A 123,149-nucleotide genomic window follows, 5' to 3' on the forward strand; every position below is an offset into this window, starting at 1 on the left:
GTCATCGTTAACGTTACGCCACGTGTTAAATAAATAATACATCATACGCGTTCCTCACACGTTTCACGCAATTAGAGAATCAACCCAACTGACACACCAAGTGAACCCCCCAGATGCGTCGCATCTCCACAGGGTTCCCCTCGCGGGAAGGTCGGTTATTTTTTTTCTTTTGCATTGATTTTACTATATAGTAAAACAATCGCAATGCCATTCTTTAAAATTGCTTGCTTTAGAAACGAATGTTAGCATTTTGCATCTTTTGTGATTATGAAAGCATCCGTGTTTTCGTTCCTTGTGTTCAATAAAACTGATTTCCCAAACATGTTTAAGAATTGCTGTCATAAAATGGCTCACGTTCTTCTCGCCGGCCTGTTGTCGAGACACCGAGTGAGAATTCGGGTAGAGAAAGCGTCCGACAATTTTTTTTTATTTGCCGCACATCTCCCCGAGTAGGCGCCTGATTCCGTTGATCCCCCCCCCCCCCTTTTGTTTTGTCACTCCTCTTTTCGTCACTGTCTCTGTACGGCCCTTCTTGGTGGAGATTATTTGGATGGAAAGTGCACACGCACTAGCTTTATTGCAGTGTCAAAAACTTGCTTTCTATCTCGGATTAACTCGCCTCTTTCGCTGCATTCCCCTTTGTTGTCGTTCTCTTCTAAAAATTAGGCGCCTTCCATAGTTCTGGGCAATTGTTTTTCTTTTTTTTTGCCATGGAAAGAGCTTGTTGCGAAAAATTAAACCTTGGGCCCGCCCCCCCCCCCCCCCCCGAAAAAAATTCTGGCTACGTGCATGAACAGGATCAAGCAGTTTCAGTGCAGCCTTTGGGGCTGGCTGATATACCACACTGCAATAATCAAGGCTTGATCTGAAAAGGCTGTTGAAGATTTTCAATAGGCATAACCTATCCGTGCCATAGGATTGAGGAGAGAGAATCTTAAGAATGTTCAGTGCTTTTATAAATCTTAATCGTAGTTTTTTTATGTGCGGTATGAAAGATAATTTATCATCCAGCAGAACACCCAAAAATTATGCTTTCTTCACTGGAATGATTCTTCCACCAAGACTCACACTATCAAGACTCCGTCAAGAAGAGTTGATCGGTCGAAGGTCACGATGATGTGTTTGTAGGTATTCCTTTATTATCTCGCTTTATGGTTATCCGCCTAACCGCAGTCACACCTTGTTTTCTCTGGCATTCTAGGAGGTCGGCTTCCAGCTTGTCTGCCAGATCTGGCTCCGAGATCACCCCCGTCGAGCTGTTGAGGCTGCGGTGGGATATAACGTTGATGTCTATATCGGCAATTAGGGACTGGTTCAAGTTTTGTGGCCTGCTACTGGGTGGTTACAATTCCGCCAGGAGTTCTCCAGTTCTTTGCTCCTTGGCTTTGTAGAGCGCCCCGATTCTTCCTTCAATGAACTTAGGAATTAGAAACACGGGCAATGATGCAACAGGCTTAACTTTTCCAACTGATTCGATGATCAAAAATCCAGGAGAGTTATTAGGTTTCGGGACAGTGAAAGTTGGAAGGGGTGGGTACAAGACATCGGTGCGGCCCCTTTTCAGGGTCTGATCAGGTTTTCAGGCGGCTTTTGATTTATTCATGCAGGAGACTGTACTTCCTCCGCTCAGTTGACCCTCATATGGTGAGGTCCACGATCATGATGATGGTTGGATTTTTTGGCACAAGGCCAGCTGGGGCAAAGATCGCCAAACAAAAGTTGATAGCAGAAAAAAGTTGGTCATCAAATGTGTAAGCTAAAATAACAGTAAAATCAATTAAAGGCAATGGTGATGGCTGGTGTTTTGGCCCAGTTTTATATTCATGATAGGAAATGAGGTTTAAAAACTTACCATCAGACAAATATTTAAAAATGCGTTTCACAGAAACCATGGCATCGTCACCCAAAAACAACGATGCTTGTAGCGGAATGTGTTGTCTGTACAGTTCACTTAAGTGTCCGTGTCTTGCTGTGTCGAGTGCCTGCATGTGAATAGGATGTGGTCTACAGATAGGCCCTCCCCACACCTGCTACACACGTGTCTTGGAGACCCAGTGAGCAGGTGTGAGTGCGCCGCATGTCTGTGGCCTATCCGTAATCCGTAAGGAGCTCCCTGTCTGCCTGGTAAGCAGACAGGGAGCCCATTCGCCAAAGTTTGACTACAGCTCCAACATCCACCGTTTGTGGTTTCCACCTTTCCCCTTAAAACTCTTAGCCACGGTAGGAAACGGCGTGAGTATGGGGGCTCGGGGTCACCCATGCAACCAATACCATCACCATGATCACTCAAGTGCAGGGTAAGGCTGACTTTTGCTCTTCCTTCCTGTGACACTCCTATGGATAATGTACGGGTTTTCCCAGCTTACGGGTGCATGCCAGTTTGTGGAAGGTAAGAAAAAATAGCATCCAGGGCAGTTTGAAGGCCAGTTACTCATTGTTCTGTTGTGGCATGCCACTTTGGGTCAGTCCACCCACATGAAAATGGGAACACTCAATCCAGCTGGGAATAACGATTTCCAGCTACATTTCTTGGTGGAATGTGTAATATTAGCTGGAAATGCCAGTATCCAGCTAGAAATCAATCCCAGTCAAGCTGGGAATATGAATTTTAAACTGCAAAACAAACCCAGCGTAGCCACAGTACAGCTGGGAAGGGAAGTTCCCAAGTGGAAAAAAAATCCGTCTAGCCTGTGATGACTTTCCAGCTGGAAAGCGGCACTTTGAGCTCAAATGTGCAACATTCCCAGCCTAGGTTCAGCTGTAAATTGCAGTTTCCAGTTTGGCAGTTATTTCACCTTTGCTGGAATGCAAATTGGACACAGATGACATGTTGGCAAAGACAAATTGGAAAAGACAAAGGTGGGGATCAAGGCTAACTTCCGTCTGATTCGCAGTAAATTTAAATTGTTCATCTCGAAATTAGCACTGGTTAAATTAAGGCCAACCACTTTTCTGTGTGAAAAGTGCATTTAATAAAATCGACCTGTTTGTATTCAGAGGTGAAAAAAGCGCCAGAACAGGGCTACTGCCAAGAAGGTTCAATTTCAAGAAGTGTTTTGGGAACATGTGCAGCATGCACTGGAGGTCAATACTACTGTCACCAATCAGGCAGCTTCCGGAGAGGTATGTAAAAGATTTCTTCCTGCTAAAGATGAATAAAGTAAATTCACTAGTTGTCCCCAGGAAAACTCTAGAAGCCAGGCAGTCCCAAAGCCTTGGAATTGTAGTGTGTCGGACAATCTCCGTATTGCTGAAGTGCCTACTGCCTTATTCAGTTACAATGAGAAGGTATATATCAACTTGCTTATGTTTTTTATTGTGCCTGTCAGTGGGGCTTAGGCTACCTGCGTATTTGTATTGAGGTTTTTTTTAATCATTGCTTGGATGCTTTCTTTAAAATAAAAAAGAAACCACCGCTTGTAAAAGAGTATACAATGAATGGGGGCTACTTCTGCTGTCATTAGTTGGCATAAATACAAAAACTGGTTACGATCTTCATGAAGAAAAGTTTTGTTCGAAACCACTCAATATATTTTGGTTTCCTAGAAATCTCATTCCTTCTTACACATTCATACAGACAACTTTAAATTTCCTAACGTGGTGTAGGGCAACGAAAAATTAGAGTTTATACGATACGGTTATTTTACACAGCTTTCTGGAAAAATGTAGCAAAGTGCAGTATCTGGGCTTCTAACTTTTTTGTACGTGCACAGTGTGGAACGGCCAAGGCTCCTCTGAGACACAAGCACAAGCTCGGATGACCGCCTCATTTGATCGGCTCAGGTTCAGAAAGCAGACAAAGATGATGTTCATGGTTGGGTGTTTATGGCTTTAGGACGACTAAATGCAAAGAGCACCAGAGAAGACGTTATTTAACGGTTCGTCTGTATAATTCAGGGAAATGTTGTGTCGTGTTGTGTCAACTGCCTTGCATGTGATTAGTATGTGGGCTACGGATAGGTCCCTTCCACACCTGCTACACATGGGTCACGAAGATCCAGTGAGCAGGTGGGAGTGCGTTACATGTGTGTAACCTATCCACAGACTAGCCAGAGCGACTTCAGTGTATCTGTTGTGAGTCAGTTATGTAGCGTCCCAGTTGTGGTTTTATTACATGCAGTTTGTTGTCTGTTTGTTCACTCCAGTGTAATTGCCATGTGTTACGAAGCTGTCGTCTGATGTGTGTCTTTAGGTCGGTGTAACGTACTGTTGTTATGTCAGCTGTGGTCATGAGAGCAGCAGCACCAGCCATTTGATCGGTGGCGTCATTGGAAGGGATTCCACAGTGCCCTGGTACCCAGCATATAGTTATTTGAAGATTGGAGGCATATGCAGTCATTAGTACCTTGAAAACAGCATTTATCACGTAGTTTTTAGATGACTTTCTGATGACAGTGCCTGCACAACGCTTACAGAATCTGTGTACACGATGGACTTTGGAATTTTATATTCGATGTGATTTGAAACGAGCAAGAAGCCATACACTTCTGCCGTGTAAATGCTGCTATGAAAATTCATTGTTTTAGTAAGGCTAAAATTTGGTTCGTGCGCTGCACAAGAGACAGCAAAAGTTTTCGACGCGTCGCGAAGAATTCTGCGCACCTGTACTTGTCCTGCAGGAACAGGAAGTGCTGCAGAGTTGCACTCCTGGGTACCCTATATTTTTCTAGTTGCGTGAATGACAGATCGCATGATATAGAACGAAGATGCCATGGTGGTGGTGTTGGTAAGAACATTTATTTGAGCTTTAGGGGAGAGTGAAGGGGAAGTGGTCAGCCTCCCATGTCCAGGAGGCCGCGAGCCCGCGCCGATTCCAGAGCTCGTTTCACCAGGCCGAGCTGCTGCTCCGGTGACGAGCTGGTCAGAGCGGACTCCCACTGCTCAAGGGTGGGGGAGTGAAGGGGGGTTGGGTGCTGCGGGCAGGAGAAGACTAGTTGAAAGGTGGTAAGACGAAGGTCACACGCTTGGCAGTTATGGGGGAATAGGGATGGGGAGATGTGTGAGAGAATCGTGTGATTATAGAAAGTTTCCGTCTGAAGGCGGCGATAGACATATGCTTCATGTGGGGTAAGGGATGGGTGGGGAGGAGGGTACCTTCTTCTGTTGTTTGTGTAGTGGGAAAGGATGGAGCTATAGGTAGAGTCCAGCGGTGTTAAGGTGGTTCTTGCGGAATCTGGACGTCCTGTGGTATCTAGCCTTGCAGAGGGGAGTGCCCGGTTGTGGAGAGCGCGGGCTACGGCATGGGCCGCTTCATTCCCAGCAAGACCAGAGTGGCCAGGGGTCCAAACTATTGTTATCTCCATTTCTTCGGGGAGACCGTGAAAGATGGAAAGAGCTTGAGGGGGTGCCAGGCCAGCTTGATACCACCGGCATGCTTGCTGAGAATCGGTGATGATGGTTAGGTAGGGCTGTTTTTGGTGGGTGGTGGTCGCATGAGCGACGGCGAGTGCCTCTGCTGTGGGAACTGGTAGCTGCTTGTAGGTGGCTGCAGTGGCGAGATGGCCGGTAGAGTCCAGGGTGACGAGGGTGGTGTGTGAACCGTTGGGAGTATGGGCGATATCCGTGTAGCGCGTTTGGGCGTCGGTTTCATACCGCCTTGTGAGCGTTCTGACACGAGCTTCTCGCCTTCCCCTATTGAACGTCGGATGCATATGTTTCGGGATTGGGGTGATCCTAAGCCGCTGGCGAATGTGAAGAGGGATGCCATGGTGGAATGAAATTATGGATGGGTGTCTTGTGCGTGTCTGAAAGGGGGACATTGAGTGCTAAAGCCGCCTCCCTCACTCTGAAAGAAAAAGGTCAGGAAATAGATGGCCTGTTTCTAAAGAGTTGCACGTTTGATGTATTGTTCATGATGGGATTAAAAGGACGGTTGGTGAGAGACACGACCTTAGATGCATACAGCAGGTCAACATACTCCCGCTGATGCCCCATGCACCATTTGTCGCACTCGACATAGATACTTTCGACAAGGGTAGTGTCACGATTTAGCCCCGCATTCGTGAACCTGGGAAGGTAGGGGTACCCTCCAGCCGAGAAACGACACGCAGCGTGCTGGTGGTGACGGTGACTGACCGCGAGCAGCCGAGCTCGGCGGTGTTTATTCCCCGGCCACCCACAATGTTGCCCACCGCGCCTGGTGGGGCCACTGAACCTAGTGGCCAACGAATATCAGGGTTGGGGGGCGCCACACACTTGTCACACCCCTCAACCCGGAAGTTTGTTTGTACAACACAACCACAAAAGAACACCTGTCACCCCGGCGAGTACCGGTCTGGAGGTCTCCGCAGTCTCTCACTCCGCCGGAGCCCAGGTGTCGAAGCCGTTGTGGCAGCATTAGGTGCTGCCTGTGTCACACTCGCACCAGCTGTCGGCCTTGCAGGTGGCATCGCAGAGGCATGAGTAGCACCAGCCCCTGGTGCTGTGCTGGCAGCGGTCGGTGTGGTTGGCTCCCCTGCCTGCTGGCTTACTGAAGGGGCGGCTGAGGTTGCCAGGCGAGGCCTCAGATGATCAGCATGCCGGTGCCACGTGGTCCCGTTCGACATGCGGACGAGCAGTGACGACGCACTGGCAGGGGAGACCACGTGCCCGGCAGACCAGGGTGGACCAGGCCGGAAGTTCCTGGCGAAGAATGGAGCCCCAGACTCCGGCAAGGCCCCAGGAAGGCGTTTAGGCTGAGGCAGTGCGGCGGGCCCGTGGCCAGGCAGCCCGGCTGCGCCAGCAGGGGCACTGGCACCTGCTCGGGCGCGTACGGGTCCCCGCACAGCATGCACAGCATCAGCCGCAGGTCCGGCCGGGGCCCCGCGGCCGCGGGCAGCGCCTGGTAGATGTGCATCCGGCCCGCCCACCGCTCGATGCTCTCCACCAGCGCGCACAGCGCCTGCTCCAGCCGCACGGGGTCCAGGCCGCCGCCCACGTCCACGAAGGGGCACTGCAGGCTCTTGGCCCGGTTGATGCCCTCCGCGCGCAGGAAGTCCCCCTGGCCCGCAAACACCATGACCAGGGGCAGGCCGTGGAAGGGCAGCCGGTCCTCCTGCTCCAGATTTGCCAGCAGGGTCTCCTCGAGGCTCTCGCGGATGTACTCCAGCCCCGGCTGGCTGGCGTACACGCACAGGCAGCCGTGGGGCAGGGGCTCCGTGCGGAACGAGTTGTGCGGCAGGCCCACGTCGCCGTCGATGATTTTGAAATCCAGCGCGTACTGGGCCTTGTCGTCGAGCCGGAAGCCCTGCGGGTGCGCCTGCCGCATGGCCTGCGCCACCTGCTGGGCGCTGCCCCCGGCGCCCAGCACCACCAGGTGCAGCAGGCGGCCGTTGGCGCCCAGCACCCCGCCGCCGTTGGTGGCGGCCCCCCGCCGCAGCGGCAGCTTCTCGATGACGCCGTCCATGCAGTCGGGCTGGGCGGGGCAGTGCTCCCTCTGGCACATGAATGCTCGCTGCCGTGCCGGTGAATGTGCCCCCCCCCCCCGGTCTGGAACAGGGCCTGGAACAGGGCCTGGAACTTGGTCAGGAGGCTCTGGACGTCTTCCACAGCACGCACTGCTTCCTGGTACTCCGGCAGTCGCACGCCCAACGCCTGGATCCAGCTCCGGCCCAGCAGCGTCGGTGACGGCCCCTTGGTCAAATACAGGGGCAGAGTGGCCTCCCTGCTGCCAAGGCGGACGCTGACCTGGGCTTGACCCTCGACCTGGGCGAGCTGTCCGGAGTAGCTGCGCAGCAGGACGCCCGACGCCTCGACGGCCACGCCAGAGAAGGTGCTCTTGAAGGCTTTCCCGGACATGGCCGACACACTGGCCCCTGTATCCAGCTCCATGGAGATGGGGCGCGAGCAGATTTCGACGGTCAGCAAGTATGGTGGCACCGACGGCTGCACTGTGCCCGCGTGCCACATGTCGCAAATCTGCGGGTCTTCGGCCACGACGTGAAGCCTAGCCGCTGCACCCGAAGCTGCTGCCGCACGCCCCCGCCGCCTACCCTTGCGCCGACTCCCTCGGCCGTGGGCTGGCGCGGAACCTGTGCTCGACGCCGGCTGCTGCTTCCGTCCGTCCGCCGTCGTCCCCCCTCGGCACGCCCGAGCAATGTGCCCAGTTCTTCCGCACGCATAGCACTCCACTTGCGCGAACTGGCACTGAGAGGGGGGGTGGTCACCACCGCACCGAACGCACCTGCCATGCCGTGTCGCCATCTTGTTCACCGCCGCCTCCGCCGACGGTGAGCCAGCCGCACGCGCTAGCTCGCCCGCGTCCTTGGCCGCAGCCTCCATTGCCAGCGCTGGCTTCACGGCGTCGTCCAGCGAGGTGTCGGGAAGCTCCAGGAGTCGCGTCTGCATGGCGGGGTCGTTGATGCCGCAGACGAAACGGTCCCGGAGCAGCGAGTCGAGCTGCTCCCCGAAGGCGCAGGCGCTCGCCAACCCTCGCAGCGCTGCGACGAACTGCCCGAGCGTCTCTCCGTCTCGGCGGCTCCGGTTGTTGAAGCGGAAGCGCTCCATTAACGTCGACGGAGCCGGGCTGTAGTGCGAGCGTAGCGTCGCGAGCAGCTCACCCAGCGACTTGTCGTGCGGCGTGGCCGGCTTGAGCAGGCCGAGCAGGAGAGCGAAGACGCGGGTCCCGCAGCTGGCCAGGAAGATGTCGCGCTGTTTCGCCTCGGGTGTGTCGTTCGCCCGGAAAAACACGCCGACTTACTCCTCGTAGACCGGCCAGGCGGACCCTTCACCCTCGAACGGCTCGAGCCTCCCGTACAGCGGCATGGCGTAATGGCGGCTGGCTTGAGGGGGCGGGGTCTCGGCGTTGTCGGTGGCGGCGTTCACGGTGGCTTCGGCCGTTCCGCGGGCTTCTTTCCTCGTCGCCAGTGTCTCGATTTCGCCTCGCGTTCGTGAACCTTGGAGGATAGGGGTACCCTCCAGCCGAGATAAGACATGCAGCGTGCTGGTGGTGACGGTGACTGACCGCGAGCAGCCGTGCTCGGCGGTGTTTATTCCCCGGCCACCCACAATGTTGCCCACCGAGCCTGGTGGGGCCACTGAACCTAGCGGCCAACGAATATCAGGGTTGGGGGGCGCCACACACTTGTCACAGGTAGTGCGGAAAGCGCCGCATAAGAGGCGAAGGCCAAATGATATGCAGCACTGGGTCGAGCATTTTCAGTGATGTCTTTGTCCCCCACCCATGCACGACACTGCCTTAGTCGAGCCAAGACCCAACCAAGGCTGTGTAAAGGCGCAGCAGGAGTTGTTTGTCGGCCCCATAAGATTGATGTGAGAGGACCTTAAGAATGTTCATTGTCTTTAAGCATTTGCATTAGAGCTGTTTGATATGAGGAATGAATGTAAGCTTTTTATCGAATAAAATACCTAAAAACTTGCGCTCCTTGTTCAGTAGAATCGACACGCCGTTAAGAGTGACGTCTGGGACCGGGTGGACCCCACGCCTCCTGGAGAACACAACACAAGAGCTCTTTGCGGGATTAAGATTAAAACCATTCGTCTGCCCAGCCGGCAAGTTTTTTAACGCCGAGCTGGACTTGACGTTCGCAGAGTGACATATTACAATATTTAAAAGATATCTGGACGTCATCTACATACATGGAATAAGATATTGTAGGAGGCAATGTCTTTCCAAGAGAGTTCATCTTATAACTATGAAGAGCGTGCAGCTCAACACTCCACCTTGCGGCTCTCTCTGACATATAACCGATATAACTACAAAGGATGTTCAACATGTTGCCCGAAACACCAATTGACTTCAGGTCACGAAGGATGCCGTACCGCCAAGCGGTGTCATAGGCTTTCTCGATGTCGAGAAACACCGTCAGGCAAAACTGTTTATGCGTGAAGGAATCCTTTATATAGCATTAAAGAGCGACAAGTTGATCGTTTGTGGATCGCCCCACCCTGAAGCCTGCCTGGCAGCTTTAGAGAACAGCGTTGTACTCCAAGAAGTACATGAGTCTTCTGTTGATCATCTTCTCGAGAAGCTTGCACACGCATCTTGTGAGGGCAATGGGTCGATAGCTAGCGGGAGAGGAAGGGTCCTTCCGCTCTTTTAAGAATGCTACAACCATGGCCTCCCTCCAAGACCTTGGAATGTGCACCGAAAGCCGAAAGCCCCACAGCAAACAAGACGCACTGGACACTTAAAGAGAGGCGAAACAGTACCACGCCGCATGAGCGTTCCGAAAGATAGCCATCGTTCGCTTATGCGACTCAAGTCTGTGGACGTCACTTAAACCCCCCTCCACACCACACACACTACGCGCAGCAAACGAAGCACACTGAACACATCACGATAGGTAAAACAGCACCACGTAGCAGAAACGTTCCGACGCTTAAAGCCACCGCCCTCAATGTGACGCAGTCAGGCGGGCGTTACTTGAAACACACACAAACACACTACGCACAGCAAACAAAGTACACCGAACACTTTACGACAGGTGAAACAACTGCTCGTAGAAGCGTTCCGACGCTTGGAGGCATTGTTCGCTCATGGTCGTGCGGGCGTCACTTAAAACACACACACTACACACGGCAAACGAGTCACACTAAATACTTGACGCAACGCGAAGCAGTGCAAGCGGTAAAAGGTAGCCGAAGCGATCCGGCATGGCAAAAACACACTCCAACAACACGACGACGACCACGAAGAGCGACGACCATGAGCGACGACAACGTTTTTACAGCGCTGGCGCTGGCTCTGGCTGACCTCGGCTTGTTGAGTGGCTTCGTAGACAGTGTTGACGGGTTGTTTTTACATTCGCGCTATCTAAATAAAAAAAGACGTAAACGTGTACGCTCAAATAGATAGTTTTGCAACTATTGTTTTGAATAGTTTGTTATAAACTTGCAACATCTCTTTTTTTCTTATTACAGTAGCTTCAACGTAATTTTTCATTCCGCGATTGCATAGGCCACGTGACCGCTTGACCCACACGCTCGGATTGCGTGTAACAGCGGCTGACCATGGTTAGCGCTAACTGCAGTTAAGCCGGCTAACTATAGTTAGGCGTAACCATGGTTAGGCGTGCCCGTGTAACTAGGGTATAACAAGAGTGTCTGCATGTAAGTGCTGTATCATTGGATATGCGATGCTGTCTGGGCCTGGAGCTGAGGGTTTACACGCTAGCCCTCAGCCCATGCATTGAAAACTGAGTTATAAGATGTGTACCTATTGTTATCTAGTATAGGCTTCTTTTCAGCCAATTGTTTGTGTTTTATGAAAGTGTTTGTGCAGTGTCTGAACTGGACACGTGTTGGAAATGTGCGAGCGTGTCAGCCTGGTATTCGAGTGTGTCCGCTGTTGTGCTGACCAGAGGCAGGCTGTGTATTTGTTGTCCTTTGAGTTTTCGTATGTGTGTCCAGACTTTGCGAGTGTCGGTGTATGAATTTATGGATGTGCGAAGGTGCGCAAACTCTCTCTTTTTGCCTCACGGGGCACACGCTTTCCAAGTTCTTTTGCCCGTCTAAAGGAGATGAGGTTATTTCACGTGGCGTACCGGCGAAGGACACCCCACACCTTGTTCTTAGCCTCTCGTCCTCGCCTGCAGTCCTCGTTCCACCAGGGCCTCCTTGGGTTGTGCGGGGCACCGGGCACCTGGGGAATGGACTTTCTGGAAGCATCAAGGATGTGCGCCTTCAGATGTTGGGTGGCTTCCTCTACGTGTAAGGGTGCTATGGCGGTGTGTTGTAGTTTAGATGTGTCTGTGAAAGTACTCCAGTCAGCTTTTGCTTCGTTAAACTTGCTGTGGGAAGATGAACTGTTGGGGCCTTTACCTACATATGTGTATGTGGTTTGGAAGTGGTCGCTACCATATATGGGTGTGCCCACATACCACTCGAGTGATAGAAAGAACTGCAGAACCGAGTGCCAAGTCAAGGCATGAATACGTGTTGTGACCTAGATTATGATATGTAGGCTGTTTTTTTGTTAACCCATTAGGGACCGGCGTACTTTTAAAAGTACAGCTACAAAATTATTTTTTAAAAACTCCAAAATAAATATTCCGATTTCAGTAGTTCTTTATTTTACCACCAGGGGGGATAACTTACACCCCCAAATCAAGTATCAGCGTTCGCACTGCTCAGGGGCGCACACGTCTACGGTCAAATATAGACAAACTCCAGTCCCGCCAAGCACGGGAGCGGTTTTTCGCACTTGATCTCACCCCCACTGCTCTCTGCGCATGCGCCGCGTTGCTATGGCAATATGTAAATGTTGCTGTACTATATATAGTACGCTGGGCTTTTGTGTATGCACAAGGGCGCTCGCTATTGCAGGCACCCAATACGATGGAACCGGACGTTTTCTTCGGCACAAAACCGTTCTGCCGACTCAGCGAAGCCCTCGAGGCTGCAGCAGATATCGCACAGAATGCTGAAGACGACGTTGATGTCGTCATAATTCCTCCGGACCCATCACCAGAAACCGATGAGGAAGAAGGAGACGAGGACTGCACGGTGTCTGCGCCCGTAAATGACGTTTCTGGTTAGAACTGGTTTCTTTCGCACTGATACTGCAATTTGTAGGCACTTTGAACGTTCTAAATGATTTATATTTGAGATCGCGGGGTCACCAGTGTTGAGGTCTAGATTTTTGCCGGTGCTATTCTACAGTATAAAGTGAGGCCATAGTGGGAGAAATAGGACGTTGTAAATACACGCAGGTTGGTGAACCGGTAGAGGTGGAAATGTTTTGTCCTGTGAATTTGTCATTTTTGTGTGTCAGCTTGTGTAGGTGTTGGCGAATGTTCTTTTTCTTCTATTTTGACGCCCCTCGCAGTGTATGCTGTCAATTTTGCTTGAAAAATTTCGAAGTGGTGTTCACGCCGCGCTGCCACAGTTGATTTGCGTGCTTTCTCCAGCTGTCATATCTTCGTAGCTCCTGCGAAATAGTCTTTCAAGCGTTATAAATTCATTACATCAAAGTGTCTTTTTGCAGGCACTCTGGAAGTTCACTGGCGTGCTAAGGAAGAAGAAGCTGACAAGAGCGTGCCTGCGCTAAAACGGTCAAAGGTCCCTGCCGTGAACTGGAGCAAAGGAGAACCTGAGTACACCTGGGGGAACTCAACTGACGGAGCAGTAGTGCGCAAAGCTGAGTTGAGAGCTCTGTATGGAGGTTATTCACCCAGTCAAATCTTCAGTACCATCTTTGATGATCAAGTACTTACACACAACATAATACAGACTGGCAACTACGCAAAACAGAAAAACGAGCATGGGTTTTCCCTCAGTTTAGATGATCTGAAAAGGTTCATCGGTATTCTTTTGCTGTCTGGTTACCACAGTCTTCCGCGACAGAAGCTTTACTGGTGCGTTGACGAAGATGTTGGAGTGCCATACGTTGCCAAGTGCATGAGTCGAAATAGGTTTTACGAGATCAAACGATTCTTGCACGTAGCTGATAATGACTTGATCGGGGGATCCACTGATCGAATGTACAAAGTGCGTCCTCTCATGAACCTTCTAAATGAGCGATTTCAGAAGCATGGAATCTTTCACCGAAGAGTCTATGGTAAAGTACTTTGGGCACCATCCTTGCAAACAATTCATGCGTGGCAAGCCCATTCGTTTCGGGTACAAGAATTGGATGATGTGCAGTGATGACGGGTATTGTTATGCTTTTGATACCTACTGCGGAAAATCGGCAAGCACAGATAACAATCCTCTAGGAAGTCGTGTTGTTCTTTCTCTGCTTGAGGCAACTTCGAACCCCAGTGACCATATTGTCTTTTTTGATAATTTCTTTACAAGTCACAGTCTCCTTGTTGCACTGCGTAATAAGGGATTTAGGGCTACAGGAACCCTTCGTGAGAACCGGCAAATGAAGTGCCCTCTTCCAAGTAAGAAAGAAATGGAGAAAGAACAGAGAGGACAATTTTTTCATTGTTTTGACCCTGTGGGTGAGGTTCTTCTTGTGAAGTGGAAGGACAGTAGTGTGGTAACAATGGCTACCAACTACGACAGCATTCTACCCACGTGCTTTGTAAAGCGGTGGTCATCTTCAGCACGGGAGAAAGTGAATGTGCAACAACCAAAACTGTTCCACAGCTATAACTGCAGTGTGGGAGGGGTAGACCTCTTAGACCAAGCCGCAAACAACTATAGAGTTCGCATTCGCGGCAAAAAGTGGTGGTGGCCTTTGTTTACACAGATGCTGAATGTGGCCATGGTGAATTCTTGGAAAATTCATCAGTTGACTGCCGATGAGCCCGTTGACCTCCTTGCATTTCTACGAAATGTCACACGGTACTATCTCCGCCTTGGTACAAAAGACCATACCATCCGTAGGCGGGCAGCTTCCATCGTGAGTGACATTGTTTTTGACAAAGGAGGGCACTACCCCAACAAGTTGGAAAAGCAATTGCGCTGCCGGTGTTGCCACAAGAGGTCCATGTGGGAATGTGCAAAGTGCCAAATTACACTTTGTTTGAAACACGGATGCTTCAACAAGTTTCATGCCTCAAAGTAGAAATATCGAGCAAATGTCCATTCTGCTATGTGGAAGTCCCACCGTACTATTGAAAGTACACCACTGTAACTTGTGAACGAATAAATGGATGTTCTTGAAACTCGAGGAATCTTCTTCCTGTGCATCGCAGACCTTGTACGCCAAACATAAATGAAATTGGTTGGGTAGATTTTTCTTGGTCCCTAATGGGTTAAAAAGGCATGCTCCCGATGATGTTAGAAACTTGACAATGAGGCGTCCTCGAACATCCGTGCGGGAAGAACCCCAGAGGCTGTTATGAGAATTGAGGTCTCCTAATAAAAGAAATGGTTCTAGTAGCTGTTCTATCAGAGCCTCAAACTCTGAACTCGATAGCATGTGATCAGGACGAATGTAGAGGGAGCATACAGTTATTAACTTGTTGAATATAATTGTCCGTATTGTAACAGCCTCAAGGACAGTGTAGATGGATAGGGTGACAGGCTAGATTTCCAGGCAATGATGGCCACGCCACCTGATGACGTATCACCACCATCCCTCTCCTTTCTAAATACCATTTAGCCATTAAAAAAACTTGTGCTAGAGTTTAAAGGGACCCTGCAACACTTGCCTTCGACTACTAGTAATGTATTTTGGGATAAAGTCTATTGTCCCAGAAATCTCCTCCCGCAACAGTTATGAAAATCCGTTCACAATTAACGAAACTACGCGCGATGAGAAATCGCGCATAATCGTTCCCTCTCAACTCGACCGCGGACAACGCGACGAAAGCTGCGCGCTCTCACGGAGAGGGGTGCGGCTCGCGGCGCTCTCTTCGGCAGCCTTCGATATATCATATGCCGGGTAGTTTTCACCTTTTCTCCGCAACGCGGAGGGGCCTATTTCCGGTCTGGTGCCACAAAAAAGCAGGCATGAGTTCCTGCTCGCAAGTGCGCGCTCGGGCTGGTAGGGCGTTTTTGAAGCAATAAACGTTTGTAGTGGAGTGGTCCCGTTGAAAGGGAAGTATTGAGCTCATCACTCAAACTCCGCGCGCACTCAAAACACAAAAGAAACGGCAAAACTGTGCCTACAGGTTCAGGCATAGATGTTCGTACACAGCGATGACGACGACGGAAATGGGAGAATCTAGCCGCGAAGTTGACCAGTGACAGCCGATCGGGCAGCCATGGGCTATGTGACGTCCCTTAGGCCATACCAGGGGTTGCATAATGAGGACAAGTGAAGAGAGAGGAATTGGTTTTTCCGCGTCTTTCACATCGATTTGCGCGCTCACCGCTTCACGTGCACGTGTAATATTTGGCTCAGGTATTCCTGGCAGTGTAATCTTATCGTCGCGCAGGTTTACTTGCACTACTCCAAGAGTGTTGCAGGGTCCCCTTAAATGTGTTTCCTGAATACACATCACACTTGGTTGATTCGAATGCAATATTTCAGAGACATCAAGATTTTTAAGGAGGCCTCTATTGTACAATTGAATATTTTTTCTACTTATTACGGAGATTTAGGACCTACTGCAGTGTGTGTGTGTGTGTATATGTGTTTATGTGGCTTTCGGGGCTGTTATTCTAGGACTTGGCTTTTTGGGCCTTTCTGTTGGCTTGGACGTCGGAGGCCGCTCCTTGCGGTGCGTTGCAGGCAACAACGGCGCGACGTCCATCTCGTGGTCAGATGTCCTGGGGGTGCCCGTCGAACCGGGCCCCCCTTCGGGTGCCCTTCGCTTGAGCCGCCACCGCCGCGGGCGTCGGGGTCGCCAGAAGTGGCACGGGCGGTGCGGTGGGAGCCGATGCGGGGCCCCCGGTGTCCATCCCCTCGGCACCCTCCAACGCACTGGAGGACGGGGAGGCAGAAGCGGGAGCGGCACCGGTACCGACGGAAACGGTTGGCACCAACCACAACCTCTGCTGCCTCAGGAAGGTGTGGTGACGGTTTGGGCTGCCAGAGGCAACCAAAACAACCATGGCAAAACACCCTGTGCGAAATGCGCCGCACAAGATCGGTGGGAGCCGATGCGGGGCCCCCGGTGTCCATCCCCTCGGCACCCTCCAACGCACTGGAGGATGGGGAGGCAGAAGCGGGAGCGGCGCCTGTGGGAATTGGTGTTTTCTGCCACTTCGAGATTATTTCGTTTCTACTTGGAACTTCTCGCATTTCCTAGAGTAGGCCGCATGTGGGCCCCTGCAGTTTGCACATGTGAGGTTTTCAGAATCACAGTTGTCGGTGGAGTGATCTTGCGCGGCTCATTTCGCACAGGTTGTTTTGCCGTGGCAAGAGGTTGTACTGTGTCAGACTCACTGAACTGGGTCCCTGTGGAAACCAGACGCCGCTCCGCCCCCGGCGTGCTGCGTCGGCGTACCTCCCCAGGGGAAAAGAGGCGAACCTCTTCCGCGCCTGTGGGAAGGTGATGTTTTCTGCCACTTTGAGATTATTTCGTTTCTACTTGGAACTTCTCGCATTTCCTAGAGTAGGCCGAATGTGGGCCCATGCAGTTTGCACACGAGGTTTTCAGAATCACAGTTGTCGGTGGTGTGATCTTGCGCGGCGCATTTCGCACAGGTTGTTTTGCCATGGCAAGAGGTTGTACTGTGCCCGAACCGCTGGCACTTTAAGCAGCAGCGCGGGTTCGGAATATAAGGACGAATGGAGCATCGAATGAAGCCTGCGTTTATATGTTCAGCAAGCGAGGAACGGTTAAAGGTCAGGATATGTTTCGTGGGGATTATCTTATCATGCCTGCGCATCGTGATACGGCGCACGGTTGTGGCACACTAATCCTTTAAACCGTCAAGGTCTGCATCTGTCTCGGCAAGGAGATCTGTCTCAGAAATCACACCCTGGGAGCTGTTGAGGCTCCGATGTTGCATGACCCTGATGTCTAGATCATGGATGCGGGTTTGTGCAAGAGTGCAGGCTTGTTGTTCGGCATTAAGTTATACTAGGATTTCTCCGGTTCTGAGCTGTTTGGCTTGATATTTTCTACCTATTGTGCTTTGTAGAAATTTACAAACAAAGAATACGGACAGGGAAGCGACAGGTCTTGCTGAGTCAGGTGTCTCTATCACAAGAAAATGAGCATAGTTATTCACGGTTGTTGAAAAGACAGTTGTTGGAAGAGGTGGGAATGAAACTTCGGTGCGGCCCCTTTTCACGGACCGCTCACGATTAGGGGGGTTCTTGAAAATACCATACGGCATAGTATAACAGCAGGGAGACGGGGGCACTTCCTTCATCAGCCTTACCCTGACAGATGAAGAGGTAATGGAGCTCCCTGCCTGGTAAAGAGACAGGGAGCCCATCCGCCAGAGCTTCACCTGGGCTCCGACAGCCACCGTTTGAGGTTTCTACCTTTCACCTTAAATCACATCGTCACGGTTGGTCACAACTTATGTATGGGGCTTAGGGTCCACGGTGTCGCCAATACCATCACCAAGATTGCTCAAGGTCCCCCGTGTGGGGGCCTCGAGCTGGGAGGGGGGGTTGCATCATGGAGCAATACAAGCTGCCGTAGAGCCAGTGCCAACTGCAATACCAGGGGATTACGGGTGCACATCATCGGTATAGGTCGCCTGAGTCCGTCTCTTCCTAAGACTGGCGATCTCTCGCGGCAAACGAGCCCGCTGCTGAGCCGCGCGAAGCTCTCACTGCCTAAGCACAATCACGAGCGGAGACTTAACGGCATCGAGACGCACGTACTCCGGAAGCGCGGAGACAATCCATTGCTCCCGTTTCCCCCCCAAGCGAAAGGAGACTGATTCTTCAGCGATCTCCCTCGCTCTTTGTCAGGCGTCAATCGGCAAACACTCCGCCCCGGACTCGAAGTGCCGTAGCGGCGGGCTCATCGTGCGGCTTGCGAACTCCCAAATACCGTATCCTATCGGCAAAACTGCGTCAGCATCAAGCAGGCGGGGCTCCTGCAACTCACTCGCAGCAACAGAAGCTGCCGTAAAGCGAGCAGCAACCGCAATACCAGCGGCTTACAGGCGCACATCACCGGTATAGGTCGCCTGAGAGTCCGTCTCTTCCGCCATGTGCGATAAGAGGGGTTCCTCGGGGACCTAGCCAGTACTCTGGCGTCGGCCACCATGCTATATCCCGGCGTGTCCACCACGCGGGCTCCCATGCCTACGGCAGCCCAGCGAGGTTCGGCGATACGAGAACCCAGTAGACAGTAGTGCCGAAGCACAGCCGTTTATTTGGGGAATCCCAAAGCATGTGAGCACAAGGTTCGACGGCGTTCATAAATCACGCAATCCCGGTCGTAACCACGAACGGGAGGCAGGCACTCGCGGCGCGCAACAAACAGTTCCCATCTGAGATACATTTATCCGCCGACATCGCCACGCTGTTCCGCCTTTCCAGCCCCGACTGGGCTTCCGACGAGACTCTCCCCGTCTCTCGCGCACACACGTTCGCGCCACCCGCGTGCCTATGCCCCGCCCCCACAGACCAGTGGTGCCATCTCTCGGGGGCCGCCGACAAACCAGGAGCACAGGAGCGGTTTAAACGCAAAACGTGTCTCTCCCGAAGCTCGCGCCGGCTCGGGATCGCGGGCCGCGGTTCTCCAAGATTCCCACGTCAGTGATCACATGATCTGCCAGCGGTGCAGCAGGACACCCAGAAGCGTTTGCACTGCGCATCAGAAAGGCGGCCTCACTCCCAGTGCGGAATCGCTCGCGGAACGCTGGAACATCCGATGAGGCCAGCACAGTAGGAACCAGCAACTGAACGATGATAGGGGCGAGTGCCTGCATTGCAAAGATGAATGGGTTAAAGGACCGTGCGATGGCCCAGCCACAGGGCCCCCAAAGCTCGACCGTCGGTTGCTGAGGCTTTATAGCTGTTCTCGCTGAACTTGTCGACGACAGCGGTGATGTGGTGATGACGTCATAGATCCCGTGACGTGCCAGCAGTGCAGCAGGACACCCGGAAGCGTTTCCACTGCACACGAGACAGGCAGCCTAACTCCTGGTGCTGAATCGCTCGCGGAACGCTGGAATATCCGATGAGGCTTCAAGCAGAGTAGGAACCAGCCACTGAACGATGATAGGGGTGATTGTCTGCATTGCAAAGATGAATGGGTTAGTGGACCGTGCGATGGCCCAGCCACAGAGCCCACAAAGATGGACCGTCGGTTGCTGAGCATTTATAGCTGTTCTCGCTGAACTTCTCGATGACGGCGGTGATGTCGTCATTTCGGGATCTGCCAGCGGCGCAGCAGGACACCCGGAAGCGTTTCCACCGCACACAAGAAAGACAGCCTCATTCCTGGTGCTGAATCGCTCGCGGAACGCTGGAATATCCGATGAGGCTGCAAGCAGAGCAGGAACCAGCCACTGAAGGACGATAGGGGTGATTGCGTGCATTGCGAAGACAAAGGGGTTAGTGGACCGTTTGATGGCATAGCCACAGAGCCCACAATTCGAATTATCCATACATTTGAATTATTGACATTCGAATTCACAGGTTTTTGCTGTATACTTCCCTAAAGACAATTACCTTTGTACTGGCTGGAATAATATTATGACGTCGTGTTTGCCCTTTATCGAATCATTTATTATTCCAGTTCCACCTATGTGGCAAAGTGTTTGACACGAAAGAACAGGCAGGAAAGCTTAAAAATAAAAAGCGATCCATCCTTGTGAGGGATGCTGCTCATGTGATTTGAGGCCTTGCCATATTGGCGAAGCGCAGTGTAAGCAGAATGTTGGCCCCAACAAAAACAGGTATAAATAAAGTAGCACCTGGACAGCTGAGACCGGCAAAGTTGAATGTTGTTTACAGCAAGTGCTGCTTTGCACTTTGATAAAGTATAATTTAGATCCTTTTTGTTCAACATTCCTGCTCAACATTCCTGGCTCATTCAGACCAACTTAACAGCTATAGCACTGTGACAGGCTCCAATGTCCTTTAGATCCAAAATGAAAAGATCCAGATGTAAAAAAGAAAAAAAAGCTGAAGCTCGCAAAAGACTAAGGCCAAAGTTCCCTGCATTGACGGGAACATTCTGAATGTGCACTTAAGGGGGGACACTGGTCTTAAAACAACTTCTTTTAATTTTGAAGTAAACTCTGTGAAACTTGTCAGTCTTGCTGCTTTTTTCCCGCTGATTTCAAATATGCCAGTATTTTTCCAGTTGGTCAATTAGTTCCTGTTTCACAGAGTTTAATTGAAAATTAAAAGAAGTTGTTTTAAGAGCAGTGTCCCCCCTTAAGCAGTAAATAAAAATTTAAAATAGTGCTTACACGAGTTCTGGGACATTTCTGCTTGTATGACAGGAGCACTGCTTCGTGCAGCTAAAAGCCGATTTATTTATTAGCCCTTACTGTAGAATGAATGCCACTACTTACTTCTCCGGCAGTATGGCACAAAAAACAGTTTGATCGCTTTAATGAAATTTATGAATATCCCACTGAGAATGTAACAGAAGTCCAGAACATACCAGACAGAAATGCAGCTGGTAAGTAAGCTAGAAATCCCACATTTCTACCTATGAATTCATCCGGAAACACCGTAGGCCTATTGGCGGCTTGATTATGAAACCGGAAATCGCTCCAAGTTGGGAAATTTTCCAGCTCTAAGAGCAAATTTTCAGCTAGAAGCTCTGGATGGGAATTTTGCATTCCCAGCTGGATTAAGACTGTAAATTTCCCCAGCTGGAAGAGTAAACTGCCAGCTAGAAACTGGATGGGAATTTTCATTCCACGCTGGATTATGGAACGAACAACTGTCCTGGTGGGAAATTTGTTAGCTAGGAGAGATTTCCAGTTTCATTATCCAGCTGGGAATGGAAATTTTCACCTGGGCATATGGTTACATGATCGGCATACATAAAACAAACAAATTAATAAATAAGGCCAGGACGTCTGCATCGCAGTAAAGGCCCGTTCACACTTGCGATGAAAGCGATCAAAAGCAACGAAATTTCTGTCGCTTTTGTTGCCTGGCATCACTTTCATGACAGTCCCTGAAATCTACTTTGCTCGATAAAAGGCAGGTGACACTTCGCCCTCTAGTCCAAAATGCTTCCCTGCTCAAGAAATGTGGAACGCATCCTCTGCTGCCTGTAAGTATTTGCCTTGTAGACAGCAGAAGCCAGAGTCTCCGAGTGGGCTGCTAATGTCTTCTCCCTTCTTTGCAGCCGCCCCTCCAGTGGCCAACGCAGACATTCCTGGCTGCTGCTGGCACGGTACAGACTACTCGTGTACTGCACTGCCATTCGACTAATTTTGCTGAGATGAGTGATGTCGTGTGACACTGTCTCAGCCAGTGTGTTTCATATGCAGGCGCTCAAGCTCCTGCTTCACCTCAAGACCATCTCCAGGTTGCTGCTTCAACTCAAGACCATCTCCTGGCTGCTGCTGCCCACCATGACTGTGAGTGCCGCTTGCATTGCGCCGTCGGCATGTTTCACTGGCAGACTCGAAACCCTGAATTCCACTTTGCTCCTTCACACACAGGTGAAACTTCGCCCTCTCGTCCAAGATGCTTCCCTGCTCCAACAACGTGGAACGCATCCTCTGCTGCCTGTGTTTGCCTTGTGGACAGCAGGAGCCACAGTCTCCTAGTGGGCTGCTTATGTCTTCTCCCTTCTTTGCTGCAGCCCCTCCAGTGGCCAACGCAGACATTCCTGGCTGCTCCTGGCACGGTACAGACTACTCGTGTACTGCACTGCCATTTGTCACTTATCTTGCTGAGATGAGTGATGTACTGTGACACTGTCTCTGCCGTTGTGTTTCATCTGCAGGCGCTCAAGCTGCTGCTTCACCTCAAGACCATCTTTTGGTTGCTGCTTCAACTCAAGACCATTTCCTGGCTGCTGCTGCCTACCAAGACCATGAGTGCCGCCCGCTTGCATTGCGTTGTCGGCATGTTTCACTGGCAGACTCGAAACCCTGAATTCCACTTTGCTCCTTCACACGCAGGTGAAACTTCGCCCTCTAGTCCAAGATGCTTCCCTGCTCCAGCAACATGGAACACATCCTCTGCTGCCTGTAAGTGTTTGCCTTGTGGACAGCAGGAGCTACAGTCTCTAAGTGGGTGGAGAATGCACGTTCTTTGTGCCGGCCTTTTCCAGATATGCCCGATAGGGCCTTACTCGAAGTAATTGTGAACGCCTATCGCATGAACATTGCTATGCCACGGACGCACTGCCAAAAGTACAGCAGTCATGGGCGAGGCCAACGAGGAGACGCGAGAACTTTGACCTTGCAATTTTTTTAATCTTTGCAACGCAGCCTATAACGATGTGAAGGTGAAATATATTTTGCAGCAGTGTTTTTCTGGGCTTTGCGAACGGATACGGGAAAGTCCTCCCCGATACTGTAGTCTCTGCCTTTCAACTTAAGTCCATTTGAGAGAATTTCCTCATTGGTTTTATTATTGGCCGCTGATGATCATTCAGATGATGACCAAGCCGGTGAGCTTATTTGATTAGTTTGAAGACAAGAGTGAAATATAGATGGTCACGGCAGTGGTTTATATTTCTTCAGAATCTGAATTTTTCAGATGGGTTGGGGTCAGGAAGGCCGTAAAAGACGAGGTTCTTCTTTCTGGATAGGGCGAGCGCCTGCATTGCGAAGATGAACGGGTTAGTGAACCGTGCGATGGCACAGCCACAGAGCCCACAAAGCTCGACCGTTGGATGCTGAGCAATGATAGCTGTTCTCGCTGAGCTCGTCGATGACAGCGGTGATGTGGTGATGATATCATTGAGCCCATGACCTGCCAGCAGTGCAGCAGAAAACCCGGAAGCGTTTGCACCGCGCATGAGAAAGGCAGCCTCACTCCCGGTGCTGAATCGCTCGCGGAACGCTGGAATATCCGATGAGGCAGCCAGCAGAGCAGGAACCAGCAACTGAACGATAATAGGGGCGAGCGCCTGCATTGCGAAGATGAACAGGTTAGTGGACAGTGCAATGGCATAGCAAAAGAGCCCACAATTCCAATTATCCAAACATTTGAATTATTGACATTCGAATTCAGAGGCTTTTATACGGTTGATTATTTATAAGGTTTATTATACGGATTGCGGTATGACTATACAAAAGCTCGATCAGCAGGCAAGCACTCGCCTGTGCTCTCACATGTAAATTGTCAAAAGATATATACCTAGGCTAACAGGGAAATTGCAGAGGAAGACAGCTGAAGGTGCAGTGTAAATGAAACTGCACGACTGGTAGAAGCACTGACTCACGCCACCTATGTATTGGATGAAATCGATTAGTATGCAGGCACTACCCTTGGCCCCAACTCCCACTGCCTTCCTATGCAAATTGACACAAGTGAAATAGATCAGTGGGGGAACTGCAGACTTTCCTGGCTGCTCCTGGCACGGTACAGACTACTCGCGTACTGCAGTGCCATTTGACACTTATCTTTCTGACATGAGTGATGTGTGATACTGCCTCTGCCTGTGTTTCATCTGCGGGCGCTCAAGCTGCTGCTTCACCTCAAGACCATCTCCTGGCTGCTGCTGCCCACCAAGACTGTGAGTGCCGCTTGCATTGCTTCGTCAGCATGTTTCACTGGCAGACTCCAAACCCTGAAATCTACTTTGCTCCTTCACACGCAGGTGAAACTTCGCCCTTTAGTGAAAGATGCTTCCCTGCTCCAGCAACGTGAAATGCATCCTCTGCTGCCTGTAAGTGTTTGCCTTGTAGACAGCAGAAGCCACAGTGTACGAGTGGGCTGCTTATGACTTCCCCCTTCTTTGCAGCCGCCCATCCAGTGGCCGACTGCAGACATTCCTGGCTGCTGCTGGCACAGTACAGACTACTTTCGTACTGCACTACCATTTGACACTTATCTTACTGAGGTGAGTGATGTCGTGTGACACTGCCTCTTCCGCTGTGTTTCATCTGCAGGCGCTCATGCTGTGGCTTCACCTCAAGACAATCTCCTGGTTGCTGCTTTAAAAGAACATCTCCTGGCTACTGCTGCCCACCAAGACTGTGAGTGCCGCTTGCATTGCTTCGTCGGCATGTTTCACTGGCAGACTCCAAACCCTGAAATCTACTTTGCTCCTTCACACGCAGGTGAAACTTCGCCCTTTAGTGAAAGATGCTTCCCTGCTCCAGCAACGTGAAATGCATCCTCTGCTGCCTGTAAGTGTTTGCCTTGTAGACAGCAGAAGCCACAGTGTACGAGTGGGCTGCTTATGACTTCCCCCTTCTTTGCAGCCGCCGATCCAGTGGCCGACGCAGACATTCCTGGCTGCTGCTGTCACGGTACAGACTACTTGCGTACTGCACTGCCATTTGGCACTTATCTTGCTGAGATGAGTGATGTACTGTGACACTGTCTCTGCCGGTGTGTTTCATCTGCAGGCGCTCATGCTGTGGCTTCACCTCAAGACAATCTCCTGGTTGCTGCTTTAAAAGAACATCTCCTGGCTACTGCTGCCCACCAAGACTGTGAGTGCCGCTTGCATTGCTTCGTCGGCATGTTTCACTGGCAGACTCCAAACCCTGAAATCTACTTTGCTCCTTCACACGCAGGTGAAACTTCGCCCTTTAGTGAAAGATGCTTCCCTGCTCCAGCAACGTGAAATGCATCCTCTGCTGCCTGTAAGTGTTTGCCTTGTAGACAGCAGAAGCCACAGTGTACGAGTGGGCTGCTTATGACTTCCCCCTTCTTTGCAGCCGCCGATCCAGTGGCCGACGCAGACATTCCTGGCTGCTGCTGTCACGGTACAGACTACTTGCGTACTGCACTGCCATTTGGCACTTATCTTGCTGAGATGAGTGATGTACTGTGACACTGTCTCTGCCGGTGTGTTTCATCTGCAGGCGCTCATGCTGTGGCTTCACCTCAAGACAATCTCCTGGTTGCTGCTTTAAAAGAACATCTCCTGGCTACTGCTGCCCACCAAGACTGTGAGTGCCGCTTGCATTGCTTCGTCGGCATGTTTCACTGGCAGACTCCAAACCCTGAAATCTACTTTGCTCCTTCACACGCAGGTGAAACTTCGCCCTTTAGTGAAAGATGCTTCCCTGCTCCAGCAACGTGAAATGCATCCTCTGCTGCCTGTAAGTGTTTGCCTTGTAGACAGCAGAAGCCACAGTGTACGAGTGGGCTGCTTATGACTTCCCCCTTCTTTGCAGCCGCCCATCCAGTGGCCGACTGCAGACATTCCTGGCTGCTGCTGGCACAGTACAGACTACTTTCGTACTGCACTACCATTTGACACTTATCTTACTGAGGTGAGTGATGTCGTGTGACACTGCCTCTTCCGCTGTGTTTCATCTGCAGGCGCTCATGCTGTGGCTTCACCTCAAGACAATCTCCTGGTTGCTGCTTTAAAAGAACATCTCCTGGCTACTGCTGCCCACCAAGACTGTGAGTGCCGCTTGCATTGCTTCGTCGGCATGTTTCACTGGCAGACTCCAAACCCTGAAATCTACTTTGCTCCTTCACACGCAGGTGAAACTTCGCCCTTTAGTGAAAGATGCTTCCCTGCTCCAGCAACGTGAAATGCATCCTCTGCTGCCTGTAAGTGTTTGCCTTGTAGACAGCAGAAGCCACAGTGTACGAGTGGGCTGCTTATGACTTCCCCCTTCTTTGCAGCCGCCGATCCAGTGGCCGACTGCAGACATTCCTGGCTGCTGCTGGCACAGTACAGACTACTTTCGTACTGCACTGCCATTTGGCACTTATCTTGCTGAGATGAGTGATGTACTGTGACACTGTCTCTTCCGCTGTGTTTCATCTGCAGGCGCTCATGCTGTGGCTTCACCTCAAGACAATCTCCTGGTTGCTGCTTTAAAAGAACATCTCCTGGCTACTGCTGCCCACCAAGACTGTGAGTGCCGCTTGCATTGCTTCGTCGGCATGTTTCACTGGCAGACTCCAAACCCTGAAATCTACTTTGCTCCTTCACACGCAGGTGAAACTTCGCCCTTTAGTGAAAGATGCTTCCCTGCTCCAGCAACGTGAAATGCATGCTCTGCTGCCTGTAAGTGTTTGCCTTGTAGACAGCAGAAGCCACAGTGTACGAGTGGGCTGCTTATGACTTCTCCCTTCTTTGCAGCCGCCCATCCAGTGGCCGACTGCAGACATTCCTGGCTGCTGCTGGCACAGTACAGACTACTTTCGTACTGCACTGCCATTTGACACTTATCTTACTGAGGTGAGTGATGTCGTGTGACACTGCCTCTTCCGCTGTGTTTCATCTGCAGGCGCTCATGCTGTGGCTTCACCTCAAGACAATCTCCTGGTTGCTGCTTTAAAAGAACATCTCCTGGCTACTGCTGCCCACCAAGACTGTGAGTGCCGCTTGCATTGCTTCGTCGGCATGTTTCACTGGCAGACTCCAAACCCTGAAATCTACTTTGCTCCTTCACACGCAGGTGAAACTTCGCCCTTTAGTGAAAGATGCTTCCCTGCTCCAGCAACGTGAAATGCATCCTCTGCTGCCTGTAAGTGTTTGCCTTGTAGACAGCAGAAGCCACAGTGTACGAGTGGGCTGCTTATGACTTCCCCCTTCTTTGCAGCCGCCCATCCAGTGGCCGACTGCAGACATTCCTGGCTGCTGCTGGCACAGTACAGACTACTTTCGTACTGCACTGCCATTTGGCACTTATCTTGCTGAGATGAGTGATGTACTGTGACACTGTCTCTTCCGCTGTGTTTCATCTGCAGGCGCTCATGCTGTGGCTTCACCTCAAGACAATCTCCTGGTTGCTGCTTTAAAAGAACATCTCCTGGCTACTGCTGCCCACCAAGACTGTGAGTGCCGCTTGCATTGCTTCGTCGGCATGTTTCACTGGCAGACTCCAAACCCTGAAATCTACTTTGCTCCTTCACACGCAGGTGAAACTTCGCCCTTTAGTGAAAGATGCTTCCCTGCTCCAGCAACGTGAAATGCATCCTCTGCTGCCTGTAAGTGTTTGCCTTGTAGACAGCAGAAGCCACAGTGTACGAGTGGGCTGCTTATGACTTCCCCCTTCTTTGCAGCCGCCCATCCAGTGGCCGACTGCAGACATTCCTGGCTGCTGCTGGCACAGTACAGACTACTTTCGTACTGCACTGCCATTTGGCACTTATCTTGCTGAGATGAGTGATGTACTGTGACACTGTCTCTTCCGCTGTGTTTCATCTGCAGGCGCTCATGCTGTGGCTTCACCTCAAGACAATCTCCTGGTTGCTGCTTTAAAAGAACATCTCCTGGCTACTGCTGCCCACCAAGACTGTGAGTGCCGCTTGCATTGCTTCGTCGGCATGTTTCACTGGCAGACTCCAAACCCTGAAATCTACTTTGCTCCTTCACACGCAGGTGAAACTTCGCCCTTTAGTGAAAGATGCTTCCCTGCTCCAGCAACGTGAAATGCATCCTCTGCTGCCTGTAAGTGTTTGCCTTGTAGACAGCAGAAGCCACAGTGTACGAGTGGGCTGCTTATGACTTCCCCCTTCTTTGCAGCCGCCGATCCAGTGGCCGACTGCAGACATTCCTGGCTGCTGCTGGCACAGTACAGACTACTTTCGTACTGCACTGCCATTTGGCACTTATCTTGCTGAGATGAGTGATGTACTGTGACACTGTCTCTTCCGCTGTGTTTCATCTGCAGGCGCTCATGCTGTGGCTTCACCTCAAGACAATCTCCTGGTTGCTGCTTTAAAAGAACATCTCCTGGCTACTGCTGCCCACCAAGACTGTGAGTGCCGCTTGCATTGCTTCGTCGGCATGTTTCACTGGCAGACTCCAAACCCTGAAATCTACTTTGCTCCTTCACACGCAGGTGAAACTTCGCCCTTTAGTGAAAGATGCTTCCCTGCTCCAGCAACGTGAAATGCATCCTCTGCTGCCTGTAAGTGTTTGCCTTGTAGACAGCAGAAGCCACAGTGTACGAGTGGGCTGCTTATGACTTCCCCCTTCTTTGCAGCCGCCGATCCAGTGGCCGACTGCAGACATTCCTGGCTGCTGCTGGCACAGTACAGACTACTTGCGTACTGCACTGCCATTTGGCACTTATCTTGCTGAGATGAGTGATGTACTGTGACACTGTCTCTGCCGGTGTGTTTCATCTGCAGGCGCTCATGCTGTGGCTTCACCTCAAGACAATCTCCTGGTTGCTGCTTTAAAAGAACATCTCCTGGCTACTGCTGCCCACCAAGACTGTGAGTGCCGCTTGCATTGCTTCGTCGGCATGTTTCACTGGCAGACTCCAAACCCTGAAATCTACTTTGCTCCTTCACACGCAGGTGAAACTTCGCCCTTTAGTGAAAGATGCTTCCCTGCTCCAGCAACGTGAAATGCATGCTCTGCTGCCTGTAAGTGTTTGCCTTGTAGACAGCAGAAGCCACAGTGTACGAGTGGGCTGCTTATGACTTCCCCCTTCTTTGCAGCCGCCCATCCAGTGGCCGACTGCAGACATTCCTGGCTGCTGCTGGCACAGTACAGACTACTTTCGTACTGCACTGCCATTTGGCACTTATCTTGCTGAGATGAGTGATGTACTGTGACACTGTCTCTTCCGCTGTGTTTCATCTGCAGGCGCTCATGCTGTGGCTTCACCTCAAGACAATCTCCTGGTTGCTGCTTTAAAAGAACATCTCCTGGCTACTGCTGCCCACCAAGACTGTGAGTGCCGCTTGCATTGCTTCGTCGGCATGTTTCACTGGCAGACTCCAAACCCTGAAATCTACTTTGCTCCTTCACACGCAGGTGAAACTTCGCCCTTTAGTGAAAGATGCTTCCCTGCTCCAGCAACGTGAAATGCATCCTCTGCTGCCTGTAAGTGTTTGCCTTGTAGACAGCAGAAGCCACAGTGTACGAGTGGGCTGCTTATGACTTCCCCCTTCTTTGCAGCCGCCGATCCAGTGGCCGACTGCAGACATTCCTGGCTGCTGCTGGCACAGTACAGACTACTTTCGTACTGCACTGCCATTTGGCACTTATCTTGCTGAGATGAGTGATGTACTGTGACACTGTCTCTTCCGCTGTGTTTCATCTGCAGGCGCTCATGCTGTGGCTTCACCTCAAGACAATCTCCTGGTTGCTGCTTTAAAAGAACATCTCCTGGCTACTGCTGCCCACCAAGACTGTGAGTGCCGCTTGCATTGCTTCGTCGGCATGTTTCACTGGCAGACTCCAAACCCTGAAATCTACTTTGCTCCTTCACACGCAGGTGAAACTTCGCCCTTTAGTGAAAGATGCTTCCCTGCTCCAGCAACGTGAAATGCATGCTCTGCTGCCTGTAAGTGTTTGCCTTGTAGACAGCAGAAGCCACAGTGTACGAGTGGGCTGCTTATGACTTCTCCCTTCTTTGCAGCCGCCCATCCAGTGGCCGACTGCAGACATTCCTGGCTGCTGCTGGCACAGTACAGACTACTTTCGTACTGCACTGCCATTTGACACTTATCTTACTGAGGTGAGTGATGTCGTGTGACACTGCCTCTTCCGCTGTGTTTCATCTGCAGGCGCTCATGCTGTGGCTTCACCTCAAGACAATCTCCTGGTTGCTGCTTTAAAAGAACATCTCCTGGCTACTGCTGCCCACCAAGACTGTGAGTGCCGCTTGCATTGCTTCGTCGGCATGTTTCACTGGCAGACTCCAAACCCTGAAATCTACTTTGCTCCTTCACACGCAGGTGAAACTTCGCCCTTTAGTGAAAGATGCTTCCCTGCTCCAGCAACGTGAAATGCATCCTCTGCTGCCTGTAAGTGTTTGCCTTGTAGACAGCAGAAGCCACAGTGTACGAGTGGGCTGCTTATGACTTCCCCCTTCTTTGCAGCCGCCCATCCAGTGGCCGACTGCAGACATTCCTGGCTGCTGCTGGCACAGTACAGACTACTTTCGTACTGCACTGCCATTTGGCACTTATCTTGCTGAGATGAGTGATGTACTGTGACACTGTCTCTTCCGCTGTGTTTCATCTGCAGGCGCTCATGCTGTGGCTTCACCTCAAGACAATCTCCTGGTTGCTGCTTTAAAAGAACATCTCCTGGCTACTGCTGCCCACCAAGACTGTGAGTGCCGCTTGCATTGCTTCGTCGGCATGTTTCACTGGCAGACTCCAAACCCTGAAATCTACTTTGCTCCTTCACACGCAGGTGAAACTTCGCCCTTTAGTGAAAGATGCTTCCCTGCTCCAGCAACGTGAAATGCATCCTCTGCTGCCTGTAAGTGTTTGCCTTGTAGACAGCAGAAGCCACAGTGTACGAGTGGGCTGCTTATGACTTCCCCCTTCTTTGCAGCCGCCCATCCAGTGGCCGACTGCAGACATTCCTGGCTGCTGCTGGCACAGTACAGACTACTTTCGTACTGCACTGCCATTTGGCACTTATCTTGCTGAGATGAGTGATGTACTGTGACACTGTCTCTTCCGCTGTGTTTCATCTGCAGGCGCTCATGCTGTGGCTTCACCTCAAGACAATCTCCTGGTTGCTGCTTTAAAAGAACATCTCCTGGCTACTGCTGCCCACCAAGACTGTGAGTGCCGCTTGCATTGCTTCGTCGGCATGTTTCACTGGCAGACTCCAAACCCTGAAATCTACTTTGCTCCTTCACACGCAGGTGAAACTTCGCCCTTTAGTGAAAGATGCTTCCCTGCTCCAGCAACGTGAAATGCATCCTCTGCTGCCTGTAAGTGTTTGCCTTGTAGACAGCAGAAGCCACAGTGTACGAGTGGGCTGCTTATGACTTCTCCCTTCTTTGCAGCCGCCGATCCAGTGGCCGACGCAGACATTCCTGGCTGCTGCTGTCACGGTACAGACTACTTGCGTACTGCACTGCCATTTGGCACTTATCTTGCTGAGATGAGTGATGTACTGTGACACTGTCTCTGCCGGTGTGTTTCATCTGCAGGCGCTCATGCTGTGGCTTCACCTCAAGACAATCTCCTGGTTGCTGCTTTAAAAGAACATCTCCTGGCTACTGCTGCCCACCAAGACTGTGAGTGCCGCTTGCATTGCTTCGTCGGCATGTTTCACTGGCAGACTCCAAACCCTGAAATCTACTTTGCTCCTTCACACGCAGGTGAAACTTCGCCCTTTAGTGAAAGATGCTTCCCTGCTCCAGCAACGTGAAATGCATCCTCTGCTGCCTGTAAGTGTTTGCCTTGTAGACAGCAGAAGCCACAGTGTACGAGTGGGCTGCTTATGACTTCCCCCTTCTTTGCAGCCGCCCATCCAGTGGCCGACTGCAGACATTCCTGGCTGCTGCTGGCACAGTACAGACTACTTTCGTACTGCACTACCATTTGACACTTATCTTACTGAGGTGAGTGATGTCGTGTGACACTGCCTCTTCCGCTGTGTTTCATCTGCAGGCGCTCATGCTGTGGCTTCACCTCAAGACAATCTCCTGGTTGCTGCTTTAAAAGAACATCTCCTGGCTACTGCTGCCCACCAAGACTGTGAGTGCCGCTTGCATTGCTTCGTCGGCATGTTTCACTGGCAGACTCCAAACCCTGAAATCTACTTTGCTCCTTCACACGCAGGTGAAACTTCGCCCTTTAGTGAAAGATGCTTCCCTGCTCCAGCAACGTGAAATGCATCCTCTGCTGCCTGTAAGTGTTTGCCTTGTAGACAGCAGAAGCCACAGTGTACGAGTGGGCTGCTTATGACTTCCCCCTTCTTTGCAGCCGCCCATCCAGTGGCCGACTGCAGACATTCCTGGCTGCTGCTGGCACAGTACAGACTACTTTCGTACTGCACTGCCATTTGGCACTTATCTTGCTGAGATGAGTGATGTACTGTGACACTGTCTCTTCCGCTGTGTTTCATCTGCAGGCGCTCATGCTGTGGCTTCACCTCAAGACAATCTCCTGGTTGCTGCTTTAAAAGAACATCTCCTGGCTACTGCTGCCCACCAAGACTGTGAGTGCCGCTTGCATTGCTTCGTCGGCATGTTTCACTGGCAGACTCCAAACCCTGAAATCTACTTTGCTCCTTCACACGCAGGTGAAACTTCGCCCTTTAGTGAAAGATGCTTCCCTGCTCCAGCAACGTGAAATGCATCCTCTGCTGCCTGTAAGTGTTTGCCTTGTAGACAGCAGAAGCCACAGTGTACGAGTGGGCTGCTTATGACTTCCCCCTTCTTTGCAGCCGCCCATCCAGTGGCCGACTGCAGACATTCCTGGCTGCTGCTGGCACAGTACAGACTACTTTCGTACTGCACTACCATTTGACACTTATCTTACTGAGGTGAGTGATGTCGTGTGACACTGCCTCTTCCGCTGTGTTTCATCTGCAGGCGCTCATGCTGTGGCTTCACCTCAAGACAATCTCCTGGTTGCTGCTTTAAAAGAACATCTCCTGGCTACTGCTGCCCACCAAGACTGTGAGTGCCGCTTGCATTGCTTCGTCGGCATGTTTCACTGGCAGACTCCAAACCCTGAAATCTACTTTGCTCCTTCACACGCAGGTGAAACTTCGCCCTTTAGTGAAAGATGCTTCCCTGCTCCAGCAACGTGAAATGCATCCTCTGCTGCCTGTAAGTGTTTGCCTTGTAGACAGCAGAAGCCACAGTGTACGAGTGGGCTGCTTATGACTTCTCCCTTCTTTGCAGCCGCCGATCCAGTGGCCGACGCAGACATTCCTGGCTGCTGCTGTCACGGTACAGACTACTTGCGTACTGCACTGCCATTTGGCACTTATCTTGCTGAGATGAGTGATGTACTGTGACACTGTCTCTGCCGGTGTGTTTCATCTGCAGGCGCTCAAGCTGTTGCTTCACCTCAAGACCATCTCCTGGTTGCTGCTTCAACTCAAGACCATCTCCTGGCTGCTGCTGCCCACCAAGACTGTGAGTGCCGCTTGCATTGCTTCGTCGGCATGTTTCACTGGCAGACTCCAAACCCTGAAATCTACTTTGCTCCTTCACACGCAGGTGAAACTTCGCCCTTTAGTGAAAGATGCTTCCCTGCTCCAGCAACGTGAAATGCATCCTCTGCTGCCTGTAAGTGTTTGCCTTGTAGACAGCAGAAGCCACAGTGTACGAGTGGGCTGCTTATGACTTCCCCCTTCTTTGCAGCCGCCCATCCAGTGGCCGACTGCAGACATTCCTGGCTGCTGCTGGCACAGTACAGACTACTTTCGTACTGCACTGCCATTTGGCACTTATCTTGCTGAGATGAGTGATGTACTGTGACACTGTCTCTTCCGCTGTGTTTCATCTGCAGGCGCTCATGCTGTGGCTTCACCTCAAGACAATCTCCTGGTTGCTGCTTTAAAAGAACATCTCCTGGCTACTGCTGCCCACCAAGACTGTGAGTGCCGCTTGCATTGCTTCGTCGGCATGTTTCACTGGCAGACTCCAAACCCTGAAATCTACTTTGCTCCTTCACACGCAGGTGAAACTTCGCCCTTTAGTGAAAGATGCTTCCCTGCTCCAGCAACGTGAAATGCATCCTCTGCTGCCTGTAAGTGTTTGCCTTGTAGACAGCAGAAGCCACAGTGTACGAGTGGGCTGCTTATGACTTCCCCCTTCTTTGCAGCCGCCCATCCAGTGGCCGACTGCAGACATTCCTGGCTGCTGCTGGCACAGTACAGACTACTTTCGTACTGCACTACCATTTGACACTTATCTTACTGAGGTGAGTGATGTCGTGTGACACTGCCTCTTCCGCTGTGTTTCATCTGCAGGCGCTCATGCTGTGGCTTCACCTCAAGACAATCTCCTGGTTGCTGCTTTAAAAGAACATCTCCTGGCTACTGCTGCCCACCAAGACTGTGAGTGCCGCTTGCATTGCTTCGTCGGCATGTTTCACTGGCAGACTCCAAACCCTGAAATCTACTTTGCTCCTTCACACGCAGGTGAAACTTCGCCCTTTAGTGAAAGATGCTTCCCTGCTCCAGCAACGTGAAATGCATCCTCTGCTGCCTGTAAGTGTTTGCCTTGTAGACAGCAGAAGCCACAGTGTACGAGTGGGCTGCTTATGACTTCTCCCTTCTTTGCAGCCGCCGATCCAGTGGCCGACGCAGACATTCCTGGCTGCTGCTGTCACGGTACAGACTACTTGCGTACTGCACTGCCATTTGGCACTTATCTTGCTGAGATGAGTGATGTACTGTGACACTGTCTCTGCCGGTGTGTTTCATCTGCAGGCGCTCATGCTGTTGCTTCACCTCAAGACCATCTCCTGGTTGCTGCTTCAACTCAAGACCATCTCCTGGCTGCTGCTGCCCACCAAGACTGTGAGTGCCGCTTGCATTGCTTCGTCGGCATGTTTCACTGGCAGACTCCAAACCCTGAAATCTACTTTGCTCCTTCACACGCAGGTGAAACTTCGCCCTTTAGTGAAAGATGCTTCCCTGCTCCAGCAACGTGAAATGCATCCTCTGCTGCCTGTAAGTGTTTGCCTTGTAGACAGCAGAAGCCACAGTGTACGAGTGGGCTGCTTATGACTTCTCCCTTCTTTGCAGCCGCCGATCCAGTGGCCGACGCAGACATTCCTGGCTGCTGCTGTCACGGTACAGACTACTTGCGTACTGCACTGCCATTTGGCACTTATCTTGCTGAGATGAGTGATGTACTGTGACACTGTCTCTGCCGGTGTGTTTCATCTGCAGGCGCTCATGCTGTTGCTTCACCTCAAGACCATCTCCTGGTTGCTGCTTCAACTCAAGACCATCTCCTGGCTGCTGCTGCCCACCAAGACTGTGAGTGCCGCTTGCATTGCTTCGTCGGCATGTTTCACTGGCAGACTCCAAACCCTGAAATCTACTTTGCTCCTTCACACGCAGGTGAAACTTCGCCCTTTAGTGAAAGATGCTTCCCTGCTCCAGCAACGTGAAATGCATCCTCTGCTGCCTGTAAGTGTTTGCCTTGTAGACAGCAGAAGCCACAGTGTACGAGTGGGCTGCTTATGACTTCCCCCTTCTTTGCAGCCGCCCATCCAGTGGCCGACTGCAGACATTCCTGGCTGCTGCTGGCACAGTACAGACTACTTTCGTACTGCACTACCATTTGACACTTATCTTGCTGAGGTGAGTGATGTCGTGTGACACTGTCTCTTCCGTTGTGTTTCATCTGCAGGCGCTCAAGCTGTTGCTTCACCTCAAGACCATCTCCTGGTTGCTGCTTCAACTCAAGACCATCTCCTGGCTGCTGCTGCCCACCAAGACTGTGAGTGCCGCTTGCATTGCTTCGTCGGCATGTTTCACTGGCAGACTCCAAACCCTGAAATCTACTTTGCTCCTTCACACGCAGGTGAAACTTCGCCCTTTAGTGAAAGATGCTTCCCTGCTCCAGCAACGTGAAATGCATCCTCTGCTGCCTGTAAGTGTTTGCCTTGTAGACAGCAGAAGCCACAGTGTACGAGTGGGCTGCTTATGACTTCCCCCTTCTTTGCAGCCGCCCATCCAGTGGCCGACTGCAGACATTCCTGGCTGCTGCTGGCACAGTACAGACTACTTTCGTACTGCACTGCCATTTGGCACTTATCTTGCTGAGATGAGTGATGTACTGTGACACTGTCTCTGCCGGTGTGTTTCATCTGCAGGCGCTCAAGCTGTTGCTTCACCTCAAGACCATCTCCTGGTTGCTGCTTCAACTCAAGACCATCTCCTGGCTGCTGCTGCCCACCAAGACTGTGAGTGCCGCTTGCATTGCTTCGTCGGCATGTTTCACTGGCAGACTCCAAACCCTGAAATCTACTTTGCTCCTTCACACGCAGGTGAAACTTCGCCCTTTAGTGAAAGATGCTTCCCTGCTCCAGCAACGTGAAATGCATCCTCTGCTGCCTGTAAGTGTTTGCCTTGTAGACAGCAGAAGCCACAGTGTACGAGTGGGCTGCTTATGACTTCCCCCTTCTTTGCAGCCGCCGATCCAGTGGCCGACGCAGACATTCCTGGCTGCTGCTGTCACGGTACAGACTACTTGCGTACTGCACTGCCATTTGGCACTTATCTTGCTGAGATGAGTGATGTACTGTGACACTGTCTCTGCCGGTGTGTTTCATCTGCAGGCGCTCAAGCTGTTGCTTCACCTCAAGACCATCTCCTGGTTGCTGCTTCAACTCAAGACCATCTCCTGGCTGCTGCTGCCCACCAAGACTGTGAGTGCCGCTTGCATTGCTTCGTCGGCATGTTTCACTGGCAGACTCCAAACCCTGAAATCTACTTTGCTCCTTCACACGCAGGTGAAACTTCGCCCTTTAGTGAAAGATGCTTCCCTGCTCCAGCAACGTGAAATGCATCCTCTGCTGCCTGTAAGTGTTTGCCTTGTAGACAGCAGAAGCCACAGTGTACGAGTGGGCTGCTTATGACTTCCCCCTTCTTTGCAGCCGCCCATCCAGTGGCCGACTGCAGACATTCCTGGCTGCTGCTGGCACAGTACAGACTACTTTCGTACTGCACTGCCATTTGGCACTTATCTTGCTGAGATGAGTGATGTACTGTGACACTGTCTCTTCCGCTGTGTTTCATCTGCAGGCGCTCATGCTGTGGCTTCACCTCAAGACAATCTCCTGGTTGCTGCTTTAAAAGAACATCTCCTGGCTACTGCTGCCCACCAAGACTGTGAGTGCCGCTTGCATTGCTTCGTCGGCATGTTTCACTGGCAGACTCCAAACCCTGAAATCTACTTTGCTCCTTCACACGCAGGTGAAACTTCGCCCTTTAGTGAAAGATGCTTCCCTGCTCCAGCAACGTGAAATGCATCCTCTGCTGCCTGTAAGTGTTTGCCTTGTAGACAGCAGAAGCCACAGTGTACGAGTGGGCTGCTTATGACTTCCCCCTTCTTTGCAGCCGCCCATCCAGTGGCCGACTGCAGACATTCCTGGCTGCTGCTGGCACAGTACAGACTACTTTCGTACTGCACTACCATTTGACACTTATCTTACTGAGGTGAGTGATGTCGTGTGACACTGCCTCTTCCGCTGTGTTTCATCTGCAGGCGCTCATGCTGTGGCTTCACCTCAAGACAATCTCCTGGTTGCTGCTTTAAAAGAACATCTCCTGGCTACTGCTGCCCACCAAGACTGTGAGTGCCGCTTGCATTGCTTCGTCGGCATGTTTCACTGGCAGACTCCAAACCCTGAAATCTACTTTGCTCCTTCACACGCAGGTGAAACTTCGCCCTTTAGTGAAAGATGCTTCCCTGCTCCAGCAACGTGAAATGCATCCTCTGCTGCCTGTAAGTGTTTGCCTTGTAGACAGCAGAAGCCACAGTGTACGAGTGGGCTGCTTATGACTTCTCCCTTCTTTGCAGCCGCCGATCCAGTGGCCGACGCAGACATTCCTGGCTGCTGCTGTCACGGTACAGACTACTTGCGTACTGCACTGCCATTTGGCACTTATCTTGCTGAGATGAGTGATGTACTGTGACACTGTCTCTGCCGGTGTGTTTCATCTGCAGGCGCTCATGCTGTTGCTTCACCTCAAGACCATCTCCTGGTTGCTGCTTCAACTCAAGACCATCTCCTGGCTGCTGCTGCCCACCAAGACTGTGAGTGCCGCTTGCATTGCTTCGTCGGCATGTTTCACTGGCAGACTCCAAACCCTGTAATCTACTTTGCTCCTTCACACGCAGGTGAAACTTCGCCCTTTAGTGAAAGATGCTTCCCTGCTCCAGCAACGTGAAATGCATCCTCTGCTGCCTGTAAGTGTTTGCCTTGTAGACAGCAGAAGCCACAGTGTACGAGTGGGCTGCTTATGACTTCTCCCTTCTTTGCAGCCGCCGATCCAGTGGCCGACGCAGACATTCCTGGCTGCTGCTGTCACGGTACAGACTACTTGCGTACTGCACTGCCATTTGGCACTTATCTTGCTGAGATGAGTGATGTACTGTGACACTGTCTCTGCCGGTGTGTTTCATCTGCAGGCGCTCATGCTGTTGCTTCACCTCAAGACCATCTCCTGGTTGCTGCTTCAACTCAAGACCATCTCCTGGCTGCTGCTGCCCACCAAGACTGTGAGTGCCGCTTGCATTGCTTCGTCGGCATGTTTCACTGGCAGACTCCAAACCCTGAAATCTACTTTGCTCCTTCACACGCAGGTGAAACTTCGCCCTTTAGTGAAAGATGCTTCCCTGCTCCAGCAACGTGAAATGCATCCTCTGCTGCCTGTAAGTGTTTGCCTTGTAGACAGCAGAAGCCACAGTGTACGAGTGGGCTGCTTATGACTTCTCCCTTCTTTGCAGCCGCCGATCCAGTGGCCGACGCAGACATTCCTGGCTGCTGCTGTCACGGTACAGACTACTTGCGTACTGCACTGCCATTTGGCACTTATCTTGCTGAGATGAGTGATGTACTGTGACACTGTCTCTGCCGGTGTGTTTCATCTGCAGGCGCTCATGCTGTTGCTTCACCTCAAGACCATCTCCTGGTTGCTGCTTCAACTCAAGACCATCTCCTGGCTGCTGCTGCCCACCAAGACTGTGAGTGCCGCTTGCATTGCTTCGTCGGCATGTTTCACTGGCAGACTCCAAACCCTGAAATCTACTTTGCTCCTTCACACGCAGGTGAAACTTCGCCCTTTAGTGAAAGATGCTTCCCTGCTCCAGCAACGTGAAATGCATCCTCTGCTGCCTGTAAGTGTTTGCCTTGTAGACAGCAGAAGCCACAGTGTACGAGTGGGCTGCTTATGACTTCCCCCTTCTTTGCAGCCGCCCATCCAGTGGCCGACTGCAGACATTCCTGGCTGCTGCTGGCACAGTACAGACTACTTTCGTACTGCACTACCATTTGACACTTATCTTGCTGAGGTGAGTGATGTCGTGTGACACTGTCTCTTCCGTTGTGTTTCATCTGCAGGCGCTCAAGCTGTTGCTTCACCTCAAGACCATCTCCTGGTTGCTGCTTCAACTCAAGACCATCTCCTGGCTGCTGCTGCCCACCAAGACTGTGAGTGCCGCTTGCATTGCTTCGTCGGCATGTTTCACTGGCAGACTCCAAACCCTGAAATCTACTTTGCTCCTTCACACGCAGGTGAAACTTCGCCCTTTAGTGAAAGATGCTTCCCTGCTCCAGCAACGTGAAATGCATCCTCTGCTGCCTGTAAGTGTTTGCCTTGTAGACAGCAGAAGCCACAGTGTACGAGTGGGCTGCTTATGACTTCCCCCTTCTTTGCAGCCGCCCATCCAGTGGCCGACTGCAGACATTCCTGGCTGCTGCTGGCACAGTACAGACTACTTTCGTACTGCACTGCCATTTGGCACTTATCTTGCTGAGATGAGTGATGTACTGTGACACTGTCTCTGCCGGTGTGTTTCATCTGCAGGCGCTCAAGCTGTTGCTTCACCTCAAGACCATCTCCTGGTTGCTGCTTCAACTCAAGACCATCTCCTGGCTGCTGCTGCCCACCAAGACTGTGAGTGCCGCTTGCATTGCTTCGTCGGCATGTTTCACTGGCAGACTCCAAACCCTGAAATCTACTTTGCTCCTTCACACGCAGGTGAAACTTCGCCCTTTAGTGAAAGATGCTTCCCTGCTCCAGCAACGTGAAATGCATCCTCTGCTGCCTGTAAGTGTTTGCCTTGTAGACAGCAGAAGCCACAGTGTACGAGTGGGCTGCTTATGACTTCCCCCTTCTTTGCAGCCGCCGATCCAGTGGCCGACGCAGACATTCCTGGCTGCTGCTGTCACGGTACAGACTACTTGCGTACTGCACTGCCATTTGGCACTTATCTTGCTGAGATGAGTGATGTACTGTGACACTGTCTCTGCCGGTGTGTTTCATCTGCAGGCGCTCAAGCTGTTGCTTCACCTCAAGACCATCTCCTGGTTGCTGCTTCAACTCAAGACCATCTCCTGGCTGCTGCTGCCCACCAAGACTGTGAGTGCCGCTTGCATTGCTTCGTCGGCATGTTTCACTGGCAGACTCCAAACCCTGAAATCTACTTTGCTCCTTCACACGCAGGTGAAACTTCGCCCTCTAGTCCAAGATGCTTCCCTGCTCCAGCAACGTGAAATGCATCCTCTGCTGCCTGTAAGTGTTTGCCTTGTAGACAGCAGAAGCCACAGTGTACGAGTGGGCTGCTTATGACTTCTCCCTTCTTTGCAGCCGCCGATCCAGTGGCCGACGCAGACATTCCTGGCTGCTGCTGTCACGGTACAGACTACTTGCGTACTGCACTGCCATTTGGCACTTATCTTGCTGAGATGAGTGATGTACTGTGACACTGTCTCTGCCGGTGTGTTTCATCTGCAGGCGCTCAAGCTGTTGCTTCACCTCAAGACCATCTCCTGGTTGCTGCTTCAACTCAAGACCATCTCCTGGCTGCTGCTGCCCACCAAGACTGTGAGTGCCGCTTGCATTGCTTCGTCGGCATGTTTCACTGGCAGACTCCAAACCCTGAAATCTACTTTGCTCCTTCACACGCAGGTGAAACTTCGCCCTTTAGTGAAAGATGCTTCCCTGCTCCAGCAACGTGAAATGCATCCTCTGCTGCCTGTAAGTGTTTGCCTTGTAGACAGCAGAAGCCACAGTGTACGAGTGGGCTGCTTATGACTTCCCCCTTCTTTGCAGCCGCCCATCCAGTGGCCGACTGCAGACATTCCTGGCTGCTGCTGGCACAGTACAGACTACTTTCGTACTGCACTACCATTTGACACTTATCTTGCTGAGGTGAGTGATGTCGTGTGACACTGTCTCTTCCGTTGTGTTTCATCTGCAGGCGCTCAAGCTGTTGCTTCACCTCAAGACCATCTCCTGGTTGCTGCTTCAACTCAAGACCATCTCCTGGCTGCTGCTGCCCACCAAGACTGTGAGTGCCGCTTGCATTGCTTCGTCGGCATGTTTCACTGGCAGACTCCAAACCCTGAAATCTACTTTGCTCCTTCACACGCAGGTGAAACTTCGCCCTTTAGTGAAAGATGCTTCCCTGCTCCAGCAACGTGAAATGCATCCTCTGCTGCCTGTAAGTGTTTGCCTTGTAGACAGCAGAAGCCACAGTGTACGAGTGGGCTGCTTATGACTTCTCCCTTCTTTGCAGCCGCCCATCCAGTGGCCGACTGCAGACATTCCTGGCTGCTGCTGGCACAGTACAGACTACTTTCGTACTGCACTACCATTTGACACTTATCTTGCTGAGGTGAGTGATGTCGTGTGACACTGTCTCTTCCGTTGTGTTTCATCTGCAGGCGCTCAAGCTGTTGCTTCACCTCAAGACCATCTCCTGGTTGCTGCTTCAACTCAAGACCATCTCCTGGCTGCTGCTGCCCACCAAGACTGTGAGTGCCGCTTGCATTGCTTCGTCGGCATGTTTCACTGGCAGACTCCAAACCCTGAAATCTACTTTGCTCCTTCACACGCAGGTGAAACTTCGCCCTTTAGTGAAAGATGCTTCCCTGCTCCAGCAACGTGAAATGCATCCTCTGCTGCCTGTAAGTGTTTGCCTTGTAGACAGCAGAAGCCACAGTGTACGAGTGGGCTGCTTATGACTTCTCCCTTCTTTGCAGCCGCCCATCCAGTGGCCGACTGCAGACATTCCTGGCTGCTGCTGGCACAGTACAGACTACTTTCGTACTGCACTACCATTTGACACTTATCTTGCTGAGGTGAGTGATGTCGTGTGACACTGTCTCTTCCGTTGTGTTTCATCTGCAGGCGCTCAAGCTGTTGCTTCACCTCAAGACCATCTCCTGGTTGCTGCTTCAACTCAAGACCATCTCCTGGCTGCTGCTGCTGCCCACCAAGACTGTGAGTGCCGCTTGCATTGCTTCGTCGGCATGTTTCACTGGCAGACTCCAAACCCTGAAATCTACTTTGCTCCTTCACACGCAGGTGAAACTTCGCCCTTTAGTGAAAGATGCTTCCCTGCTCCAGCAACGTGAAATGCATCCTCTGCTGCCTGTAAGTGTTTGCCTTGTAGACAGCAGAAGCCACAGTGTACGAGTGGGCTGCTTATGACTTCCCCCTTCTTTGCAGCCGCCCATCCAGTGGCCGACTGCAGACATTCCTGGCTGCTGCTGGCACAGTACAGACTACTTTCGTACTGCACTACCATTTGACACTTATCTTGCTGAGGTGAGTGATGTCGTGTGACACTGTCTCTGCCGGTGTGTTTCATCTGCAGGCGCTCAAGCTGTTGCTTCACCTCAAGACCATCTCCTGGTTGCTGCTTCAACTCAAGACCATCTCCTGGCTGCTGCTGCCCACCAAGACTGTGAGTGCCGCTTGCATTGCTTCGTCGGCATGTTTCACTGGCAGACTCCAAACCCTGAAATCTACTTTGCTCCTTCACACGCAGGTGAAACTTCGCCCTTTAGTGAAAGATGCTTCCCTGCTCCAGCAACGTGAAATGCATCCTCTGCTGCCTGTAAGTGTTTGCCTTGTAGACAGCAGAAGCCACAGTGTACGAGTGGGCTGCTTATGACTTCTCCCTTCTTTGCAGCCGCCGATCCAGTGGCCGACGCAGACATTCCTGGCTGCTGCTGTCACGGTACAGACTACTTGCGTACTGCACTGCCATTTGGCACTTATCTTGCTGAGATGAGTGATGTACTGTGACACTGTCTCTGCCGGTGTGTTTCATCTGCAGGCGCTCAAGCTGTTGCTTCACCTCAAGACCATCTCCTGGTTGCTGCTTCAACTCAAGACCATCTCCTGGCTGCTGCTGCTGCCCACCAAGACTATGAGTGCCACTTGCATTGCTTCGTCGGCATGTTTCACTGGCAGACTCCAAACCCTGAAATCTACTTTGCTCCTTCACACGCAGGTGAAACTTCGCCCTTTAGTGAAAGATGCTTCCCTGCTCCAGCAACGTGAAATGCATCCTCTGCTGCCTGTAAGTGTTTGCCTTGTAGACAGCAGAAGCCACAGTGTACGAGTGGGCTGCTTATGACTTCTGCCTTCTTTGCAGCCGCCGATCCAGTGGCCGACGCAGACATTCCTGGCTGCTGCTGTCACGGTACAGACTACTTGCGTACTGCACTGCCATTTGGCACTTATCTTGCTGAGATGAGTGATGTACTGTGACACTGTCTCTGCCGGTGTGTTTCATCTGCAGGCGCTCAAGCTGTTGCTTCACCTCAAGACCATCTCCTGGTTGCTGCTTCAACTCAAGACCATCTCCTGGCTGCTGCTGCCCACCAAGACTGTGAGTGCCGCTTGCATTGCTTCGTCGGCATGTTTCACTGGCAGACTCCAAACCCTGAAATCTACTTTGCTCCTTCACACGCAGGTGAAACTTCGCCCTTTAGTGAAAGATGCTTCCCTGCTCCAGCAACGTGAAATGCATCCTCTGCTGCCTGTAAGTGTTTGCCTTGTAGACAGCAGAAGCCACAGTGTACGAGTGGGCTGCTTATGACTTCCCCCTTCTTTGCAGCCGCCGATCCAGTGGCCGACTGCAGACATTCCTGGCTGCTGCTGGCACAGTACAGACTACTTTCGTACTGCACTACCATTTGACACTTATCTTGCTGAGGTGAGTGATGTCGTGTGACACTGTCTCTTCCGTTGTGTTTCATCTGCAGGCGCTCAAGCTGTTGCTTCACCTCAAGACCATCTCCTGGTTGCTGCTTCAACTCAAGACCATCTCCTGGCTGCTGCTGCCCACCAAGACTGTGAGTGCCGCTTGCATTGCTTCGTCGGCATGTTTCACTGGCAGACTCCAAACCCTGAAATCTACTTTGCTCCTTCACACGCAGGTGAAACTTCGCCCTTTAGTGAAAGATGCTTCCCTGCTCCAGCAACGTGAAATGCATCCTCTGCTGCCTGTAAGTGTTTGCCTTGTAGACAGCAGAAGCCACAGTGTACGAGTGGGCTGCTTATGACTTCCCCCTTCTTTGCAGCCGCCGATCCAGTGGCCGACTGCAGACATTCCTGGCTGCTGCTGGCACAGTACAGACTACTTTCGTACTGCACTACCATTTGACACTTATCTTGCTGAGGTGAGTGATGTCGTGTGACACTGTCTCTTCCGTTGTGTTTCATCTGCAGGCGCTCAAGCTGTTGCTTCACCTCAAGACCATCTCCTGGTTGCTGCTTCAACTCAAGACCATCTCCTGGCTGCTGCTGCCCACCAAGACTGTGAGTGCCGCTTGCATTGCTTCGTCGGCATGTTTCACTGGCAGACTCCAAACCCTGAAATCTACTTTGCTCCTTCACACGCAGGTGAAACTTCGCCCTTTAGTGAAAGATGCTTCCCTGCTCCAGCAACGTGAAATGCATCCTCTGCTGCCTGTAAGTGTTTGCCTTGTAGACAGCAGAAGCCACAGTGTACGAGTGGGCTGCTTATGACTTCCCCCTTCTTTGCAGCCGCCCATCCAGTGGCCGACTGCAGACATTCCTGGCTGCTGCTGGCACAGTACAGACTACTTTCGTACTGCACTACCATTTGACACTTATCTTGCTGAGGTGAGTGATGTCGTGTGACACTGTCTCTTCCGTTGTGTTTCATCTGCAGGCGCTCAAGCTGTTGCTTCACCTCAAGACCATCTCCTGGTTGCTGCTTCAACTCAAGACCATCTCCTGGCTGCTGCTGCCCACCAAGACTGTGTGCCGCTTGCATTGCTTCGTCGGCATGTTTCACTGGCAGACTCCAAACCCTGAAATCTACTTTGCTCCTTCACACGCAGGTGAAACTTCGCCCTTTAGTGAAAGATGCTTCCCTGCTCCAGCAACGTGAAATGCATCCTCTGCTGCCTGTAAGTGTTTGCCTTGTAGACAGCAGAAGCCACAGTGTACGAGTGGGCTGCTTATGACTTCTCCCTTCTTTGCAGCCGCCGATCCAGTGGCCGACTGCAGACATTCCTGGCTGCTGCTGGCACGGTACAGACTACTTGCGTACTGCACTGCCATTTGGCACTTATCTTGCTGAGATGAGTGATGTCGTGTGACACTGTCTCTTCCGTTGTGTTTCATCTGCAGGCGCTCAAGCTGTTGCTTCACCTCAAGACCATCTCCTGGTTGCTGCTTCAACTCAAGACCATCTCCTGGCTGCTGCTGCCCACCAAGACTGTGTGCCGCTTGCATTGCTTCGTCGGCATGTTTCACTGGCAGACTCCAAACCCTGAAATCTACTTTGCTCCTTCACACGCAGGTGAAACTTCGCCCTTTAGTGAAAGATGCTTCCCTGCTCCAGCAACGTGAAATGCATCCTCTGCTGCCTGTAAGTGTTTGCCTTGTAGACAGCAGAAGCCACAGTGTACGAGTGGGCTGCTTATGACTTCTCCCTTCTTTGCAGCCGCCGATCCAGTGGCCGACTGCAGACATTCCTGGCTGCTGCTGGCACGGTACAGACTACTTGCGTACTGCACTGCCATTTGGCACTTATCTTGCTGAGATGAGTGATGTCGTGTGACACTGTCTCTTCCGTTGTGTTTCATCTGCAGGCGCTCAAGCTGTTGCTTCACCTCAAGACCATCTCCTGGTTGCTGCTTCAACTCAAGACCATCTCCTGGCTGCTGCTGCCCACCAAGACTGTGTGCCGCTTGCATTGCTTCGTCGGCATGTTTCACTGGCAGACTCCAAACCCTGAAATCTACTTTGCTCCTTCACACGCAGGTGAAACTTCGCCCTTTAGTGAAAGATGCTTCCCTGCTCCAGCAACGTGAAATGCATCCTCTGCTGCCTGTAAGTGTTTGCCTTGTAGACAGCAGAAGCCACAGTGTACGAGTGGGCTGCTTATGACTTCCCCCTTCTTTGCAGCCGCCCATCCAGTGGCCGACTGCAGACATTCCTGGCTGCTGCTGGCACAGTACAGACTACTTTCGTACTGCACTACCATTTGACACTTATCTTGCTGAGGTGAGTGATGTCGTGTGACACTGTCTCTTCCGTTGTGTTTCATCTGCAGGCGCTCAAGCTGTTGCTTCACCTCAAGACCATCTCCTGGTTGCTGCTTCAACTCAAGACCATCTCCTGGCTGCTGCTGCCCACCAAGACTGTGTGCCGCTTGCATTGCTTCGTCGGCATGTTTCACTGGCAGACTCCAAACCCTGAAATCTACTTTGCTCCTTCACACGCAGGTGAAACTTCGCCCTTTAGTGAAAGATGCTTCCCTGCTCCAGCAACGTGAAATGCATCCTCTGCTGCCTGTAAGTGTTTGCCTTGTAGACAGCAGAAGCCACAGTGTACGAGTGGGCTGCTTATGACTTCTCCCTTCTTTGCAGCCGCCGATCCAGTGGCCGACGCAGACATTCCTGGCTGCTGCTGTCACGGTACAGACTACTTGCGTACTGCACTGCCATTTGGCACTTATCTTGCTGAGGTGAGTGATGTCGTGTGACACTGTCTCTTCCGTTGTGTTTCATCTGCAGGCGCTCAAGCTGTTGCTTCACCTCAAGACCATCTCCTGGTTGCTGCTTCAACTCAAGACCATCTCCTGGCTGCTGCTGCCCACCAAGACTGTGAGTGCCGCTTGCATTGCTTCGTCGGCATGTTTCACTGGCAGACTCCAAACCCTGAAATCTACTTTGCTCCTTCACACGCAGGTGAAACTTCGCCCTTTAGTGAAAGATGCTTCCCTGCTCCAGCAACGTGAAATGCATCCTCTGCTGCCTGTAAGTGTTTGCCTTGTAGACAGCAGAAGCCACAGTGTACGAGTGGGCTGCTTATGACTTCCCCCTTCTTTGCAGCCGCCGATCCAGTGGCCGACGCAGACATTCCTGGCTGCTGCTGTCACGGTACAGACTACTTGCGTACTGCACTGCCATTTGGCACTTATCTTGCTGAGGTGAGTGATGTCGTGTGACACTGTCTCTTCCGTTGTGTTTCATCTGCAGGCGCTCAAGCTGTTGCTTCACCTCAAGACCATCTCCTGGTTGCTGCTTCAACTCAAGACCATCTCCTGGCTGCTGCTGCCCACCAAGACTGTGAGTGCCGCTTGCATTGCTTCGTCGGCATGTTTCACTGGCAGACTCCAAACCCTGAAATCTACTTTGCTCCTTCACACGCAGGTGAAACTTCGCCCTTTAGTGAAAGATGCTTCCCTGCTCCAGCAACGTGAAATGCATCCTCTGCTGCCTGTAAGTGTTTGCCTTGTAGACAGCAGAAGCCACAGTGTACGAGTGGGCTGCTTATGACTTCCCCCTTCTTTGCAGCCGCCCATCCAGTGGCCGACTGCAGACATTCCTGGCTGCTGCTGGCACGGTACAGACTACTTGCTTACTGCACTACCATTTGACACTTATCTTACTGAGGTGAGTGATGTCGTGTGACACTGCCTCTTCCGCAGTGTTTCATCTGCAGGCGCTCATGCTGTGGCTTCACCTCAAGACAATCTCCTGGTTGCTGCTTCAACTCAAGACCATCTCCTGGCTGCTGCTGCCCACCAAGACTGTGAGTGCCGCTTGCATTGCTTCGTCGGCATGTTTCACTGGCAGACTCCAAACCCTGAAATCTACTTTGCTCCTTCACACGCAGGTGAAACTTCGCCCTTTAGTGAAAGATGCTTCCCTGCTCCAGCAACGTGAAATGCATCCTCTGCTGCCTGTAAGTGTTTGCCTTGTAGACAGCAGAAGCCACAGTGTACGAGTGGGCTGCTTATGACTTCTCCCTTCTTTGCAGCCGCCGATCCAGTGGCCGACGCAGACATTCCTGGCTGCTGCTGTCACGGTACAGACTACTTTCGTACTGCACTACCATTTGACACTTATCTTGCTGAGGTGAGTGATGTCGTGTGACACTGTCTCTTCCGTTGTGTTTCATCTGCAGGCGCTCAAGCTGTTGCTTCACCTCAAGACCATCTCCTGGTTGCTGCTTCAACTCAAGACCATCTCCTGGCTGCTGCTGCCCACCAAGACTGTGAGTGCCGCTTGCATTGCTTCGTCGGCATGTTTCACTGGCAGACTCCAAACCCTGAAATCTACTTTGCTCCTTCACACGCAGGTGAAACTTCGCCCTTTAGTGAAAGATGCTTCCCTGCTCCAGCAACGTGAAATGCATCCTCTGCTGCCTGTAAGTGTTTGCCTTGTAGACAGCAGAAGCCACAGTGTACGAGTGGGCTGCTTATGACTTCCCCCTTCTTTGCAGCCGCCCATCCAGTGGCCGACTGCAGACATTCCTGGCTGCTGCTGGCACGGTACAGACTACTTGCTTACTGCACTACCATTTGACACTTATCTTACTGAGGTGAGTGATGTCGTGTGACACTGCCTCTTCCGCTGTGTTTCATCTGCAGGCGCTCATGCTGTGGCTTCACCTCAAGACAATCTCCTGGTTGCTGCTTCAACTCAAGACCATCTCCTGGCTGCTGCTGCCCACCAAGACTGTGAGTGCCGCTTGCATTGCTTCGTCGGCATGTTTCACTGGCAGACTCCAAACCCTGAAATCTACTTTGCTCCTTCACACGCAGGTGAAACTTCGCCCTTTAGTGAAAGATGCTTCCCTGCTCCAGCAACGTGAAATGCATCCTCTGCTGCCTGTAAGTGTTTGCCTTGTAGACAGCAGAAGCCACAGTGTACGAGTGGGCTGCTTATGACTTCCCCCTTCTTTGCAGCCGCCCATCCAGTGGCCGACTGCAGACATTCCTGGCTGCTGCTGGCACGGTACAGACTACTTGCTTACTGCACTACCATTTGACACTTATCTTACTGAGGTGAGTGATGTCGTGTGACACTGCCTCTTCCGCTGTGTTTCATCTGCAGGCGCTCATGCTGTGGCTTCACCTCAAGACAATCTCCTGGTTGCTGCTTTAAAAGAACATCTCCTGGCTACTGCTGCCCACCAAGACTGTGAGTGCCACTTGCATTGCTTCGTTGACATGTTTCACTGGCAGACTCCAAACCCTGAAATCTACTTTGCTCCTTCACACGCAGGTGAAACTTCGCCCTTTAGTGAAAGATGCTTCCCTGCTCCAGCAACGTGAAATGCATCCTCTGCTGCCTGTAAGTGTTTGCCTTGTAGACAGCAGAAGCCACAGTGTTCGAGTGGGCTGCTTATGACTTCCCCCTTCTTTGCAGCCGCCCATCCAGTGGCCGACTGCAGACATTCCTGGCTGCTGCTGGCACGGTACAGACTACTTGCGTACTGCACTGCCATTTGGCACTTATCTTGCTGAGATGAGTGATGTCGTGTGACACTGTCTCTTCCGTTGTGTTTCATCTGCAGGCGCTCAAGCTGTTGCTTCACCTCAAGACCATCTCCTGGTTGCTGCTTCAACTCAAGACCATCTCCTGGCTGCTGCTGCCCACCAAGACTGTGTGCCGCTTGCATTGCTTCGTCGGCATGTTTCACTGGCAGACTCCAAACCCTGAAATCTACTTTGCTCCTTCACACGCAGGTGAAACTTCGCCCTTTAGTGAAAGATGCTTCCCTGCTCCAGCAACGTGAAATGCATCCTCTGCTGCCTGTAAGTGTTTGCCTTGTAGACAGCAGAAGCCACAGTGTACGAGTGGGCTGCTTATGACTTCTCCCTTCTTTGCAGCCGCCGATCCAGTGGCCGACTGCAGACATTCCTGGCTGCTGCTGGCACGGTACAGACTACTTGCGTACTGCACTGCCATTTGGCACTTATCTTGCTGAGATGAGTGATGTCGTGTGACACTGTCTCTTCCGTTGTGTTTCATCTGCAGGCGCTCAAGCTGTTGCTTCACCTCAAGACCATCTCCTGGTTGCTGCTTCAACTCAAGACCATCTCCTGGCTGCTGCTGCCCACCAAGACTGTGTGCCGCTTGCATTGCTTCGTCGGCATGTTTCACTGGCAGACTCCAAACCCTGAAATCTACTTTGCTCCTTCACACGCAGGTGAAACTTCGCCCTTTAGTGAAAGATGCTTCCCTGCTCCAGCAACGTGAAATGCATCCTCTGCTGTCTGTAAGTGTTTGCCTTGTAGACAGCAGAAGCCACAGTGTACGAGTGGGCTGCTTATGACTTCTCCCTTCTTTGCAGCCGCCGATCCAGTGGCCGACTGCAGACATTCCTGGCTGCTGCTGGCACGGTACAGACTACTTGCGTACTGCACTACCATTTGACACTTATCTTGCTGAGGTGAGTGATGTCGTGTGACACTGTCTCTTCCGTTGTGTTTCATCTGCAGGCGCTCAAGCTGTTGCTTCACCTCAAGACCATCTCCTGGTTGCTGCTTCAACTCAAGACCATCTCCTGGCTGCTGCTGCCCACCAAGACTGTGTGCCGCTTGCATTGCTTCGTCGGCATGTTTCACTGGCAGACTCCAAACCCTGAAATCTACTTTGCTCCTTCACACGCAGGTGAAACTTCGCCCTTTAGTGAAAGATGCTTCCCTGCTCCAGCAACGTGAAATGCATCCTCTGCTGCCTGTAAGTGTTTGCCTTGTAGACAGCAGAAGCCACAGTGTACGAGTGGGCTGCTTATGACTTCTCCCTTCTTTGCAGCCGCCGATCCAGTGGCCGACGCAGACATTCCTGGCTGCTGCTGTCACGGTACAGACTACTTGCGTACTGCACTGCCATTTGGCACTTATCTTGCTGAGGTGAGTGATGTCGTGTGACACTGTCTCTTCCGTTGTGTTTCATCTGCAGGCGCTCAAGCTGTTGCTTCACCTCAAGACCATCTCCTGGTTGCTGCTTCAACTCAAGACCATCTCCTGGCTGCTGCTGCCCACCAAGACTGTGAGTGCCGCTTGCATTGCTTCGTCGGCATGTTTCACTGGCAGACTCCAAACCCTGAAATCTACTTTGCTCCTTCACACGCAGGTGAAACTTCGCCCTTTAGTGAAAGATGCTTCCCTGCTCCAGCAACGTGAAATGCATCCTCTGCTGCCTGTAAGTGTTTGCCTTGTAGACAGCAGAAGCCACAGTGTACGAGTGGGCTGCTTATGACTTCTCCCTTCTTTGCAGCCGCCGATCCAGTGGCCGACGCAGACATTCCTGGCTGCTGCTGTCACGGTACAGACTACTTTCGTACTGCACTACCATTTGACACTTATCTTGCTGAGGTGAGTGATGTCGTGTGACACTGTCTCTTCCGTTGTGTTTCATCTGCAGGCGCTCAAGCTGTTGCTTCACCTCAAGACCATCTCCTGGTTGCTGCTTCAACTCAAGACCATCTCCTGGCTGCTGCTGCCCACCAAGACTGTGAGTGCCGCTTGCATTGCTTCGTCGGCATGTTTCACTGGCAGACTCCAAACCCTGAAATCTACTTTGCTCCTTCACACGCAGGTGAAACTTCGCCCTTTAGTGAAAGATGCTTCCCTGCTCCAGCAACGTGAAATGCATCCTCTGCTGCCTGTAAGTGTTTGCCTTGTAGACAGCAGAAGCCACAGTGTACGAGTGGGCTGCTTATGACTTCCCCCTTCTTTGCAGCCGCCCATCCAGTGGCCGACTGCAGACATTCCTGGCTGCTGCTGGCACGGTACAGACTACTTGCTTACTGCACTACCATTTGACACTTATCTTACTGAGGTGAGTGATGTCGTGTGACACTGCCTCTTCCGCTGTGTTTCATCTGCAGGCGCTCATGCTGTGGCTTCACCTCAAGACAATCTCCTGGTTGCTGCTTTAAAAGAACATCTCCTGGCTACTGCTGCCCACCAAGACTGTGAGTGCCACTTGCATTGCTTCGTTGACATGTTTCACTGGCAGACTCCAAACCCTGAAATCTACTTTGCTCCTTCACACGCAGGTGAAACTTCGCCCTTTAGTGAAAGATGCTTCCCTGCTCCAGCAACGTGAAATGCATCCTCTGCTGCCTGTAAGTGTTTGCCTTGTAGACAGCAGAAGCCACAGTGTACGAGTGGGCTGCTTATGACTTCCCCCTTCTTTGCAGCCGCCCATCCAGTGGCCGACTGCAGACATTCCTGGCTGCTGCTGGCACGGTACAGACTACTTGCTTACTGCACTACCATTTGACACTTATCTTACTGAGGTGAGTGATGTCGTGTGACACTGCCTCTTCCGCTGTGTTTCATCTGCAGGCGCTCATGCTGTGGCTTCACCTCAAGACAATCTCCTGGTTGCTGCTTTAAAAGAACATCTCCTGGCTACTGCTGCCCACCAAGACTGTGAGTGCCACTTGCATTGCTTCGTTGACATGTTTCACTGGCAGACTCCAAACCCTGAAATCTACTTTGCTCCTTCACACGCAGGTGAAACTTCGCCCTTTAGTGAAAGATGCTTCCCTGTTCCAGCAACGTGAAATGCATCCTCTGCTGCCTGTAAGTGTTTGCCTTGTAGACAGCAGAAGCCACAGTGTACGAGTGGGCTGCTTATGACTTCCCCCTTCTTTGCAGCCGCCCATCCAGTGGCCGACTGCAGACATTCCTGGCTGCTGCTGGCACGGTACAGACTACTTGCTTACTGCACTACCATTTGACACTTATCTTACTGAGGTGAGTGATGTCGTGTGACACTGCCTCTTCCGCTGTGTTTCATCTGCAGGCGCTCATGCTGTGGCTTCACCTCAAGACAATCTCCTGGTTGCTGCTTTAAAAGAACATCTCCTGGCTACTGCTGCCCACCAAGACTGTGAGTGCCACTTGCATTGCTTCGTTGACATGTTTCACTGGCAGACTCCAAACCCTGAAATCTACTTTGCTCCTTCACACGCAGGTGAAACTTCGCCCTTTAGTGAAAGATGCTTCCCTGCTCCAGCAACGTGAAATGCATCCTCTGCTGCCTGTAAGTGTTTGCCTTGTAGACAGCAGAAGCCACAGTGTACGAGTGGGCTGCTTATGACTTCTCCCTTCTTTGCAGCCGCCGATCCAGTGGCCGACTGCAGACATTCCTGGCTGCTGCTGGCACGGTACAGACTACTTGCTTACTGCACTACCATTTGACACTTATCTTACTGAGGTGAGTGATGTCGTGTGACACTGCCTCTTCCGCTGTGTTTCATCTGCAGGCGCTCATGCTGTGGCTTCACCTCAAGACAATCTCCTGGTTGCTGCTTTAAAAGAACATCTCCTGGCTACTGCTGCCCACCAAGACTGTGAGTGCCACTTGCATTGCTTCGTTGACATGTTTCACTGGCAGACTCCAAACCCTGAAATCTACTTTGCTCCTTCACACGCAGGTGAAACTTCGCCCTTTAGTGAAAGATGCTTCCCTGCTCCAGCAACGTGAAATGCATCCTCTGCTGCCTGTAAGTGTTTGCCTTGTAGACAGCAGAAGCCACAGTGTACGAGTGGGCTGCTTATGACTTCTCCCTTCTTTGCAGCCGCCGATCCAGTGGCCGACTGCAGACATTCCTGGCTGCTGCTGGCACGGTACAGACTACTTGCTTACTGCACTACCATTTGACACTTATCTTACTGAGGTGAGTGATGTCGTGTGACACTGCCTCTTCCGCTGTGTTTCATCTGCAGGCGCTCATGCTGTGGCTTCACCTCAAGACAATCTCCTGGTTGCTGCTTTAAAAGAACATCTCCTGGCTACTGCTGCCCACCAAGACTGTGAGTGCCACTTGCATTGCTTCGTTGACATGTTTCACTGGCAGACTCCAAACCCTGAAATCTACTTTGCTCCTTCACACGCAGGTGAAACTTCGCCCTTTAGTGAAAGATGCTTCCCTGCTCCAGCAACGTGAAATGCATCCTCTGCTGCCTGTAAGTGTTTGCCTTGTAGACAGCAGAAGCCACAGTGTACGAGTGGGCTGCTTATGACTTCCCCCTTCTTTGCAGCCGCCCATCCAGTGGCCGACTGCAGACATTCCTGGCTGCTGCTGGCACAGTACAGACTACTTTCGTACTGCACTACCATTTGACACTTATCTTACTGAGGTGAGTGATGTCGTGTGACACTGCCTCTTCCGCTGTGTTTCATCTGCAGGCGCTCATGCTGTGGCTTCACCTCAAGACAATCTCCTGGTTGCTGCTTTAAAAGAACATCTCCTGGCTACTGCTGCCCACCAAGACTGTGAGTGCCACTTGCATTGCTTCGTTGACATGTTTCACTGGCAGACTCCAAACCCTGAAATCTACTTTGCTCCTTCACACGCAGGTGAAACTTCGCCCTTTAGTGAAAGATGCTTCCCTGCTCCAGCAACGTGAAATGCATCCTCTGCTGCCTGTAAGTGTTTGCCTTGTAGACAGCAGAAGCCACAGTGTACGAGTGGGCTGCTTATGACTTCCCCCTTCTTTGCAGCCGCCGATCCAGTGGCCGACTGCAGACATTCCTGGCTGCTGCTGGCACGGTACAGACTACTTGCTTACTGCACTACCATTTGACACTTATCTTACTGAGGTGAGTGATGTCGTGTGACACTGCCTCTTCCGCTGTGTTTCATCTGCAGGCGCTCATGCTGTGGCTTCACCTCAAGACAATCTCCTGGTTGCTGCTTTAAAAGAACATCTCCTGGCTACTGCTGCCCACCAAGACTGTGAGTGCCACTTGCATTGCTTCGTTGACATGTTTCACTGGCAGACTCCAAACCCTGAAATCTACTTTGCTCCTTCACACGCAGGTGAAACTTCGCCCTTTAGTGAAAGATGCTTCCCTGCTCCAGCAACGTGAAATGCATCCTCTGCTGCCTGTAAGTGTTTGCCTTGTAGACAGCAGAAGCCACAGTGTACGAGTGGGCTGCTTATGACTTCCCCCTTCTTTGCAGCCGCCGATCCAGTGGCCGACTGCAGACATTCCTGGCTGCTGCTGGCACGGTACAGACTACTTGCTTACTGCACTACCATTTGACACTTATCTTACTGAGGTGAGTGATGTCGTGTGACACTGCCTCTTCCGCTGTGTTTCATCTGCAGGCGCTCATGCTGTGGCTTCACCTCAAGACAATCTCCTGGTTGCTGCTTTAAAAGAACATCTCCTGGCTACTGCTGCCCACCAAGACTATGAGTGCCACTTGCATTGCTTCGTCGGCATGTTTCACTGGCAGACTCCAAACCCTGAAATCTACTTTGCTCCTTCACACGCAGGTGAAACTTCGCCCTTTAGTGAAAGATGCTTCCCTGCTCCAGCAACGTGAAATGCATCCTCTGCTGCCTGTAAGTGTTTGCCTTGTAGACAGCAGAAGCCACAGTGTACGAGTGGGCTGCTTATGACTTCCCCCTTCTTTGCAGCCGCCGATCCAGTGGCCGACTGCAGACATTCCTGGCTGCTGCTGGCACGGTACAGACTACTTGCTTACTGCACTACCATTTGACACTTATCTTACTGAGGTGAGTGATGTCGTGTGACACTGCCTCTTCCGCTGTGTTTCATCTGCAGGCGCTCATGCTGTGGCTTCACCTCAAGACAATCTCCTGGTTGCTGCTTTAAAAGAACATCTCCTGGCTACTGCTGCCCACCAAGACTATGAGTGCCACTTGCATTGCTTCGTCGGCATGTTTCACTGGCAGACTCCAAACCCTGAAATCTACTTTGCTCCTTCACACGCAGGTGAAACTTCGCCCTTTAGTGAAAGATGCTTCCCTGCTCCAGCAACGTGAAATGCATCCTCTGCTGCCTGTAAGTGTTTGCCTTGTAGACAGCAGAAGCCACAGTGTACGAGTGGGCTGCTTATGACTTCTCCCTTCTTTGCAGCCGCCGATCCAGTGGCCGACTGCAGACATTCCTGGCTGCTGCTGGCACGGTACAGACTACTTGCTTACTGCACTACCATTTGACACTTATCTTACTGAGGTGAGTGATGTCGTGTGACACTGCCTCTTCCGCTGTGTTTCATCTGCAGGCGCTCATGCTGTGGCCTCACCTCAAGACAATCTCCTGGTTGCTGCTTTAAAAGAACATCTCCTGGCTACTGCTGCCCACCAAGACTGTGAGTGCCACTTGCATTGCTTCGTTGACATGTTTCACTGGCAGACTCCAAACCCTGAAATCTACTTTGCTCCTTCACACGCAGGTGAAACTTCGCCCTTTAGTGAAAGATGCTTCCCTGCTCCAGCAACGTGAAATGCATCCTCTGCTGCCTGTAAGTGTTTGCCTTGTAGACAGCAGAAGTCACAGTGTACGAGTGGGCTGCTTATGACTTCCCCCTTCTTTGCAGCCGCCCATCCAGTGGCCGACTGCAGACATTCCTGGCTGCTGCTGGCACGGTACAGACTACTTGCTTACTGCACTACCATTTGACACTTATCTTACTGAGGTGAGTGATGTCGTGTGACACTGCCTCTTCCGCTGTGTTTCATCTGCAGGCGCTCATGCTGTGGCTTCACCTCAAGACAATCTCCTGGTTGCTGCTTTAAAAGAACATCTCCTGGCTACTGCTGCCCACCAAGACTGTGAGTGCCACTTGCATTGCTTCGTTGACATGTTTCACTGGCAGACTCCAAACCCTGAAATCTACTTTGCTCCTTCACACGCAGGTGAAACTTCGCCCTTTAGTGAAAGATGCTTCCCTGCTCCAGCAACGTGAAATGCATCCTCTGCTGCCTGTAAGTGTTTGCCTTGTAGACAGCAGAAGCCACAGTGTACGAGTGGGCTGCTTATGACTTCCCCCTTCTTTGCAGCCGCCCATCCAGTGGCCGACTGCAGACATTCCTGGCTGCTGCTGGCACGGTACAGACTACTTGCTTACTGCACTACCATTTGACACTTATCTTACTGAGGTGAGTGATGTCGTGTGACACTGCCTCTTCCGCTGTGTTTCATCTGCAGGCGCTCATGCTGTGGCTTCACCTCAAGACAATCTCCTGGTTGCTGCTTTAAAAGAACATCTCCTGGCTACTGCTGCCCACCAAGACTGTCAGTGCCACTTGCATTGCTTCGTTGACATGTTTCACTGGCAGACTCCAAACCCTGAAATCTACTTTGCTCCTTCACACGCAGGTGAAACTTCGCCCTTTAGTGAAAGATGCTTCCCTGCTCCAGCAACGTGAAATGCATCCTCTGCTGCCTGTAAGTGTTTGCCTTGTAGACAGCAGAAGCCACAGTGTACGAGTGGGCTGCTTATGACTTCCCCCTTCTTTGCAGCCGCCCATCCAGTGGCCGACTGCAGACATTCCTGGCTGCTGCTGGCACGGTACAGACTACTTGCTTACTGCACTACCATTTGACACTTATCTTACTGAGGTGAGTGATGTCGTGTGACACTGCCTCTTCCGCTGTGTTTCATCTGCAGGCGCTCATGCTGTGGCTTCACCTCAAGACAATCTCCTGGTTGCTGCTTTAAAAGAACATCTCCTGGCTACTGCTGCCCACCAAGACTGTGAGTGCCACTTGCATTGCTTCGTTGACATGTTTCACTGGCAGACTCCAAACCCTGAAATCTACTTTGCTCCTTCACACGCAGGTGAAACTTCGCCCTTTAGTGAAAGATGCTTCCCTGCTCCAGCAACGTGAAATGCATCCTCTGCTGCCTGTAAGTGTTTGCCTTGTAGACAGCAGAAGCCACAGTGTACGAGTGGGCTGCTTATGACTTCTCCCTTCTTTGCAGCCGCCGATCCAGTGGCCGACTGCAGACATTCCTGGCTGCTGCTGGCACGGTACAGACTACTTGCTTACTGCACTACCATTTGACACTTATCTTACTGAGGTGAGTGATGTCGTGTGACACTGCCTCTTCCGCTGTGTTTCATCTGCAGGCGCTCATGCTGTGGCTTCACCTCAAGACAATCTCCTGGTTGCTGCTTTAAAAGAACATCTCCTGGCTACTGCTGCCCACCAAGACTGTGAGTGCCACTTGCATTGCTTCGTTGACATGTTTCACTGGCAGACTCCAAACCCTGAAATCTACTTTGCTCCTTCACACGCAGGTGAAACTTCGCCCTTTAGTGAAAGATGCTTCCCTGCTCCAGCAACGTGAAATGCATCCTCTGCTGCCTGTAAGTGTTTGCCTTGTAGACAGCAGAAGCCACAGTGTACGAGTGGGCTGCTTATGACTTCCCCCTTCTTTGCAGCCGCCCATCCAGTGGCCGACTGCAGACATTCCTGGCTGCTGCTGGCACGGTACAGACTACTTGCTTACTGCACTACCATTTGACACTTATCTTACTGAGGTGAGTGATGTCGTGTGACACTGCCTCTTCCGCTGTGTTTCATCTGCAGGCGCTCATGCTGTGGCTTCACCTCAAGACAATCTCCTGGTTGCTGCTTTAAAAGAACATCTCCTGGCTACTGCTGCCCACCAAGACTGTGAGTGCCACTTGCATTGCTTCGTTGACATGTTTCACTGGCAGACTCCAAACCCTGAAATCTACTTTGCTCCTTCACACGCAGGTGAAACTTCGCCCTCTAGTCCAAGATGCTTCCCTGCTCCAGCAACATGGAACACATCCTCTGCTGCCTGTAAGTGTTTGCCTCGTGGACAGCAGGAGCTACAGTCTCCGAGTGGGCGGAGAATGCACGTTCTTTGTGCCAGCCTTTTCCAGATATGCCCGATAGGGCCTTACTCGAAGTAATTGTGAACGCCTATCGCATGAACATTGCTATGCCACGGACGCACTGCCAAAAGTACAGCAGTCATGGCCGAGGCCAACGAGGAGACGCGAGAACTTTGACCTTGCAATTTTTAATCTTTGCAACGCAGCCTATAACGATGTGAAGGTGAAATATATTTTGCAGCAGTGTTTTTCTGGGCTTTGCGAACGGATTCGGGAAAGTCCTCCCCAATACTGTAGTCTCTGCCTTTCAACTTAAGTCCATTTGAGAGAATTTCCTCATTGGTTTTATTATTGGCCGCTGATGATCATTCAGATGACGACCAAGGCGGTGAGCTTATTGGATTAGTTTAAAGACAAGAAAGAAATATAGATGGTCGCGACGCTGCTTTATATTTCTTCAGAATCTGAATTTTTCGGATGGGTTTGGGTCTGGAAGGCCGTAAAAGATGAGGTTGTTTCTTCTGGATAGGGCGAGCGCCTGCATTGCGAAGATGAACGGGTTAGTGAACCGTGCGATGGCACAGCCACAGAGCTCACAAAGCTTGACCGTTGGTTGCTGAGCAATGATAGCTGTTCTCGCTCAGCTCGTCGATGACGGCGGTGATGTGGTGATGACGTCATTGATCCCATGACCTGCCAGCAGTGCAGCAGGACACCCGGAAGCGTTTGCACTGCGCATAAGAAAGGCAGCCTCACTTCCGGTGCTGAATCGCTCGCGGAACGCTGGAATATCCGATGAGGCTGCCAGGAGAGCAGGAACCAGCAACTGAAGGATACTAGGAGCGAGTGCCTGCATTGCGAAGATGAGCAGATTAGTGGACAGTGCGATGGCATAGCCACAGAGCCCAAAATTCCAATTTTCCAAACACTTGAATTACTGACATTCGAATTCACAGGTTTTTGCTGTATACTTCCCTAAAGACAATTAGCTTTGTACTGGCTGGAATATTATTATGAAATTGTGTTACAGCTACGTCTAGTTGATACCACCTTTGTTATCAACTGCATTTGGCAGTGCCTTGTGTGCTTGCTGAAATTGTAGCATACTGGACTAAGTTATTTTGTGCATCGCTGCAGAAAACCGACTCAAATGGAAGAAGAGGTCATTGGTGCTTTTGACTATAAAGTTGTTCAATCCGATGACAGTGATGGTTTCCTCGAGCAGGTCACAGAGGTGCCGAGTGTCCTCCTCCAACCAGGTAGCCCAGAACAAGCTCATAGGTAACTACAGTTGAAATTACCGCTTGCAAGGTGCTGACTGTTTTCTTCTATTTGTCATCTTCCAAGAATGAGTACTAAATTTTAACTATGCCTTGTTATTCATTCGTCTCCATTTCGTGCCTGCACTGTTCTTTGTCCACATGTTGGTTGGAGATAGGTTATGAAATGCTCGTCCCACAGTGCAACTATACATCGCCTTGGGTTTGTATTGGAGGCCAATAAGGGGATATGTTCGTTGCACCAGCAATATATAGATCTTCTCACCCTTTGGCATTACTAAAATATCGGCACATTCTGGACTATGCTGCACATGCCCAGTTTGGTGATCCTGTCAATTGCCCCAATTGAACTGGTGCTAGCACAGCCGAGTGATGAAGGTGGCCGCTGACAAGACAAAGAAATTGAAAATTCCTATATGGAAGATATAGTTTGTCGGGTCTCGGACTAAAGCTGGTTTCATCAATAAGTACCCCCTCGGAAAAGCAGCAACCAATAACAGCAAGCCTTCAGTTCGCGAGGGAGAGGTGCAAACACATTCTTGGACTTGCCAGTAATCTTTTTTTGTCCGAGTGAAATGTATTTATTAACCACCTTCCAATCTTGATAGTCTGCTATATATTTTTCTTGCATGTGTTCAGGTGGTTTGTTTGGATCGCCTCAGTAGCTTAAGGAAAGAGAAGCACCTTAGTCTAGGTTAACACTTGATTTCAAACAGCTGGTAGTTATTACAGTATGATACCAATACATAAAACCCTGCAAATTATGTTGCTTCATTGGTGCACATGAATTTTACATGAGGAGATTATGCCCTTGCAGTTCCAGGGCGATTGCAGCCATCAACCGAAACAAGCGCACAAAGGTGGAGAAGTCAAAGCAAAAGCAGCATTTCCCATCACCAGAGGTCGCATCTCTGATCAATGTGATCTAAACTGTGCTGTTACCCGAGCGCCCCCCTCCCTTTCCCTGATCAGCAATGAAGCCTCTAACGGCAGTGCCTTGCACCAAACGTGTCATATGCTTGGAGTGTCAAAGGAGGAACACATTTTAAGTTCCTAGTTTCACAACACTTCCTCTCATTTTTTATTACTGTGTAAATCGAAACCACATATTCACATGTATATCACAACCCCTAGCCACATAAACCACAAAAAGTGAACGCAAATAGCTGCACAATGAGCTAAAATGAGGGAAGGACACGAAAGTTGAGGCGACACAATTGTCACCACAGACCTAAAGCCTGTGGACACATGATCCAGGAACAGTGCACAAATAAAACTGCACAGTAAACTAAAAGTCAAAACAGGCACAGCAAGAGGGCACATGCAGACAACAAGGAGACAAAAAACAAAGGCAAAGTTTGAGCTACCAGTTGAAAATAGAGAGCATGGCAGGGAAGTGCCAGCGCATCAGTACTCGTTAACTTTCCCTAGCACTGCCTGCAAGCCACAACAGCTGCTCTATGAGAATGCCTCCCCTGAGCACTGCTCTTGCCACAAACTGAGGCACTGGATACCAGATGGGGCAGGATTTTGACACAAACTCTCCACACAGTGTTGGCACTCATGGTTCTGTCTACCCTCCCATCCATGCAGTCCACACATGTAAGCATACAATCAAAGCTGCTGGCTGAGGCGTTTAGCCCCGACTGGTGGCAAGGCACTGTCAGCAGCTACCTGCAGGTCCAGGTGGATGGTGGCCAAGCGGTGTCGAACCAGCAGCGCACCTCCACCTGAGGCTGCCTAGGTGCTCCGGATGGGTGTTTGCTGCTAGCTTGTCAGCTTGCTTATTGACCTCCAGGACAGTGACAGGGGGCAACCACTGGAGGTACAGCTGTGCACTCGTAGGCCAGCCGGGTCGTCCTTTCACTGGATGCACCAGGGGGATAATGCTACCCCTTTTCGAAAGACGCTGCATGGCCCTTTATCCAGGAACAGGCTTCGGCAACCAGTCTAAACTGGCGGCCACCACCTCGGCCATTGCAAAGGTGGCAGCATGCAGCAGCAGGCACTGCTGGGATGCCTCCTCTAGACCCTGTAAATGCTAAAACCTGTTTTCACTTTTAATCACACTAATTGGCATGGCTTGCTTCTATGGTTTTGGAAAGGATCTCTACTTGGACGTACTGTTTAAAAAAACGAATTGCTTCACCTGAGCCTCCGTGTGTGTTCCCCTTAAAGCTGGTCACATTTTACAAATGAAGACAAAGGGTTCGAATTTACAAAACAGAGGCAAAAATGTAATCCAGCTGAAATGAGGTCTTGAAGAACTCACCAACTTTTCTTTTTCTTAGAAAGAAAACTGCCTGGCTCCTATTGTTTGTTGTTCTCCGTGAAGTTGCCTTGATGTTTGAGTAGGTGAAGCATAGGCATGCGTGCATACATCACCGCTTGACAACACATCATGCGATTTGAATTGTACCCCCAGACATTTTGTTACGAGTGCCTTATGTTATAAGTGGCTGATAACCGAACAGTTCGAGTGCATTGTTGCAACTGGCTGACAACTGAACAGTCAGCGTGTATTCGAATAAAGCAAATGAAATCATGCTAACAAATGCTAATGTTTGGTCAGGATGATGCTAATAACATGTTTAACTGATAGCAATGTTAAAAATGATATCAATAAGAAATAATTTTAGGATCAGTGATTCAACTTAAACACAATGCAACATGTTGTGCATATGTTTATGTTCTTTCTGTCAGTACTTTTGTGTCGGTTGCAAGCCTGCTGCTAGTATTACGCATTGCTGAGAGCAATTAAAGGAGCCATGGCCAGCCAGCGGCAAAGCAGGCCTTACAGGCACCACATGAGCCCACAGCACTGGGAGCTTATGTTCAACTTTATGACGGAGCAGCCCCTTCTCAGCAGAGATACCAGTGAACTGATGCCTGATTTAAAAGCAAAGAAGTGGCGGTATTTGGTGCGACTCCTGATGAACACCTTTCAGGTGCCTAAGCCTCAGGGACTTTCGAAGATTAGCCTTGTAAAGCAGACCCATATTCCAGCAACATCGCGGAAGCTTGTAAAGGTCAAGTTGAGCTCACCCCAATTGGAAGAAGAGGTACAGATAGAGGTTGGTGGAACGCGCTTGCTATTCGAGCGACACTCCGTTCTTCTTGAACCAGCGGTAATAAGTTCAATGGAATGACTGAATTGGTAGGATCCAGACAGCTACATGGTTGAGGACTGGCAGCGTGTACAGTGTCAGAGGATGTTTGCAGAATTTACAGATGCTGCTGAAATCATTGCAGAGTGCGAATATGATAAACTAAAGAATTCCACACAAATGCTCCTGTCGCCACCCATACAGACCAACATCTATGTGTTGACCATATGCGAGTGGCAGCGTATCCATGAGCTTAAAAGAGTCCTGAAATATCTTCCGCCGATACATGGATGTACATACGTATAACCAAATAAAGCAATGTATTAGGAATCTCCTCCTGCAAGAAATTTGTTAAAGCGACGAGTATTAGCCCAAAAATTGTCAGTAAAAAAAAAAGTGCATTATTCTCGTGCCGCATTTCCTCCTCCTTTCAACTTTCTGCGGTGACTTCCGCTTTTGCACTCCTCAGACTACCATCTGCTACGGGCAAGCTTTTGGCTTTTTAATCTTTGTTGACCCCATGGATTCCGCACTCCGCTCAATGATGGAAAAGCGAATGAAAGACAAGGGTTGGGATCCCCATGAATCCACACCACGACAAAAGGTCGCAAGAAAGAATGATGACCCTGAATCGCTAGCGTCACCGGGATTATGCGGTGACGAGATGAATTGGTACGTATGAAAAAATGAAACATCTGAGTGAATGATTGAACGGTCAGTTAGACTTTTGTTTGAATGAGCACGCGTGCATTTTAAACCGATGTCGCCATGTATGGTGCACGTTACCGTAATAGCGACGGCGTGCGCGCGCTCGCGTCAGCATCCCGTTCTGTTCCGATCTATACAAAACATTTATAACTAACACACACTTAGCCGAAAGGTTGCACTGTGTGGCGAGGGCCAATTTTTTTTCTTGCATCGTGCACTCGACTATACCACTCTGTCGACTTAGTGCGGCCGTGAGTTTCTTTACCTATTAGGCAACTTGTACTTTGAGGGTCATGCCGTGTGTGCCCCTCCTGGTAGACTCCACATGATTGCACAAAGAAATTCTCTTATTTCATACCCACCATCTCTCTCATATTATGGCCTAGAGGCTTTCGTTCACCTCCTTCATTCATTTCATTCATTATTGTTGTGATGTGCTCAGTGCTGCCGACCCTTCCGTGGCCATAACCCAACATTTTTTCCTTAGAATAGTGATGCCCCTTTGTTGTACGTGAAGTAAACTGTTTAATCGCTCAGCAACGACATTGCAATCTGAAAGCACTATTGACCCTAGAGAAAATGGTAGCTGGTCCCATCTCGTTTATGGCGAAATTCCCAGTTGGGCACTGCTATTGCAAGTTTATGGCTGAAGTCCCAGTTGCGACTACCATTTTCTCTAGGGGAAGTTAGCCCCAGCACCCAATTTAGCAATTAAATTGTGACAGTGACATAACTACAGAGTCTTGATATTTGAAGTGGTATTTTCACAACCTAAAAGCAGATTTTTAATCTGTTTCTCTTATTAGAGTGGGGTAGGATATGTCCCATTTTCCGTATTGAGGATACTGGCCTCTATGGAGGCAGTCTCAATTTAAATTGGAACCTAGTGCCTCATGCTGCATGGTGCCCATCTCAGCTTTACGGACTGCTTGTCAAACATGCGCTCCTCTGACATTCTGAAAACTGCACATCTGAAGAGTCTTCAACAAAGCTTACCCGCATGTGCGCACTTGTGTATGCAGGTGCCAAAATGGGCTGTGTGTGGCAAATCCCAGGTAACCGGAAAATGTGTGCTGCGAGGGATTGCAAAAAAGGTTGCCAAAGGCAAAAAATGACTGCATCACTCGGCACGCATATTTTCCAAACCTGTGCCTCAACCCAGCAGTTCTTGAGGCTGTGTAGTGGGAGCTGGAGTCCCAAGGCATCCCCAAGGCTTGCGAGTTGCACAGGTAAGACAGCTAGCAAAGGTGCAAGTGCTTTATTGTGGGATTCAATAAAAAACTTTTCATTCTTGTGTGCTCAAAATGCCTTTCAGGGCCCCTTCAAGGTCCGGTGTGGATTTGGCAATGGTGAGCATTGTGACAACGGTGAGTTGTCCCTTGTTGAGAAGAAGGTGGATCTGATCCACCGTGGAGAGGGGAAAAAAAATCAAAGGTTGCAGCTGCGTTTAGTATCCCCTGGAGTACTCTGAGCCCGACATTGAAGAACAAGTCGTCAATCGTGGAGGAGGCTTGTGCAAGTCCCAACTACAAGAACACACGCATCCAGAAGCCAGCGTACAACGAAGTGGAGAGAACTCTCTACCAGGTGTTTTTCGACATTTGCGTGCGCAACCTTTCTATATCCGGCCGAATGCTACCGCAGCAGGCTAAACATGCTAAACATTTCGCATTCATACTCAGGGTAGAGGACCCAAAGCAGGAACGGGCTGGCTGCAGTGGCACAAGGACCGCTACGGGATTGCTGGAAAGGCTGTGGCAGGCGAAGGCGCTGCAGTTGGTATGGACAGCATGAACAAGTGGGGTGCAGAAAAGTGGCTAGATGTCACCGCCAGGTACAAGCCTAGCGACATCTTTAAAACGGACGAGACCACTGTTTTAGCAACGACTGCTAAGTGGAACTCTCTCACATCATAATGGCAAGTGCCACGGTGGCAAACTCAATAAGGGGCACATCATGATCCTGCTGGCTACAGAAATAGATAGCTCATCGAAATTGCGTCTGCCTGCGATGAGCAAGGACAAGTGTGACAACCCGGTATAACAAAACAAGTGTAGCAACCCAGAAGAGGCAGCAGTTGGCAATTTCTTCACCTCCAGAAATTAAGGATCCTAAATGATTGATACGATGCACGTGTGTATCCCTGAGTATTCTGAAACGTGGAATGACAGTACACTGGCTAACAGTACCGCTTCGTCTTCCGGGATTTCTTTGGCTACAAGGAATACCATCACCTAGTACAACCATCATCCTTTTTTGTTCAGAAAACTTATATGCAAAGTCGAAATTACTGAAGTTCTGAACTTTGCTGGCAGAAGGCTTCATCATGGATCCGGGATATGACACTGTCAAAACAGTCCCACCTGTTTCCAGGTGAAAATGAGTTTTGTGACATCGTGTGTGTTTACAGACGTCAAAACATTTCAATCACGGCAGTCTCCAACCACATTACGGGTGTTTCAGTCTTTGCATACGGCCAATATTGTAGCTCACTTTTCCACCCTATGTGTGTTTAGCTAAACCCTTGAGTGCACCAACACTAGTTAAAAGACGTGCTGCATTATTTGATGCAGCACAACATCAAGTACCAGCCGAGCCCATTTTTTCAGTGCCTCTGCATTGGGTAATACAATGCTGCCATGAGAACATCTGTGTGTTGTCACTACAGAGGTATTGCCTCTTTTGCTGAATAAATTACCTACACCTTTGGTACAACCTCATGTGGTCGCGTGTGAACATATTTTCATGTTTCTAATGAAACCGAAGTTGGGCATCACATGCTCTTAAATTGCTGCACTGTTTGCAGTATACAAGAAAACCGCTGCACGGCACTTCCAGTTTTTTTCTGCCTATTCGGTGCACCAAAACAGAGGTGGATCTTCCTTCTATCACCCTGTATGGCAATGGCAACAATGCCAAGCTGTTAAGGTTGATTATACGGATTGATCAATGACTATACAGCAGCTCGATCAGTAGGCAAGCACTCTCCTGTGCTCTCCCGTGTGAATTGTCAAGAGTTAAATAGGCTAACAGGGAAACTGCAGAGGCAGACAGCTGAAGGCCAAGTGTAAATGAAACGGCACAACCGATGGAAGCACTGACCCCCACCACCTTTGTATTGCAGCAGCTCGATCAGTAGGCAAGCACTCGCCTGTGCTCTCTCATGTAAATTGTCAGAAGTTAAATAGGCTAACAGGGAAATTGTAGAGGCAGACAGCTGAAGGTGCAGTGTAAATGAAACTGCACGACTGGTGAAAGCACTGACCCACACCACATATGTATTGGATCAAATCGATTAGTACACAAGCACCCCCTTGGCCTTATCTGCCACTGCCTTCCTATGCAAATTGACACAAGTGAAATAGGTCAATGGGGGAACTGCAAATCAAGAGGAATAAACACCTTTAGCGCTGGCAGAGACATATTTAGCATAATGCTCCGTAGAACAGTTTGCTTTCACAACAGGCCCGACGGGAGATGTTAGAATGCTTTTATTACTCCCAACTCTGGCTTAGTGAATTTGGTGCATCCAGATGGTGACGTCTTCAAGATAAGGACTTCCCTGGAAGCAGGGCAGGACTGGAAAAGGTTGTGCACTTGCCATGCCCTTTTTCCTACAGGGTCACAAATATGCACAGAAAGCAAGGTCGAAAAAGCGTATCACACTGCATAGGTGGGCTGCCTGCCCAGTGCATAACAAGAGAAGCCATGAGTCGTGGGCACAGAGGTGAATGCTCTCACCTACTTTCACATGCATGGCCCAATGGCCGGGTGAGCCAAAGATGCCGTGTTTTCAGGGGGGCCCTCACTCCCTCATTCACATGCTGCCACCATGAGCCTCACCAAAGACAGCTCTTCGCAGAAGCTGTGCAGGTGTTTGCCCTTCTCTATAAATGCTTTACTGAAAAGGGGCTGCAGTGAGGACATTTTAATGCAGATGAAATCAGTCTTCCGCCAACTCCTGCCAGGCAAAAGGATTAGCTCTAAGGGTAAAAAGTGCAAGGGCAGCACAAAAATGTATACACGCGCGTTAGCAGTCCTGTAGTACTGCAGCACTACCGGGACAAATAAACTCAGGTCTCTGACATTAGTAGAGCAGCATTCAAACCTCGGCTACTTAAACTTTTGTTGAACTAACGCAGGGTGCCATGGTGGCCGTGCTATGAAATGTGAAAGGAACAAGAGACTTAGGCCGAAAATGCCTAAGCCTTTATTGAACTGATGCCAGGTGCCATGGCAATGTGCACCCAAAGCATGACAAAACAAGAAATCCAGGCCTAAAGGACTGAAGCTGTCATTTGGCTCGTCCAGCTGCACCTGTGGCAGCGTGCTACATAGAATCTCAATTAGTCCGTGCTTGTAAGCAGGACAGCCAAGCTTTGGAAAGAGGCGTATCCTGGCTGTGTTCAATCACTTGTGCTTGACAGCTCCAAGCGTGGATGTAATGAGCATTATATCACTGAAAGTGATCTGCAGTAAAAAAAGCCTGCCGAGACGTAAAGAGTCGCAGCAGCAGCACTAGCAATAGCATGTAGGCAGTCGATGAACTTTAGCCACAGTGGCTGCGTCATGACTGTTTTAGATTGTGACAAGCTGACATCAAAAATATTTATGGTCAGCTTTTCTCTCCTTGCCAAAACTGCAAACCTACCACCACAGGTGAAAACTTACATAGCCAAGTTGCTTCGTTTCCTATGCCTCCCCCATTCCTGGTAGCACTGATTTAGAGGCACTCCGCCAATCCTTCACAAAAGCACATGCAAGAAGTGAAAGCTGCAGATGGGTAAAGTGCAGAAAACGGATTTTTCAATTTTTTTATGTCGTTGTAGGCTACAGCAAAGGTGTTTTTTTACAGACAAGACTGTACTTCTACCGACTCTTTCAGGAACGAACTTGAAAGGTTGTCATGAAAAGAAATTGCACGACAAAAAGGACCACCACGCGAAGAAAAAACGTGAACAGAACACGGCAACAAAAAGGGAGACTCAAGTCACCGGCTGCCAAGGTTATCCACCCAGCTACAGCACCGAGCGCTCGAGACCAGAGCACGAACTTGCGCCAGCCACGGGCAAATCGGTAGCGGCCAGCAACAGCGGCCGGCGGGAGAAGCGATCCCATTAAGAACACCGAGTGAGAAGAGAGTCGGAGGGTGGAGCGTGACCGGGATGCACAGCGGTCAGGTGACCAAACCCGTGCCATGCCCCAAGAGGTCCTCCACAACAGCAGCCTCCAGAACTTCTCCGCAAGGGAGTCGTCTCACTGTGCATCGGTGAAAGAGAGCGACTCCACAAGACAGCTGTGTTCACTGCTCTGCAACTGGAGCTGGGAGCGGGCTCGACCACCGCAGCCACGACACACCACCCGGACATTTCATCGCTGATCCGACCTGTGCCAGCATGTTATAACTTTTTTATGCAGTTCCATATGAAGAATGGTGTCACCATTAGCGCTAAAATCCTGAGTAATCGGATGCCGACCTTGGTCTGCAAAGACATGGCGCAGGCCAATTGGACCGCTGAAAAACTTGTGACAAGGAGTGGAAGTGGCCAGGCTGCAAAAGCAAGGCCACTGGAGAGACTGCAAAGCTTGCCCTGACACCCATGAAAGTCAACGTGGTGATAGGTAAGTTCAAGAGGCATTTGTTGCGTTGAAATTCCTCACAGGAATATTGTTTTGCCATTTAGCATTGCACATGTGGGAAACTTGAAAGCTTTGCTGTTCTCGCTTTACACTTTGTTGCCCCACTTTGCAGACAGTGAAACCAAAATGCTGAAATGATTAGCCTAGCTACCCACTGCCATGGCCCTGTGGCTATGGCATTGTGCTGCAGAGCCCAAGGACACAGGTTTGATCCCTGCCACGGTGGCTGCTTTTCAGGTGGAGGTGATAAGCAAAAATGTTTGTTGAAATTTGGCACACATTGAAAAATCCCTAAGTGGCCAAAATTAGTCCGGAGCCCCTCTGCTATAGTGTCTACTTCATAACTGGGGTGTAGCTTTAGTGCTTTAAACCCCAAAGTCAATCATTATTGGTACTTAGAGGTTCCTTAACTGTGGCCAGTGCTTAAATTCCACAGTTGCTTGTGGTATAACAAGTTATTTCCTAGCATTGCAGATTGTAATTTAACCAATGGTCGCTGAAACAATCCCACTAAATGCTGTTACTATTCCTAATATTATTTGAACTTTCATCATTGTCTAGATAATGTTCAATTGCTATTTCTGGCTTTACATAAGTGTCCCCGTTTCAGACATGCTCCGGTACTGGGGCAAGATGAAACAAGTTGACGTCACGGCTGTCGTCCCCAGTGTGCCTCGCCTTCTCACAGAGAAGATTCAAGATGTTTGAAAGTCACAGAAAAAGCTATCTGCGAGCACAGTGGCCAAAAACCTGGCCTCCAAGGACCTGGCCTCCAAGGGCCTGGCCCCCAAGGACCTGGCCGCCAATGACCTGGCCGCCAATGACCTGGCCGCCAATGACAGCCTCAGATTGAATGTCGGGCGAGAATTCCCACAGTGCAATAAAAATTGCAGGAAAGTAAAGCTGTGTTGTGCAGGTTGTTGCTGCTTTCTTCTTCAGTACATACAGCCAGCACTACAAGTTGGCAGCTGGAAGGAACAGACCATGTTGCTTCTGGTAGTGAGGGCCCAAAATGGCTGCAGCTGAGAGTAGCTGGGGCTTGTGGGATCAGTGGGGCCAGTTGCAGCTGGTCCCGATTAGGACCAGTTGCAACTGGTCCCGCTTGGGACTAGTCACTACTGGTCCCCATTGGGCTAACTGGGACCATTTGCAACTGGTCCCAACTGGGAATTGTTCGATGACCCAGTTTAACTGGGATAACTTGGGACCAGTTGGATTCTCAGTTCTACATTTTCACTAGGGTATAAACCCGGCTACAACTGTTTTTGTAGAAATGGAGTCCCAAGAGTCGGAGACCCATTTGGCCACGTCTCTTGCATGCTGTCGTAAATCAGCGCAATAAAGGTGCCATGGCGGACGGAAGTGACGCCAATGGAAGCGGCGCGAAAATCGAAACTGATCAGCAAGCTGTCATTTTAAAAATTAGCAGCATGTTTACCTCCTTCAGAGTAACTCTGTGTAATAATTTATAAGCAGCATTTTGTTTTTGCAACCAGGTCTGATGTTACTTTGAATTTATTCTGAACTGTAGCTACTGCGCATGGCATAAAGTGGCGCGCGGTTGTCGCAGGCCATTATCAATGCTTCTGTCTAGAAAAAGCTGCAAATTCCTTGGTTTAAAATCCCAGAGACATATGGGCTATGAGAAACGCCGTAGCGGTGGGCTTGGGATTCATTTAGACCATACAGCTGTGTCTCAACGTGCAGTGGCCACACGCGGCCGCCGCGAACTGGACTTATCCCACACATAAGGCGCACCGGTGGATAAGACGCACCAACGAAAATTTCAGAAAAAAAACGCGACTTATACACCGGAAAATACGGTAGTGTTTTTTATCACATCCTCAGCCGATGTTAGCTGTGGCATGAAGTGTGACTGCCTATGACAATGACAACATAACTCTCCCATCTTTGCTCGTTTAGGCTTCTGGGCCCAAGTAGGCAAAGAATAATGCTGGCACAACGCCTGTTCGTTGCGCTGTGTCACACTATATATTGGTAGATGGCGTCACAGTCATGTTCAGAAACTGGAAGCCGCACAATTGTCGGCTGGAGCGATTTCCCTGCAGCCAGGCCTGCACAGACTGGACACACATCACCTCAATAGGGTCTTTTCTTTTCATGCCACATTTCTTCAGAGTTTGTCACATGCAAGGGCTCCCGGTTGGCACATGCTTTGCTCACTTCCGCAGCTCCCTAACTTTGACTATGACCTGCATACTTTCCACTATGTTCGGCACTGTCCATGCTTAGACATACCTGCTATGACAAAATTTATCTTAAGAGTTGAAGGTTACACTACTGTTCTGTTGAGGTTTGAGATTTCAATACCGTCACAAAATTAGGAATGGGCATATGCAGAGAAATATGTATTGATGACAATGATGGAATCTCCGCTGGGCAATAATGAACTTGTGCTACGACAAAAGAAATTGGGCATGGCTAAATATATGTTCACATCAAGCGCATGTTGGAAGTCAACCACATCGCATTTTTCAACGACACCAGGACTGTGGGTGGGCTACGTTAAAGAATTCTGCTTCCCAGCTATAGGATCACCAGACAAATTGTGCTGCCACCTCATTCAAATTCGCTTACCTTATCAAACGACCCTCACTCACCAGGTTCGCGTAAAAAGAAGAAAAGCTCTAAATGAGTGCGGGCTTCAAATTTTCTGGCTGGAAGGCAACAAAATAGCGTTTATTGAATTTTCCTACTGCAACCCAAGGTACACCCTAAATGCAATCCCTCTCACCCATGCCTCGGCAAACTGGATTTTCACATTCTGGGGGGGCTTCTTCCTCTATCGCAGTTACTGGTACTTGGTGGAGCGCAAAGGCTGAGGCTCCCAGTCGGCCAAACTCTCATTCGGATGATGCGGGTGGCATGGCAACCGCGCCCTTGAAGCACCACAACTACAAGGGATCAAGGCCTAAGCTCTCATTCGGCTCGTCCAGCTGCACCTGTGGCAGCTTGATACCACAGAATGCCGATGATACAGATCTCTTATGTCGCTACATATCCGTATCAGTTCCCAGAGAAAGAACAAAGGCTCTAAATGAGTGCGGCTTCAAATTTGCAAGCTGGAAGGCAACAAATTCCTTTGCAGCCTGAAAATTCAATAAACTCAGTAAGCCCGGAATAAAATTCCCTACAGCCATTCCCGGGCAGACTGTACTTCCACCATCTGAGGGAGGCCTTCCTCTTCCTCTATTTGCTGGTACTTTGTGACGCGCAAGGGCTGTGGCTCCCAGTCAGCCAAACTCTCATTTGGATGATGCGGGTATCATGGTAACCACGCCCTTGAAGCATCACAGCTACAAGGGATCAAGGCCTAAGCTCTCATTCGGCTCGTCCAGATGCACCTGTAGCAGCTTATACCGTAGGATGTCGATGATAGGGATCTTATGCTGCTACATATCCGTATCAGTTTCCAGAAAAATAACAAAAGCTCTACATAAGTTCCTGCGTCAAATCTGCAAGCTGGAAGGCAATAAATTGTTTTGCAGCCCGAAAAGTCAATAAACGAATTCAATAAACTAAGCACAGAATAAAATCCCTTAGTCATGCCTAAGCAGACTGGACTTCCACCTTCCGAGGGAGGCCTTGCTCTTCCTCTGCCACAGTTACTGGTACTTCGTGACGCGCAAGCGCTGTGGCTCCCAGTCGGCCAAACTGTCATGTCGATGATGCGCGTAGCATGACAACCGCGCCCTTGAAGCATCACATCTACAAGGGATCAAGGCCTAAGCTCTCATTCGGCTCGTCCAGCTGCACCGGTGGCAGCCTTATACCGTAGGATGTCGATGATACGGATCTTATGCCGCTACATATCCGTATTGGTTCCCAGAAAAATAAAGGCTCTACATGAGTGCCTGCGTCAAATCTGCAAGCTGGAAGGCAAGAAATTGTTTTGCAACCTTTCAGCCTGAAAATTCAATAAACTAAGCAAGCACAGAATAAAATCCCTTACAGTAATGCCTAAGCAGAGTTACTGGTACTTTCTGACGTGCAAAGACTGTGGCTCGCAGTCGGTCAAACTCTCATTCGGATGATGCGTGTATCATGGCAACCACGGCCTTGGAAGCATCACAGCTACAAGGGATCAAGGCATAAGCTCTCATTCGGCTCGTCCAGCTGCACCTGTGGCAGCCTGATACCACAGAATGTCGATGATACAGATATCTTATGCCGCTACATATCTGTATCAGTTCCCAGATAAAGAACAAAGGCTCTAAATGAGTGCCTGCGTCAAATCTGCAAGCTGGAAGGCAACAAATTATTTTGCAGCCCGAAAAGTCAAGAAACGAATTCAATAAACTAAGTAAGCACAGAATAAAATCCCTTACAGTGATGCCTAAGCAGACTGGACTTGCACGTTCTGAGGGAGGACTTGCTCTTCCTCTGCCACAGTTACTGGTACTTTGTGACGCGCAAGGGCTGTGGCTCCCAGTCGGCCAAACTCTCATTCGGATGATGCGTGTAGCATGATAACCGTGCCCTTGAACCATCACCGCTACAAGGGATCAAGGCCTAAGCTCTCATTCGGCTCGTCCAGCTGCACCTCTCGCAGCCTTAATATGGGACTCTGCGGAAACCGAGTCCGGTAACAAAGAATTAGAAAGCATCCAGCAGTCGATTAAACAGCTGGTGGAAAGCACCACATCACTCCTTAAAAGGATGTCTGCAGTGGAGAGCACACAGGCGGTGTTGGCTTCACCACACATGCCATCGAAAGGCCCAAGTAGGGCACAGTCGCGTGCAGGCGCAGTAGCCGCAAACGCTCCCAGGGAGTGGCTAAACCAGGATAACACCCATGGCGCGCAATTTCAGCGAGCTGGTCGTGTGGCAGTGGAACTGTGCCAGTTGTAGGAGGCGCAGGGCTCAGCTGCAGTAGTTTGTCGCATCACAGAAGGTCAAGCCTCACGTAATTCTACTACAGGAAACTCACGGAGAGGTGCTGTCCTTCACAGGCTACCGGGTCATCTCGGAGCACAAGGAGGGTAAGCGAAGTTTGGCAACCTTGGTCACAAGGAAATGCTCTTACCAGGTACATAAATTACAGACGGGCAAAACCAGGGCAGAGGTGATTATGGTAGAAATCATCAACAACTGGCTCAGGAATACTGTATTTATTTTAAATATATACAGCTCGCCGGCAGACCACCGGCAGGCATATGCGTTAATTTTGGCAAAGGCGCTGGCAAAGGGTTCCCCACTCGTGGTGGCAGGCGAATTTAAATGCTCCGCACGACGCTTGGGACTACACCAGGCCATCCGCTAAGGGTGTTAACCTGCTACAGGCGGTCATGGACTACTCTTTGCAACTTCTCACGGACCCGCATTACCCAACGTGCACGGGATCGTCGGTCCAACGCGATAAAACTCCGGACTTGGCGTTCATCAAGAACACCACTGGTGCCAAGTGGCAGAATTTGCAGGAAAATCTAGGCAGCAATCATTGTAGCAACGGTCGTTGTTTGTCAAGTGCTGGCAGAGCGGAGCACGTCGACACTGCATTCTATTCCGCGACGGAGCAGCAGCAGCGCGTTGAACAATCGCAACAGTACAAGCAAGTGTTGTCAGGAAAGTCGGTGACCCAGTGGAAGTTCGACCTTCTTGGCGTCAACGAGGGGAGCCAGGCAAGCGATGCTGGAACTGATTTTGTTATTGTGGACACGAAGGTCCCTGAACGACTTCTTCACGCAGACGAAGTGAGGTAGCTGCGGTGCGGAACCACTGACGCTCACAAAGGCTGAGGATAAGGAGTATGGCTTGGCAGTCACGCTTGTGCTCGTTTGCGCCACGTGCGAATTCGAGAAGAAACAACTCTCCTCCCCAAGGGTTGCTGGGACTGCAAACATCACTCCCTTTGAAGTGAACACGAGGGCCATGAAGGGAATCCAGTCGATTGGCAAAGGTGTTACAGCCCTTGCAGACTTATGCGTGCGCATGAACTTGTCCCACCGTGGCCTGCACCAAAAGACTTTTCAGGGGCATTTGAAAACCAAGCTTGTTCAAGCCTCTGAAGCCTGTGCAACTGCAAGCGAAGCTGCCAGTGCATCAGTTGTCAAGACTATCTATGCAGACCTCCTGAACCCAGTGGGCAATATTGATGTCGTCTCTGACGGGTCTTGGATGGCCCGAGGGCGAAGCTCCCACATTGGCGTGAAGTGCATTATAGAGCTCTACTTGGGATTGGTCTTGCACCACGTAGTGTTGTCTAACTTTTGCCTCGGTTGTGCCCTTGGACCAAACCCAGATGATGACGGGTACAGTGACTGGTACGCAGCCCACGAGTGCCAGAGGAGCATTGACTGCAATGCAGGCCGGAAGGAGGTAGAGGCTGCGCTGATCATGCTTCGGAGATCCCTGGCCAAGTATGGAATCCAATACACCACTGTTGTTTGCGATGGAGGCTGCCGCACTTTCTATGCGCTGACTGCAGCAGGAGTGTAGGGCTTCATCAGCATCAGTAAAAAGGACTGCATCAACCACGTGGCCAAAAGGATGGGGACAACACTGCGTGGTGTTCTCGACAAGACTAAGGCTCAGGGGGAGTCACTCGGAGGTAGAGGACGGCTCACGCAAGACCGAATCAAGAAGATTCAGAGCTACTACGGCTATGCCCTTAGGAGCAACCGCAAAGACGTGCGAGGGATGAAGAGGGCAGTGGAAGCCACGCTCTTGCACATGACGTCCACAGACAGTGCACCAAATCACAGCAAGTGCCCTGACGGGGCCAAGTCATGGTGCAAGTACAACCGAGCCCTTGCTAACGGCGAGGATCCACCTGCACACAAGAACCTCCTTCCCGACTGCGTTCAGGTTGCCCCGGAGCCAGTGTTCGCCAGGCTGAGTAACGAAGACCTGCTGGCACGGTGCAGTGATGGAATGAGCCAAAATTCCAGCGAGAGCCTCCACTCTGTCATCTGGACCCAGGCATTAAAGAACTCCAACGCCTCTCTCAACAGCTTGGCTTTTGGCTGCAGCTTGGCTTTTGGTTGCGTATTCGGGATTCCCAAATATATTGAATACTGGCATTCAAATCGAAGCAAATAATGAGTACAGATCAATTCAATCAAATATTAGACACCACTGAATATTTGCCCATCTCTAGTATTTAAGCCTTATTATTGTTATATGTATTTCAGTTGAAGTAATCTGTAACCCTCTGTGCTGCATTTTATAGGGAGCACAGAGGGTGCTGCCTATAAAATCTCCGGCCGACAGCTGCATCTTGCCGGTGACCTTGGCCGCTCGTTCCGTTAGATTCTTCTGAACCTGCAGGTCTGAGCTGCCCAGCGCCTCCTCCCAGTGCTTGCGCGAGACAGAAAAACGGCGGAGTTTCATTCCCCTGATAGTACGCCCTACACGTTCCAAGGCGTCTCGTGCGCGCTGCGCAAGGGCGAAGGTTCTCGCAGCTGAAGCAGCCCCGGCAGCGGGATGATGAGACGGAATTCTCAGCAGGGCCAGATTGGCAGCCATCAGAAGCCGGCCTTAAAGCCCCCCAGCCGGGAATTCCCGACCTGTCCAGTATGCCTCCCTTGCAGGAACGCCACGCCCAGCTACGTAGCAAGCTCTGGTGGTCGTCGACGGTGGACCTGTCGACACGGGGGCTCAGGCATGCGGCATGCAAGGCCTCCAAGGACTCGCCAGGCCGTCCTGCCTGGGACGACCGGGAACAGATCGTGTACCCTCGCTCGAGATTTGAGTGCTTCATCCGCCCGCTCGGCAGCTTCAAAAAGAAAGCACAAGCAGGGAAGAAAGACAAGCAGACGAAAAGCTTGGCGGAGAACGAGGTGTAGAAGAAGGCATGGACCCTGCCAGGATCATCAAGCGCTTCTCACAGCTGGGGATCGCAGCCGGTCGCAACTGGCTCAAGGACGTCGCGTATCTGATCTCGCTCCACATCTGCCGGGGCACAACGATCTCAAAGATCAAGCGCACAGTCAGTGAGGAGGTGGGCCGGGTGATCCAGGAGCTCGCCAACACCTACCACATCACGGAAACCAAGCCCGTGGGGGACAACATCACGCTGACCAGGGCCACTCCTGAGCCACGCCGTCCAGTAGTGCGTTTTCTTCGATTCAAGATGTGACGTTATTGGAGTCTGAACCCAGTTCTCCGGATGTGTTGAAAGAAGAGACTTGCGAAGCTGGAGGAATGGGAAAGACAGAATCCGTCCCGGAGCGGTTCTTGCATCGCATGAGGATCCAGAAGCAACTGGCCTGGAAAAACCAGGACCTGAAAGACCTGAAGGACAAGGACGAGGCCCAAAGAACGGCGGAAAGGAATTATGGCTTCGATGAAGCGCTATCGCTTTTCACCCAGACCAAACAAGCAAAGGGTATACACTATGCAAGGACATGTGTCATGAACTGACTGCTCCTACGAATTGCTAGCCCCAAACCGTACAACTTGTTGCGCAGCATGAAACTGCTGCCACTTCCCACTTGCAGAGGACTGAACCAGATTCTTGAAGGCGTACCCTATGAGTATGGATACAACGAAGTGGCCCTTGGCACTATTAGTGCGTCTTTTAGCGATAAGCCTGCTGTGCAATGGTATGGGACGCTTATCCTCGACGAGATCAAACTGAAACAGTCCGTTGATTTTAATAAGTCACCGTACAAGTTTGACGGATTTGTGAATTTTTCTAGGTCGCGAGAGGCTGCCACCGTGCATGCTGATCACGCTCTAGTGATCACGTTCATACCTCTCTTCCACAACTCGGTGCAGCCAGTAGCAAGCTTTGCCACGAGAGGTGCTGCTCCTGGCTTTGTTCCGGCCAAGCTTGTCTTGGAGTGTGTGATTGAACTTGAACGCCATAACGCATCAGTGATCGCCGAGGACAGCGATGGCGCGGGGAACAACCGTTCAATGTGGAAGCATGTTGGAATATCAGGAAAGCTGCAAGGTCCGGTGAACAAGGTGGACGGTTTCTGCACTTCCTGTGCGATGTGCCACACATTCTGAAGTGCATGAGGAACCACCTTCCGCCCCACACGTATGCAAAGGTAAGTAAAAGCATGCATGGGCATTTAACTGTTCAAGATTATCAAGCCTCGGTAAACCGATGTTTGTTCGTTCAAAATGTATTGTTCTTTTTTCGTGCATCTGATCCCAGGCGGGCCCTCACTGCATAAACTTCAAGCAATACGAGCACCTCTACAAGACGGAAGAAAAGGCGCAGCTGAAGGTGGTCCCAAAGCTCACACCCTCCCCCCAGGTTAGCCCCGGCAAGCTCAAGATGAACGTTCGGCTTGAACGCAGGTACACGGGCTCCATGATGCTTCCACTTGCGCTTTATAATCACCCCCTTCCAAATGCTTTTTTTCTCATTGAGAGACGCGTGCCGCGCTGTTTATAAGACCACTCAGAGGTACTTGCTCAACCGTTATCGCAGCTCTTCAGCAGAAACGTTGCCCTGGGACTTCGTTTCTACAGAGAGCAACGTGAACCTGGTGTCGAAGACACCAAGGGCATCGAGAGGTTCACTGCACTCATGAATGAGCTGTTTGATGTCCTCAATGCCAAAATACCGGTGGACGGCATCCGCAAGGGCTCGCCGAAAATCGAGGCGAGAGAATAGTTGCCTTTGACCCGTCGTCCGGTTTTGATACATTTTTGCTACTCTGAGTAAAGGGATCACTAATGTTTTCTTTGTTGCAGGTGATCCGAACCTTTCTATGCCTTTTAAACACCACAGAGGAGGACAGCAATCGGCTCAAAACAAAGTTGTTTGCCTCACAGATGACCACAGAGTCTCTGCGCGTCACTTTAATGTCCGTGCTTGACATCATCATCCTGTTGCATGACAAAGATGTGATATATGTTCTGACTGCAAAGCTAAACCAGGACCCATTAGAGGTAATGAAGCGCAGGCATTATGCACATGCAGTTCAATTTACTGCTTTTGCAGCTAGCCAGTTTGGTGTCTAGCCAAACGTATCTTTGCCGTCATTAACAGCGCTTCTTTGGGGTCGTAAGGGGCTTCGGCGGCGACGAGGACCACCCGGCGATCAGCCACTTCAGCCAGATATTCAGGCTCCTGAGCTTGTACAAACCGCTCAAGATGGCAACCAAAGGAAACTGCAGTAGTGCGTTTGTCTTCGGTTCAAGATGTGACGTTATTGGAGCCGGAATCCAAATCTCCAGATGTGTTGAAAGAAGAGACTAGTAGGAAGGCTAGTAGGTTCTCAGACTGTGACGACTGCAAAGCAACTGTCAAGGGTAGCAGCGGTCATGTCCCAGCAGCAGCTATCCTCACAGAAATGATGTCTTTTGTACCAGGCACCCTCTAGCACCCATCAGATACTCTAACCTGCATGCTCTGGGGCACTGAGCGAGTTATTGAAGAGAAGACAGAGGCAAAGCGTTTCTCTGGGGATTTGTTTTGGTCCATTTTGGAAGACCTGAGCAGAAAGCCCCTCGTGCGGGTGGGGTGCGACATTCACTCTGAGGAATTCTCTGCACGCGTCATCAAATCGTATTTGGTGACGCGCATGCATTTCTATTCTAGATTCCTTCAGCAAGAACGTGCCTTGAATGTGCAGGTTAAGTTGGCGTGCAAACATGCTAAGCTACTGTAAGCATGGTGGCAAAGTTGTGGAGTTTGTTGTAAATGAAAGTGGGGCTGCCAGGGGGCGCCGACCAGTGCGGGCGTGGAAATAACAACGCCCACTTCTGTAAATGTCTTTGGTTGGAAATTTGTGGTTCCTGTGGCTAAATTGTGCATCAATCGACGCCGCCTCTTCTGAGGATTACGCTGATGCCAGACTTTTTTCGGTGAGTGGTCCATTTGCCGAACTGTGTCAACTTTTCTGTCGGACCACGCCGTGACTCTGCTAATTCTAACAGGCTAGACGACGCCGGCGGCGAGGAACGGGTAGGCTCAGGCCTAACCCGGTGAAGTAAGGCGCCATGCCTGAAGTTGAGATGGTGGAGGGAGAAGAAATCTCCCGCGAAGAAGCGAATAGCCCTGGCTGGACTACAGCGGTGTGCAGAAGTAAGAAGGTGCGCGCGGAGGCCGCACCAGGCAGTGTACCGCACGAAGGCGTGAAGGGTGGCCCCCGCACGGCTGCCCCGCAAGGCGTGGCTAAGCGCCTCGCAGCCGCATTCAGGCTCCCTCGCCTGCCGAGGGACCACATACGCATCATGCCGAGGGATGGCCTAGACATTAACAAAGTCGGTCAAATTTGGCTCGCACAAGCTCTGGCTATGGCGGCGGCTCTGGCCCCGGCGGAGGCCGAGGGTGACATCATCATCTGCCTTAACGTTGCTGAGAACGTTCTCGTTGTTCTCGCTCTTGTTCTCGAGAACTCGAACAGTTGTGTGCGCGATGTGGTGGCACGTGAACTTGTGCAGTGCCGTCAACCAAAAGTACTCTTCAGGTGGGGGAGTGCTCAGGTCCGTTAGTGCGCGTTTCAACGATTCATCGGAGTTGTGCGACCAAAAGAGACACTGATTCGCCACAAACTTTTTTGTTGCTTTTCCTTATTGCCTGTCTAGAGCAGTGTGCATGTGTGGTGGCCTATTGTTTGTGTAGGTTAGAATATTCTGGGAGAATATTATTTAGGAGGGAGCAAATGTCACAAACTGCAGGCCAGGCCCTCCATTTTTTATATTCGGGCGGCCGACATGACGGCCTCCCGGACGGAGTCCGGCCATTTTGCGCCTCGCTGAGGAATCCCGGGGTCCCCTCGGCTTGGCGCTCACGCCCTTTGTTTCACCCTGCCTGCTAAGAGGACAAAAGCAGGCTGCGACATTCCAGCGGACGTGCAGGTGCGAGGGGTGACGTCATGATAGCTAGCTCGGACGCGCGCGTGCGATCGTGACGAGTGGCCGGGGGCCCCAGGAGGGGGAACCAGAGGAACAATGGGGAAGACGCCGGAGCAGGTCTACGGGACGGCCGGCGAAGGTTATTTAAGCGAGCGCAAGCGGTCGCTGGGGGCAGTCGGCTGGAGATTCTTGAACGTGCGACACGGGGAAGAGTCGGGGGTGACGCGCTTTAGCGGAAGTACGTCGGTAGGCTCGCAACAGAACGACTATGGGCTAACGCTCGAGTTCGCCCGTCACCGCGAGTCCCATGGCCGACCAGCTGCCGCACCACGGAGCCCCGAAACACGTAAGCGGCTGCCCAGCGAGGCCGGCTCCACCTCGTTATGACGTTCCGCCAGTGAATCGGCGGGTTCTCCTTGCCTCGTCAAGACTTTCTTTTGCCGTGCCTCCCCTTCATTAATATTTGTTGCATCAGATTAAGTACCTGCCTCCTTCGGGTTTCTTCTAGCATCACTCGTAGCTAACGAGCTGAGAGTTGGTTTTTTTGTGAGTTGGGTGTCGTAATTGTCGTTGTCAAGGGTAACGATGTTTGAGGGCATTTGACATGTCGGGTACAGCTTGCAGAGCTGCTCGATTTATTTTTTATAGTAAGTGCTTGTAAGGTCCACTTACGAGATCAGCGGCCAGGCGCCCGGGCTGCGCGTGAGAACCCGCCACTCTGTCTGGGGGCTCAGCACTGTCGACTCTACGCCGCAGCCATCGCCAATTCATCACGGCGCGCACGGGAGACGGATTGTCTGGCCCACCGCATACCACAGGGATAATCCCCCACTGAGAAAGCAGACGGCACCGCCGGATTCCGGGAACCGTCGACGTGACGCGCGGAGGTGGTGGGATTACCGGCGTCGAAGTGCGCGCTGCGCAAGACGCCATTGTTAACGCGCCCCAACTGGCACAGTGCACCGTCGCCGCCTTTCGCTCTCACCCCGCGGGGTGACGTGCACCTGCTCGTCTGCAAGCGTGCCGTTGACCCAAAGATGGCGGCGCCTCATTGAATATTCCGTAGCGTGCTGAGTGACAGCTGTCTACGTGAATTTGGGCACTCCCTTACGCGTGTACAAACGCTACAGGGGCGTTACTGAGAGAGTGTGATCTCGAGGTGTTATAAGGCCGAACTTGGGCGTTAGAAATCGTTCGTCTCCGAGCGCTGAGCTGGGCAGTTCCCGACGGGACAAGGAGTCTCGACCGTTGAAGCTAGGTTGGGATTTGTGAGCCCCCTAGGTTAGAGGTTAAGATCGCGTCGGAGGTTTAGGGTACAGCACCGTACCGGGCAACTAGACGGATCTTGCGGCAAGACAGAGTCTCGGCCGTCGTTTCTCGAGCAGTTTGTGTACGCTCTGAGAATAGGAGAGTTAGACGAAGTTGAGGAGCTCGAGTGACTTGTTCGCACTCGGAGTTAGCGTCTAGCTGAAGTTCGAAGTTTTTCTTTTCATTACTCATGTACCGAGTTTTCCTACTGTCAATAGCTGTATATAAACCCGTCGTTTCACTTAATCAACCCCACAACTCCAGTTCGTTAATTCGACCGCTGTCTCCAAGAACTTCAACACCATCGCCCTGCCAGCCTCCTGCCAAATGAACCGGCGCGCGGGCGATTGGGTTCCTGATCGACACCGGACTTCGGGGAAACGAAGCACAACCATCTTTACGGTGCTGTTGTCGGGGGGGTAACGATGTTTGTCCCCTAGAGTGTTTTGCGTGTTGCGTACGTGTTAGTATTTTCTTGTAGGTGCATTGTCGAGGTTTAAACAAGTGTTTGCCTCTAAAGTGTTTCGCGTGTTGCTTACCGCTGTCTGAGTTATAAGTTCGGGATCGGAGGTTAAGGCGTAGGCCACGGCGGATGGAGTGTCGTCATAGTGGCCACCCTGTGTATTTGGTTTTCTTTTGTTGTGTTACTATCTGGCTAGGGCCGTGCGCTGGCGCGCGTGTGCGCTTAGTGTACGGCAGACTAGTGCCTGCGCGCACAGGGCTGATGGCAGTGTGAAGGCTTCTTTTTCTTGTGTCGGGCGTTGCCCTGTAATCTCTGGTTCGTGTAGTAAGCCTGTATAGTAAAAACGCAGTCGAGCATCTCCACTGTGATTTCATTCACCCCAGCAATCTCGGCAAACGTGAAAACTCACGGGCCGACCACCCTGCTAAAATAGAAATAACTGTTGCCTCACGCCCCTCCTTTATTGGTTTTTGCTAGCGGATGCAATTATCCAGGGGAGGAGTTTGTGAATGTCGTACATTGTCTTTTCTGTTACCTTGGGACTGCTGAAGGGGTTAGAAAGCACACACTGTTTTGCTTACCCCTACCAGAGTGGTGCAACATGAGAGGTATGTCTGCTTTCTTTTGCTTTTCTTTTGTTTCATTTTCAATCCACAATACCGACACTGGCTTTTCCCACAGCAGGGCTCCTTGTGACAGCAAGGTACCCCAGCAAGGGGCACTGCAAGTGTGAATTCACAAACGCAAATAAGGCCTATGATATTCAGAGCTGCGCCGACATATACTCACTGCTCACAGCTGAATTAATCGAAGGCAATGAGATATTAGATAACACACAGCACGAGGTGAGATAAAAATTCCAGCATGCAAACACAGAACCTGTGCTCTGTAAATAAATCGCTTGGTTACGTTTTTCTCACAGAAAAGAACCATTGCAACCACTATTTAGGGGCAGTGAAATTCACATGCCAAAGCTATCGCTCTCTGCTCAATTCTCATAGCACTGGTTTTAAAGGCTGGCTACAAAATGATAAGGCCAATATTACCGAAATTTGCAGAACTGCGCCTTGTTTCATGTATGTTTTCCTACATATTATCATCATTGTTCGGTGCAATTTTCCAACATCAAATTCCTTCTATGCAACTTGCCAACTAGCACAGGGCCTCACATTACTGTCTTTATTTCCAAGCATTGCTGTGCGATGGGCCTAACTTTGCAAGACATGAATGCCCTGTTCAGCTGCTCACAATCATCATGCTCACAATCAGTGCACCTTCTACCGAACACCGCACTGATCCAATTGTGCCAAAGTAAGAAAATGTCCCTGTGCCTGTTTCCATTTTTATTAAATGCACATTATCTACGATGATGTCATGGCATCATAGCGGATGTGTTTCGATGAACCTGCACAAAAATTTTAAATTTTAGTCATGAAATCTGCCAGACAAAGGTGATGTGTGGTCCTCCTCTACAAAATCACTCCAGGTTTCCTGCCATCTTGCCTCAATAAAACATTTCGTTTTTAGCAGCTGCAAGACACCGAAGGTACGTTTCTTCACTAATATTTTTACCCATTGCACCATTTTTTCAATTTTAGCTCATTCTTATGGTGCTTGATATAGCAAGACAACAGAGCCAAATTGTGAATGCTTTCACCGGAGAGTGCACCTGGATCCGGCACACACAAAGTGTGTGCACTTTGTGCACGAGGGTAGAGCCCGAGTAGTTCTCCAAGGTACTTTTGGTGAGCTGCACACCGAAGCAGCAGTGTCGGAACACTTGCTGGAGCATTTCTCCTACCTCTTTTCAAATAAGTCTGCTGAACTGCTGAAAGAAAGGGGCAAGTTGTTTTAGGAGGAAGCCGTTTGCATGGCGCTGACACACTCTCAGGCGCGTTTACTGTCCTAAGAGGCGGAACAGCCGCCAAATCGCGGTGCGTGGAGGAAAGACAGGAAAACCGTGGGGCAACGAGTTGAGGGTGTGGAGCAAAGCAAAGACTCAGTTTTGGCACCCTCGTCAGAATCTTGGCCGCAGTTCACCGAGGTGAATAAGGAGACGCTCGTTGCTGAGCAGAGGGCGGATCCCTCCTTGAAAACGCTGCAAGATAATGTCAAAAGGGGGATAGCTAAAGAGAGCATTTCGTTCTATGAGAGTTCCGACATAATGTATTGGAAGTACACGGACGCCAGCGGCCGCGTGTACAATCAGCTGGTAGTGCCAGAAAAGTACCGCAGACATCTCCTTGATCTCGCGCACGGAAATGCCTGGGCTGGCCACCTCGGGATCAAGAAGACCAAAGCGAGGCTAGCCCAGAAGTACTACTGGCCGGGATGCTGGAAGGGGGTAGAGCGCTTTGTTCGATCGTGTGACGCGTGTTAGCGGGTAGGGAAATCCACCGACAAATGTAAGGCACCCATGGTGTTGGTACCGGTCATTTCAGAGCCCTTTCATCAGCTTGTGATTGACATCGTTGGTCCATTGACGGAGTCACGGTCAGGCTGCCACTACGTTCTCACCGCGTTGTGTGTCGGAACCAAATTCCCCGAAGCCATCCCTCTAAAGGAGCTAAACTCAGTGTTGTGAACGCTTTGTTATCCATTTTTTCGCGCATAGGATTTCCCTCCGAAATTCAAAGTGACAATGGGAACATGTTCACTAGCAACCTAACTTCTGTGTTTCTCGAACGCTGCGGGATCAAGCTGGTGCATGGTTCAGTGCACCACCCACAATTGAATCCGGTCGAACAGATGCACTCCGTGCTGAAGTGCATTTTGAGAGCTATTTGCTTTGAGCAGAAGCATGACTGGGAGGCCTGCGTGCCCGCAGCGTTGTTCGCTATGACGTCTGCACCTCACAAGAGCACAGGTTTCAGTCCCGCAGAGCTTGTTACGGGCGTGACTTGAGGGGTCCTTTGACATGCTGAGAGAGTCCTGGGAAGGGTGTGGGGATGACCCAGGCGTCGTCGCTTACGTACTAGAACTTTTGGGTGTTGCGTGACTCAGGTGCAACAGTGCCCAACACAGTACAAGGGGAAGGGGGAATGCAAGAAATTTCATGCAGTTTCTTAAACGAAAATGCAGCAAAATATGACACATTTTGCACTGTCTCTTGGTTCGAGACAACCATTGACAGTTGCAAGTAGTGATAATCTGCATCGCCTATTCCTGTTTGATCAATTTCGCCACCTTGAAGCAATGCGGATGAAACTGACCCATTCATAGCTAAAAAAAACAGAACTACCCCCTGTGATCACTAATATTGCGTTGTTTGAACAATGACCAAAGCCAAGGTGAATCCTTAAGGGTTTTCCGACTTCGTCTCTTTTGCTCAAACAGCTACTGCTACCTGTGGTTGCAAGGCTCGTTTTCTGTGTACCCTTGGGCGGCAAACCAGCCAAGTGATAACATCGACACCTTTGCCTATGAGTGGTAATCATTTCAACAATTTTTTTAACCGTCTGCTCGCCCATCTGCAGGTGGTCTGCACAGCCCTATCTTCACCGACATAGACACACCACTTGTGAGCTCTTTTGGAGACTTCCCTAGTGAGTGCCCAATTGACTTGGTGTTCAAGAATATTGCAAGTGATTTCCTCGTTCACAAATGACTGACAGTCAAAAGCTGCCCCCTGTAAATGACACGTGCTTATTATGGCTTCAAGGCAGCAAATGTGCATTGAAGCGTATTTTTGGTTAGGTTGAGGGTTGGTGAAGAATGCAGCTTTTTACACCAGTGCAATTCTAGCACAAACATTTATGTAGATTGGACACGTAATTTTGTCTGGAAAAAGTTAAATACCTATCATGTCTACTTGTTCGTTCATTTCACTTCTGTGTGGTGTTCCAGCAAAGAGATGTCAAAGAATTTAGGGCGACAAGTAACAGACTCCAGACTTAGGTGTCCAGGGACGTGAAGACCATCCCAAGATTGAAGCACAACACCAAGCTACCACCGTGCATTCGGCAAGCCCTGGGTGCTATCCAGAGGTATTCGACCTTCCAGCACGGCATATCCATTTGAGACCGAGGACCAAAAGAAAGAGGTTCCCAATGTGGCTAACAAAATTCCACTTAAACTTTTGTGGTTCGGAGGCATACCATTTTTGTTCCGCTGCTTTTCAGTTTGCCTACGCAGCGGTCACTCAGGCAGTGGTTAGCAAATGTTCAAACACTAGGTGTGATAGCTGGGGTCATTCAATCGACTGCAACAAGCACTTGAGATTGGAATGAGTGCGATCGTGTTTGCACCTTGGTCTTCGATATATAGCTTCAAGAAGAACTACGCCTATAGACCTTTTCACAGGAGCACTCTCGAACCAGTGAGTGGCAAAGGTACAGAGTACGTTATCAATGTTGCCATCTCTCCTTGGGCTGTGGCGTTGCTTCGGTAGCTGGCGCGTACAGGCCTTCCGTGTGTCTGCGTATAAGATGCAGCGTGACTACCATGACGGATTCAGCGGATTCACACAGTAAGTCATCTGGGAGACACTGTGTTGTGTGTGAGTGTATAAACAATCAGCACAAAAGAAACGTCTTGGGTGCAATAGTGCGTCTGCAGCATAGCACGCCATGCAATGTAAGTGTGACATGTTCGCGCTGCATCGGTTTCCATCGTCACCTGGTTTCCGGCAGATAGGTGGCTGCAGTAAATCTAAAGAATTTCACTGTGTCGCCATCGTCACGCCTTTGTTCCCAGCATTTCGTTGGCGGAAAGAAAACCGACGAGAACAAAGTCCCGATGTTGCATCTTGGATATGAGAGAAAGGTGAGCGACTTGCGGATATTTACTAACCTTAGCAACGAACGAGAATGGCGTGCATTCGTGCATTCTTATTTCTAATTATGAATAACTGTTTTCTTTAGGCCGTCGTGGGACAGCGCGCTTGGTGAGGCAAGAATATGTTCCACAATCGAAGAAGGTGCAAGTGCTCTTCGCGCATACGATTTGCAAGTGAGATGAAGAAATGTTTATCTTTACAGAAGCGTGTGAATGATGAGACCATCCTGCAGTCCCAACAGAAATCCCTGTAGTGCGACAGAAATTCATGTTGTGCGACAGAAATTTCTGTTGTGTTTTTTGGATACGAGATGTGCACTCAGTTGTGGCTCAGTGCGTCAAGATTACGTATGTTTTCAGGCGTGCGGATTTATTCCCACGGCGTTTAAAAGTACCGTGTAGCTTTTTCATATTATTGTACAGCTCCTAATTCTGGTTACCCAGTAGCCCGATTCATTCAATTTCTTTTCTATTCGCCCCCAAGAAAACCCTGGACCTCCCATGAACGAGGCGGCGGTAACTTTGCCAGCTCGCCAGCAAGAAAATAACACAAATAAAGCCTCCGTTGGTCAGCTTTCGCCGAAGCTTCGAGCACTTACGAGGGGGTGAGCGTAGCTTTGCCAGGGCTAAGGTGCGCTGATGATTCCAGAAGGGAGAAAGGAAAGTTGTGCGCTCGACAGCGGCGGGCACATTGTGTGTTGTGTGTGCCCTCTCACCCCGCACCGGCGCAGTTACAAAAAAACAATCTGCGCCAAAGCAAATTAGTTACGTTTGGACGTCGTGATGTAACAATGGCTTCTGCCGGTGTGTGCACCACTATCGGTGACCCGCGCCCTGGAGCACTCCACCGTACTCCCAGGCCTGCCTACGACGAAGCCATGCTTCATAGGTAGCCAAATCGCCTCCGACAGCGGTGCATCGTCCGGCCCGGTCGGTGAATATTGTGGGTGTCTCTCACATGCATCGAACTGTTGTTCTTTTAGTTAACTATTCTACCTCGTGATATTCATTGAAAGAGCTCCTTGTACATTTTGCAATTGAACTGTTTCCCGCTTTTGTATTCGTTCTAAGTTACCTCTCGTTAACGTTACATGTCTTTGTGCTTGTACAGTGTTTTGCCTGTTCAAATAAAAGTCTTTCTGTTGTTTCGTTCGAGGCTCTGACTCATTCTTACCGCTCTGGTCGGTGAAAGCCGCACATCAGATGGCCACCCCCTTCGTCACCTGTGCCCTGTAGACTCGGCGGGGTTGTTTGCTCGCTTGAGTCGACTCCCCATATCTTCTACCAGTGCACCCAATTAAGAAAACGCTGACAGAGACATCCCCACGTCTGTTAAAATTGTGGTTTGCAATCGGGCCTCCTCCAATGTATCTCGCTTCATTGTTAGTCATTATGACTGAACACCCTTCCTTTGTGGTTATGGGCAAGATGATATACTGTTTTATCTTTCATGTGCTTCCCCCCATTAAAACCACGCAAAACAACGTCCAGGCTCCCAAGTTGCACTATGCATCAAAGGCAGCTTAGTTGATGGGAGCACATTGAGAAGCTTTACAAATGAATTCATGAATTATGACTGCGACTAGCTCCAGAACTCACCGAGCGGCACACAAATGCTAAAAGCTTCAGTTTGCATGCAAATTATGGCACTTGTTTATGCTACGAGTTTCATGCAGATGCGATGGTGACAGCCACTTTGTGTGATCAAACATTGTGTGAGAATAATTTGTGTTGCAATTGTGAGTTCAGTGTTATTTGATACGATGGTACCTATTAAGCTGAATTATGGAGTGACATCAAGCAACCCCCCCCCCCTCCACGCCCATGTAAGGTGGTGGAGAGAATGGGAGGTTCTTTCCGTTGCATTACTCAGACGGAACCAAGGACGGAGCCCAACATCACCCAGTTTCTACGACAAATAGCTTGCATGTCAGATGGTGAAAGTGCGAGTGATGAGGATGTCTGTCGTGTTTGCCTCTTCAAGAGAAGAAGATTGTAATGAAGTCTTTACGGACAGCTGCTCTGAAGCACAAGACTGCAGCGATAATATGACTCCCACGTCCTGCAGACGGTTCTGCATAGACTCCAACATCATCCCAGCCAGACCTCCACGGTTTGAATTTAAGGCATCTCTGGGAGCGATAACCGTAAGCTTCCCCCTCAACAACTTGAGCTTTTTGACACTTACTTTGATGACGAACTTCTTTGTGTTACCATGGCGAGACAAACTGGCATGCCCATCAGCTGCTGAATTCCGAGTAAGCTGGACTAACATTCTCAGTTCCGAAAATGGTACCCACCTACGAGAGAACTTAGAATTTATTTTAGCCTGTTGTTGCTGCAAGGCATTGTACAGAAACCAAACGAAAGGAAGTACTGGTCGAGAAACCGGCTGATGGAGACTCCTGCCTTTTTCAAGATAATCCTCAGGAACAGGTTTGAACTCATCGAGAGAATGTCGCACTTCGTCGACAAAGCGACCATCAAAAATTGCAGACACCCTTAACTTTATCTCAGAAAAATATGGCCGGTGTATCAAGAGCTTCAGAACAAGTACCGTACGTTGTACGCGACTGAGCATGACATAGGTGTCAACAAGAGCTTGTTCTTCAAAGGCCGGCTCAGTTGGAAGCAGTACGTCCCCTTCAAGAGAGCACGTTTCCACAAGTCATTCTTGCTGTGCGAGCCTGCAAGCGGCTAAACTCGGTAATATATAAAAGCCTTGTAACCTTTAGATCGCATCAGACAAAAAAGAAACCTCGGGGTCTGGCCTCGGCTGGCCTCCTTCCCCTTGTAACCCTCTTCGGCTGTCCCTCTGGAAGCAAGAAAGATATGCAAGCCAGCGCAACGATGGTCAACGCGCGAGTTCTCACACAGGGCACCATCCCCGATAGCCTCCCGTTCAAGCCTACAGCTAAGCTTCAGGTTATCAAGAAGAGAAAGAAAGTCAGGGTCATTTATAACGAGAGTCAGGCCAACTACATGGTCCTCAAGCACGTCTTCGGTGACATCGTCTCGCTCGAGCGCAACCCCGCCTCAGGTCGCTGCATTGGGATGTCCTCGCACGAGGGCGCCTCACGCATGATCTTTGAGTGGCGGTTTCATGTCTACCACAGGCGCACCAGGGGGGGCTGGACCGACTTTCTTGACTGGCTTGAGACCGTTCATGGCCACGAGTCTGACAAGAAGTCCTGGGAAGCTTCCCCCGGGCCAACTGATCTTTGGCCATACTTGATCATGCTGTTGGTCCAGGTCGATCTCTCACAGCTCTCGCAGGGGGCGATCCGTCTACTTTGCCGGGCTCTCGCAGACTACAGCTGCCCTGCAGTGCAGGTGCCCAGCTGCAAGGTTTTCCATGCGCCGTACCGTATAGGATCAGGCTCCTATCTCACGGCGCACGGGAACACGTGGCGCCATTCGTTTATGGCTGACTACGTTCTGGACAGTCTCGCAGACCAAGGCCTGATCAGCCAGGAGGAAGAGGATTATCTCCGGCCGTTCGACGTCCTCGGGGACGACTTTCGCGGGCTTGTCATCCGCCGCGAGATGGCCGAGCGGTTTGACAAGACCATCGACCAGGTCTTCAGCACCATCACCACAACCTCCATGCCCCCCATCTTCGGCACACCCAACGAAGGTGACTCCCTTGAGTTCCTGCGACGTAGGCATGTGAGAATCGGCGATGAGATAAGGACCTTCCGGGAGCCCTTCCGGGTTCTTACGAAGCTCATTCATGGCACGGCTGCCACCAACGTGTCCCGCTTCGTGGCTAGCCTTCAAGCCATGCTCTATGACATAGGCTACCACCCCTGGCTACACCAAGTCCTACTTTCGCTCATCCCAGACTGCGCGGTCAACCAAGCCGAATATGAGGCTGAGGTGGAAAGAAAGGTTCGCAAGGTGCCCAGCATCGCTGCCACACCACAAATCGCTGCCAGCCAGCATCGCCGCCACCTAGCATCGCTGCCACACCCCAGAGGCGTGGCAGTGACCCGACGGGTGGCCGAAGCGGCTCAGAACAATGCTGCCGAGAGCATCACCTTTCCTTTTGTCACTGGAGCAGGATACTGGAGGAGCAGCGCTGCTAGTCGCTTCGGCCCCACACTGCGCAAGGCAGACTAACTTCGCCAGGATTTATTGAATTCTTTTCGCAATGAATCCTGCCAGAAAGCAAGTATGGAAGGTCAAATAGCACCAAACAATAAACAAGTATGTAGGCAGTTGTTGTAAAGTGCGTTGGAAGAGTGCAGCAACGGTGATCGTTGCTGTAAATGGTGAACGGCCCAGAGCAGTTCGGGCCTAGCCCCAGCATCAACAACGACTGCAACGATGACTTTGCCGACAGCATCAACACTGCCGCAAACTTCGTCAGCGCCTCTAAAAAAAAACGAGTTTTTCAAGAAAAACTGAAGGCATGCGCGTAATGGCTCTTCGACAACAGTGCTGAGCATAGATGCGATGATGGGACTTGTGGGCGGAGCCAACGTTTATAGATGCTTTTTCAGTTTCGGAACTGCGCTTTCCAAACAGGGCGCGACTTTACCCGAGGCGCTGAGAGGGCGCTCCGGTTGCCAGTTGCGCTGTGTCGGCGGCTGCGGCAGCAGCGTTGACGGCGTGCGCCGGTCCGCTGGGCTCCAAGTTGCAGCAGCGGTGTAGTCACGTGTCTGCTCTACGAGTTTCTTGTTTTCGCTTGCGTTTGTCGTCACCTTGTGCAAAAACCTTTCCTGTTCAGTGCGTTCAGTTTGGAGTGCTATTTAACAGTGCAGCTGCGGGCAAAAGCATTTCGCGGCTCCGTCAACACGCTGTGTTTTCTTTCATGTGCTGAGCTTGGCGCAATGCTGACCTGCTTAATTCGCAGCTGGCTGTGAGAAATTTTCCAGCCCACTTAACCAGTAATGCTTGTGATAAGGCTGGGAACAAGCATCATGCATGGGGTACATGCTTATGCCTTTTACAAAGTGTACAACTGTAAGAAGGAGGTGGAAATCTTGCTCCTCTTGTAAAAAACTATTCATAAAACAAAACAGACTAATGAATAAAGAACAAAAATTGTTAATCCTAACAAAATATAACCAGAAAATATACGATTAAAATCTGAATATAAAACTTTCTAATTTATCCGGGATTTTGAACAGGTTAGAATTTAACCGGCTGAACAATTTGATTTCTTTGAAACTATAAAGCATACACGGATGTCTAAAAAAATGCAGTTATTGCGCATGGCTATGAGGAAATATCATTCATGCTGCAAAGAATTTGTGTGATTGGCATGGCAAGCAAATTCGTGTGCACAATTGACACCCACTGCTACGCGAAAATTAATCCAAACCGCTGTCATTCTTAATATTTTAGCCCCCGCTAAAAATCGCTGAGCATACCTACATTACTGATTGCATAACCCGGCCCATTTTAAATAAATCGCGAACTCTAATAGCGCGGTAACAAAACCCTGAGCAACTTCCGAGAACAGTTATTTCATTTGGAGTACGCAGCCAGAGCTGGTCACAACCCGAGATGCCGGGCGGAACGCTACGGGAGGGCCGGCATTTGCAATGAGCGCGGAGGAGTCCAAGAGCGAAAAAAATCGTGTGACCACTAACCCGACGTAACGTGCTACGTCATGTTTTTTTTTTTCCCCTGCAGGTTGCGTTATACTTTCCTGCCATTCTTTTTTTTTTTTTCCCCGTGCAAGCGCTGCGTTTGCACGGCATTGCACGGCGTTGCACGCACGTTCCGGCAAGTGAACATTCTCATGTGGTGCTGATTAATCTTCTCTGTACCTGTTCTTCATTCAAGTGCAGCAAGCTTTTCTTGCGCGCTAACATCCTGGCACTCACATGCGGTTTCAGTTACCGTATTTTCTCGCATATAACCGGCACCAAAAGTTGAAAAAATTAGTTTGAAAAGTGGGGGTGCGGGTTATCTGCGAATATTCTGGAAGCAGAGGTCGGCTTCACAGCAATGCACGGCTTGCCATGCAGTCCGCTTCCCCATCGTCATCGTCTGGTGCAAAGCCAATAAGAAGCCAACGCAGGCCATAGACAGATCCCCTCCATAGCCTGTTTAGTCAGATTTTTTGCATGCTTTGTTTGGTTCAGTCAACAGCGTGTGTTGCTTTGATTTGCGTGTGCATTGTTGCAAGCTGTTGGGCCCCAAGACAGGTGTGGCCAGTTTGCACCGCTGGCCAGCCTCGTTTAGGCACCATGAGTGGGTCTCGGCAGCAATCTTTCACTGCGAAAGAGAAACTGAATATCGTAGCCGCTGCGGAGGAAATTGGCAACAGAGCTGCTGCGAGAAAGCACGACGTCGACGAGTCCTGCATTCGCAACTGGCGGAAGAAAAAGGCATCTCTCGAAAGTGGCAGAAGAAAAGGCCTCTCTCGAAAGGGGGGGGAGAGGGGGGGCGATTTCGACCGACATGGTGCGCAAAAGCTTTAAGAAGTGCGCCACAAGGAACAGCTTAGATGGCACCGAAGACGATTGCATCTTTGAGAGCGGCGATGAAGCCTCGGACGGTAGCAGTGACAGTGGCGAGTCTGGCGATGATTGACTGAATCGGACTGTATCGGAATCAGCGCTGACAACATTGCAGCGATCGTTTTGAAATAAACTTCTCCTGTAAACGAGATTATGACTATTTGTGCAGTTGTGACTTCCTAAACCTCAGTTTTTTTTTTATTTTTTTCAGGTAAACATACGGGTTATACCCTGTCACTAATTTGAGTGTACAATGTCTAAAAGTACCGTATAATTTTTTCATATTATTGTACAGCGCCTAATTCTTGTTACAGTCATCCGATTCATTCAGTTTTGGTTCTAATCGCCCGGGGAAAACCCTGAAACTCTCTCGAACGAGGCAGCAGAAACTCCGCCCACTCGCTGGCTCACCGGCAAGAAAATACAAACATAAAACCTCCACCGCTCAGCTTTCGCCGAAGTTTCGAGCGCTTTCGAGGGGTAGACCGTAGCTTTGTCAGTGCTAAGGCACGCCGATGATTCCAGAAGGGAGAAAGAGGAAAGTTGTGCGCTCGACGACGGCGGGCGCATTGTGTGTTGTGCCCTCTCTCTCTGCCCCGGCGCAGTTTTTTGAACCCGCGCCGAAGCGAATTAGTTATGCTTGGACGTCATGATGTAACAACGGCTTTTGCCCATGTGTGCAGCACCATTGGCGACACACGCCCTGGACGACTCCAACGTACTCCCGGGGCCTCGAATCACCCTGATCGTCTCGGACGGCCCGGCCTACGACGAAGCCACGCTTCACAGGTAGCTGAATCGCTTCCAACTGCGGTGCATCGTCCGGCCCGGTCGGTGAATATTGTGGGACTCAGTCTCTCATATGCAACGAACTGTTGTTCTTTTAGTTTTTGTATGTTGACTTTGATGTTTTTTTAGAATATCTATTCTTTCCTTTGTTTTAAACCGCGTCGTGCAGCGCTTTAGTAATAAGAGCTAGGACAAACACAATTTGTCGGTTCGGTGTTTAGTTAACTATCTTACGTGGTGATATTCATTGAAAGAGCTCCTTGTACATTTTGCAATTGAACTGTTTCCTGCATTTTTATTCGTTCTAAGTTACCTCTTGTTAACGTTACATGTCCTCGTGCTTGTACAGTGTTTTGCCTGCTCAAATAAAAGTCTTTCTGTTGTTGTTTCGTTCAAGGCTCTGACTCATTCTTGCCGCTCTGGCCGGCGAAAGCCGCACATCAGACGGCCACCCCCTTCGTCCCCTGTGCCCTGTAGACTCGGTGGGGTTGTTTGCTCGCTCGAGTCGACTCGCCATATCTTCTAACAGCGCACCCAATTAAGGAAATGGTGGCAACTTCTGGCGTCCGCTACAGGATGCCTGATGTGAGCGTTAAGGAAGAAAAAGAGCCTGGAACTTCTGGGGCATAGTTTGCAAATGCCTTTATGAGTTAGGGCTCTCGTTAACTTTCTCTGAGTACATATACCCAGCTGTAATTTGTCTAGATTTCAGTGAATTTACAATCATGGATCTAGAGGAAATTGTAGCATTGGGCTGTGCAAGCTTGGCATGTCAGGAGCCGAACTGCGAAAGTGGGTCGCTCAGAAAGAAAAAGAAAACGAGAAAGTTGAGAGAGAGCAAGACAGGCAGCACGAGAAGAGGCCAAAAGAGCTGAGAGGAAAAGAGAGAAAGAATTTCGGAGACAACTTCGGTTGGAGCGAGAGAAAGCGGAGCGGGAGGAGAAAGCAGCCAAAGAGGAACTAGAGAGAGCAGGAGCACAAGTTAATGCTCAACACTTGAAGCTCAACTGCTCATCAGCAGATCGGAGCATGAGAGCAGGGAGACTGCGCCTCAGTACCAACCTCGAAAGGGTGAAGGGAGATTTCGGATACGCGGCAGCGGGCCAAAAGAGGGCCAGCTGAAAACCCCCGCTGAGATGTTACTGTTGTAACAAGTTTGGGCATATTGCCAAAGACTGCTGGAGCAACCTTAGAAGAAATATTGCTTCCAAGTGTTTTAAGTGCGGGCAGGCTGGACATAAGACTGCGACATGCAGGAGCCGCAACGAAGAAAGGCGCAAGGATCTGCGCAAATGTGCGCCACCCAGGATACCCAAGCAGTACGTTGTTACCGACAGCACTGAGGAGCGAAAAAAGGGCAAGAAAATTCACGTCGTGGGTGGCATTACGACCTTTGGGTCGAAGACAGTGCCGGTTGTTGAAAGAAAATTGTCCAGGAAAACCACCGTTTCGCGCTTCACACCGGCACCAGCACAGTTATTGTGCGAACAGACTTAGTCCAAGAAGGTGAATTCCCCGAGGAAATAAACCCAGTGTACTTTATAAATGGCTCAATGCGAGAGTTGCCAGTAGCCGAGATCGAGGTGGAAACTCCCTACTTCAGCGGAACTGTAACCGCCCTGTGTATGGAGAGGTCCATGTACGACCTCATCCTCGGCAACATCGACGGAGTCAGGGATCGCGATGACCCGATAACTTTAAATGCCGACGAAGTACCACCCGCCGTGGCGGTGGAAGCGCCATTCATTGAGGAGCCACACCCCGATGTGTCGACTGGAGAGGTAGCGGAGGCTGCCATGGCGCAAGACACGAATAGGAGCACAGAAGTTGTGCAAAATAAGTTCGCCCAGAAAGATGAATGAGGAAAACGCGAGAGAAGAGAATAGTGGCCGAAGAACTAACCTTGAGAAGGCAAAGGAAGGCCAGGATAGCTCCAGAAGCGAAACGGCGGATGTATCCGCGATCCGCAAGGAGGAAACGCCTCCAGATTTGAGCGAAGGCGCACCACTTCAGATATCGGAGGACGATGATTCTACGTATGGTGATGCGGAGCTTGGGGATGACGATAAGATCCTGGTTGTGGATACCGTCATGACGTCGGGGCCGAACGGCCTAGATGAAGGTGTACCCGAAATTGCGGGCACGGTGTCTGAGGAAGCTGTTGTCTTTTCGAAAGACACGGACAGAAGCACACTCATCGTACAGGACGACCCAATTCGAGAAGGCCACCTCGCTGTGCATACTAGCGCCGTGTCCGTATCTGACAGCTCGAGCAGCAAAGCGACCGATACTAAGGTCAAGTTTGAAACACGAAGCGGGGCCGCACTGCGCATAGAGGGCTCGCCGTACATCAGCGTCGGAGACAATCCAGTGATTTCCGCGGTGGAAAAGAAACCACCCGCCGTTACAACAGAAGAGCCAGTTATCGGGAAATCCCGATTCAATGCCTCGGATAGAGACGACGTCGTGCCCGTCGTAACGCGAGCACCAGCAAAAGTGAAGCTGGCACGTTACCGGCGCTCAAAATCTGCGGAGGAGCCGCCTCGAAGGAAAAGAAGTGCGAGAGGTCCCGAAAAGAACACGCCATTCAAAACCAGCCTTCCAAAACAGGGTAAGTTGCTGAACTGCCGGAAGATAAAGCGCAGGGTTGATCTCGAGCACAACAGCAAACGCCTCTGCCAGCATTGCCCACATTGGGCGGGTGGGACTGAGCACCAATGCGTTACTAGCCGCTCGGACGTTCACCTGAGGAAGGCCCAGACCCGGAAGCAATTTTGTTGGCCCGGTATCGCAGCAAATGTGAAGGGGTTTGTCGTTTCGCACGACATTAGGATATGGACTTTCTCGAACGGAAGAGTGCCGCAGGATCAGCTAAGAAAGCGTCCGATAGACACGGGTTAAATAGGGAGAATGCAAATTCAGGTATGCATGTGTTGTAGGAGTAGAATTTTATGACCGAGTTGTATCTTGATGTCGTGTGCCATACTGGAACATTTTATTCTTGATTTGTCTATTGTACAGTATGCAAAGTTTGCATTTATGTTGTCACTGTGGCTGTACAGTGTATACACTTTGTATTCACGTACTAGTTGTGTCTTGCCTAAACTTTCCCATCACTTTTGCACAGTATATATGCCGTGTATTATTTCCATTACTAGTTGTGGCATTCGTGAACCTTGCGGTTGCATCTTACTGTCGCACGACATTAGGATATGAACTTTCTCGAACGGAAGAGTGCCGCAGGATCAGCTAAGAAAGCGTCCGATAGACACGGGTTAAATAGGGAGAATGCAAATTCAGGTATGCATGTGTTGTAGGAGTAGAATTTTATGACCGAGTTGTATCTTGATGTCGTGTGCCATACTGGAACATTGTATTCTTTATTTGTCTATTGTACAGTATGCAAAGTTTGCATTTATGTTGTCACTGTGGCTGTACAGTGTCTACACTGTGTATTCACGTACTAGTTGTGTCTTGCCTAAACTTTCCCATCCCTTTTGCACAGTATATATGCCGTGTATTATTTCCATTACTAGTTGTGGCATTCGTGAACCTTGCGGTTGCATCTTACTGTCGCACGACATTAGGATATGGACTTTCTCGAACGGAAGAGTGCCGCAGGATCAGCTAAGAAAGCGTCCGATAGACACGGGTTAAATAGGGAGAATGCAAATTCAGGTATGCATGTGTTGTAGGAGTAGAATTTTATGACCGAGTTGTATCTTGATGTCGTGTGCCATACTGGAACAATGTATTCTTTATTTGTCTATTGCACAGTATGCAAAGTTTGCATTTATGTTGTCACTGTGGCTGTACAGTGTATACACTGTGTATTCACGTACTAGTTGTGTCTTGCCTAAACTTTCCCATCACTTTTGCACAGTATATATGCCGTGTATTATTTCCATTACTAGTTGTGGCATTCGTGAACATTGCGGTTGCATCTTACTGTCGCATGACATTAGGATATGGACTTTCTCGAACGGAAGAGTGCCGCAGAATCAGCTAAGAAAGCGTCCGATAGACACGGGTTAAATAGGGAGAATGCAAATTCAGGTATGCATGTGTTGTAGGAGTACAATTTTATGACCGAGTTGTATCTTGACGTCGTGTGCCATACTGGAACATTGTGTTCTTTATTTTTCTATTGTACAGTATGCAAAGTTTGCATTTATGTTGTCACTGTGGCTGTACAGTGTATACACTGTGTGTTCACGTACTAGTTGTGTCTTGCCTAAACTTTCCCATCCCTTTTGTACAGTATATATGCCATGTATTATTTCCATTACTAGTTGTGGCATTCGTGAACCTTGCAGTTGCATCTTATTGTACTCTTCATATTTTTTGTGAACAGCATATTGATTATGGTTTATTATGAGTTTCATTGTACCCGTGCATTGTATGTATTTCTGGGTACTAAATCACTCTCACAGTATGTGAGCCTATAGGACTTAGGCACTAGATTGCAGTCCGTATTGTCCGCAAGTTCCGCACTTGTAATGACTTTTGTCCAGACCCTTGTAATGTGCACAGTTCGGCATTCTCAGTTATCACAGAAAGACCGTATTGTTCTTGAACTTGTCATTTGTACGCAGGCTGTGCATTTAGGAGGAATTGGTGCCAAACCCTTGTGCTGTACGGAAACTATGTACACGCCATTATTCGATTCATTCGGTTTCGGTTCTATTCGCCCCAGGAAAACCCTGGAACTCTCTCGAACGAGGCGGCGGTATCTCTGGCCACTCCCCGGCTCGCCGGCAAGAAAATAGAAAAATAAAACCTCCACCGCTTAGCTTTCGCCGAAGTTTCGAGCGCTTTCAAGGGGGCGAGCGTAGCTTTGCCAGTGCTAAGGTGCCGCCGCCGTTTTCCCACTGCCCACACATCCCTCACCAACGCTCAGAAGCTCCTATGGCGACTCCTTCAGACCAACTCCCTCGCCCGTCGATCCCTCCTCCACAAGACCTACTCCTCCGAGTTCCCTGCGCCCAACTGTCCCCTCTGCGACTCCCTGGACCACTAAGCCATGGCATGTGGGCCTGTCCTCTTAGCCCATTCCACCTCATCTCCGGCGTCGAGCAGTGGAAGCACGTGCTCGGCCGCTCGCAACAGGGGGTGCAGCTACTTCCGGTTGACCGAGCCGCCACTGCGCCAGCCTTCGGCCGGCAGCCACCACGCGTTCCTGCTCAACTTGCTTGGAAAATAAAGTGATTTCTCTCTCTTTCTCTCTCCTTTCGTCGGAGACCCGGCTGTTGCACCTGACATGGATTTCCTAACTTGCTCCTGAAAGCTCTCCATGAGTGGCCGGCCGGGATCGTTTCGTCCGTTGGCTTAAACAAAATGCATGGACCCAAGAATTCGGTACCCTAACAGAGGCTGCCAACGAATATTGTCGAGTGATTCATTTTGGTTGTATTTGACAAATTTCGGCAGTGATAACACTTGTTTCTTCCGCACTGATCTTGGAGGCGAGGCCAATTATGCTAATACTGCAAGTGATGTAACCAAACTCCCTTATTTAAGCCAAGAAAAGCTATCGCGCTTCATCATTCCCCCTATGCAAGCTACGGTAACCGCGAATAAAATTAAATGTGCCGCTAGATTTCTGGCGGTGATAAACTTTGTTCGTTACGCACCGATCTTGCAGACAAGCCCATCATGTGAACACTACAAGCGATGTAGCTAGAGCTCCCGTATTTAGCTCACAAAAAGCTCTCCCAAACCCCCGATCTCCCCGATGAAAGCCAAGCTAGCCACGAAGGAATGCGCACTTTCAAACAGAAATAGCTTGTAATTTGCCTCAAGGCACCCGATTACCGCAGGTTAAAAAGAAAGTAATTGTTTTGTGCAAAAGTAATGACCCCAAACCAGGAGCTGGACATGGAATCTGGTCGATGTCGCCCGCTTTCAGATGCTTTCTGGCGCTGCGTCGACGCTGATATCTGGCAAGCATAGACATTGGCGTAGCTCCCGCGTCAGCTCGCGTCTCCGTGCATTTTGCCAACACCATCAACGCGGGGCGATGTCAACGCGCGAAAGCGTAGAAAATACGCTGCAAGTGATTGCGGCGTCAGAACAAACAGTAAAATTAGGGCGCCCGCAACCCCACGCCAGCTGTATTGCCACCGTAGACCGTGAAATTGCCTTAAATGGCGTAATCTAGATTGTCGGTACAATTACTGTTTTTTTTTTAAAAAACACGCTCAAGCTTTTCTTGTATATAATTGGCAACAAATATCAGCATTTGTTTATAACTTGGGCATCTATTTTGCAACGCGTTTTTATCAAGGTGGGTGTCTTTCAGGAACTAGTTTTTCCCTCGGACGAACATGAGACAGGAAAGTCGCTGCGCGGCGATTCTGACCGTCTTACAGTTGTATTAACTGTACTCCGTATCGATGCGCGTGCTACTGGCCGGTGACGGCACAGGTGTGCACGCCTTCGACTTTCGTTATTTCGGTGATTTGACTACCATGGATTTATCTACCGGACGAAGAAATACTGCCAAGTAGTGAAGGTAAGTGAGTACCTGTGAACCTTGTTTTCTTGTCGTATCTATTTAACGTAGCAGAGTTGCTCTCGAACTTCGCTCCGCGTAAGCGGTTAGCTATAACGCTTTGAGTGACTCCCTTCGTGCGTTGCGCAGATTTGTCGGTAGACCTTTGTACCTGGCTGCTGTGTGTGTAAACAGAATCAATTCTCACGCAATTTCTAGCCCTGTGTTTGGTGAAGTGTTTGTGTCCTGTCCTGTTTTGCTAGCCGAATGTTTTGATATGAAATGAAATAAGGGAAGCTCGAGAGTGCGAATATAAGTGCATGTGCGAATATAAGTGCGTGTATGCGTTACATGCACATCGTGTACTTTTAGCCTGATATTATGCACTTTTGGTTTTTGTTTCGTTTCTGCAGATGCCGTTTTTTTCCGTCATAATAGTTTTCGGTTAAAAAACGTGCACAATAATTTGAATGATTGCTGTGCGTGTAGCATTAGAATAAAATAATAAACCGAGTGATTTCCGAGCATACAGCATTAGATTAAAATGCCATCTGGATGCTTTTTTCGCGTTTCGATTGAGTGTTCAATCTTTTCAAACGCTCAGTTTAGTCGTGAAATGTTGGAATGAACAACGTGTATGCAACCCGAATTTATTTGTAACGTCAGAACTACACGCATGCCGTAACTGGTACAGCAGTATGAGCAGCGCTGGTTGCGCTTCGTACTCTTACTGCAGCATCGCACTACTGCTCTTGTAACAGCCGTACAGTCATCTTGTATACACACCTTTTCTATAGTTCATAACCATTTCCCTAGACGGTTTGTTTAAAGTAGCTTAAATTTGCATGGCACTCACAACCACCCCTCAACACCACTTCTGTGTTTCCAAGGTGCTTTTGTTTTATTGTTCCACAAAATTTTCACTAGATGGGAACTATTTAGTTACGTAAATTTGCTTTGTTTTTGTAACCACCATTCAATCATTACTTTGTTTTCACACTTTTCTTGTGTTGTTTTTCACCCATTTCACTTAATGTGAGATATTTCAAGTTGCATAACTATGTTGTGCTTGTACCCTCGGTTTACATGTTTGCTTTTCTTCCTATTTTTTGTCAACCTTTCTGCTGTGTGTGACTTATTTATAGTCATGAATATTTGTACTATTCTAGTAATTATACAATGCGTACCCTGTGGGCCAGGGCAGATAGGAATCAAAATCAAAGTGGTTGTGTTGCGAAAGCATATTCCATAATTTGGAAGTCAATATAAACGGTTTTACCTCAACTCTTGTGTTTTCTGCTTACTTTGAAAGCTTTCTTACTACCCAGCTGCACTTACTTACAGCTAGGCTGGCAAGACTGTCATTTTAATCAGTTTAACTTTGAATTGTTTCTCTGATAGCTTATTTGCAGAGGGCCTGTACAGCCATGCTGTGTGGTACAATTCGATGACGCTACTGTGGTTGCCTTAGTGTCAAGGGCGCTTGTGCTGATCAGGACTGGTTTGCTGTTACTTACTGCCACTTATTTTTGATGCGACATTTTTTTGTTTATGAGCTATGCTTCGTGTGCTTCTGCAAGAGCGTGTGGTCAGCTTGGCACTTCACATACGAGACTTCATGCAGTATGCAGCACTTCAAAAATGGAAACACATTAATCTAGAAACCAGGTGTCAAGTAACAGCAAACAGTGCTGAATAGCTAGCAAGACACGTATTTGATGTATAAATGCCCACAACACGTAGGCAGCCTTGGAAAGGGGGCTAGCCAAACTCTAAAATGTATAAAGAATGTAAATTTTAAGCATACAGGTTTATCTCTACAACATCATACTAACGTACACTAGTCATGAATATAACAAACTAATGCTTGTGCCAAATACAGAAAAACAATGTAGAACAGACATCTACATATGTCTTGCATGCGTACCACTACAATATCCATAAGATGTACCACTAAGATAACGTCCCCTAAACAGCATATAAAAGTACCATGAGAGGTCTATTCTACGTTATCCTTCATGTGATTCGGATGGGTTTTTTGCAGTTGTAGCAACGTTGAATATATGGAATTTTGACCCCAACGGTACGTCTCCTGGACATCTGCAATGTCGATTGCTGACGCCTCCGGGATATCTGCACGACGTAACATGGTTTGCTGGGGAGAAAGAGGGAAGTTGCGCGCTCGACGGCAGCGGGCGCACTGTGCCCTCTCTCTCTGCGCTGGCGCAGTCATAAAAAGAGAATCCGCGCCGAAGCAAATTAGTTATACTTGGACGTCATGATGTAACAACGGCTTCTGCCCATGTGTGCACCACCATCGGCGACCCGCGACCTGGAGGACTCCAACGTACTCCCGGGCCTCGAATCATCCTGATCGTCTCTGACGAGCTAGCCTACGACGAAGCCATGCTTCACAAATAGCCGAATCGCCTCCGACAGCGGTGCATCATCTGGCCCTGTCGGTGAATATTGTGGGACTCTGTCTCTCATATGCATCGAACTGTTGTTCTTTTCGTTACCTATGCTACCTCGTGATATTCACTGAAAGAGCTCCTTGTACATTTTGCAATTGAACTGTTTCCCGCATTTATATTCGTTCTAAGTTACCTCTCGTTAACGTTACATGTCCTCATGCTTGTACAGTGTTTTGCCTGCTCAAATATGTCTTTCTGTTGTTTCATTCAGGGCTCTGACTCATTCTTGCCACCCTGGTCGGCGCGAGCGACGGTCACCCTGGCCCACCTGATGTGGGGTTGTGATGCAGTGTGCGCGGACGGTCAGACGCTACCGCCGCGAGTGAGACAGTGCGTGGAGTCCGCGGACCCGAGTGACCAAAGGAGGGCCGTCCAGCAGCTTGAGGCTGCCCTGGCCCTGCAGAGACGAAAGGGCGACCGCCCGAGTAGTCCGAGCGGGGTAGGGGCGCACCAAAGCCTTGGGTCCTAGGCAAGACGTGAACTCTTAGGACTATAAGAGTAAGGTAGGGTGACCCCCGCGCCCTGCGCGGCCAGAGGGAATCCCGCATGCCGGATGTGTGATAATAAAGTCTTCTCTCTCTCTCTCGGCGAGAGCCGCACATCAGACGGCCACCCCCTCCGTCACATATGCCCTGTAGATTCGGTGGGGTTGTTTGCTCGCTTGAGTCGACTCCCCATAACTTCCAACAGTGCACCCAATTAAGGAAAGGGTGACATATGCAAGGCTTTTTGTGGATTTCAAAGTTAGGGGTGCGGGTTATACACCATTTTCTCTTAACCTCGTCGCCAGCGCGTTAGCAGCGCCCGCCATGTTTGTTTTTTGTTTTTCTCCTCTGGTATGTGCGGTGAGCTCTTCACGGAGTGTGTTAGTTGTGCAAACGCAGCATCTCGGAGTTGACATTGCCTTTTGCGCGCGTTATTGACCAGTTCATTGTGATGGCAACTGCTCCCGGTCAACAGGGAACCACTGCGCACTGTTTGGCTGCAACAACAACTTTCGGAAACGAAAAATACTTGCGGCAGAGCTGTGCGAGGATCATGGTCATCCACGGCAGCAGTGTGGTTGCGGACTATTTCAGCTGCACCGATTTCTGCGCGAGGAAGATCAACACCGTCTTTGGGTGGGCAGTGTAAACCGAAAAGGTTTTGTGCCGACGGCTGCATGGCGGGTGTGTTCCGTGCACTTTGTTGACGGCAAGCGATCGGTAACAAACCCAACTCCGATGCTGCACCTTGGGTACCAGCGAAAGGTGGGTTGTTTTATCAGCTACCTTTTAGTTTACGCTGTGTCTAAAGGTATGTTTGACGTACCCCGATCCCATAATCTAAAGGTACGTCGGACGTATCCCGACCCCAGCAGCTAAAGACCTTCCTTTCCTCCTTCTTCTTCTTCTTCTTCTTCTTCTTCTAAAGGCCTTCTTTCCTCCATGCATCGGACGTATGCCCGATAGCGAGAGGCTAAAGATACGTCGGACGTATGCCGACCCTGAAAATATTACGGTACGTCGGACTAAAGTCCGTGCTACGATGAAGGGACATCACGTCGGACGTGCCCGACACCCAGAGGCTAAAGAAAGGTACGGCGGACTTAGCCGGGGGATGACAGTACAGGCTAGTCAGACGTACCCGCAGGCGCGCAGATGTATTCTGAGGTTGCGCTACGAGGTTGCCTCTGGAAATGCAAATCCGGTGCCAAGGAGGAATCCAACCTTAAGGGGGGACGACGCGGCGATCAACTCGGGAAAAACGACCAAAAAATCACTTTAGAAAGTAGAAGATTTTGAATCTTTGACCCTTTTTCTATAATTTCTCTAAGTATCTTCGCTAAAAACGACCACTAAGTACCTCAAATAATTATATTTATGAGGCAATACAGCGAAAATTTCGCGAAAATCGGTGGAAAAATCCCCGTTTTCAAGTGCGCGAAGCTCCGGAACGCCAGCACGAAACGCCGCCATTTTCGTACCTTTGAAAAGCGCGCCTCTTCGCCTTGCGTTTCCCGTCTTTCGTTCCGTGATAGAGAGAAGAGCAAGCACAAAAACACAAAAAGTGTCAAGGTCGCGGAGCTGCTCCTCGCGGCCGCCGATTGGCTTGCTCAGTCACATGTGCTCTACGAGCCTCTCCATTGGCCGGTTCTGCAAGCGAGAGCGACTGCGGCGTCTGCTTCTCCGCGCGCTGGCCGCTGCTTCTTTGTCAACGTGTTTGTAATTCGAGCCACGTCGCCGCTTCATCGTGTTTTGAGTTTTTCATTTTGTTTTGTGGTCGCCGTAATGACTGGGCGCACGTGGGCAACGAAGTTCACGACGAAGCACCGCTTTGGCAGCCGCAAGCGCAAGCCACCGAACATCCGGAAGACAAGTAGGCCTAGCAGAAATTTGCCCGCGCCGGAGCCTGCAAGTGACACTGTTGACGTTTTGCCGAACACTCCGCAGGCTGTTACAGCCCTGTGTTCCAGTGGGGACAATACTCCGCACGTAGACGCATTTTCGGATGCCTGCTTGCCTGTAGCGCCCCGTGGATGCGCCGCGACGCCCGCCGATTCCACCGCAGCCGTCACCGAGGTGAACAGCGAAAGTGTGGTTCCAGCGCCTACATCTACCGGCACTGAAAATGAACCGTGCAGCAGAAACAGTCTCACTATTCAAGTGCATCAGGAACCTGAGTTCATTTCGTCGGAGAAGCTCAATGTGACTGCCGCCCCTGTTCGAGAGTCCCTTTGTTCTGTGCCGGCAACCGAACGCAAGTTTCGGCTGACGGCCGACGGAGGAAGCTCGGCGGCGGCGGACTCTAATGAGTTTCTTCTTGTGCGAATTTCTGCTCTGAATTCACTGCTCAGAAAAACGCTGTGCCATCAGTGTTTTCAACCGGCTATAGAGGTAGTGCCAGAAACCAGGCTTGGCCTTGCCGTAAAGATGACTTTACGTTGTTCTGCATGCGGAGCCGCAGAAGCTCAGTGGTCGTCGCCGACAGAAGAAGGAAGCCGGGCCTTCGACGTGAATTTGAGGTCTGTTCAGGCCATAAAGAGCATAGGGAAAGGTGCTACTGCCCTTACGGATTTTTGGTCCGTGATGAATGTGTCGTATAGGGCCCTCCATCAGAAGACGTTTCAGGGGCACCTGAAAGCGAAATACGGGCCAGCTGCAAACAAATCTGCCACTAACGTGTGCGCTGATGCTGCTGAAGCTGTGAAAGGCGTCTACACTGACATGGACCCAACATACACAAAGAACATCACAGTCATATATGATGGGACTTGGATGACTCGGGGTCACAGTAGCCACATTGGCGTAGGGGCTGTGATCGAATTTTACAGTGGCCTAGTGCTGGACTTTGTGGTTCTCTCGAACTACTGCCATGGGTGCACGTTGGGCCCGAAGCCAGGTGACAGTAACTACAATGAGTGGAGGCAGACGCACAAGTGTCAAAAGAACACAGACGTGAAGTCTGGAAAGATGGAGGTGGAGGCCGCACTTGTGCTCTTCCGTCGTTCTCTGGAAAAGTACGATCTTCGTTACACAACCATCGTGTGCGATGGAGACTGCCGCACATACTGGACGCTGTGCGAAGACAGAACGTACGTTTCATACAGTTTACTAAGGAGGACTGCGTAAATCACGTGGAAAAAAGGATGGGCACGAACCTGCGTTCCGTGGTCGCAAAGAGCGACAGGGACCAACCACTTGGCGGCCGAGGGGGCTTGACGCAAGACCTCATCAAGCGGCTGACCAGCTATTATGGACAGGCCCTGAGAGGGAGCGACAACGTGCAAGACATGCAGAGGGTGGTCATGGCCACATTTCACCATATCACTTCCACAGACGAAGAACCGCACCACGCCGACCAGTTGGTGCAGGCATCGAGCAGCAGAAGCTAAGGATGAACCGCAGCCTGCTCACAAGTACAAGCTGAAGCCACACGTGGCTGCTGCCATGTTGCCAGTTTTCAAGCGCCTCTCCGAGCCGCAGTTGCTCGAGCGTTGCAAGGGGAAAAAAACTCAAAATGCTTCAGAAAGCCTGCACTCTGCCATCTGGTCCCTCATGCCGAAGGACAAACATGCCTCCCTGATTGCAGTAGAGACTGCTGTAAGCGAGGCAGTGTGCCGGTTCAATAGTGGCACCTTTCGTGCGTACCGAGAGTTCTGCACCTCACTTGGTGTGCAGCCTGCAGGACATGGACTCCGTAGAGCGGCCGAAAAGGATGCCTTGCGCAAGAAGAGGGCGCAGAAAGCCCATGAAGACAAGGAAAACAAGTCAAAGAAGAAGAGAGGCAGACCCGACACGACCAACTACAAGGCCGGTGGTTTCTAGGCCAATAAACATGACTCAAAACTTTGAACAGCTTTTTTCTCGCAACTTCTTTTTCACTACCAAGGTCACCTTGCAATGCTGATATTTCAACAACCGCTTTGAATATTTTTACCCCGTTTGTTTTGTTACACTCCTTGCACATCCCTGCACACAATGACATGTTTTGTTTTCAAAATTTTAGTCTTGCTAATTTGTTATTTTTTTATTTCCACGGTGAGAATTTCCATGCAGCAGGAGTAGGTGACAACTAACGAGAATTAAAAAAAATTCTGCTAGGTTAAAAAAATTATAGGAATGCCATTGCGTGAAGTATGTGTTTAGGTGTACTATGAGTGTGTGCTAGATCTTCTAGCATAATTTTACAGGTCTGCATCCATCTTGCAAAACCGAAAGCGGAAAAATTTTGTAAACAAGAAAGTCCTTGAGATATTGCAACCATATTTTCAGTTTTGGTTTTGTAAAATGACTAACTGTGCCAAATTTCATCAAAATCTGCTGATAAATAAAAAAGTTAGCTTCGATCCCCACGTCCCCCCTTAACAACAGGTGCTGCTGGAAATGCGTGCAGCAGTTTTTGCAAGCCTCCTATGTACATTGCAGCACTGTCATTTATGACAGTATCGTAGGTCGCCTGCGCACAAAATTCTAGTAGATACTGACGAACTGCATGCCACTAGAAGACAATAGTACCCTACACTACTTCTGCTCCGACCGTATTTACGGTACAGGGGCCAGCCCAGAATTTCGAGGAATTTCTCGAAAATGCAGGCTCTGCAAAGAACAATTGGCTGGCGCCCCGTGGGCAGTGTGAAATCCCCCCCCCCCCCCCCCCCCCTCTTCCAGAGACTTAATTCCCTCCGAGGTCACATGCACGCATTTCACCTTCAATATCCACGTATGTGAACTCTATGCCTCCATGAACTCTACGTGAACTCTAAGACGACCGTAGTGGTATGCGTGCCGTAGCCGTGAAGCTCGGCAACAAATTCAGGCGTCTTGAAATTGCCGTACTCGCTCGCCGGCACGCGGCCTGAACTTGCTCACCATTTCCTTCCCTCGCATGTTATTTTCTACCTCCTCCGCTTTGGAAGTTCTCATCTGAACTTCTCCACCTGTGTCCTGATCTCTTGCCTACTTTTCCCAGCACAATTACGCCAGCACCCGGTCACCACGTACACTGTTGGGGCGCGTTGGCACGACTATGGCATGCATACCATGACGTTCGTCTTCGGGCAGCGAGGCGGACGGTTGCGACAGCGGCAGCCGGTCTTGTGAGGCGCACTGCAGGGACTTTACAGTCTAGGGTAGGAGGAGAGATTTCACAACGCCTACGAGGCGCCAGCCGAACAATTCTCCTAACTAAACACAAAACTCGCGCGACATAACGGCTAGTAAATGCCACAGCAACATTGCTTTGTCGTTTGGAGAACCGCTCTTGGAATCAAGCGCGACATCGGTCTCCCGCGTCGTTCGACAAAGCGATGAAAACATAACAAAGTCAATAACTGTGTGACCCAAGCCTACAAAGCATCCCGTTTTGCAAGCACGATATGCAAGCTACGCAAGCGGGACGAACAAACTAAACTAGATCGCAACAGCCGACTTCACAAAATCGCTTACCTCCGATAGCGATCGTTCGCACGAGCCTACGAGCAGCTCCAGCTTCGGCGGCCGTCGAAACACAGGCCATTTCAGCTCAGATCAGCCTAAAACATTGTCTCGCACACAGAAAACCTTTGAAAGACTAGTCGGATCACAAGTAGGATCAAAACACCCGCTACTGCCAGCTCACGTGCATGCCCAGCAAGCACATTCGCACATGCCAAGATGGAGGCGTAATCGTCCAGACGCAAGACGGCGCTGCATCCTCAAAATGGCTGCGCCTATGAAAAAATGGTGTATATGCAAGTGAGGGTTATATGCGAAAAAATACGGTATGCTTTTCTTCCAAGTGGAGCAGGAAGGCAAAAAGCACTTTTCCTAGTTAAGCGCTCCATACGTTTGTGGTGCGTGCATACACGTGGGTGGGCGCACACATCTGGTAATTGTGTGCCCTCCGGGAAAAACAGCTACAATAAACAGAAGGCCACAAAATTTTTTTGCCCCTGATGTGGTTCTTCAGAGTCCGCTCTTCCAGAATTGCATATACATGCGCTCCAGTTGGCTGAGCTGTAACTTGCGGCATAGTTGTGCGTCCCTACAAGTTTCTCCCTTTCGTCTGTGTTTGTCTCAACCCCTCGGCGCAAACCTTGCCCTTTCAGTGCGTTCGTTTTGCGACGCTGCTGAACAGTGCCGTTTTCATCGAGGATTTAGTGACTCCGTCAACATGCTGCGTTTTCTTTGGTGAACCTGGCTTACTGCAATGCCAACGTGCTCCACACCTGGCTGTACGAGCAGATACAGAAGTAACACTCAGAAGCGTCACTTTTTAGTGCTGCGATATCGGATCGGTAGCTTCTCATCCAATGGAAAAGAGCGATTCCCCGCACGGACAAAGAGCTATGCAAAGCGTGCAAGGTATGTGGCCTTTATTTTCTCAAAAAGGACATTGTGAAGACATATAGGTATATCATTAAAGTAAAGTCATCAAGATCGACAGTGCCTACTCGGCATTGAAGGAAGGTGTAGGTCCCGATAACTTTCCCAACCTTCCCAGCCACTTGTTGAAGAAGCAGACTCAGCAGCGATCTCCGAAAAAGAGAAAGGCAGCATCTACGCACGAGCTAGGTGATTACAAAAGGAGCGCACTTGCCCACGAAGTGACAAGAGGAGCTGTCCAACCATGAGGCACCTGTTCTCCTGAAATGCACCAATTTTGCTCAGCTAATCGAGAATAGTGCGGCAATACGGCTCCCAGCCAACTGGGGAATGGAAGCACCCGAAAAAGAACCGGGGAAGCGTCGGCAAATTGTTTTTTACGTGGCTGGAATGAAAGCGGGGGCCTACACAATCCTGAAGAGCGTCGTTGTGCGGGACGATATCACCTATGTTGTCCGCCAAAACTGGAAGCTTTTCTAACAATCCTGTGAGGAAATATCATTCGTAATGCAATAAAATTGCGTAATAGGGATGGCAAGCAAATTTGTGTGCATGCTTGACAGCCACTGCGACACGAACGTACATTTAAAAACGCTGTTCTTGATATTTTAGCCACCGCTCCAAATCCCTGGGCGTGTTTCACAAACTCAAGCGTACGGTGTCTAAAAGCATCGCACGGCATTTTTATATTATTGTACAGTGCCTAACTCTGGTTACCCAGTCGTTCGATTCCATCCATTTCATTTCTATTCGCCTCGGGAAAACCCTGGAAGTCTCCTGCACAAGGTGTCTATGGCTCCGCCCACTCTCCGGCAAGAAAATAACAAAAATAAAACCTCCACCACTCAGCTTTCGTCGAAGCTTTGGGTGCTTTCGAGGAGACGAGCATAGCTTTGTCAGTGCTCAGGCACGCCTATGATTCCAGAAGGGAGAAAGAGGGAAGTTGCGCGCTCAACGGCGGCGGGCACGTTGTGTGTTTTCTCTCTCTTTCGCTGGTGCGGTTATAAAGAAAGAGACCGTGCGGAGGTAGATTAGTTACGTTTAGAAGTCGTGATGTCACAACGACTTCTGCCCGTGTGTGCACCAACATCGGCGACCTGCGCCCTGGAGGACTCCAACGTACTCCCAGGCCTCAAATCACCCTGATCGTCTCGGACGGACTGGCCTAAGATGAAGCCACACTTCACAGGTGGCCGAATCGCCTCCGACAGCGGTGCATCGTCCGGCCGGGTCGGTGAATATTGTGGGACTCTCTCTCTCTCATATGCATCAAACTGTTGTTCTTTTAGTTAACTATCCTACGTGGTGATATTCATTGAAAGAGCTCCTTGTACATTTTGCAATTGAACTGTTTCCCGCATTTTCATTCGTTCTAAGTTACCTCTCGTTAACGTTACATGTCCTCGTGTTTGTACAGTGTTTTGCCTGTTCAAATATAAGTCTTTCTGTTGTTGATTTGTTCAAGGCTCTGACTCAATCTTACCGCTCTGGTCGGCGAAAGCCGCACATCAGACGGCCACCCCCTTCGTCACCTGTGCCCTGTAGACTCGGTGGGGTTGTTTGCTCGCTTGAGTCGACTCCCCATATCTTCTAACAGCGCACTCAATTAAGGAAGCGGAGACAGAGTACGTACATTACTCCCTGCATAATACAGCCAGTTTCAAATATATCACGAACTGCAACTGCTGCAACAAAATGGTGAGCTGTCCTTTCTCGAGTTGTGCCCTGAGAAGAATGAGTGCACTTCTTTTGTTCTCTCTTCAACACATACGTTGAGACATGTTGCCTAAAGCGAAGCTGCCGCTGCATCTGATAACGTCTGTGTGGAGGAGGGGGCTACTGCAACAAAAGCTCACAAGATGGCTTTGCGGCCAATGTGAAAGCTGTCGTAGCCTCGCGTGCCATAGGCATTGGACATGATCACCACTCCTGGTTTAGTGCGATTGTCGGTCTAGTGAAGCCAATGCACCGCAATACCTTCCAGGCAATCACCAAGAAGGTTCATGATGCTGCAATGAGGGCCGTGACCGAAAACATGGACCAGGCAAGAGCCATAAAAAAAGCAGGTGGTTCAAGGATGTGATGTGGCCGTGATTTACGACGGAACTTGGCAAAAATGAGGCCATAAAAGCCATAACGAAGTGGGTGCTGTGACAAGTGTGTGGCGCCCCCCATCCCTGATATTCGTTGGCCGCTAAGTTCAGTGGCCCCACCAGGCTCGGTGGGCAACCTTGTGTGTGGCCGGGCAATAAACACCGCCGAGCACGGCTGCTCGGGGGTCAGTCACCGTCACCACCAGCACGCTGCATGTCGTCTCTCGGCTGGAGGGTACCCCTACCCTCACAGGTTCACGAACGCGGGTCTAAATCGTGACACTGGCGACGAGGGAAGGAGCCCGCGGAGCGGCCAAAGCCACCGTGAACGCCGCCACCGAGAACGCCGAGACACCGCCCCCTCAAGCCAGCCGCCATTACGCCATGCCGCTGTACGGGAGGCTCGAGCCGTTCAAGGGTGAAGGGTCCGCCTGGCCGGTCTACGAGGAGCAAGTCGGCATGTTTTTCCGGGCGAACGACACACCCGAGGCGAAACAGCGCGACATCTTCCTGGCCAGCTGCGGGACCCGCATCTTCGCTCTCCTGCTCGACCTGCTCAAGCCGGCCATGCCGCACGAGAAGTCGCTGGGTGAGCTGCTCGCTACGCTACGCTCACACTACAGCCCGGCTCCGTCGACGTTAATGGAGCGTTTTCGCTTCAATAACCGGAGCCGCCGCGACTCCTGGAGTCGCGATTCCTGGAGCTTCCCGACCCCTCGCTGGACGTTGCCGTGAAGGCAGTGCTGGCGATGGAGGCTGTGGCCAAGGACGCGGGCGAGACAGCGCGTGCGGCCGGCTCACCGTCGACGGAGCCAAGCTTCTCCCTTCGACTATCTCCCTTCGAAGTGCTTTGAAGTGCTGTGGAATTACTGCCAAGCTTACAATCTTCCCACGGCCCCGGGCTTTGAAGAAATCTGGCATGCCAACCGTGGACCTGCCTGTGAGAAAAACATCACGAGCTCCTCTCCCGACACTGAAGTCGAAGCAGAACTAAGGATATGGGAAAGGACATTGCTGCATGTGCCACTTCGCATTAGTGATGGGGACAGTAATGGAGTTTGTGACGCCAAGGTGTACGGTGCAGATGCCACCTGCACGGAGGACTGCAGTAATCACGTTGTGAAGCGCCTAGGCAATGGAATACGCAAATTGCTGACACCACTGCCCAGAGGCGAGAGGCTCAATCATGCCACTATCAAAAAGCTGCAGACGTACCACCAGATAACAATCACTGGCAATACAGTCGAACCCCACTACAACGAACTCCGCTTCAACGAAATTTTCGCCTCAACCAAATATTTACAACTCCCCGTCAGCTAGCCATGGAAGTCAATGCAACAAAGTCCTCGCCACGACGAACCATTTGTCAGGCTTGCTTTCGCTTCAACGAAATTTTTGACGATTTGGGATGGGTTTGAACAATTACTTCACAATAAAATAAGCATAGCGCCAGCTATCTTCAACTTTTTATACATTCAGGACGCTTAGTTTCACCAAAAGCATGCGCGGTGCGCCCACACTGCCACCCAAAACAAAAAAACAAAAACTCATAGGTGGACACTACTGTTTGATGGTGATAATGATGTATGTGGCTGGCGGTCTTTACATGAGGCGCAGGCCCGGTTCGCCAAGCCGGAGCTACAGCCAATCTGTATCCAGTTGAAATCGCACGAATGTGCTGCGCTGCTTGCGCGCCGCCATCATGTATGCGTTATGAGCAGCTGTCCTTGCCGTTTTCCTTCTAGCATTCTTCATAGCCAAGAGAAAAAATCATGCTTGCATGTTTGGTCTTGAAGCCAAGTGATCCTATCTTAGTCGCAAGCACGCAGTCATGTTAAATGCAAGCGCGTGCGTCTTGCCTGCCAGAGTAGCTGCCGTGCCCTGTCAGAGGATAAGATAACGGCACTGCTCCTGCCACTAGCGAGAGGGGGGCTTCCGACGGCCTAGCAGCTATTTGCAAGTAACCAGCTCGGTGGACACGCCTTGTTGTACAGCAATACGTTTTGCGCCTGCATTTCTTCACCCCCCTCTGTAACGCATTCTTTGCGTGCAGTGAAAAAACAGATAACCATTGGTATGTTTGTTATCCGAATAAACATGATGCTATTGCGCGTCACTCCTTTTTCTAAACATTGTATTATGCTGCCAATGATGCAGAAACATACGAGGCTATTTTTATGGCCTTTCCGTGATGTGCTGGAGCAGATTTCACCTCAACGAATTTTCGCTTCAATTAAATTTTTCGCACGTCCCGTCAATTTCGTTGTAGCGGGATTCGACTGTAGATGCAACCTTCGGGATGTGTACACTGCCACATGACCGTCGTACTCCCACTCCCGCTCCACTGATGGAGCTGGCAGTCACAGCCTCTGCCCACCAGGCCCAGAATCATCGTGCAAGCACAAGCGTGCTGAAGCAATGGGTGAGCCTGGGCCACAGCCCACACCACTTCTGATGAAGGCACAGGGTCTGGCACCGCTGCCCATATACAAGCGCCTTAGAGGGCCACAGCCATTGCTGTGCTAGCCTATAACCCCAACCATGCAAGCTTCGAGCTGGTCCTGGATGGAAGGAGCTTGGTGTGCTCCAAGAGCAAGCTTGATTACCCCGGGTGACTCTGTTAACAAGAGTATTACGATACTGATTTCCCAACAGAGAGATAAGGCGAGGGCTCACTGCCGCACACCACCAAGAAACTTCGCCTACAGGACTCCGCTCGGAAGGACTGTGCGGGGGTTACCTACAGAGCAAGAGAATTCGAGTCAACACGGCCAACTCAAGGCGTACTGCCCGTGTATTGGACACCTCCTGGACATACTGCCTCGTATTGGACACACTTATGAGTGTTTGCAAGTGCACCATAAATAGTATACATGTTTCAAACTCTGGAATGCTTTTTTTTTCTCATTTTGAAATTTTCGGCCGCGGTATCATTTTACTCGCTCGCATAGCACATAGTTTCATCCTCTTAAAATTGCCTTATTGGAATGAAACTTGGCACACGCACTCTTCAAGGTGTGTAGAGTGTCACAGGGGTGGAACAGGGTCCATGGGTTCGGGAGCAGGCACAAGTGCCTTTTGTAGCAGGCCTGGAGCAGCCAGAAAGGCATTTTAGGAGCAGGTTTAGAGCAGCCAGGAATTCTATTTCCAGCAGACGTAACACAATTGTTGTATATTTGTCTCTTTGGTTTCGGTTCCGTGATTCACTGCCGCAGGTGGCGCCAGTGTTGTTTAGGTATATAAGCATGCGCAACTTGGAATAAAGGGTCTTTTGTTCCGATGGGCACTCAAGTTGTCTAGTCGTTCATTCATCGGCGGCACACGCCGCCACTACATTGGCGACGAGGATGCTCGTTTAGGAGGGGGCGTGATTTTCGTGATTTTCGTGATTTTCGCCAACTGTTTTCTCCGCCATGAGTGTTTCCGGACTGGCACCACCGCCCCCGTTCCTGCCCACGCCTGGCCGTCCTGCTGTACCCTGGCCGCAATGGATCCGCAGCTTCGAGAATTTTCTGCTCGCATCGGGTGCTTCGGAGTGCGCGCCGGACCGTCGCAAGGCTCTTCTACTGCACAGCCTCGGTGTCGAAGGCCAGCGCATATTTCACACTCTGCCGCTTCCATCCTTGGCCAACGCTTCCCGTTCTCCTACCGAATATTTCCTCTCAGCTGGCGAAAGAACTCGAGACCTGGAACTCCCGTAAAGATTCGCCATGTGCTCCTCTCTCCCCTTCCCAAACACAATGATGTCATCGATATAGAACAGGACACCGCTGCAACCCTGCAGAATTTTCGACATCATACTTTGAAAAGCAGATGGTGCTGAAGCGAGCCCAAAACACACGCGCTTAAAACGGAAGAGGCCGTCGTGTGTTATAAAAGCCGTTAAATCGCGGCTCTCGGGGTGAAGCATGACCTGATGGTAAGCTGATGCAAGGTCAAGCTTGGAAAAGTGGGTTGCCCCCACTAGACTATGCAATAGCTCTTCTGTATGAGGGAGGGGAAAGCTATCTGCTACGACGGCTTTGTTTACCTGTCGAAGATCTACACAAATGCGGATACCTCCATCTTTCTTTTCCACCACGACAATGGGGGACACCCACTCGGATGCCTCTATTCGCTCTATCACGTCCATTTTTTCCAAGCGGCGGAGTTCTTCCGAGACTCGTGGCCGGAGTGAGAGCGGAAGGCGCCTGAGTTTTGAAGCAACTGGCTGAACTGTGGACCGTGTCTTGACGCGGTGAACAAAACCCTTCGCGATGCCAAGTCCTGGATCGAAAATAGCACCAAACTCTTCAACTAATTCTGATGGAAGGTGAATGGACTCCGCCCCTGCCTTGACTGCGGTGTGCTCCGTTCGAGCGCTAGAACGCACCGCTGTCGTTTCAAGGCACTGTAGTGACGAGCCATCAATCTGCAGACCGAACGCCCTGATTGCATCAATACCCAAAAGCGAGGTGCCTTGTTCAACGACATAAAAAAGAAGAACTGTTGTGCAGTTATTGTACGTGACATCAGCAAAGAAGCAACCACGCACTGGAATTGGTTTCTTCGAATAAAGGCGACCTGGAATTCAGCCGCCCAAGAGAGGTGATCAGCAGAAAGGGACCAGCCTCTTTCCGCCTGGATGACGGTAAAACCTGGAATGCGTCGAAGTTCTCAAAGGTTCCGCGAGCCTCTCCTGCTCTTTATACGTGGAGAAGAAACAGTACAGCTAGTGAAAGAGGGTCTCCGCCTACATGTGAGGGCCCTACCCCAGAATTAACGACGAGGACTTCTTCGGCTGCTCCTTCGGCTGCGCAGGTGCCCATGTGTCCTTCGGCTGCGCAGGTGCCCATGTGTCCTTCGGCTGCGCAGGTGCCCATGTGTCCTTCGGCTGCGCAGGTGCCCATGTCTCCTTCGGCTGCGCAGGTGCCCATGTCTCCTTCGGCTGCGCTGGCGTCCAGGTCTCCTTCGGCTGCGCAGGCGTCCAGGTCGCCTGCTGTTACGCAGTCGGCCGAGTCTCCTGGAGCAGTCACCCAGCAACGAAGGGTGCAACCACCAAGAAAGAGACTACCACCACAGCGTTATGGCTACAACTAGTGCGCGAAGTTGTGCGAAAGCGAAAGGAACTGACATATTCATTGTGGTGGATTTCTTTAGTAAATGTGATCTTGTATTGGTATTTAGCTATGTTCATTGTAGTTTGTATTTTTGTATAGTATTTTTGCATATGTACTAACCTACTAACCTACTACATTACTAATCCATATAGCTGTTTTTAAGGAAGGGAATGTGTTGTATATTTGTCTCTTTGGTTTCGGTTCCGTGATTCACTGCCGCAGGTGGCGCCAGTGTTGTTTAGGTATATAAGCATGCGCAACTTGGAATAAAGGGTCTTTTGTTCCGATGGGCACTCAAGTTGTCTAGTCGTTCATTCATCGGCGGCACACGCCGCCACTACAACAATTTCACAGCATTCGGGGGCTCCCTAATCTCCCTACAGGCCACTGTGCAAGTCCTCTGCCAAGTGCCTTTTTTCTGTCTACTATCTCAAGCATTCTACCATGCCCTAGAACCTCCTCTGAACCAGGAACGCAGCTCTTGTGCTACTATATCTCGATGTTTACAAAAGGCAGAGTTATCTAAATTCGGCCCCAGAGAGCACGCCACTCTATTACCATTTGAAGGTTAAAACCCCACGCACAGAGCTGAAAGAGATCAGATAACAGGCCTTGCTTCGTGTCCGGTAAACGGCAGTGTTTATGCAACACCACCATGGCGGCATTCCGTAAAGCATGCTGTTGGTTTTCATTTTTTTGTAAGAGCGAAGCTGTTTAGCGAATCGTCATTTTTTGTGTACCACCCAGTTAAAAATACCGAGGAATTGCCGGACACACACACGTGAGCGTGATCCTTGCAGAAACCGCCCGGCAGTTAACAAAAGCAAGAAAATGACCAACGCTCGTGCATGCGTACCCCGCGACGACTGCCAAGCACCCCCAGCAACGTCTTGTCACGCCAAGCATGCCCACTTAGGGAGATTGGCCAACATTGGCTCAGCACTTGCTCGGAATGAGAAAGAAACGTCCACGTGATGTCCAATAATTACTGCTTCCAAAAAAAAGAAGCTCGCACTTATAGCAACAATGATGGAGTAAAAGTCATTGCAGTAGCGAAGAAGGAAATAGGCCGCAATCGGGGACTTAAGCCTTCTCGATGGTCGTGAAGGTTGCGAACGGCTTCGCCACCTTCAAGTCATGCATGTTAGTGTAAGCTTCCGTCATTTTTTCCATCAAAAAGTGGTTTTGATGTGCACGAAGCTGAACATAGCTTTGTCTTCACCTGACACAAGGGTTGCGAGACTCCACGAACTAGAGCGTGTCAGAAGGCATGATTAATGTTGGACCATCCTGCACTACGAAAGTTAGCCCCAAAGTTGAATTGCCTCGAATTGAAGTTTATTTGTTCTTTTCTGAATTAAGGAAAACAGGAGGAAGGCAACCAAACTTTCCTCGTTTCACACGGAGGTCATTTCAAGTTTCAAATTCACTTCCGTTTCAAGTTCACCGGTCAAAGTGAGTAATTATCTCGAAACAAAACTGCACCGAATTAACAAGCGAAAAGGGCAGAGTGTCTAAGACGACCCTTTGTTCGATGCATGCAGCAATGGAAAGTTGCAGGCATGATCTTCAAATAAGTCTTCAAATTAATGTCAACCCCAGCAAAAGATCAGACCACTCAAGGACCTTCAGAAGCACACCAAACGTGAACTTTTTCAAGACCATGCTTCACGTATTTAAAAAAAAGAAAATCAAAGCCCCTTTTATCTAACGAGAAAGACGGCTGAAATTTGAAGCTTTCTTTGCACAAAATTAACTAATTAAGAAGAATTTTTCAATTGATTTGTTTGAATTCTCCTACGCACCGTGAGTCAAAGCCCAAAATCCACACTCCTTCAATTGTGTATGAATAGCGCAGTTGGATAGACAACGGCTTCACACGCGAAGGACCCCGGTTAAATTGACCACGGGAAGCGCGTCTTCCTTCAGGTGCTTCGGGTTTCATCATCATCACCCTCATCGTATGCCCTTTATGGAAACCTATTGTGCAAAATTGGCTTTGATGAAGTGCGTTTTGGTGTTATGATCTAGGGAAAAGTGAGGAATAGAAGCTTTGCTTCAATAAAAATTAAATTACAATCTCTGAGAGATGTGTTGCCAAAATGCACATGCCGCTCTGCACAACATGTCTAAACAAGGACTCGCGCTTTCAACACCACGTGGTATAATGCACATACATACCCACCCCGGTCTGCGCCATCCACACCAACGCCGCACCATTGCCGGGTGAAACAACCCCGTGCTCCGCAGCTCCCTGCCGCTGACATCACCTTCACCCCACTGTGCAGATGCGGTACCTTGTCAGTGGTTTCCTGGCTCGGCGAACTGGAAAAGAGGCAACGGTTCAACCCCCCCACACACATGGTGGATGGAAACATCACGAGTCCGCTTTCTCAGTCACTGTGCACCACTGATGGTTTTCCCAACTCGTGGACTAAGACTAAACACGCGACTAAGACTAAAATTTTCACAAAAACGATGAGCACATCATAAATGGAGATGCCAAATCAAGGTGCTCCCCACACGCACATCCAGCCGTGGGCTACTGCCACCCAGGCACTGGTGTAAGAGGCGTGAACTCGAAAAACGGATTTGAGGCCGGAAGATGCCCCTTTGTGTTCCAGACACCAGGGCAAAGCAATATGTCACAGCAGAGATGCTGCAGGTCATCACATGGCTGGTGCTGTGAGCCATCTCAGGTCATTGTTGCTTAGGAACAGTGTTGGATGGTTCGCAGGGGTGCATTTTAAAGGGGCAGACAACAGTTTTTTGAGGAGTGTACTCCCTCCATCCCAAATAAAAGGCCAGTAACTGATATGCTCAATTCATGCAATTTAGAACCACTGGAAATTAGAAGACAGAAACAAAAACTTAAAACGCTATTTCGTATAATGCAAGGGATATTAAAAATACCTAAAGACAAGTACATACGCCTTCCCGGAAAACGCAGCGCCAGATTGAATCGTGATGCCCCCATTAAACCTTTCAACGCTCGCACTGACATCTTTCGGTGGTCATTTTTTCCCGATGCCATAGAACAATGGAACTGTTTACCCCACCATGTTGTTAATAGTACCGATGTGCAAACGTTTGACAGAGAAATTGATGCTTATTTTGCTCATGGTTGAACTACTGCCAATTTGGTTTTCCTGTGTGCATTGCTTTGTGAGTGCCCGTTGCTGTTTTTTTTTTGTTTTTTTTTTTGTACTCACTATTGTACTCCCTCCCTGTTATGACCCTCAAGCGAGGGATGACATTATCAATAAATAAATAAACACTTGAAAAACCTCTAACGAAACCGGTTTTGCTGATGGGGCACGACAACGTTTGAAGGCAGAATTTTTAGATCTACCAGCCTTTAGTAGGATGCCAATATGAATGCTGGCAACCATGTCAGTGATCAGTGCAGTAACATGCTTCACGTGAAACGAACAGAGCTATTTGAAAACCTGTCACTACCGGTCCCTCGCTTCAAGTTGTTGATTGATTCTCTCGTGCTACAGACGGCTAGCCTCCTGGTTAGCTCGGTAGAGCGACTGCTGCAGATAGGCGGTGGTCCTGGGTGCCAGTTTCGAACCAGGGCGAATTTCTCAAATGTGAAGTTTCTAAGGAAGCTGTGTAGCTTTCCTTTGTGGCCTTACGGCCGCATTTAGGTGGATGTTAAATTTTCCTTCGATGTCAGTTAGTTTGTGCTTCACTACAGTCTACGCCCGTTACAACAGACCCTCTGAATCCGGAAAAAAAACGTCCGCTGTAGCCGAAGTATGCAGTATCCGGCGAAGGGGGGGGGGGGGGGGGAAGGGAGGGGAGTATGAGCCCCAAAGTGGGTACTTTGACTGATATTGCATATACATAGTACATACACTTTGTTCTTTCTACACGCCTGCGGCACCTCTGCACAGCGTTCCCGCGAGGGCAAAGAATCGCATAAACACCGTTTCCAAAGCTTAGCACCGGCACTTGGAAAAGGCCTAGCACATGCGGTCAAGCGTGTAAAGACGCATGATGAGCTGAGCAAATAAAACAAGAATATAACTAGACGCAATTATTAAGCACCAATAAAACATCAGGCGTGGCCATCAGCATTAGCTAGGCTCTTTTAAATCCCCTCATGACGAGGCAGGTTTTCCCGAAACCGTTTGTCAACAAATCGGATCGCTGCCTGACGTTCCCTCAAGGCAGCTTACATTTTTAGCGATTTTAGTCTGGTCATTGAAACAGCTGTAATGAAATAATGACGACGCACAGCTGTAAAATCAAAACTTGGACCAGTTGGACTGCACACGGTTACCGGCATATCGCACACAATGGATGGGGAACAACCCCCCTACTTGAAGCATTTCTTACCTTTTTCACCGAACGGAACGGGAACGATGCATGCGTGGGAATAATAAAACCCGAACTTCACTTAACCCGAGTTTTTTATTGCATAAAAAGACTGACGAGGGCAGACTAGCCTCCGAGTGCACCACTTCGAGTATTCAATAGCCCTGTTTTCAATCTCACCGAAGTTGCGTTTATCGGCAGTGGCCTTGTTCTTGATGGTAGTGCGGACCGTCTGCTTAGACAGGCCTGTACTTCTGGCGATGTCGGCAGTTTTTCACCCATGTTCAACAGCGTTAATTACGCTTAATTTATCCAACAGCGAAATCAGCTACCCTGCCGCTCATGCCGCTGGTCGCACAAAAAAAAGCCACTGGCACTGGCTTGGCTTGGCAGCGCCTACGACCCGGCTGCCAGCAATGTTGCCAGACATAACAGTTTTCTTGCCAAAATAAACAAAAAAAAGCACATTGGGTGCCGGCCTCGCGGAAGTTTGCTATAAACATTCAGTCGAAACAATTTTCGCCCAATTATTAGTCTGTTGAAACCGATAGTCTGCTCTAGCCGGGTCCGTTGTGAGCGGAGTGGACTCCATTTAAAATGCATGGGGACCAGACAAACCAACAGAAATGGTCTGTTGTAAGCGAAAGTCCGTTGTTGCCGGATCCGCTGTAACGAGCGTAGACTGTACTTGTTTATCACGTCGATAAAATATAACCCCGACAATGCACCTATTTTGTCTTCCACGAAACCTGGAATGCTGCAACACAGCTACTGCAAAGTTAAAGAATGTGATGATTTGTGTCATTTTAAAACAGTTTTTTTTTTCTTTGCAATGCTCTTACAACCCGCTGTCAAACTGCACATTTACAACCGCAAAAAATATTTTCACGAGCACACCTGCCTGCAGGAGATCTGCTCAGGTTAAGACAGATTTAGCCCACCCAAGAAATTTCGCAGCATACAGGTTATTTCTCAGCCAGCAACATGGCGCGTGTAGTACCGACAGAGGTACCCACAATACTAACGAGGCCTCACCTGCAAC

General features: G+C 50.3%; 1 protein-coding gene and 1 pseudogene across 4 annotated transcripts; one reads left to right on the forward strand and one right to left on the reverse strand.

Moving 5' to 3' along the window:
- Positions 1-58,236: 58,236 nt before the first annotated feature.
- LOC144138737 (uncharacterized) lies at positions 58,237-120,508 on the reverse strand. Of its 4 annotated transcripts, none has more exons than XR_013315954.1 (2): positions 119,967-120,508; positions 58,237-59,296 (listed from the first exon to the last, which is right to left on the reverse strand). XR_013315954.1 is itself a non-coding variant. In XM_077671155.1 (2 exons), the coding sequence occupies exons 1-2, from the start codon at positions 119,979-119,981 to the stop codon at positions 117,368-117,370; spliced, it is 336 nt and encodes a 111-aa protein (XP_077527281.1). In that variant the 5' UTR covers positions 119,982-120,402; the 3' UTR covers positions 116,829-117,367. The 4 variants fall into 4 exon arrangements, 1 of the variants encoding a protein (XP_077527281.1); XR_013315953.1 differs by having other exon boundaries at positions 119,963-120,508; XR_013315955.1 differs by lacking the exon at positions 119,967-120,508 and adding an exon at positions 61,401-70,360.
- LOC144139931 (uncharacterized) lies at positions 106,657-108,880 on the forward strand (annotated as a pseudogene).
- Positions 120,509-123,149: the final 2,641 nt, after the last annotated feature.

Source organism: Haemaphysalis longicornis, unplaced genomic scaffold, assembly GCF_048455015.1.
Source record: "Haemaphysalis longicornis isolate Haplotype H1 unplaced genomic scaffold, Haemaphysalis longicornis Haplotype H1 scaffold_5, whole genome shotgun sequence".
NCBI classification, from domain to species: Eukaryota; Metazoa; Arthropoda; class Arachnida; order Ixodida; family Ixodidae; genus Haemaphysalis; species Haemaphysalis longicornis.